Source organism: Carcharhinus amblyrhynchos, unplaced genomic scaffold (assembly GCF_965287045.1).
Source record: "Carcharhinus amblyrhynchos unplaced genomic scaffold, sCarAmb.v2.hapA chromosome_185, whole genome shotgun sequence".
Taxonomy (NCBI): Eukaryota; Metazoa; Chordata; class Chondrichthyes; order Carcharhiniformes; family Carcharhinidae; genus Carcharhinus; species Carcharhinus amblyrhynchos.
Genome location: NW_027649925.1, coordinates 228,435 through 338,502, shown reverse-complemented (window position 1 = coordinate 338,502; position 110,068 = coordinate 228,435). Strand labels below are relative to the sequence as shown.

The window sequence follows — 110,068 nt, the reverse complement described above, 5'->3', positions numbered from 1 at the left end:
GAAGTCTTCCACAATGTCACAGCAACAGGCAGCAACAGGCTGTGGAAAAAGATGAAATCATGATGTTGGCTGGTGCAGAATGATTTATCTTGTTCGAGCTAAAGTAAATTCATTGTACTTATAAACCTACAGGGGTCAGCAATATGACCCTGACTTAAAATGCATTGATTCAGATCCAAAGTTCTTCTGATTCACCTTGGATTCTCTGGGAACAAGGCAATGAGATTAGTTTTGAGTTGAACCGAGGTAAGAACCTGATACAGATACATGGATGGAATTGCCCTTTTTTTGAGGTAGAGAAGGAGTGTGTGTAACCGCCAGCTGCAATGTTGGCATTCTCCTCACCACCGTTTCTAACAAATTGTCACTAAAGAACCCAGGGGTGGCTCCTATAATGTCATGTGCATTTTAACGAGCTAGCAACCTCTGCCCCTGACAGAAAAAACTAAGAGCTCATCTCCCCCCCCACCTCATGGTCACATAATCAAACCCCTCCTCTCTCCTCCTCCCACCCCATTGACATGGGACAACTCCCACAAACACAGAAGACCCCTCCTCATGGACACGGGACCCCACCACCACTGGACACAGGAACCGGGGCAGTACTTGGACACATCCTGGATGTTGTGTGGACATGGACCCTCTCTCCCCACCCCTCACCACTCCTCACCCCTGAGGAGCTGTGACCCCAGCAGGTTCTATTCGCCAGGTGCTCCTTTGTCCAATGGTCTATATCCCGCTGAAACAGCATGTCGTTGGGCGGGCGGGGGGTGGGGGGTGATCTTTACAGGGGAGGATTGTGCAGTGGGGACTAGTGATATTCAAATGTACAGTAATGGCGTTCCCAACTTCAGGTGGGAACCCTCCCTCAGGCGTCATTAGCAGAGGACAGGGACTTGCTGAATGGGAAATCCTGTCAGTGTAGAAACCGTTTTGGGATTCCTGTGTATTCTGTGCCCCATCCAGATTTCCCGCCCGCCAAAAAACACAGAACATAGAACATTACAACGCAGTACAGGCCCTTCGGCCCTCGATGTTGCGCCGACCAGTGGGACCAATCTAATGACCCTCTAACCTAAGCTATTCAATGTTATCCATATGCCTATCCACTGACCATTTGAATGCCTTAAAGTTGGCGAGTCAACAACTGCTGCAGGCAGGACATTCCATGCCCTTACTACCCTCTGAGTAAAGAACCTACCTCTGACATCCGTCCTATAATTACCACCCCTTAATTTAAAGCTATGTCCCCCTCATGTTAGCCATCACCATCCAAGGAAAAAGGCTCTCACTGCCCAACCTATCTAACCCTCTGATCATCTTGTATGCCTCAATTAAGTCCTCTCTTATCCCTCTTCTCTCTAACGAAAACAACCTCAAGTCCCTCAGCCTTTCCTCATAAGACCTTCCCACCATCCTGGTAAATCTCCTCTGCACCCTTTCCAATGCTTCCACATCTTTCTTATAATGCGGCGACCAGAACTGTACACAATACTCTAAGTGCGGCCGCACCAGAGTTTTGTACAGCTGCAACATGATCTCACGGCTCCGAAACTCAATCCCTCTACCAATAGAAGCTAACACCGTATGCCCTCTTAACAACCCTATCAACTTGGGTGCCAACTTTCAGGGATCTATGCACATGTACACTGAGATCTCTCTGTTCGTCCACACTACCAAGAGTCTTTCTATTAGCCCAAAACTCTGTAATCCTGTTACTCCTTCCAAAGTGAATTACCTCACACTTTTCCACATTAAACTGCATTTGCCATCTCTCACCCAGCTCTGCAGCTTATCTATGTCCCTCTGCAAACTTTAACATCCATACTCACTGTCTACAACTCCTCGACTTTAGTGTCATCACCTCACTCTAGGAAGGATGTGATTGCACTAGAGAGGGTACAGAGAGGTTCACTGGGATGCTGCCTGGGATGGAACTTTTGTGCTGTAAGAAGAGACTGGATAGGCTTGGACTCTTTCCACTAGAACAGAGAAGGCTGAGGTGTGTAAGATTGAGGGGTAAGGACAGGGTAAGAAGGAAACAGCTGTTCCCCTTGTTGAGGGGTCAGTCACGAGGGGGCACAGTGTTAGGGTGAGGTGCAGGAAATTCAGAGGGGATTTGAGATTTTTTTTCACTCAGAGTTTGGTGGGAATTTGGAATGCTGTACCTGGGAAGATAATGGGAGCCAGAAACCTTACAACCTTTCAAATGTATTTGGACAAACACTTGAGATATCATAATGTTCAGGGATATAGGAAAAGTGCAGGAAAATGGGATTAGCACAACTTTAGTGGGAGTTATTGTGGGTGCAGACCCGATGGGCCGATGGGCCTTTTCTGTGCTGTATGACTCTATGAATTATTTCTCTCCCTCTCTCTAAAGCTTTCACATCTTCCGTAAAATATGGTTCCTAGAATTGTTCTCAAATTGTTTGAGATTCCTCCACAAGAGGGAACATCTTCTCAGCACCAACCCTCTCAAGTTTCCTCAGAGTCTTAAATGTTTTAATAAGAAAGAAGGTTCACCAGGATGTTGCTTGGTCTCAAGGGTGTTGGTTATGAGGAGAGGTTGAATAAATTAGGATTGTTTTCACTGGAAAGATGGAGGCTGAGGGGGGAACCTGATAGAAGTCTACAAAATGATGAGAGGCACAGACAGGATGGATAGTCAGAGGCTCTTTCCCAGTGCGGAAATGTCAAGGTTCAAGGTGCGAGGTGGAAAGTTTAAGAGAGATGTGCAGGGGAGGTTTTTCACACAGAGTGATGGGTGCCTGGAATGCACTGCCAGAGGCAGTGGAAGCAGGCACATCAGCAACATTTAAGAGGCATTTGGATGGATACAGGAATAGAGGGATGCGGACTAAGGGGAAGAAGGTTTTTTTAGTTTAATTAGGACATCATGATTGGCACAGATTGAAGGGCCTGTTCCTGTACTATAGAATAAATAAAACTACAGCACAGGAACAGGCCCTTCGGCCCTCCAAGTTGCCCATGCTGCCCATCTGAATTAAAACCCCCTACCCTTCTGGGAACCATATCCCTCTATTCCCATCCTATTCATGTATTTGTCAAGATGCCCTTAAAAGTCACTACTATAGCTGCTTCCACTAACTCCCCCAGCAGAGTTCCAGGCACCCACTACTCTCTGTGTAAACAAAAAATCTGCCTTGTACATCTCCTTTAAACTATCCCCTCACACCTTAAACCTGTGCCCCCTAGTAATTGACTCTTCCACCCTGGGAGAAAGCTTCTGACTATCCACTCAGTCCATGCTTCTCAATCTTGTAGACTTCTATCAGGTCGCCACTCAACCTCCGTCGCTCCAGTGAGAACAAATCAAATTTCTCCAACCTCTCCTCATAGCTAATGCCCTCCAAACCAGGCAACATCCTGGTAAATCTTCTCTGTACCCTCTCCAAAACCTCCACATCCTTCTGGTAGTGTGGTGACCAGAATTGAACACTATATTCCAAATGCAGCCTAACTAAGGTTCTATAAAGATGCAACATAACTTGACAATTTTTAAACTCAGTGCCCCGGCCGATGAAGGCAAGCATGCCGTCTGCCTTCTCCACTTACATTACCACTTTCAGTGACCTGTGTACCTATACACCCAGATCCCTCTGCCTATCAATACTCCTAAAGGTTCTGCCATTTACTGTATATTTCCCATCCATCTTAGACCTTCCAAAATGCATTACCTCCATCTGCCATCTCTCCGCCCAAGTCTGCAACTGATCTATATCCTGCTGCATCCTGTGATGGTCCTCATCGCTATCCGCAAATTTACTAATCAAACAGTTACATTTTGCTCCAAGTCATTTATATATATTACAAACAGCAAAGGTCCCAGTACTGATTCCTGAGGAACACCACTTGTCACAGCCCTCTATTCAGGAACGTATCCTTCCACTGCTACCCTCTGTCTTCTTTGACCGAGTAAGAAGTCTCACAACACCAGTTAAAGTCCAACAGGTTTATTTGGCAGCAAATGCCACTAGCTTTCGGAGCGTTGCCCCTTCATCAGGGGAGTGGGAGTTCTGTTCACAAACAGGGTATATAAAGACACAAACTCAATTTACAAAATATTTGTTGGAATGCGAGTCCTTACAGCTATTCAAGTCTTAAAGGTACAGACAATGTGAGTGGAGAGAGGGTTAAGAACAGGTTAAAGAGATGTCTATTGTCTCCAGACAGGGCAGTAAGTGAGATTGTGCAAGTCCAGGCAAGTCATGGGGGTTACAGATAGTGCGACATGAACCCAAGATCCCGGTTGAGGACGTTCTCATGTGTGTGCGGAACTTGGCTATCAGTCTCTGCTTAGTGACTCTAAGTTGTTGTGTGTCGTGAAGGCTGCCTTGGAGAACGTTTACCCGAAGGTCAGAGGCCGAATGCCCGTGACTGCTGAAGTGTTCGCCAACAGGAAGAGAACAGTCTTGCCTGGTGATTGTCGAGCGATGTTCATTTATCCGTTGTCGTAGCATCTGCATGGTCTCCCCATTGTACGATGCCTCGGGACATCCTTTCCGGCAGCGTATCGGATAGACAACGTTGACCGAGTTGCAAGAGTACGTACCGTGTACCTGGTGGATGCTATTCTCATGTGTGATGATGTCATCCATGTCGATGATCCAGCATGTCTTACAGAGGTTGCTGTGGCAGGGTTGTGTGGTGTTGTGGTCACTGTTCTCCTGAAGGCTGGGTAGTTTGCTGCAAACAATGGTCTGTTTGAGGTTATGCGGTTGTCTGAAAGCAAGAAGTGGGGGTGTGGGGATAGCCCTGGTGAGATGTTCGTCTTCATCAATGATATGTTGAAGACTCCGGAGAAGATGTCGTAGCTTCTCCACTCCGGGGAAGTACTGGACGACGAAGGATACTCTGTCCACTGTGTCCCGTGTTTGTCTTCTGAGGAGATCGGTGTGGTTTTTCACTGTGGCGCATCGGAACTGTCGATCGATGAGTCGAGCGCCATATCCTGTTCTTATGAGGGCATCTTTCAGCGTCTGGAGGCGTCTGTTGCAATCCTCCTCATCTGAGCAGATCCTCTGTATATGGAGGATTTGTCCGTAGGGAATGGCTTTTTTAATGTGTTTACGGTGGAAGCTGGAGAAGTGGAGCATCATGAGGTTATCCTTGGGCTTGCGGTACAGTGAGGTGCTGAGGTGACCATCCTTGATGGAGATGCGTGTGTCCAAGAATGCAACCGATTCCGGACAATAGTCCATGGTGAGTCTGATGGTGGGATGGAACTTGTTGATGTCATCATATAGTTGTTTCAGTGATTGTTCACCATGAGGCCAAAGGAAGAAAATATCATCGATGTATCTAGTGTATAGCATCGGTTGAAGGTCCTGTGCAGTGAAGGCCCTGAGCATGAAAGTGTTGGCGTATTGAGGTGCGAATTTGTTCCATATGTCTGGATGAAGAACTGGGTGTTGAAGGTGAAGACGCTGTGGTCCAGGATGAATCGGATGAGTTGTAAAATTGCATCTGGAGATTGGCAGTTGTCAGCATTGAGTCTGAGGCAGTTGCAGCAATGCCATCTTCGTGGGGGATGTTGGTGTAGAGCGCCGAGACATCTATTGTGACAAGGAGTGTCTCTGGTTCAACTGCTCCATGTGTGGTGAGTTTCTGTAGGAAGTCCGTAGTGTCGCGACAAAAACTGGGGGTTCTTTGTACAATGGGTTTCAGGATGCCCTCGACATAGCCGGAGAGCTCTTGCACAGGGTCCCATTGCCCTATACGATGGGACGGCTGGGTGTGTTTGCCTTGTGTATCTTTGGAGGCATTAGAGATCCCCAATGCGGGAAGTACATGGGATGAGCGCACGGAGGGTGCTCTGAAGGTCTGGATCAAAGGTTTTGATCACTCTGAGTTGATGGGTGTGTACTTTGGTCGGATGTCTGACTGATTCTTTGACCGAGCCAGTTCTGTATCCACCTCGCCAGCTCACCTCTGATCCCATGCAGCTTCACCTTCTGTACCAGTCTGCCGTGAGGGACCTTGTCAAAGGCCTTACTGAAGTCCATGTAGACAACATCAATTGCCCTACCCTCATCAATCACCTTCGTCAAATTTCTCAAAAAACTCGATCAAGTTCACAAGACACGACCTCCCCTTCAGAAAACCATGTTGCCTCTCACTAATACGTCCACTTATTTCCAAGTGGGAATAAATCCTGTCTCGAAGAATCTTCTCCAATAATTTCCCTACCACTGATGTAAGGCTCACCGGCCTGTAGTTACCTGGATTATTCTTGCTACCCTTCTTAAACAAAGGAACAACATTGGCAATTCTCCAATCCTCTGGGACCTCCCCTATTCACCTTCACTAACCAGTTCTTCATCCAGACACACGGAACAGCCATGGGGACCAAATTCGCACCTCAATATGCCAACATCTTCATGCACAGGCTCGAACAAGACTTCTTCACCCCACAGGACCTTCAACCGATGCTATACACTAGATACATCGATGATATTTTCTTCCTTGGGACTCATGGTGAACAATCACTGAAAGAACTATATGATGACATCAACAAGTTCCATCCCACCATCAGACTCACCATGGACTATTCTCCGGAATCGGTTGCATTCTTGGATACACGCATCTCCATCAAGGATGGTCACCTCAGCACCTCACTGTACCGCAAGCCCACAGACAACCTCACGATGCTCCACTTCTCCAGCTTCCAGCCTAAACACATTAAAGAAACCATCCCCTACGAACAAGCCCTCTGTATACACAGGATCTACTCAGATGAGGAGGATTGTGACAGACACCTCCAGATGCTGAACGACGCCCTCATAAGAAATGGATATGGTGCTCGACTCATTGATCGACAGTTTCCGATGTGCCACGGCGAAAAACCGCACCAACCTCCTCAGAAGACAAACACGGGACACGGTGGACAGAGTACCCTTCATCATCCAATACTTCCCCGGAGCAGAGAAGCTACGACATTTTCTTTGGAGTCTTCAACATGTCACTGATGAAGACAAACATCTTGCCAGGGCCATCCCCACACCCCCACTTCTTGTCATCAAACAACCGCACAACCTTGAACAGACCATTATCCGCGGTAAACTACCCAGCCTTCAGGAGAACAGTAAGCACGACACCACACAACCCTGCCACAGCAAGCTCTGTAAGACATGCTGGATCATCGACACGGATGCCATCACCTCACTTGAGAACACCATCCACCAGTTATATACTCTTGCAACTCGGCCTGCAGGAAAGGATGTCCCAAGGCATGGTACACTGGGGAGACAATGCAGGTGCTACGACAACGGATGAATAAACATCGCTAGACAATCACCAGGCAAGAGTGTTCTTTTCCTGTTGGTGAACACTTCCGCGGTCACGGGCATTCGGCCTCTGATCTTTGGGTAAACGTTCTCCAAGGTGGCCTTCACGATATATGACAGCGCAGAGTCGCTAGGCAGAGACTGATAACCAAGTTCTGCACACACGAGAACGGCCTCAACCGGGATTCTGTGTTCACGTCACACCATATGTAACCCCCATAACTTGCCTGAACTTGCAACATCTCACTAACTGTCCTGTCTGGAGACAAAACACATCTCTTTAACCTATGCTTAATGCTCTCTCCACTCACATTGTCTGCACCGTTAAGACTTGATTAGCTGTAAAGACTCGCATTCTAATCAGTATTCAGTAAAATGAGTGTGTGCCTTTATATGCCCTGTTTGTGATCAGAACTCTCCACTCACCTGATGAAGGAGCAGCGCTCCAAAAGCTAGTGGTGTTTGCTACCAAATAAACCTGTTGGACTTTAACTTGGTGTTGTGAGACTTCTTATAGTGCTGACATCCCCTCTATTCAGTGAGGACACAAAGATTTCTCTCAAGACCCCAGCAATTTCCTCCCTTGCCTCTCTCAGTATTCCAGGGTATATCCCATCAGGCCCTGGTGACTTGTTTACCTTAATGTTTCGCAAGAACCCCAATACCCCTCCTTTTTGATCTCAATATGACATTTTTCTTTGTTCTAAGATCACCTCTCATTCTCCTAAACTGCAAAGAGGATAGACCAACCTGCTTAACCTGTCCTCACATAGCAATTCATCACAGGAATCAGATTAGTGAACCTTCCCTGGACTGCTTTTAAAGCAAGTTTATCTCTCTTATACAGAGTATCAGGTGCATTCTCACCAACATCCTATATAATTGTAACAAGAGTTCAGTATTTTTAGAGTCCAGCGTTCTATTTTCTTTCCAAATTATTTGCTGTCCCTGCGAGCTAATATTTTGTAATTCAGGTGCAAGGAACTCCATGATCCTCTGTACTGCTGCATTCGACATTCTGAATCCATTTCATAAGAACATAATAAGAACATAAGAAATAGGAGCAGGAGTAGGCCATCTAGCCCTTCGAGCCTGCCCCGCCATTCAATAAGATCATGGCTGATCTGTCGTGGCTCAGTTCCACTTTCCCGCCCTCTCCCCATAACCCTTAATCCCCTCTCTTATCAAAAACCCATCAACCCGCGTCTTAAAAATATTTAGCGAGGCAGCCTCCACCACTTCAACGGGCAGAGAATTCCAGAGATTCACCACCCTTTGAGTGAAGAAGTTCCTCCTCAACTCCGTTTTAAACCGCCCCCCCTTTATCTTGAGGCTGTGCCCCCTAGTCCTACTGTCCTTTCTGAGCGGGAAGAGTCTCTCCACCTCTATCCTATCCATCCCATTCATCATCTTATATGTCTCAATGAGATCTCCCCTCATTCTTCTAAACTCTAACGAGTACAAGCCTAGTTTATTCAGCCTCTCCTCATAGCTCAACCCCCTCAACTCCGGCATCAGCCAAGTAAACCTCCTCTGCACTCCCTCCAAGGCCAAAATATCCTTGCGTAAGTGCGGCGACCAAAACTGCACACAGTACTCCAGCTGCGGCCTCACCAATGCCCTATACAGCTGCAGCAAGACCTCCCTACTTTTATATTCAATCCCCCTCGCTATGAAGGCCAGCATCCCATTCGCCTTCCTGACCACCTGCTGCACCTGCAAGCTGGGTTTTTGCAACTCATGCACAAGGACCCCGAGGTCCCTCTGCACCGTTGCCTGCTGCAGTTTTTCGCCACGTAAGTAATAGTCCTTCCTACCATTATTCCTACCAAAGTGGACCACCTCGCACTTGCCAACATTAAATTCCATTTGCCGGTTCCTGGCCCATTCACCCAGCCTATCTAGATCCTTCTGCAGACTCTCCACACCCTCCGCGCAATTTGCCGTTCCACCAATCTTGGTGTCATCAGCAAATTTCGACACCATACACTCGGTTCCCTCCTCCAGATCATCTATATAAATGGTAAATAGCTGAGGCCCCAGCACCGACCCCTGGGGCACTCCACTAGTCACCAACCGCCAATCCGAATAGCACCCATTAACCGCCACTCTCTGCCTCTTATTTGACAACCAATCCTCTATCCACGCTAACACCCTACCCCCAACTCCATGCCCCCAACCTTCTGCAGTAACTTCTTGTGAGGTACCTTGTCAAACGCCTTCTGAAAATCAAGAAAGACCACATCCACCGGCTCTCCTCTATCCACCGCCCTAGACACATCCTCATAGAACTCCAATAAATTTGTCAGACACGACTTCCCCTTAATGAAACCGTGCTGTGTCTGCTCTATCAAGCAATTCCCCTCAAGATGCCTCGCTATTTCCTCCTTGATGACGGATTCTAACATTTTACCTACAACAGATGTTAAACTAACCGGCCTATAATTCCCTGCCTTTTGCCTGCCTCCCTTCTTAATCAATAATATTCTGTTTTTTTCCTATTCTGGAATGCACTGCCTGGGAGAGTGGAGGGGGCGGGATGCCTCACATCCTTTAAAAAGTACCTGGATGAGCACTTGCCACATCATAACATTCAACGCTTTAGGCCAAGTGCTGGTAAATGGGAATAGCTGGGAGGTCAGGTGTTAATAAAGCCTGAGAGCTTAAATGCTTCGTTATCTGCTCTGTCAACATACCCTGCCATCTTCAATGACTTATGTACATCTATACCGAGGTCCCTTTGTTCCTGCACTTCCTTTAGAGTTTATGAGAGGTGTTTGCAATGAAACATAAAAAAACCTTAGGGCAGTTTCTGCAGCCTGGAGAATTTCAAACCAGTAAGCAAATTCTCAGGATAAGAAATTGCACAATTTAAACTGAAATATGGAGAAATGTCTTCACTCAGAAGATTCTGCATCAGTTGAACTCCTTACCCAGAAGCTTGTGGATCATAGAATCATAGAACCCTACAGTACAGAAAGAGGCCCTTTGGCCCATTGAGACTGCACCGACCACAATCCCACCCAGGCTCTACCCCCATATCCCTATATATTTTACCCATTAATCCCTCTAACCATTGCATCTCAGGACACTACGGGGAAATTTTAACGTAGCCAATCAACCTAACTAATGTTTAGTTGATGAGTCAAGATAGAGACTGATAGGTTTTTGGGTGCAAAATGTAAAGAAATACAGGGAAACAAACAAAGTGGAGCTGATGTGGAAGGTCAGCCATGATTGTATTGAATGACAGAGGAGGTTCAAGAGGCTGAGTGGCCGACCCCTACCCCTGAGACACAGCTGAGGGAGGGACAGGACTGGCAACTCATGTTCCAGGGTACAAATGCTATAAGAAACATAGAACAGGAGATAAGAGAGGAGGGAGAGTTGCACTTTTGATTAGGGAAACCATCACGGCCGCACTGAGAGGGGATATATCCGAGGGTTTGGCCACTGAGTCTATCTGGGTAGAACTGAGAAATAAGAAGGGGGAAATCACTTTGATAGGATTGTACTATAGGCCCCCAAATAGTCAGCAAGAAATTGAGGAGCAAATATAAAAGAACAAAGAACAGTACAGCACAGGAAACAGGCCCTTCGGCCCTCTAAGACTGTGCCGCTCATTGGTCCAACTAGACCATTCGTTTGTATCCCTCCATTCCCAGTCTGCTCATGTGACTATCCAGGTAAGTCTTAAACAATCCCAGCGTGTCTGCCTCCACCACCCTACCTGGCAGTGCATTCCAGGCCCCCACCACCCTCTGTGTAAAAAACGTTACTCTGATATCTGAGTTAAACCTCGCCCCCACCTCACCTTGAACCTGTGACCCCTTGTGATTGTCACCTTCGACCTGGGAAAAAGCTTCCCACTATTCACCCTATCCATACCCTTCATAATTTTGTACACCTCTATTAGGTCTCCCCTCATTCTCCGTCTTTCCAGGGAGAACAACCCCACTTTACCCAATCTCTCCTCATAGCTAAGACCCACCATACCAGGCAACATCCTGGTAAACCTTCTCTGTACTCTCTTCAAAGCCTCCACGTCCTTCTGGTAGTGCGGCGACCAGAACTGGATGCAGTATTCCAAATGTGGCCTAACCAGCATTCTATACAGCTGTAACATCAGACTCCAGTTTTTATACTCTATACCCCGTCCTATAAAGGCAAGCATACCATATGGCTTCTTCACCACCTTCTCCACCTGTGCTGCCACCTTTAAGGACCTGTGGACTTGCACACCCAGATCCCTCTGTGTTTCTATACCCTTGATGTTCTGCCATTTATTGTATAACTTCCCCCTACATTAGTAAGGAGATTATGGATAGCTCCAAAAAAAGGGTGGTAATAGTCAGAGATTTCAATTTTCCCAACATTGACTGGGATGGCTATAGTATTAGAGGGTTGGATGGAAAGAAATTTGTTGAGTGTATTCAGGAGGAATTTCTCATTCAATGTGTGGATGGCCCGACTAGAGAGGGGGCAAAACTTCACCTCCTCTTGGGGAATAAGGAAGAGCAGGTGACAGAAGTGTTAGTGAGGGATCACTTTGGGACCAGTGACCATAATTCTATTAGTTTTAAAATACGGAGAATGACAGGTTGGTCCCCAAAGTTAATAATCTAAATTGAGGCAAGGCCAATTTTGATGGTATCAGGCAGGAACTTTCAAAAGTTAATTGGGAGAATCTGGGGGAAGGCAAAAACATGTCTGGTAAGTGACATGCTTTCAAAGTGTGTTAACCAGTGTTCAGGGTAAACACATTCCTCTTATAGTGAAGGGCAAGGCTGGCAGAAGTCGGGAACCCTGGATAACTCAGGATATTGAGGCCCTGGTCAAGAAGAAAAAAGAGGCACATGATGTGCATAGGCAGCTGGGATCAAGTGGATCTCTTGAGGAGTATAGAGGGTGTAGGAGTAGAGTTAAGAGAGAAATCAGGAGGGCAAAAAGGGGACACGAAATTGTTTTGGCAGATAAGGCAAAGGAGAATCCAAAGAGCTTCTACAAATACATAAAGGGCAAAAGAGTAACAAGGGAGAGAGTAGGGCCTCTTAAGGATCAACAAGGTCATCTATGTGTGGATCCACAAGAGAGGGTGAGATCCTAAATGAATATTTCCCATCAGTATTCACTGTTGAGAAAAACATGGATGTTAGGGAACTTGGGGAAGTAAATATTGATGTCTTGAGGAGTGTACATATTACAGAGAAGGTGGTGCTGGAAGTCTTAAAGCGCATCGAGGTAGATAAATCTGCGGGACCTGATGAAGTGTATCCCAGGACATTGTGGGAGGCTAGGGAGGAAATTGCGGGTCCCTTAGCCGAGATATTTGAATCATCGATAGTCACGGGTGAGGTGCCTGAAGATTGGAGAGGGGCAAATGTTGTGTCTTTGTTTAAAAAGGGCTGCAGGGAAAAGCCTGGGAACTACAGGCCAGTGAGCCTCACATCTGTGGTGGGTAAATTTTGGAAGATATTTCGAGAGACAGAATCCACAGGCATTTCGAGACACAAGGACTGATTAGGGACAGTCAGCATGGCTTTGTGAGTGGAAAATCATGTCTCACAAATTTGAGTGAGTTTTTTGAACGGGTAATCAAGAAAGATAGATGAGGGCAGTGCAATTGATGTTGTCTATATAGACTTTAGCAAGGCCTTTGACAAGGTACCGCAAGGTAGGTTGTTGTACAAAGTTAAATCTCATGGAATCCAGGGTGAGGGATCTAAATGGATACAAAATTGGCTTCTTAACAGAAGCCAGAGGGTGGTTGTAGAGGGTTGTTTTTCAAACTGGAGGCCTGTGACCAGCGATGTGCCTCAGGAATCAGTGCTGGGCCCACTGTTATTTGTCATTTATATTAATGATTTGGATGAGAATATAGGGGGCATGGTTAGCAAGTTTGCAGATGACACCAAGATTGGAGGCATAGTGGACACTGAAGAAAGTTATCTCGGATTGCAATGGGATCTTGATCAATTGGGCCAGTGGGCTGATGAATGGTAGATGGAGTTTAATTTAGACAAATGTGAGGTGATGTATTTTGGTCGATTGAACCAGGGCAGGACTTACTCAGTTAATGGTAGGGCATTTGGGGAAAGTTACAGAACAAAGAGATCTAGGGGTACATGTTCATAGCTCCTTGAAAGTGGAGTCACAGGTGGACAGAGTGGTGAAGAAGGCATTCAGCATGCTTGGTTTCATTGGTCAGAACATTGAATACAGGAGTTGGGATGTCTTATTGAAGTTGTACAAGACATTGGTAAGGCCACACTTGGAATACTGTGTACAGTTCTGGTCATCCTGTTATAGAAAGGATATTATTAAACCAGAAAGAGTGCAGAAAAGATTTACTAGGATGCTACTGGGACTTGATGGATTGAGTTGTAAGGAGATGCTGAATAGACTGGGACTTTTTCCTCTGGTGTGTGTAGGAGGCTGAGGGGTGACCTTATAGAGGTCTATAAAATAATGAGGGGCATGGACAAGGTAGATAGTCAGTATCTTTTCCCAAAGGTAGGGGAATCTAAAACTGGAGGGCATAGGTTTAAGGTGAGAGGGGTTTGATGATTTGTTGATTCTCACTAATGCCCAGTTTAAGGTCAGTTACGGGTGGGAAATAAATGTTAACCTAGCTAGTGATGTCCAGATGCCGTGAATTAATTTGAAAAAGCTCTCCGTTTTAAAGCAGAATAACCTTGATGTCTTCAACACAAGCTCCTCAATTAGTTTAACCTGTGTAGAGACAGATGTGCCAGCGAGCGAAAAAGAGGGAGAGAGAAAGAAATGCAGTGATAAGGAAATGAAAGAGAGAAATGGGAAAAAAAAGAGCAGTGAGGAAGGGAATAGGAAAGGGAAAAAGAGAAGGGCAAGGGGAGAGAAGTGAGGAATATGGTGAGGGATCAGAATAGAATAAAGAACAAAGAACAAAACAGCACAGGAACAGGCCCGTCAACCCACCAAGCCTACGCTGATACAGTTTCTATCCCTCTGTTCACCTCCCATTCATATGTCTTACGAAGACACACCCTGAACATTGCTAATGTGCCTGCTTCCACCATCTCCACTGGCAGTGCATTCCAGGCACCCACCATCCTTTGTGTGAAAAGCTTTCCCTGCACCCCTCCCCTAAACTTTCCTCCTCTCACTTTAAACCTGCGTCCTCTTATAGTTGACTCTTCCACCTTGTGAAAAAGCCTCTGACTATCCACCCTGTCTGTGCCTCTCATCATTTTGTAGACTTTTATCAGGTCTCCCCTCAGCCTCCGTCTTTCCAGTGAAAACAATCTGAGTTTATCCAACCTCTCCTCACAGCCAACACTCTCGATGAGGAAACATCCTGGTGAACCTTCTTTGCACTCTTTCCAAAGCTTCCACTTTCTTCTGATAGTGTGGTGACCAGAGCTGCACGCAATACTCCGAATCCAAATAGAGACCTTAAGAGACAGAAATGGGGTAAAGTAATAGAAGGGGGTGGGGGGGGGGGGGGGGGCGCACAGAAATGGGAGAGGGGTGGTTATTATATCCAGAATGCGACAGACACCACATAATACATCCAGCCCACAGAAAACAAATTGTGTCGGTTAAACTTTACCTCAAACAGTGTAAATTGCATCAAGCTGTGGCAACTCTCATCTAGTCCAGAGTCGACTTGTTCTTTTCTGAAGATTCCATGTTTGCACTGTGAATAAAATGTACAAGGCATTTAAATAAATATGAGAAAAACCAGTTTTTGTACAATCCACCAATTAAAAGCTGGACAGGTCCTGACACACACACAATCTCATTGTCATTTAAACAACACACTGCATTTATATAGCACCCTAAAGAGGAAAACTACGCGGGTGCTCTGAATCAGAGTCAGAGAAAGAATTATTCAGAGGGGAGATTTGAAGTTTGAGCAGAGAGTATATTTTGAGGTCAATCTTAAAAGAGAGAGAGAGTAAAAGCTTCAGGAGGGAATTCTGGAGATGAAGATCTAAGAAGCTGAAGGCACAACTAAATGAGTGAAGCTGTTAAACTTGGAGAGATTTGATTGTGTGATTCCAAACGATGAGGGGACTGGACAGAGTAGATACAAAGAAGTTGTTCTCATTGGCTGATTTAAGGTGATTGACAGAAAAAGCAATGGTGAGATGAGGTGAAACTTTATCTTGCAGTGAGCGGTTAGGATCGAGAATTATTTTCAATTCTTTGATGAGATCTGAGCAGCACTAATCAGGCCATCATTTATTTCCCATCCCTAATCTCACTTGAGAAGGTGGTGGTGAGTTGTTCTGGTGGCAATATAATTCCAAGTCAGGATGGCACATGGTTTGAATAGGAACTTGTAGGCGCTGGTGTTCCATAAGAACATAAGAAATAGGAGCAGGAGTAGGCCATCTAGCCCTTCGAGCCTGCCCCGCCATTCAATAAGATCATGGCTGATCTGAAGTGGATCAGTTCCACTTTCCCGCTTTCGTTCCCATTCATTTTGTTGACCTTTTCCGTCTGGATGGTAGAGGTGGTGGATTTGGAAGGTGCTGTCTAAGGAGCCTTAGAGAGTTCCTGCAGTGCACATCTTGTAGAAAGTAGACACGGCTGCCACGTGCATCGGTGGTGAAGTGAGTGAATGTTGAAGTCGATAGGGTGACAATCAAGTGGGGCTACTTTGTTCTGGATGATGTTGAGCTTCTTGAGTGTTATTGGAGCTGCACCCATCCAGGCAACTAGAGAGTGAGTTACTCTCTGCAAGATTCCCAGCCTTTCCTCAGCTCTTATAGCTACAGAATTTATATGGCTAGTCCATTTCAGTTTCTCATCAACAGTAGTGAGCATTCAGTAATGGTAATGTCATTAAATGCCAACAGGCAGTGGAGGTTAGATTCTCTCTTAGAACCATAGAACATTACAGCACAGAAACAGGTCCTTCTTGGCTGTGCTGAACCATTTTTCTGCCTTGTCCCACTGACCTGCACCTGGGCCATATCCCTCCACACCCCTCTCGTCCATGTACCTGTCCAAGTTTTTCTTAAATGTTAAAAGTGAGCCCGCATTCACCACTTCATCTGGCAGCTCATTCCACACTCCCACCACTCTCTGTGTGAAGAAGCCCCCACTAATATTCCCTTTAAACTTTTCCCCCTTCACCCTTAATCCATGTCCTCCAGTTTTTTCCTCCCCCAGCCTCAGTGGAAAAAGCCTACTTATATTCACTCTATCTATACCCATCAAAATCTTATTCACCTCTATCACCATAAGAACACAAGAAATAGAAGCAGGAGTAGGCCATCTAGCCCTTCGAACCTGCCCCGCCATTCAATAAGATCATGGCTGATCTGAAGTGGATCAGTTCCACTTTCCCGCTTTCTCCCCATAACCCTTAATTCCCTTGTCTGTCAAAAACCTACCTACCCGTGACTTAAATATATTTAGCGAGGCAGCCTCCACCACTTCAACGGGCAGAGAATTCCAGAGATTCAGCACCCTTTGAGTGAAGAAGTTCCTCCTCAACTCCGTTCTAAACTGCCCCCCCGCTTATCTTGAGGCTGCGCCCTCTAGTCCTGCTGTCCTTTCTGAGCGGGAAGAATCTCTCTACCTCTACCCTATCCATCCCTTTCATTATCTTATACGTCTCTATCAGATCCCCCCTCATCCTTCTAAACTCCAACGAGTACAGACCCAGTCTATTCAGTCTCTCTTCATAGTCTAACCCCCTCATCTCCGGTATCAGCCTAGTGAACCTCCTCTGCACTCCCTCTAAGGCCAAAATATCCTTGCGCAAGTGCGGCAACCAAAACTGTACAAGTACTCCAGCTGCGGCCTCACCAGTGCCCTGTACAGTTGCAGCAAGACCTCCCTGCTTTTATATTCTATCCCCCTCGCTATAAACGCCAGCATCCCATTCGCCTTCCTGACCACCTGCTGCACCTGCAGACTGGGTTTTTGCGACTCATGCACAAGGACCCCCAGGTCCCTCTGCACCGTAGCATGCTGCAGCTTTTCTCCCTTTAAATAGTAATCCCTCCTACGATTATTCCTGCCAAAGTGGATAACCTCACACTTGCTAACATTGTACTCCATCTGCCAGGTCCTTGCCCACTCGCTCAGCCTATCCAGATCCCTCTGCAGACTCTCCACACCCTCCGCACAATTTGCTTTTCCATTCATCTTTGTATCATCAGCAAATTTCGTTACCCTACACTCAGCCCCCTCCTCCAGATCATCTGTATAAATGGTAAATAGCTGAGGCCCCAGCACCGATCCCTGCAGCACTTCACTAGTCACCAACCGCCAATCAGAATAGCACCCATTGATACCAACTCTCTGCCTCCTATTAGACAACTAATCCTCTATCCACGCTAACTCCTTACCCCCAACTCCATGTCCCCTAACCTTCTGAAGCAACCTTTTGTGAGGCATCTTATCAAACGCCTTTTGAAAATCGAGGAACACCACATCCACCGGTTCCCCTCTGTCTACCGCACTAGTCACATCCTCATAGAAATCCAATAAATTTGTCAAATACGACTTTCCCTTAACGAATCCGTGCTGCGTCTGCTGTATCAAACCATTCTTTTCTAGGTGCCTCGCTATTTCTATTTTGATGACGGATTCAAGCATTTTTCCATCTACAGACATTAAACTAACCAGCCTATAATTCCCTGCTTTTTGCCTGCTACCTTTTTTAAACAGCGGCGTAACATTAGCCGTTTTCCAATCTTCCGGCACTTCCCCGGAATCCAGCGAAGTTTGGTAAATAATCACTAAGGCATCACCTCTGCCATTTCCTTCAGAACCCTGGGATGCATTCCATCTGGTCCTGGGGACTTGTCCACCTTCAGTCTCATTAGTCTATCGAGCACTACCTCTCTAGTGACAGTAATCGCATTCAGGCCCTCAACTCCTACCATCCTTCTATCTTTAATATCCGTCAAACTATTCGCGTCCTCCTCCGTGAAGACCAAGGCAAAAAACTTACTTAAGGCCTCCGCCATTTCCTCATCTCCCACCACTAAATCCCCCCTCTCATCCTCTAAGGGTCCAACATTCACTCTAGCCAGCCTCCTCTTCTTTATACATTTGTAAAATTGTCAAATCTCCCCTCATTCTCTATGCTCCAGGGAATAAAGTCCTAACCTATTCAAGCTTTGTCTGTAACTCAGTTTCTCAACTCCTGGCAAATTTCTTGTAAACCTTCTCTGCAGTCTTTCAACCTTATTAATATCCTTCTTGTAATTAGGTGACCAAAACTGCACACAATACTCTAAATTCAACCTCATCAATGTCTTATACAACCTCACTATAACATTCCAACTCTTATACTCAATATTTTGATTTATAAAGGCCAATGTGTCAAAAGCACTCTTTATGACCCTACCTATCTGTGACACCACTTTTAGGGAATTATATATCTATATTCCCAGATCCCTCTGTTCTACTGCACTCTTCAGTGTCCTACCATTTACCTTGTATATTCTACCTTGGTTTGTCCTTCCAACGTGCAACACCTTGCACTTGTCTACATTAAACTCCATCTGCTATTTTTCAGCCCATTTTTCTAGCTGATCCAAATCCCTCTGCAAGCTTTGAAAACCTTCCTCACTGTCCACTACACCTCCAATCTTTGTATCATCAGCAAATGTGCTGATCCAATTTATCACATTATCATCCAGATCACTGACATAGATGACAAACAATAATAGACCCAGCACTGATCCCTGTGACACACCACTAGTTACAGACCTCCACTCAGAGAAGCATTCCTCCACTACCACCTCTGGCTTTTTCCATTGAGCCAATGTCGAATTCAATTTACTACCTCTCCATGTATACTTAGTGACAGAACCTCCCTAACTAACCTCCCACACGGGACTTGTCAAAGGCCTTACTGAAGTCCATGTACACAACATCCACCACCTTCCCTTCATCCACTTTCCTGGCAACCTCCTCGAAAAACTCTAATAGATGGGTTAAACATGACCTACCATGCACAAAGCCATGTTGACTGTCCTGAATAAGTCCCTGTCTATCCAGGTATTTGTAGATGCTATCTCTTTGTACTCCTTCCAATAATTTACCTTCTACTGACGTCAAACTTATCGGCCTATAATTTCCCCGATTACTTTTTGAGCCTTTTTTAAACAACGGAACAACATGAGCTATCCTCCAATCATCCGGCACCTCACCTGTGGATACCGACATTTTAAATATATCTGCCAGGGCCCCTGCAATTTCAACACTAGTCTCCTTCAAGGTCCGAGGGAATACCCTGTCCGGTCCTGGGGATTTATCTACTCTGATTTGCCTCAAGACAGCAAGCACCTCGTCCCCTTCAATCTGTGTAGGTTCCATGACTCCCTACTTGTTTGCCTTATTTCCATAAACTCCATGCCAGTTTCCTTAGTAAATACGGTTGCAAAAAACCCATTTAATATTTCCCCCATTTCTTTTGATTCCATATAAAGCCGACCACTCTGATCTTCAAGAGGACCAATTTTATCCCTTACTATCCTTTTGCTCTTAATATACCTGTAGAAGCTCTTAGGATTATCCTTCATCTTCACTGTCAAAGCAACCTCATGTCTTTTAGCCCTCCTGATTTCCTTCTTAAGTAGTTTCTTGCACTTCTTATACTCCTCAAGCATCTTATTTGTTCCCTGTTGCCTACACATTTCATACATCCCTCTTCTTCTTTATCATAGTTGCAATATCCCTCGAAAACCAAGCTTCCTTATTCTTATTCACTTCGCCTTTAATCCTGCCAGGAACATACAAACTCTGCACTCTCAAAATTTCTCCTTTGAAGAATTCCCACTTATAAATCACATCCTTGTCACAGAACGGCCTGTCCCAATCTACGCTTTTTAGATCCTTTCTCATTTCTTCAAATTTGGCCCTTTTCCAGTTTAGAACCTCAACCGAGGACCAGATCTATCTTTATCAATGATCAAGCTGAAACTAATGGCATTATGATCACGGGCACCAAAGAGTTTAGAAGGATGAGGGGGGATCTTATAGAGACATATAAGATAACGAAGGGGATGGATAGGGTAGAGGTAGAGAGATTCTTCCCGCTTAGAAAGGATAGCAGAACTAGAGGGCACAGCCTCAAAATAAGCGGGGGGGTGGGGGGCAGTTTAGATCAGAGTTGAGGAGAAACTTCTTCACTCAAAGGGTGGTGAGTCTCTGCCCATTGAAGTGGTGGAGGCTACCTCGTTAAATATATTTAAGTCACGGGTAGATAGATTTCTGATCGATAAGGGAATTAAGGGTTATGGGGAGAAAGCAGGAAAGTGGAACTGATCCACTTCAGATCAGCCATGATCTTGTTGAATGGCGGGGCAGGCTCGAGGGGCGAGATGGCCTACTCCTGCTTCTATTTCTTATGTTCTTATGTTTGTAAAGTGTTCCCCTACACACACTTCCATCACTTGTCCTAACTCATTTCCTAATAGGAGATCTAATATTGCAACCTCTCTAGTTGGTACCTCTATGTGTTGATATTAGAAAATTTTCCTGAACATATTTTACAAACTCCAACCTGTCTAGACTTTTGACAGGATGGGAGTCCCAATCCATATGTGGAAAATTAAAATCCTCTACTATCACGACTTTATGTTTCCTGCAGTTGTCTGCTATCTCTTTGCAGATTTGCTCCTCCAATTCTCGCTGACTATTGGGTGGTTTATAACACAACCCCATTAATGTGGTCATACCTTTCCTGTTTCTCAGCTCCGCCCATATGGCCTCAGTAGACAAGCCCTCTAATCTGTCCTGCCTGAGCACTGCTGCAACATTTTCCCTGACCAGCAATGCCACCCCCTCCATTCTTCATCTCTCTGCCTCTATCATGTCTAAAACATTGGAACCCTGGAACATTGAGCTGCCAGTCCTGCCCCTCCTGTAGCCAAGTTTCACTAATGGCTATAATGTCATAATTCCATGTGTCAATCCACACCCTCAGCTCATCTGCCTTCCCCACAATACTCCTGGCATTGAAACAGACACACTCAGAAGATTATTACCACCACACACAACCCTTCTATTTGTGATTTTGCATGAACTATTAACATCATTTATTTTCACCCCCGCTACACTATCTGCTCTGGCACTCTGGTTCCCATCCCCCTGCAAATCTAGTTTAAACCCTTCCCAATAACATTAGCCATAACTTTTTTGTTGGAGATGGTCATTGCCTGACATTTGCGTGGCAGAACTGTAACATGAACAAACTGCCTGAGAATGTTTTGGAGGCAAGGAAATTGAATCATTCAAGAGGGCTTGGATAAACACCCAAAGAGAAATATTTTCATGGCTAGGAGCAAAGTCAAGAAAAGTGTGAATAACTCTAATGCAGAGCCAACCCAGTCACAAATGTCACTTCTAAGAGATAGCCCTGTTCCAAAACTGGTATACAAAACCTCCATGTGTCTGTCACATGTTTGTGTGTTCTTGCTCAGAGGCTTCCAAACTCATAGCCTTGTTCCCTGTGTTACAGGACCCAGCAAATAGACCTTGGTAAAAGCCTGTCAAGCAATCTTGATGTGCTATCATTATCCACACAATCTTCTTCAGCTGATGGTCAGATTTTGGTTGAGGACTGTCGGGTCATACTTTGGCATCACTCATCAATGTTGCAAACATGGATGGCTAGGGTGGGAACAAGAAGCTCCTGACAAAGTCTCAAGGGAATAAGCGAATGCACACAAGCCAGTCCACCACATCAAAATGGCAATCCACTGAGAAGCCAGAGGTCACAGAGCAGCTATTGGGTTTCAAGAAGCAGGGATGAGAAATGTATCAGGAGGAATGGACAGGTTGGGTTGGGATTGGGGTGTGGGCTGGGTTGGGGTTGGGGCATGGGTTGGGTTGGGGTATGGGTTGGGGTTGGGGTGCAGGTTGCAGTTGGGGTTGGGTTGTGGTTGGGGTGCAGATTGTAGTTGGGATACGGGTTGGGGTTGAGGTATGGGTTGGGGTTGGGGTGTAAGTTGGGTTGGGGTTGGGGTGTGGGTTGTGGTTGGGGTTGGAGTATGGTTTGGGGTTGTGGTTGGGATTGGGGTGCTGGGTTAGGGTTGGGGTGTGGGTTGTGGTTGGGGATGGGGTACAGGTTGTGGCTGGGATACGGGTTGGGGTTGAGGTATGGGTTGGGGTTGGGGTGTGGGTTGTGGTTGGGGTTGGAGTTGGAGTATGGGTTGGGGTTGGGGTTGGAGTATGGGTTGGGGTTGGGGTAGGGATTGTGGTTGGGATTGAGGTGCAGGTTGGATTAGGGTTGGGGTGTGGGTTGGGGTTGGGGTGCGGGTTGCAGTTGGCGTTGGGTTGTGGTTGGGGTTGGGGTACAGGTTGTGGTTGGGATACGGGTTGGGGTTGAGGTGTGGGTTGGGGTTGGGGTGCAAGTTGGGTTGGGGTTTGGGTGTGGGTTGTGGTTGGGGTTGGAGTATAGGTTAGGGTTGGGGTTGGGGTTGGGATATGGGTTGGGGTAGGGGTTGTGGTTGGGATTGGGATATGGGTTGGGTTGGGGTTGGGGTGTGGGTTGGGGTTGGGGTACAGGTTGGGTTAGGGTTGGGATGTGGGCTGCTGTGCTGGTTGGGTGTGGATTGGGAAGCTGGTTGGGGTATATGTTGAGGTGCATGTTGCAGCGCGTATTGAGGTCCGTGTTGGTGTGTGGGTACAGGTTGGGGTTGGGGTATGGGTTGGGCTTAGGGTGTGGGTTGGGGTATGGGTTGGGGTTGGGGTGCAAGTTGGGTTGGGGTTTGGGTGTGGGTTGTGGTTGGGGTTGGAGTATAGGTTAGGGTTGGGGTTGGGATATGGGTTGGGGTAGGGGTTGTGGTTGGGATTGGGATATGGGTTGGGTTGGGGTTGGGGTGTGGGTTGGGGTTGGGGTACAGGTTGGGTTAGGGTTGGGATGTGGGCTGCTGTGCTGGTTGGGTGTGGATTGGGAAGCTGGTTGGGGTATATGTTGAGGTGCATGTTGCAGCGCGTGTTGAGGTCCGTGTTGGTGTGTGGGTACAGGTTGGGGTTGGGGTATGGGTTGGGGTTGGGGTGTGGGTTGGGGTTGATGTGCAGGTTGGGGTGTGGGTTGGATGCGAGTTGGAGTACAGGCTTGGGTTGGAGTTTGGGGTGCGGATTTGGATTGGGGTGTGGGTTGTGTGCGGTTTGGGGTGCAGGTTGGGGGTTTGGGGTTGGGGGGTTGGGGTATGGGTTAGGGTGCGAGTTGGGGTGCAGGTTTGGGTTGAGGTTTGGGGTGGGGTGGAGTGCAGTTTGAGGTATGGGTTGGGGTGCAGGTTGAGATGGGATTTGTGGTGGGGTGTGGGTTGGGCTATGGGTTGGGATGCGGGTTGGAGTGCGGGTTGAGATGGGATTTGTGGTGGGGTGTGGGTTGGGCTATGGGTTGGGATGTGGGTTGGAGTGCGGGTTGAGATGGGATTTGTGGTGGGGTGTGGGTTGGGCTATGGGTTGGGATGCGGGTTGGAGTGTGGGTTGAGATGGGATTTGTGGTGGGGTGTGGGTTGGGCTATGGGTTGGGATGTGGGTTGGAGTGCGGGTTGAGATGGGATTTGTGGTGGGGTGTGGGTTGGGCTATGGGTTGGGATGCGGGTTGGAGTGCGGGTTGAGATGAGATTTGTGGTGGGGTGTGGGTTGGGCTATGGGTTGGGATGCGGGTTGGAGTGCGGGTTGAGATGGGATTTGTGGTGGGGTGTGGGTTGGGCTATGGGTTGGGATGCGGGTTGGGGTGCGGGTTGAGATGGGATTTGTGGTGGGGTGTGGGTTGGGCTATGGGTTGGGATGCGGGTTGGGGTGCGGGTTGAGATGGGATTTGTGGTGGGGTGTGGGTTGGGCTATGGGTTGGGATGCGGGTTGGGGTGCGGGTTGAGATGGGATTTGTGGTGGGGTGTGGGTTGGGCTATGGGTTGGGATGCGGGTTGGGGTGAGGGCTGTGATGAGATTTGTGGTGGGGTGTGGGTTGGGGTGCGGGTTGGGGTGTGGGTTGGGGTGCAGGTTGGGGCATGCGTTGGGGTGCAGGTTGGGATGCAGGTTGGAGTGCGGGTTGGAGTGCGGGTTGGGGTGCAGAACATAAGAACATAAGAACATAAGAAATAGGAGCAGGAGTAGGCCATCTAGCCCTTCGAGCCTGCCCCGCCATTCAATAAGATCATGGCTGATCTGTCGTGGCTCAGTTCCACTTTCCCGCCTTCTCCCCATAACCCTTAATTCCCTCACTTATCAAAAACCCATCAACCCGCGTCTTAAAAATATTTAGCGAGGCAGCCTCCACCACTTCAACGGGTAGAGAATTCCAGAGATTCACCACCCTTTGAGTGAAGAAGTTCCTCCTCAACTCCGTTCTAAACCGCCTCCCCTTTATCTTGAGGCTGTGCCCCCTAGTCCTACTGTCTTTTTTGAGCGGGAAGAGTCTCTCCACCTCTATCCTATCCATCCCATTCATCATCTTATACGTCTCAATGAGATCTCCCCTCATTCTTCTAAACTCTAACGAGTACAAGCCTAGTTTATTCAGCCTCTCCTCATAGCTCAACCCCCTCAACTCCGGTATCAGCCTAGTAAACCTCCTCTGCACTCCCTCCAAGGCCAAAATATCTTTGCGCAGGTGCGGCGCCCAAAACTGCACACAGTACTCCAGCTGCGGCCTCACCAATGCCCTATACAGCTGCAGCAAGACCTCCCTACTTTTATATTCAATCCTCCTCGCTATGAAGGCCAGCATCCCATTCGCCTTCCTGACCACCTGCTGCACCTGCAAGCTGGGTTTTTGCGACTCATGCACGAGGACCTCGAGGTCCCTCTGCACCGTCGCCTGCTGCAGTTTTTCGCCACGTAAGTAATAGTCCTTCCTACCATTATTCCTACCAAAGTGGACCACCTCACACTTGCCAACATTAAATTCCATTTGCCATTTCCTGGCCCATTCGCCCAGCCTATCTAGATCCTTCTGCAGACTCTCCACACCCTCCACGCACACTTTGCCATTCCCCCAATCTTGGTGTCATCAGCAAATTTCGACACCCTACACTCGGTTCCCTCCTCCAGATCATCTATATAAATGGTAAAAAGCTGAGGCCCCAGCACCGACCCCTGGGGCACTCCACTAGTCACCATCCGCCAATCCAAATAGCACCCGTTGACCCCCACTCTCTGCCTCCTATTTGACAACCAATCCTCTATCCACGTTGCAGGTTGGGGTATGGGTTGGGACGAGGGTTGGGGTGTGGGTTGAGGTGTGGGTTGGGGTGTGGGTTGGGGTGCAGCTTGGGGTGCGGGTTGGGGTGCGGGTTGGGGTGCAGGTTGGGGTGTGGTTTGGGTTGTGGGTTGGGTGCAGGTTGGGGTGCGGGTTGGGGTGTGGGTTGGGATTGGGTTGCGGGTTTGGGTTGGGTGCAGGTATGGCTGTGAGTTGAGGTTGGGGTGTAGGATGCGGTTGGGGTCTGAGCTCAGGTGTAGGTTGGGGCATGGGTTGGGGTGTGAGTTGGGGTTGGAGTGCGAGTTGGGGTTGGGGTGCAGGGTGGAGTGAAAGTTGGGGTGCGGGTTAGGATCTGGAATGTACTGTCTGAGAGTGTGGTGGAGACAGATTCACACAGCAAGTGGTTAGGATCTGGAATGCACTGTCTGAGAGTGTGGTGGAGACAGATTCACACAGCGAGTGGTTAGGATCTGGAATGCACTGTCTGAGAGTGTGGTGGATACAGGTTCACACAGCGAGTGGTTAGGATCTGGAATGCACTGTCTGAGATGTGGTGGACAGAGGTTCATTGGACGCATTCATGAGACCATTAGATGATTATCTGATAGAATCAATATACAGGAGTACTGGCAAAAGGCAGGGCAATGACACAAAGTTATGATGCTCATTTGGAGAGCTGATGCAGAACATGATATTCTGAGGAGAAGAGGCATGAGGCATGAGAAGTCTTTGGCAGGTAGGATCAAGGAAAACCCTAAAGCTTTCTATAGGTATGTCAGGAATAAAAGAATGATTAGGGCAAGATTAGGGCCAGTCAAGGACAGTAATGGGAAGTTGTACATGGAGCCTGAAGAGATAAGAGAGGCACTAAATGAATATTTTTCGTCAGTATTCACGCAGGAAAAAGTCAATGTAGTCAAGGGGTATACTGAGATACAGGCTTTTCGACTAGACGGGATTGAGCTACATGAGGAGGAGGTGTTAGCAATTCTAGAAAGTGTGAAAATAGATAAGTCTCCTGGGCCGGATGGGATTTACCCTAGGATTCTCTGGGAGGCTAGGGAGGAGATTGCAGAGCCTTTGGCTTTGATCTTCATGTCATCATTGGCTACAGGTATAGTGCCAGAAGACCGGAGGATAGCAAATGTTGTCCCCTTGTTCAAGAAGGGGAGTAGGGACCATCCTGGGAATTGTAGACTGGTGAGCCTTACTTCTGTTGTGGGCAAAGTTTTGGAAAAGAATTATAAGAGATAGGATTTATAATCATCTAGAGAGAAATAAATTGATTAGGGATAGTCAACATGGTTTTGTGAAGAGTAGGTTGAGCCTCACAAACCTTATGGAGTTCTTTCAGAAGGTGACCAAAGAGGTGGATAAGGGTAAAGCAGTTGATGCGATGTGATTTCAGTAAAGCGTTTCATAAGGTTCCCCACGGTAAGCTACTGCAGAAAATGCAGATGCATGGGATTGAGGGTGATTTAGCAGTTTGGATCAGGAATTGGCTAGCTGATAGAAGACAGAGGGTGGTGGTTAATGGGAAATGTTCAGTTGCTATTGGTGTACCGCAGGGATCTGTTTTGGGGCCACTGCAGTTTGTCATTTTTATAAATGACCTAGATGAGGGTGTAGAAAGATGGGTTAGTAAATTTGCGATGTCAGAGGAGTTGTGGACAGTGAGGGTGGATGTTGCAGTTTGCAGAGGGACATAGATAAGCTGCAGAGCTGGGCTGAGAGGTGGCAAATGGAGTTTAATGCAGAAAAGCGTGAGGTGATTCACTTTGGAAGGAGTAACAGGATTACAGAGTATTGGGCTAATGAAAGGACTCTTCGTAGTGTTGACGAGCAGAGAGATCTCAGTGTACATGTGCATGGATCCCTGAAAGTTGGCACCCAGGTTGATAGGGTTGTTCAGAAGGCATATGGTGTGTTAGCTTTTATTGGTAGAGGGATCGAGTCTTGGAGCCATGAGATCATATTGCAGCTGTACAAAACTCTGTTGCGGCCGCACTTGGAGTATTGCGTACAGTTCTGGTCGCCGCATTATAGGAAAGATGTGGAAACTTTGGAAAGGGTGCAGAGGAGGTTTACCAGGATGTTGCCTGGTATGGTGGGAAGGTCTTATGAGGAAAGCCTGAGGGATTTGAGGTTGTTTTCATTAGAGAGAAGGTTAAGAGGTGACTTAATTGAGGCATACAAGATGATCAGAGGATTAGATAGGGTGGGCAGTGAGAGCCTTTTTCCTTGGATGGTGATGGCTAACACAAGGGGACATAGCTTTAAATGAAGGGGTGATAAATATAGGACAGATGTCAGAGGTAGGTTCTTTACTCAGAGGGTAGTAAGGGTGTGGAATGCCCTGCCTGCAGCAGTTGTGGACTCGCCAACTTTAGGGGCATTCAAATGGTCATTGGATAGGCATATGGATAACATTGGAATAGTTTAGGTTAGAGGGTCATTAGATTGGTTCCACTGGTCGGTGCAACATCGAGGGCCGAAGGGCCTGTACTGCGCTGTAATGTTCTATGTTCTATGAATGGTCTCTTTCTGCACCGTACTAATTCTGTCTTTGGGTCTCCAATCACCTTGACTTTTCCAGCTTTGTCAATTTGTTCATTCACACTGTCAGCCTCACCTCTAACCAAATCCCCATGACAACTGCACCCCAGCCCGTTTCCCAACCCACACCCCAAACCCAACCACAACCTGAACCCACAAACCAACCCGCACCCCAACCCAAACCCGCACCTAACTTGCAGCCCAATCCCAACTCGCACCCCAACCTGCACTCCAACCCCAACCTGCATCCCAACACTAACTCACACCCAAATCCCAACCCACAGCCAAATCCCAACCCACACCCTGCATGAATCTGTCTCCACCACACTCTCAGACAGTACATTCCAGATCCTAACCAGTCACTGTGTGAATCTGTCTCCACCACACTCTCAGACAGAGTACATTCCAGATCCTAACCAGTCGCTGTCTGAATCTGTCTCCACCACACTCTCAGACAGTACATTCCAGATCCTAACCAGTCACTGTGTGAATCTGTCTCCACCACACTCTCAGACAGAGTACATTCCAGATCCTAACCAGTCACTGTGTGAATCTGTCTCCACCACACTCTCAGACAGAGTACATTCCAGATCCTAACCAGTCACTGTGTGAATCTGTCTCCACCACACTCTCAGACAGAGTACATTCCAGATCCTAACCAGTCGCTGTCTGAATCTGTCTCCACCATACTCTCAGACAGTACACTCCAGATCCTAACCAGTCACTGTGTGAATCTGTCTCCACCACACTCTCAGACAGTACATTCCAGATCCTAACCAGTCACTGTGTGAATCTGTCTCCACCACACTCTCAGACAGTACATTCCAGATCCTAACCACTTGCTGTGTGAATCTGTCTCCACCACATTCTCGGACAGTACATTCCAGATCCTAATCACTCGCTGTGTGAATTTGTCTCCACCACACTCTCAGACAGTACATTCCAGATCCTAACCACTCACTGTGTGAATCTGTCTCCACCACACTCTCAGACAGTACATTCCCGATCCTAACCACTCACTGTGTGAATTTGTCTCCACCACACGCTCAGACAGTACATTCCAGATCCTAACCACTCGCTGTGTGAATCTGTCTCCACCACACTCTCAGACAGTACATTCCAGATCCTAACCACTTACTGTGTGAATTTGTCTCTACCACACGCTCAGACAGTACATTCCAGATCCTAACCACTCGCTGTGTGAATCTGTCTCCACCACACTCTCAGGCAGTGCATTCCAGATCCTAACCACTCACTGCGTGAATTTGTCTCCACCACACGCTCAGACAGTACATTCCAGATCCTAACCACTCACTGTGTGAATCTGTCTCCACCACATTCTCAGACAGTACATTCCAGATCCTAATCACTCGCTGTGTGAATTTGTCTCCACCACATTCTCAGACAGTACATTCCAGATCCTAACCACTCACTGTGTGAATCTGTCTCCACCACACTCTCAGACAGTGCATTCCAGATCCTAACCACTTGCTGTGTGAATCTGTCTCCACCACATTCTCAGACAGTACATTCCAATCCTAATCACTCGCTGTGTGAATTTGTCTCCACCACACTCTCAGAAAGTACATTCCAGATCCTAACCACTCACTGTGTGAATCTGTCTCCACCACACTCTCAGACAGTACATTCCAGATCCTAATCACTTGCTGTGTGAATCTCTCTCCACCACACACTCAGACAGTGCATTCCAGATCCTAACTACTCACTGCGTGAAAACGATCTTTCTCATATCATGTTTGCTTCTTTCGTGAATCAGTTTAAATCTGCGCCCTCTCATTCTTATCCTTTTACGATTGGGAACAGATCCTCTTCATTTCGCCTGTCCAGCTCCCTCATGGTTTTGAACATATTGATCACATCCCCTCTTAGCCTTCTTCCCTCCAAGAAGAACCGTCCCAACCTCCCCAAACATTCCTCGTAACTGAAGTTTCTCAACCCTGGAATCATTCAGGGACCGTGAAATCTCTTCTGCACTCTCTCCAATAAGTTCACATCCTCCCTATAGCAATGACATCCAATGAACTGTGATGGGGAAACTGGGACGGAGGAGGTTCGCTCCCAGGTAGGGGAGGACCGCAGGCAGTATGGGAGGGAGGTTAGACAGGTGGTGGAGATGGGAAATGCCCAGACTGAGGGGCTGAAGTGTATATATTTTAATGCAAGGAGTATAGTGAATAAGGTAGATGAGCTTAGGGCGTGGATATCTGTTTGGGATTGTGATGTGGTGGCCATTACGGAGACTTGGATGTCTCAGGGACAGGACTGGGTACTTCAGGTGCCAGGCTTCAGGTGCTTCAGGAAGGACAGGGAGGGTGGCAGAAGGGGTGGTGGCGTGGCACTGTTGATCAAGGATAGTGTCATGGCTACAGAGAAAGAGGATGTCGTGGAGGGATTGTCTACAGAATCTCTGTGGGTGGAAGTTAGGAACAGCAAAGGGTCAAAAACTTTGCTGGGTGTAATCTATAGGCCGCCCAATAGTGACAGGGAAGTTGAAGTGCAAATAGGGAAACAGATTCTGGAGAGATGTTTTAATAACAGAGTTGTCGTGATGGGAGACTTCAATTTCCCAAACATCGACTGGAATATCCCTAGGGTAAGGGGTATAGATGGGGAGGAGTTTGTTAGGTGTGTTCAGGAAGGTTTCCTGACGCAGTATGTGGACAAGCCTACGAGGGGAGAGGCTGTACTTGACCTGGTACTGGCAAATGAACCAGGGCAGGTGATGGATCTTTCGGTAGGAGAGCATCTTGGATATGGTGACCATAATTCTATCTCCTTCACAATTGCGTTGGAACGAGATAGGATCAGGCAGGCTAGGAAGGTGTTTGTCTGGGGTAAGGGGAGATACGAAGAAGTCAGGAAGTTACTTGGACAAATAAACTGGAAGGAGGCGTTCTTAGGGAAAAGTACCGAAGGAAGGTGGCAGATATTCAAGGAATGTGTGTCTGGAGCTCTGAATGACAATGTTCCGATGAGACGAGGGGGTTTTGGTGGGTCGAGGGAACCGTGGTGCACAAAGGATGTGTTGAACCTAGTCAGGAAGAAAAGGAAGGTGTACAAGAGGTTCAGGGAATTAGGAGATGTTAAAGATCTTGAGGAGTATAAGGACTGTAGGAGGGAACTTAAAAGGGAAATTAGGAGAGCCAGAAGGGGTCATGAGAAGACCTTGGCGGGTAAGATTAAGGAGAATCCCAAGGCCTTCTATAAATATGTGAAAGGTAAAAGGATAAGAAGAGAAGGGATAGGACCTATAAAAGGTGAGGGGGGAAAGGTTTGTGTGGAACCAGAAGAAATGGCGGAGGTGCTTAACGAGTACTTCGCCTCAGTATTCACGGTGGAAGCCGATCTGGGAGATTTTGTTATGGATTTGCAGCAGATGGAAAGGATTGAGTACGTGAATATTAAGGAGGAGGATGTGTTGGAACTTTTGAATTCTATCAAGGTAGATAAGTCGCCGGGACCAGATGGGATGTACCCCAGGATACTGTGGGAGGCGAGGGAAGAGATTGCAGAGCCCCTGGCGATGATCTTTGCGTCGTCAATGGAGACGGGAGAGGTTCCAGAGGATTGGAGGATTGCGGATGTAGTTCCTATTTTTAAGAAAGGGAACAGAGATAGCCCGGGAAATTACCGACCGGTGAGTCTGACCTCAGTGGTTGGTAAGCTGATGGAGAGGCTTCTGAGGGACAAGATTTACGAACATTTGGAGAGGTTTGACATGATCAGGAATAGTCAGCATGGATTTGTCAAGGGCAGGTCGTGCCTTACAAGCCTAGTTGAGTTCTTCGATAATGTGACTGAACACATTGACGAAGGAAGTGCCGTGGACGTAGTGTACATGGACTTCAGCAAGGCGTTTGATAAGGTCCCCCATGCAAGACTTCTTGAGAAGGTGAGAGGGCATGGGATCCAAGGGCCTTTGGCCTTGTGGATCCAGAACTGGCTTGCCTGCAGAAGGCAGAGAGTGGTTGTGGATGGGGCTTTTTCTGAATGGAGGTCAGTCACCAGCGGAGTGCCTCAAGGATCTGTTCTGGGACCCTTGTTGTTTGTCATTTTCATAAATGACCTGGATGAGGAAGTGGAGGGATGGGTAAGTAAGTTCGCTGATGACACGAAGGTCGGTGGTGTTGTGGATGATCTGGAAGGATGGCAAAAGTTGCAGCAGGACATAGATAGGATGCAGGACTGGGCGGAGAAGTGGCAGATGGACTTCAATGCGGATCAATGTGTAGTCGTCCATTTTGGCAGAACCAACGGGATGAACGAGTACACTATCAAGGGCAGAAGTCTGAGTAGTGTTGAGGAGCAGAAGGATCTTGGGGTCCGGGTCCACAGGACTCTTAAATCGGCCTCGCAGGTGGAGGAGGTGGTCAAGAAGGCGTATGGTGTACTGGCCTTCATTAATCGAGGGATTGAGTTTAGGAGTCGGGAGGTAATGCTGGAACTTTATAAGACCCTTGTCAGGCCTCATTTGGAGTATTGTGCGCAGTTCTGGTCGCCTCACTATAGGAAGGATGTAGAAGCTATTGAAAGGGTGCAGAGGAGATTTACAAGGATGTTGCCTGGACTGGGAGGCATGCCTTATGAAGTTAGGTTGAGGGAGCTGGGACTCTTTTCCCTGGAGAGACGAAGGTTGAGAGGCGACCTGATAGAAGTTTACAAAATGTTGAGAGGAATAGATAGGGTGGACTCTCAGAGGCTATTTCCCCGGTTTGAAATGGTCGCTACGAGAGGACACAGATTTAAGGTGCGGGGAGGGAGGTTCAGAAGTGATGTTAGGGGTAAGTTTTTCACTCAGAGGGTGGTGAGTGAATGGAATCGGCTGCCGTCAGTGGTGGTGGAGGCGAACTCGCTGGGGTCTTTTAAAAGACTTCTGGATGAGTATATGGGGTTTAATGAGATTGAGGGTTATAGATAGGTCTGTAGGTTGGTAGGTGATGATGTGATCGGCGCAACTTGTGGGCCGAAGGGCCTGTTTGTGCTGTAGTGTTCTATGTTCTATGTTCTATTAACTATACATGATATTCCAGCTGAGATCTTTCACAATCACAACTGATATCACTACTAGATACTCAGGTTCCAGAATGGAACCCTGGCTCGATAGACCCTAAGATTTATTGTTTTGGATGAACAGAATTACAGGGCTGCCAATTCCTGTTTAACGAAAGAATAAAATATTTATTGTGTAAATATTAACTATAAAACAATACTCCTTCATCCCACATATATCTTCACAGATGTACACAGCTTTTAAGGATAACACAAGATACAGAATATATCTTAAATTCTCGATAAATCCATCGACAATATAAACCAATAGGTCAACTGGGACAAAGGTTTGGAAAGTGGCCAGTGTGGTTCCTCTTGTTCAAAAAGGGAAGGAAGCAAAATACAGCAAACTGCAGACTAATTCGCCTAACTTCAGTTATTGGAAGAATATTAGAATTGATGATTAAGGAGATAATAGCAGCACATTTGGAAAGTCACAATCCGATCAAGCAAAGTCAGCATAGTTTCATATCGGCAAAATTAAGTCTGACAAATTTACTTGAGTTCTTTGAGCCAGAATAGATAGGTGTATAGTTGGTAGGACAAATTTGAATGCAGATTACAGGGTCAACGGCAGGGTTCTGAGGAATGTGTAGGAACAGAAAGATCTTGGGGTTCATATCCACAGGTCTCTTAAGGTTGCCACTCAAGTATATAGAGCTGTGAAGAATGCTTATAGTGTGTTAGCATTTATTAACAGGGGATTTGAGTTTAAGAGCCGTGGGGTTATGCTGCAACTGTACAGGACTTTGGTGAGACCACAGTTGGAATATTGTGTGCAGTTCTGGTCACCTCACTATAACAAGGGGTGGCAGCATTGGAGAGAGCGCAGAGGAGATTTACCAGGAATAATTTGCCGGGTGTTAGAGATGGAAAGGTGGTAGGACTGGAGGGTCTTAATGACATTACTGTTACTAGAGAGGCGGTGCTCGACAGACTGGAGGGGCTGATTGTGGACAAGTCCCCAGGACCGGATGGAATGCATCCGAGGGTTCTGAAAGAAATGGCGGAGGTGATAGTGGATGCCTTGGTGGTTATTTTCCAAACGTCGCTGGATTCCGGGGAAGTGCCGGAAGATTGGAAAACGGCTAATGTTACGCCGTTGTTTAAGAAGGGTGCCAGGCAAAAGGCAGGGAATTATAGGCTGGTTAGTTTAGCGTCTGTTGTAGGTAATATGTTAGAATCCGTCATCAAGGGGGAAATAGCGAGGCATCTTGAGGGGAATTGCTTGATAGAGCAGACGCAGCACAGTTTCATTAAGGGGAAGTCGTGTCTGACAAATTTACTGGAGTTCTATGAGGATGTGTCTACAGTGGTGGATAGATGAGAGCCGGTGGATGTGGTCTTTCTTGATTTTCAGAAGGCGTTTGACAAGGTACCTCACAAGAGGTTATTGCAGAAGGTCAGGGGACATGGAGTTGGGGGTAGGGTGTTAGCGTGGATAGAGGATTGGTTATCAAGTAGGAGGCAGAGAGTGGGGGTCAATGGGTGCTATTCGGATTGGCGGTTGGTGACTAGTGAAGTGCCCCAGGAGTCGGTGCTGGGGCCTCAGCTATTTACCATTTATATAGATGATCTGGAGGAGGGAACCGAGTGTATGGTGTCGAAATTTGCTGATGACACCAAGATTGGTGGAACGGCAAATTGTGTGGAGGGTGTGGAGAGTCTGCAGAAGGATCTAGATAGGCTGGGCGAATGGGCCAGGAACTGGCAAATGGAATTTAATGTTGGCAAGTGCGAGGTGGTCCACTTTGGTAGGAATAATGGTAGGAAGGATTATTACCTACGTGGCGAAAAACTGCAGCAGGCGACGGTGCAGAGGGACCTCGGGGTCCTTGTGCATGACTCGCAAAAACCCAGCTTGCAGGTGCAGCAGGTGGTCAGGAAGGCGAATGGGATGCTGGCCTTCATAGCGAGGGGGATTGAATATAAAAGTAGGGAGGTCTTGCTGCAGCTGTATAGGGCATTGGTGAGGCCGCAGCTGGAGTACTGTGTGCAGTTTTGGGCGCCGTACTTACACAAGGATATTTTGGCCTTGGAGGGAGTGCAGAGGAGGTTTACTAGGCTGATGCCGGAGTTGAGGGGGTTGAGCTATGAGGAGAGGCTGAATAAACTAGGCTTGTACTCGTTAGAGTTTAGAAGAATGAGGGGAGAACTCATTGAGACGTATAAGATGATGAATGGGATGGATAGGATAGAGGTGGAGAGACTTTTCCCGCTCAGAAAGGACAGTAGGACTAGGGGGCACAGCCTCAAGATAAAGGGGGGTGCAGTTTAGAACGGAGTTGAGGAGGAACTTCTTCACTCAAAGGGTGGTGAATCTCTGGAATTCTCTGCCCATTGAAGTGGTGGAGGCTACCTTGCTAAATATTTTTAAGACGCGGGTTGATGGGTTTTTGATGAGAGAGGGGATTAAGGGTTATGGGGAGAGGGCGGGAATGTGGAACTGAGCCACGACAGATCAGCCATGATCTTATTGAATGGCGGGACAGGCTCGAAGGGCTAGATGGCCTACTCCTGCTCCTATTTCTTATGTTCTTATGTAGGATGCTGCCTTGTTTGGAGGGTAGGTCTTATGAGGAAAGGTTAAGGGAGCTGGGGCTTTTCTCTTTAGAACAGAAGGGGATGAGAGGCGGCTTAATAGAGGTTTATAAGATGATGAAGGGGATAGATAGAGTAGACATGCAGAGACTATTTCCTCGGGTGGATGTAGCTGTTACTAGGGGGCATAACTATAAGGTTCATGGTGGGAGATATTGGAGGGATGTCCGAGGTAGATTCTTTACTCAGAAAGTAGTTGGGGTGTGGCATGCACTACATGCTGTGATAGTGGAGTCGGACACTTTAGGAACTTTCAAGCAGTTATTGGATAGGCACATGGAGCACACCAGAATTATATGGAGGGGATAGCTTGATCTTGGGTTTGGACATAGCTTGTCGTTTGCTGTATTTTGCCTCCTTCCCTTTTTGAACAAGAGGAACCACACTGGCCACTTTCCAAACCTTTGCCCCAGTTGACCTATTGGTTTATATTGTCTATGGATTTATCGAGAATTTAAGATATATTCTGTATCTTGTGTTATCCTTAAAAGCTGTGTACATCTGTGAAGATAAATGAGGGCCAAAGGGCCTGTACTGTGCTGTACTGTTCTATGTTCTATGAATATTGAATTTGATAAAAGCAAAATACTGCAAATGCTGGAGTCTAAAACAAAAACAGAAAATGCTGGAAAATCTCAGCAGGTCTGACAGCATCTGTGGAGAGAGAATAGAGCCAACGTTTTGAGTCTGGATGATTTATTAAGTATGAAAAGATTGACAATACTCCTTCATGAGAATGAGACAGAGAATCTGGTGAACTGGTGCAGCAACAATAATCTCTCCCTCAATGTCAACAAAATGAAGAAGTTTGTCATTGATTTCAGGAAGCATAGAGGAGAACATGCCCGTGTCCACATCAACGGGAACGAAGTAGAAAGGGTCAAGAGCTTCAAGTTTTTAGGTGTCCAGGTCACCAACAACCTGTCCTGGTCCCCCCAGTGCCGACACTATAGTTAAGAAAGCCCCACCAATGCCTCTACTTTCTCAGAAGACTAAGGAAATTTGGCGTTTCATCTATGACTCTCACCAACTTTTACAGATGCCCCATAGAAAGCATTCTTTCTGGTTGTATCACAGCTCGGTCTGGGCTCCTGCTCTGCCCAAGACTGCAAGAAACTACAAAAGGTGGTGAATGTAACCCAATCCATCATGCAAACCAGCCTCCCATCCATTGACTCTGTCTACACTCCCTGCTGCCTCAAAAGAGCAGCCAGCATTATTAAAGACCCCACACACTCTGGACATTCTCTTTTCCATCTTCTTCTTTTGGGAAAAAGATACAAAAGCCTGAGGTCTTTTCTTGAGTTCTTGAGCTGACTCAAGAACAACTCCTTCCCTGCTGCTGTCAGACTTTAGAATGGACTTACTTTGCATTAAGTTGATCTTTCTCTACGCCCTGGCTATGATTGTAATACTACATTCTGCATCTCTCCTTCCCTTCTCTATGAATGGTATGCTTTGTCTATATAGCATGCAAGAAACAATACTTTTCCCTGTATGTTAATACATGTGACAATAATAAATCAAATCTCATAAATCATCCCACCTATATCCACACAGATATACACAGATTTTAAGGCTAATAGAAATTACAGAATATATTTTATATTCTCAACAAGTCCATAGACCATGAGCTCTGACAAAGGGTCATCCAGACTCGGAACATTGGTTCTATTCTCTCTCCACGGATGGTGTCAGATCTGCTCAGATTTTCCAGCATTTTGTGTTTTGTATTGAATTTGATGATCAAAATGAATAGCGGAGCAGGTTTGAAGGGCCGAGTGGCCTCCTCCTCCTTCTGGTTTCTATTGTTCTATGATCAGTGTTGAGACTGGAACTCTTCACAATATCTATTGATTTGGAGGAAGAAACAACGTGTACTGTGGCCAGATTTGTGGATGATACAAATGTGGGAGGGAAGGCAGGAAGATAGAAATAGCTTGCAGGCAGATATTGATGGGTTTAATGGACAGAAAGCTTGCAAATGGAATGCAATGTGGGAAAATGTGAGATTATGCATTTCGGAATAAAGAGAGAAAGGTATTATTTAAATGGAGAGAGTGCAGAAAGCTGTCGGATAAAGGGTTTTGGGATTCTTGTTCATGAGACCCAGAAAGATAGCATACAGGTGCAGAAGGTAATAGAGAAGGCAAATGGAATGTGAGCTTTTATTTTAAGTATAAAACTAAAAAGGTATTGCTGCAACTCTAGAAGGTACTAGTTAATACTGCAGACAGTTCTGGTCCCCTTATTTAAAGAAAGATATATTATCACTGGGGGCCGTATAGAGAAGGTTTATCGGGATGATATCGGGTATGAAGGGCGGCAGGGACAAGTTGGGCCAAAGGGCCTGTTTCCATGCTGTAAACCTCAATGACTCTAAATCATCACACATTGTCCATAAAATGGACCACTACAATATGTCCAAAGAAAACAAAGAATAAAGAAATTACAGCACAGGAACAGGCCCTTCGGCCCTCCAAATCTGGGCCGATCATGCCAACTGATTGAACTAAAACTCCGACCCTTTCAGGGACCATATCCCTCTTTTACCATACTATTCATATATTTGTCCAGACGCCCCTTGAAAGTCACTATCATATCTGCTTCCACTACCTCCCCCGGCAGCGAGTTCCAGGCACCCACCACCCTCGGTGTAAAAAACTTGCCTCCTACATCTCCTTTAAACCTTGCCCCTCACACCTTAAACCTGTACCCCCTTGTAATTGACTCTTCCAGCCTGAGAAAAAGCTTCTGACTAGTCAATTATCAATGCCCCTCACAATCTTGTAGACTTCTATCAGGTCGCCCCTCAACCTCTGCTGTTCCAATGAGAACAAACCAAGTTTCTCCAACCTCTCATCATAACTAATGCCGTCCATACCAGGGCAACATCCTGGTAAATCTTTTCTGTATCCTCTTCAAAGCCTCCACATCCTTCTGGTAGTGTGGCGACCAGAATTGAACACTATATTCCAAGTGCGGCCTCACTAATGTTCTATAAAGCTGCAACATGACTTGCCAATTTTTAAACTCAATACACCGGCCGATGGAGGCAAGCATGCCGTATGCCTTCTTGACTACCTTCTCCACCTGCGTTGCTACTTTCATAGAACATAGAACATAGAACATTACAGCGCAGAACAGGCCCTTCGGCCCACGATGTTGCGCCGACCAATTAAAAAAGCAATGACCCTCTAACCGAAACCAATCCCTTTTCATCCATAAACCTATCCACAGATCTCTTAAACGCCCCCAAACTAGGCGCATCTACAACTGAAGCAGGCAGGGCATTCCAATCCCTCACCACCCTCTGGGTAAAGAACCTACCTCTGACATCCGTCCTATATTTACCACCCCTTAATTTAAAGCTATGCCCCCTCGTGCTAGCTTTCTCCATCCGAGGAAAAAGGCTATCACTGTCCACCCTATCTAAACCTCTAATCATCTTATATGTTTCAATAAGGTCCCCTCTTAGCCGCCTTCTTTCTAGCGAAAACAACCCCAAATCCCTCAGTCTCTCCTCATAGGACCTCCCCTCCATACCAGGCAACATCCTGGTAAACCTCCTCTGCACCCTCTCCAAAGCCTCCACATCCTTCCTATAATGTAGGGACCAGAACTGCACACAGTACTCCAAGTGCGGCCGCACCAGAGTTGTGTACAGTTGCAACATGAAGTTGTGGCTCCTAAATTCAATCCCCCTACCAATAAACACCAAGACACCGTATGCCTTCTTAACTACCTTATCTACTTGATTCCCAACTTTCAGGGATCTATGTACACATACACCTAGATCCCTCTGTTCATCCACACTATTCGGAGTCCTACCATTAGCCCTATACTCTACACATCTGTTACTCCTGCCAAAGTGAATTACCTCACACTTTTCCGCATTAAACTCCATCTGCCACCTCTTGGCCCAGCTCTGCAACTTGTCCAAGTCTCTCTGTAAACTATGACACCCCTCTTCACTATCTACCACTCCTCTGACTTTGGTGTCATCAGCAAATTTACTGATCCACCCAACTATACCCTCATCCAGATCATTAATAAAAATTACAAACAGCAGTGGCCCCAAAACAGATCCCTGAGGCACACCACTCGTAACCGAACTCCATGACGAATATTTACCATCAACCACCACCCTCTGTCTCCTATCTGCTAGCCAATTCCTGATCCAATTAACTAAATCACCCCAATCCCATACATCTGCATTTTCTGCAGAAGCCTTCCATGGAGAACCTTATCAAACGCCTTACTAAAGTCCATATATACCACGTCAACTGCCTTACCCCCATCCACCTCTTTGGTCACTTTCTCAAAAAACTCAATAAGGTTAGTAAGGCACGACCTACCCTTCACAAAACCGTGCTATCTCCAATCAATACATTACTCTCTAAATAACTATAAATCCTATCCCTAATAATTTTTTCTAAAACTTTACCCACAACAGAAGTAAGACTCACCGGTCTATAATTCCCGGGGAAGTCTCTGTTCCCCTTCTTAAACAATGGGACAACATTCGCTATCCTCCAATCCTCTGGCACGATACCTGTGACCAATGACGACCTGAAGATCAGAGCCAGAGGCTCTGCAATCGCCTCTCTTGCCTCCCAGAGAATCCTAGGGTAAATCCCGTCCGGCCCAGGGGACTTATCTATTTTCAAACCCTCTAGAATATCTAGCACATCCTCCTTATCAACTGCAATACTGTCTAGTTTACAACCCTGTAACCCAGTGTTCTCCACAGCTACATTTATGTCTCCCTGCGTGAATACTGAAGAGAAATATTGGTTCAATGCCTCTCCAATCTCTTCCGGTTCCACACATAACTTCCCACTGCTGTCCCTAACTGGCCCTAATCTTGCCCTAACCAATCTTCTGTTCTTAACATATCTATAGAACGCCTTAGGATTCTCCTTAATCCTATCAGCCAAGGTCTTCTCGTGTCCTCTTTTAGCTCTTCTTAACTCTTTAACTCCCTCCTAGCCAATCTAAAGCTTTCCAGTGCACTACCTGAGCCCTCAAGTCTCATCCTGACATAAGCTTCCTTTTTCCTTTTAACCAGCGAAACAACTTTTTTAGTGCACCAGTTGTGAATAAAGTGGAACTTGGCTGCTGCACCAACTGCCCAATGGTAGTCACAAGTACAGTGGAATGGTAACTGTCACAATACTGAACCAAGTGTTGTCTTTGGTTCAATGGAACTATGACTGACATGCTAACTGGTCAGAAATACAGTGGGAACTGTGACTGTCAGAGAAACTGTCCAAGGGTTATCAGTATAGTGGGTCTGTGACTGTCACACTAACTTTGCAAGGTTGTCATGAGTACAGTAGAACTCCCTTTGTGTTAGGGAGATTAGCAGGTTAAATACAGGGTGTCACGGGGATAGGGCCTGAGTGGAATTGTTGTCAGTGCAGGCTCGATGGGCTGAATGGCCTCCTTCTGCACTGTCAGGATTCTATGATATATACCCAGCTCCTTCTACTCCTACTTTCCCTTGAGAATTTTACCCCGTTATGACCAATCAAATAATTGTCCAAGCCTCTGGTGGTGTGCCCCTGATTACCAAATTAGCCTCTCCTGTCCCCTGGCTCCTCTATTATCTCTTCCTTTGAGTATTTTACCCACTTGCCTCATCTTTAAATTCCTTGCTTTGAACCAGCCAGCCAAGTACCATATACTATTTCTCACTGAGGGATCTTCACTGCTTTCCTCCCAGTTTGCCTGCACCAAGAGGTCTCATATTCATTGATTTCAACCTCCACGTCAGCTCTCTCCTTTGAGTTCACTGACCTCTTACCCTCCTTGACTCCCACCCTCATATAATCTCCCCAACCCATGGTCTTGATATCTCACTTGTTCTTGCTAGTCCCTTTGTATCAAGCACAGATTAGACCATCTCTGTATCATTCTCCTCCTACATCTCCCTCCTAATCCTACACTTGCATCTGCCCTGGAATAAATTCCTTAAATTACCTACAACTGCACTTTTAGATATGCTTGGGATGATTGTAAACTGTGAGGAGGACAGTTGAGAACTTCAGAAGGATCTAGACAAGTTGGTAGTGTGGCAGATAGAACAAAGAGAACAAAGAACAAAACAGCCCGGGAAACAGGCCCTTCAGCCCAACGAGCCCACGCCGCCATTTTAACACTGAGTCCCCCCTCCACCCATGACCCTTGTCTATGCTTATGGCATTCCACACTGAGGGAAGACTAATTAAGGGACAATTTGTTACACCAATCAGCCTAATAGCACATCTTTGGGGTGTGGGAGGAAACCGGAGCACCCGGAGAAAACCCATGCAAGCACGGGGAGAATGCGCAAACTCCCACAGACACTGGCCCAAATCCATGTGTCTGCACAGCAAACAGTGATAGTCACTGAGCTGTCGTGTTGCTCAGTATCTGGTCCAGTTTAAGCACACACTAACAACGTGAAGCACTAGGCTACTCTCGAAACAAACAAGAGCAGCCCTTGTACGACCCATCGCGTGTATGCCCCTTGTTGGACAACAAGGCGGACCGAATCACCTGTGGATTAAAAGAAAAACATCAGTATCATCCACATCCTTATACACACATTCAAGGGAAAATGTGTTCAATGAAGTTCAATGCGGAGTGTGAGGTGATGCATTTTGGTACGAAGAACATGGAGAGAGAATATAAAATAAGGGGTAAAATTCTCAAGGGGGTGTAGGAGTAGAAGGAGCTGGGTATATATCATAGAATCTTGACAGTGCAGAAGGAGGCCATTCAGCCCATCGAGCCTGCACTGACAACAATTCCACTCAGGCACTATTCCTGTGACACCCTGTATTTAACCTGCTAATTTCCCTAACACAAAGGGGCAATTTAGCATGGCCCAGCAATCTAACCCACATATCTTGGGATGTGTATGGGGTCATAAAGTCATAGAGGTTTACAGCATGGAAACAGGCGCTTCGGCCCAATTTGTCCACGCTGCCCTTTTTTTAAATCCCTAAGCAAGTCCCATTGCCCTTGTTTGGCTCATATCCCTCTATACCCACCTTACCCACGTAAATGTCTAAATGCTTTTTAAAAGACAAAATTGTACCCACCTCTACTACTGCCTCTGGCAGTTTGTTCCAGACAATCACCACCCTCTGTGTGAACAAATTGCCCCCCTGGGCACTTTTGTAGCTCTCCCCTCTCACCTTAAACCAATGCCCTCTTGTTTTAGACTCCCCTACCTTTGGGGAAAAGATATTGACTATCTAGCTGATCTGTGCCCCTCATTATTTTATAGACCTCTGTAAGATCACCCCTCAGCCTCCAACGCTCCAGGGTAAAGAAGTCCCAGTCTATCCAACCTCTCCTTATAACCCAAATTCCTATGAGGAGAGGCTGAGGGATTTGGGGTTGTTTTCGCTGGAAAGAAGGCGGCTAAGAGGGGATCTTATTGAAACATATAAGATGATTAGAGGTTTAGATAGGGTGGATAGTAATAGCCTTTTTCCTCTGATGGAGAAATCTAGCACGAGGGGGCATAGCTTTAAATTAAGGGGTGGTAGTTATAGGACGGATGTCAGGGGTAGGTTCTTTACCCAGAGGGTGGTGAGGGATTGGAATGCCCTGCCTGCTGCAGTTGTAAATGCGCCTAGTTTGGGGGCGTTTAAGAGATCCGTGGATAGGTTTTTGGACGAAAAGGGATTGGTTTAGGTTAGTGGGTCATTGTTTTGTAACTGGTCGGCGCAACATCGTGGGCCGAAGGGCCTGTTCTGCGCTGTAATGTTCTATGTTCTAACTCAAACCATCAAGTCCCAATAGCATTCTAGTAAATCATTTCTGCACTTTTTCTAGTTTAATAATGTCCTTTCTATAATAGGGTGACCAGAACTGTACACAGTACTCTAAGTGTGGCCTTACCAGTGTCTTGTACAACTTCAACAAAATGTCCCAACTCCTGTATTCAATGCGTTGACCGATGAAACCAAGCATGCTGAATGCCTTCTTCCCCACTCTGTCCACCTGTGACTCCACTTTCAAGGAGCTATGAATCTGTACCCCTAGATCTCTTTGTTCTATAACTCTCCGCCATGCTCTGCTATTAACTGAGTAAATCCTGCCCTTGTCCAATCTACCAAAATGCATCACCTTGCATTCAATGAAATTAAACTTCATCTACCGCTCGTCAGCACACTGGTCCAATTGATCAAGATCTCGTTGCAATCCTAGATAACTTTCTTCACTGTTCACTATGCCACCAATCTTGGCGTCATCTGCAAATTTATTCACTGTGCCTCCTAAATTCTCATCCAAATCATTAATATAAATGATAAATAACAGTGGACCCAGCACTGATCCCTGAGGCACATCGCTGATCACAGATCTTCAGTTTGAAACACAACCCTCTACAACCACCCTCTGGCTTCTGTTGTCAAGCCAATTTTGTATCCATTGGCTACCTTACCCTGGATCCCGTGAGATGTGATTTTATGTGATTTAATGAGTAGCAAGCAATCAATGGAGAATTAATGTACATGTTAATGCACAGATCAGCTAGATAGTCAATATCTTTTCCCAAAGGTAGGGGACTCTAAACCAGAGGGCATAGGTTTAAGGTGAGAGGGAGAGATAGAAAAGCATTCAGAGGGGCAGTTTTTTCACACAGAATGGTGCATGTTTGGAACAAGCTGCCAGAGGTAGTAGTAGAGGCAGGTACAATTTTGTCTTTTAAAAAGCATTTATACAGTTACATGGATAAGATGGGTATAGAGGATATGGGCCAAATGTGGGCAATTGGGACTAGCTTAGGGCTTTTTTTAAAAATAGGGCAGCATGGACAAATTGGGCAGAAGGGCCTGTTTCCATGCTGTAAACCTCTAAGTCTCTGTCATCTTAGAGAATGAAATGTAGGGGCAGCAATTTTGTTGCAGACAAAAGTTATATATTTTGTTCAATTCAGTTATGTGGAAATTAAAGCAAATTGCCTCGTTTCAATGATTCACTGAATATACCTCCTGATCATAGAATTTTCATTACTTACTGTACTTTATTAAAAAGATAAAACACAGTCCCACAATCGATATGTAGGCCATCACTGCAGTTGTGACTGATGCTGCAATGTCACCATATGGAAGGGTACATCTTTTAACTGTAGATAGAAATGTGAAAAGTTACATTGTCAAGGTACATGATATGATGAACACTGCCATTTGCAAGCAAGCTTGTATTTTTTGGAAAATCACCTCATTCAAAGTAAAATCAAATCTAGCTTCTGGAAAGGATAATAATTGGAAATCCTGATTATGAGATCAGTTCTGGGAAATGTAAATGTGTAATTGAAAGCTGGGTAACCAGAACAAAGGCAAAATTGAAGCAAACTGGGAAGATCAACTTTCAACCTCTGGCATAGAACACACACACTCATGGAACTTTTGGTGTTCAGTCCTTCAGAGAAGGCAACAGAGAAGGTACGTGTACATGGATTATGTGTAAAAGGACTGCAAGCTGAAGACAAGGGTAGAGCACACAATGCAAACTGGAAATTATATTGCTTCAAGTTTTACCGGACCAAACTCAGCAATGGGGTTTATGAAAAGATTGGGGTAAATAAATCTCTGAGGTTCTGCAGGAATGTATCGCTTTGATGACAATTACTTTTGGGAATCTCAGGTAGAGGGGAAAGTAACTCAATGGCCAAATCAGTGTGTGGGAAAAGTGAGATATATCCTACATTAGGAATACATTTGAGGGACTTTGGAAAGGAGTGTGGCTCAATACCTGCTGAAGGGACTACTTGTAAATTTGTCAGTCCTACCTTTGTTGTATCAGCTATTTAACATGTAGTTTATAGTTTCTACTGAATATCATTTGCCTGCTAATTTATGATAAAAATATGTTGAATATAGTTTAACTGTTACTTGTACAGTTTCTAAAGAGTGAAAGATCATGTCCTACAACTTTAGAGAACTTTTTAAGGAAGTATCAAGGAGGATTGATGAAGGTAGTGCAGTTGATATTGTCCACATGGATTTCAGTAAGGCAACGGACAAGGTGTGCATGGCAAACGGGTCAGAAAAGTGAGATTTACAAACGCAGGTCAAAATTGGTTCAGGGACAGGAAACAAAGGGTAATCTTTGATCAATGGTTTTGTGAATGGAAGACACTTTCCAATGGTGTTCCACAGGGCTCAGTATTGGGACTCTTGCTGTTTGTTGAAAACTTTTTCCCAGGGCAGAAATGACAATTACAAGGGGGCACAAGTTCAAGGTAAGGGAGGAAGGTTCATAGAACATAGAACATTACAGCGCAGAACAGGCCCTTCGGCCCACGATGTTGCGCCGACCAGTTAAAAAACAATGACCCTCTAACCTAAACCAATCCCTTTTCATCCATAAACCTATCCACGGATCTCTTAAACGCCCCCAAACTAGGCGCATTTACAACTGCAGCAGGCAGGGCATTCCAATCCCTCACCACCCTCTGGGTAAAGAACCTACCCCTGACATCTGTCCTATAACTACCCCCCCTTAATTTAAAGCCATGCCCCCTCGTGCTAGATTTCTCCATCCGAGGAAAAAGGCTGTCACTATCCACCCTATCTAAACCTCTAATCATCTTATATGTTTCAATAAGATCCCCTCTTAGCTGCCTTCTTTCTAGCGAAAACAACCCCAAATCCCTCAGTCTCTCCTCATAGGACCTCCCCTCCATACCAGGCAACATCCTGGTAAACCTCCTCTGCACCCTCTCCAAAGCCTCCACATCCTTCCTGTAATGTGGGGACCAGAACTGCACACAATACTCCAAGTGCGGCCGCACCAGAGTTGTGTACAGTTGCAACATGACGCTGCGACTCCTAAATTCAATCCCCCTACCAATAAACGCCAAGACACCGTATGCCTTCTTAACAACCTTATCTACTTGATTCCCAACTTTCAGGGATCTATGTACACATACACCTAGATCCCTCTGCTCATCTACACTATTCAGAGTCCTCCCGTTAGCCCTATACTCGACACATCTGTTATTCCTACCAAAGTGAATTACCTCACACTTCTCCGCATTAAACTCCATCCGCCACCTCTCGGCCCAGCTCTGCAACCTGTCTAAGTCTCCCTGCAAACTATGACACCCTTCCTCACAATCTACCACACCTCCGACTTTGGTGTCATCAGCAAATTTACTAATCCACCCAACTATACCCTCATCCAGATCATTAATAAAAATTACAAACAGCAGTGGCCCCAAAACAGATCCCTGAGGCACACCACTCATAACTGGACTCCATGACGAATATTTACCATCAACCACCACCCTCTGTCTCCTATCTGCTAGCCAATTCCTGATCCAATTTCCTAGATTACCCTCAATCCCATACATCTGCATTTTCTGCAGAAGCCTACCATGGTGAACCTTATCAAACGCCTTACTAAAATCCATATATACCACGTCAACTGCCTTACCCCCATCCACCTCTTTGGTCACTTTCTCAAAAAACTCAATAAGGTTAGTAAGGCACGACCTACCCGCTACAAAACCATGCTGACTATCTCCAATCAATTCATTAGGTTCAGTGGAGATGTGTGGGGGAAGTTTTTTACACAGAGGGTGGTGGGGGGCCTGGAATGTACTGCAAAGAGAGGTGGTTGAGGCAGATATGTTAGCCACATTTAAAACTTATCTGGACAGACACATGAACAGACAGGGAATAGAGAGATATTCTCTATTCCCTCTATAGAGAATATCCTAAATGTGGGTGGCATGATTGGGAAATTTGCAGATGCCACAATATTTGACTGTGTAGCTGATGGTGAAGAGGATAGCTGACACCTCCAGAACGAAACCAAGGGCTTGTCTGAGTGGGCAGAGAAGTGGCTAATAAAGTAAGCAAACACTTAGTAGGTAGGAAGATACTGAGATGGGGTGGAGACATTGGCATGCATATTCGCGAGTCTGTGAAGGAAAATGTTTTCCTTTATTAGGCGAAATATTAAATACAAAAGCAGAGGTGTAATGATGGAAATGTATAAAATGCTGGTTGGGCTGCAGCTGGAGTTTTGTCTGCGTTTCTGGTCACCACATTCCATGAAGGACAGAGTGCAGAGAAGGTTTACAAGAGTGTTGCCAAAGTTTGAAAATTTCAGCAGTGAAGGGAGATTGGAGAGACTAAGATTGTTTTCCTGAAATCAGAGGAGGTTAAGGGGTAACCCCAAATTGAGGTGCACAAAATTATCAAGGGTCTAAAGAACAAAGAACAGTCCAGCACAGGAACAGGCCTTTCGGCCCACCAAGCCTGCACCAATCATGTTGCCCTATCTTGACCAACTGCCTGCATTCCTCTATGCCCTGTCTGTTCATGTGTCTATCCAACTAAGTCTTAAATGTGACTAACGTAACTGCCTCAACCAGCTCACTCGGCAATGCATTCCAGGCCTCCACCATCCTCTTTGTAAAAATCTTCCCCTGTACATCAGCCATGACCTTATTGAATGGCGGGGCAGGCTCGAAGGGCTGGATGGCCCACTCCTGCTCCTATTTCTTATGTTCTTATGTTCTTATCTCCATTGAACCTTTCTCCCTTATCTTGAACTTGTGCCCCCTTGTAATTGTCAATTCTGCCCTGGAAAAGCTTCCAACTGTTCACCCTATCTATACCCATCATAAACTTCTGTCAGGTTGGACCTCAGTCTCCATCTTTCCAGGAAGAACAATCCCAGTTTATTCAACCTTTCCTCATAGCTAATACCCTTCATACCTGGCAACATCCTGGTAAACCTTTCCTGCACTCTCTCCACAGCCTCCACATGCTTCTGTAGTGTGGCGACCAGAATTGGACACAGTATTCCAAATGTGGCCGAACCAACGTTTTATACAACTGGAACATAATTTGTCAACTTTTACACTCGACGCCCATCCAATGAAGGCAAGCATGCCATATGGTTTCTTCACCACCTTTTCTACCTGTGTTACTACTTTTAGGATCTGTGGACTTGTTCTCCACGTCTGTCTGTGTGTCTATGCTCCTGATGGTTCTGCTATTTATTTTATAGCTCCCACCTGAATTGGTAGAAGGATTAGAGGGAACATGAGGAAAAAACTGGATGTCTGCAATTTGCTGCCTAAGTTGATACCTGAGGCTGGGACACTTTGTAATTCTGGTCACCATATTATAGAAAGGATATTATTAAACTAGAAGGAGTGTAGGAAAGATTTACTAGGATGCTACTGGGACTTGATGGATTGAGTTATAAGGAGAGGCTGGATAGACTGGGACTATTTTTCTCTGGAGTGTAGGAAGCTGAGAGATGATCTTATAGAGGTCTATACAATAATGAGGGGCACAGATCAGCTAGGTAGTCAATATCTTGTTCCAACGGTAGGGGAGTCTAAAATTAGAGGACATAGGTTTAAGGTGAGAGGGGAGAGATTCAGAAGTGTCCACAGAGCAATTTTTTCACACAGAGGCTGGTGAATATCTGGAACAAGCTGCCAGAGGTAGTAGTAGAGGGGGTACAATTTTATCTTTTAAAAAACATTTAGATAATTACATGGATACAATGAGTATAGAGGGATATGGGCTAAATGTGGGCAATTGTAATTAATATAGAATGTAGAACATTACAGCGCAGTACAGGCCCTTCGGCTCTCAATGTTGTGCTGACCTGTGAAACCAATCTAAAGCCCATCTATTTCAATATCATAGAACATAGAACACTACAGCACAAACAGGCCCTTCGGCCCACAAGTTGGGCCAATCATATCCATACCCACCAGGACTACCCATAACCCTCAATCCCATTAAATCCCATCTACTCATCCAGAAGTCTCTTAAAAGACCCCAGTGAGTTCGCCTCCACCACCACCAACGGCAGCCAATTCCACTCACTCACCACCCTCTGAGTGAAAAACTTAGCCCTGACATCTCTTCTGTACCTACTCCCGAGTACCTTAAACCTGTGCCCTCTTGTAGCGGCCATTTCAGCCCTGGGAAATAGCCTCCGAGAATCCACCCTATCTATACCTCTCAACATTTTATAAACCTCTATCAGGTCGCCTCTCAATCTTTCATCTCTCCAGGGAGAAGAGACCCAGCTCCCTGAACCTATCTTCATAAGGCATGCCTCCCAATCCAGGCAACATCCTTGTAAATCTCCTCTGCACCCTCTCAATAGCTTCCACATCCTTCCTGTAGTGAGGCGACCAGAACTGCGCACAGTACTCCAAGTGGGGTCTGACAAGGGTCTTATAAAGTTGCGGCATTATCTCCTGACTCCTAAACTCAATCCCTCGATTAATGAAGGCTAGTACACCATTGGATAAACATATCATCCATATGTTTATTCAATGACCATTTAAATGCCCTTAATGTTGGCAAATCCACTACTGTTGCAGGCAGGACACTCCACGCCCTTACTACTCTCTGAGTAAAGAATATACCCCTGGCATCTGTCCTATATTTATCACCCCCCAATTTAAAGCTATGTCCCATCATGTCAGCCATCACCATCTGAGGAAAAAGGCTCTCACTGTCCACCCCTATCTAATCCTCTATCATCTTGTATGCCTCCATTAAGTCACCTCTTAACCTTCTCTCTAACGAAAACAGTCTCAAGTCCCTCAGCCTTTCCTCACAAGACCTTCCCACCATACCAGGCAACATCCTGGTAAATCTCCTCTGCACCCTTTCCAATGCTTCCACATCCTTCCTATAACGCTTCTTTGAAAATGTGACTGAACACACTGACGAAGGAAGAGCGGTGGATGTGGTTTACATGGACTTCAGCAAAGTGTTTGACAAGGTCTCCCATGCAAGATTTCTTGAGAAGGTGAGAGGGCATGGGATCCAAGGGGCTTTGGCCTTGTGGATCCAGAACTGGCTTGCCTGCAGAAGGCAGAGAGTGGTTGTGGATGGGTCTTTTTCTGCATGGAGGTCGGTCACCAGTGGAGTGCCCCAGGGATCTGTTCTAGGACCCTTGCTGTTTGTCACTTTCATAAATGATCTGGATGAGGAAGTGGAGGGATGGGTAAGTAAGTTTGCTGATGACACGAAGGTTGGTGGTGTTGTGGATAGTCTGGAGGGATATCAGAAGTTGCAGCGTGACATAGATAGGATGCAAGACTGGGCGGAGAAGTGGCAGATGGACTTCAACCCGGATAAATGTGTAGTGGTCCATTTTGGCAGGACCAATGGGACGAAGGAGTACAATATCAAGGGTAGGACTCTTCGCAGTGTAGAGGAGCAGAAGGACCTTGGGGTCTGGGTCCATAGGACTCTTAAATCGGCCTCGCAGATGGAGGATGTGGTCAAGAAGGCACATGGTGTACTGGCCTTCATTAATCGAGGGACTGAGTTTAAGAGTCGGGAGATAATGCTGCAACTTTATAAGACCCTTGTCAGAGGGTGGTGAGTGAGTGGAATCGGCTGCTGTCGGTGGTGGTAGAGGCGAACTCACTGGGGTCTTTTAAGAGACTTCTGGATGAGTACATGGGATTTAATGGGATTGAGAGTTATAGATAGGCCTGGTGGGTATGGATATGATCGGCGCAACTTGTGGGCCGAAGGGCCTGTTTGTGCTGTAGTGTTCTATGTTCTATTAATGCGGTGACCAGAACTGTAAGCAATGTTCCAAATGCGGCCGGCACCAGAGTTTTGTTCAGCTGCAACATGACCTCATGGCTCCGAGACTCAATCCCTCTAGCAATAAAAGCTAACAAAGCTAATAAAAGCTATCATAAATCTGGTGTTATGTAATGAGGCAGGTAGAATTAGGGACCTTGTTGTGAGGGATCCTCTTGGGAAGAGTGATCATTGTATGGTGGAGTTTCTGATGCAGATGGAGGAGGAGAAAGTAGGATCCCTGACCTGTGTCCTTTGTTTGAACAGAGGGGAGTACGGTAGGATGAGAGAGGAATTGGCAAATGTAGACTGGGGGCGCAGATTGGTCGGTAGGTCTGCTGAGGAACAGTGGAGGATCTTTAAGGAGATCTTTCTTGGTGCTCAGCAGGAATTTATTCCGATGGTAAAGAAGGATCATAGGAGAAGACATAGCTTTTATTAGCTTTGTTAGCTTTTATTGCTAGAGGGATTGAGTCTCGGAGCCATGAGGTCATGTTGCAGCTGAACAAAACTCTGGTGCCGGCCGCATTTGGAACATTGCTTACAGTTCTGGTCACCGCATTAATAGAACATAGAACACTACAGCACAAACAGGCCCTTCGGCCCACAAGTTGCGCCGATCATATCCATACCCACCAGGCCTATCTATAACTCTCAATCCCATTAAATCCCATGTACTCATCCAGAAGTCTCTTAAAAGACCCCAGTGAGTTCGCCTCTACCACCACCGACAGCAGCCGATTCCACTCACTCACCACCCTCTGACAAGGGTCTTATAAAGTTGCAGCATTATCTCCCGACTCTTAAACTCAGTCCCTCGATTAATGAAGGCCAGTACACCATGTGCCTTCTTGACCACATCCTCCATCTGCGAGGCCGATTTAAGAGTCCTATGGACCCGGACCCCAAGGTCCTTCTGCTCCTCTACACTGCGAAGAGTCCTACCCTTGATATTGTTTTGGGCGCCGCACCTGCGCAAGGATATTTTGGCCCTGGAGGGAGTGCAGAGGAGGTTTACTAGGCTGATACCGGAGTTGAGGGGATTGAGCTATGAGGAGAGGCTGAATAAACTAGGCTTGTACTCGTTAGAGTTTAGAAGAATGAGGGGAGATCTCATTGAGACGTATAAGATGATGAATGGGATGGATAGGATAGAGGTGGAGAGACTCTTCCCGCTCAAAAAAGACAGTAGGACTAGGGGGTACAGCCTCAAGATAAAGGGGAGGCGGTTTAGAACGGAGTTGAGGAGGAACTTCTTCACTCAAAGGGTGGTGAATCTCTGGAATTCTCTGCCCGTTGAAGTGGTGGAGGCTGCCTCGCTAAATATTTTTAAGAAGCAGGTTGATGGGTTCTTGATAAGAGAGGGGATTAAGGGTTATGGGGAGAGGGTGGGAAAGTGGAACTGAGCCACGACAGATCAGCCATGATCTTATTGAATGGCGGGGCAGGCTCGAAGGGCTAGATGGCCTACTCCTGCTCCTATTTCTTATAACGAAGGAGATAAAGGAGAGTATTAAATTAAAAGCTGATGCATTTAGAGTGGCTAAAAGTAGTGGGTGAGAAGAGGATTGGGAGAGGTTTAAATATCAACAAAGAATGATGAAGAAGTTGATAAAGAAAGGAAGGATAGACTATGAATCGAGGCTAGCGCTAAATATAAAAAAGGATAGTAAGAGTTTTTATAAATATATAAAAAGGAGGAGGCTGGCTAGGGTGAACGTTGGACCCTTAGAGGATGAGAGGGGGGACTTAGTGGTAGGGGATGGGGAAATGGCTGAGGCCTTGAATAACTTTTTTGCTTTGGTCTTCACGGAGGAAGACGTGAATAGTTTGGCGGGTGTTAGCGATGGAAAGATGGTAGGAGTGGAGGGCCTGAATGAGATCATTGTTACTAGAGAGGCAGTACTTGACAGACTAGAGGGACTGATGGTGGACAAGTCCCCAGGACCGGATGGAATGCATCCCAGGGTTCTGAAGGAAATGGCGGAGGTGATAGTGGATGCCTTGGTGATTATTTTCCAAACATCGCTGGATTCCGGGGAAGTGCCGGAAGATTGGAAAATGGCTAATGTTACGCCGCTGTTTAAAAAGGGCAGCAAGCAAAAGGCAGGGAATTATAGGCTGGTTAGTTTAATGTCTGTTGTAGGAAAAATGCTTGAATCCGTCATCAAAGAGGAAATAGCGAGGCATCTTGAGGAGAATTGTTTGATAGAGCAGACCCAGCACGGATTCGTTAAGGGGAAGTCGTGTCTGACGAATTTATTGGAATTCTATGAGGATGTGTCTAGTGTGGTGGATAGAGGGGAACCGGTGGATGTGGTGTTTCTTGATTTTCAGAAGGCGTTTGATAAGGTGCCGCTCAGAAGGTTATTGCAGAAGGTTAGGGGGCATGGAGTTGGGGGTAAGGTGTCAGCGTGGATAGGGGATTGGTTGTCAAATAGGAGGCAGAGAGTGGGGATCAATGGGTGCTATTCGGATTGGCGGTTGGTGACTAGTGGAGTGCCCCAGGGGTTGGTGCTAAGGCGTCAGCTATTTACCATTTATATAGATGATCTGGAGGAGGGAACCGAGTGTAAGGTATCGAAATTTGCTGATGACACAAAGATAAGTGGAACAGCAAATTGTGCGGAGGGTGTAGAAAGTCTGCAGAGGGATCTGGATAGGCTGAGCGAGTGGGCGAGGACCTGGCAGATGGAATACAATGTTGGCAAGTGTGAGGTTATCCACTTTGGTAGGAATAATAGTAGGAAGAACTACTACTTACAGGGTGAAAAGCTGCAGCATAAGAACATAAGAAATAGGAGCAGGAGTAGGCCATCTAGCCCTTCGAGCCTGCCCCGCCATTCAATAAGATCATGGCTGATCTGTCATGCCTCAGGTCCACATTCCCGCCCTCTCCCCATAACCCTTAATCCCCTCTCTCATCAAAAACCCATCAACCCGCGTCTTAAAAATATTTAGCGAGGCAGCCTCCACCACTTCAACGGGCAGAGAATTCCAGAGATTCACCACCCTTTGAGTGAAGAAGTTCCTCCTCAACTCTGTTCTAAACCGCCCCCCCTTTATCTCGAGGCTATGCCCCCTAGTCCTACTATCCTTTCTGAGCGGGAAGAGTCTCTCCACCTCTATCCTATCCATCCCATTCATCATCTTATACGTTTCAATGAGATCTCCCCTCATTCTTCTAAACTCTAACGAGTACAAGCCTAATCTATTCAGCCTCTCCTCATAGCTCAACCCCCTCAACTCCGGCATCAGCCTAGTAAACCTCCTCTGCACTCCCTCCAAGGCTAAAATATCCTTGCGTAAGTACGGCGCCCAAAACTGCACACAGTACTCCAGCTGCGGCCTCACCAATGCCCTATACAGCCGCAGCAAGACCTCTCTACTTTTATGTTCAATCCCCCTCGCGATGAAGGCCAGCATCCCATTCGCCTTCCTGACCACCTGCTGCACCTGCAGGCTGGGTTTTTGCGACTCATGCACAAGGACCCCGAGGTCCCTCTGCACCGCCGCCTGCTGCAGTTTTTCGCCCCGTAAGTAATAGTCCTTCCTACCATTATTCCTACCAAAGTGGACCACCTCGCACTTGCCAACATTAAATTCCATTTGCCATTTCCTGGCCCATTCGCCCAGCCTATCTAGATTCTTCTGTAGACTCTCCCCACCCTCCGCACAATTTGCCTTTCCACCAATTTTGGTGTCATCAGCATGCTACGGTGCAGAGAGACCTGGGGGTCCTTGTGCGTGAGTTGCAAAAACCCAGCCTACAGGTGCAGCAGGTGGTCAGGAAGGCGAATGGGATGCTGGCCTTCATAGCGAGGGGGATAGAATATAAAAGTAGGGAGGTCTTGCTGCAACTGTACAGGGCACTGGTGAAGCCGCAGCTGGAGTACTGCGTGCAGTTTTGGTTGCCGCATTTGCGCAAGGATGTTTTGGCCTTGGAGGTAGTGCAGAGGAGGTTTACTAGGCTGATACCGGAGTTGAGGGGGTTGAGCTATGAGGAGAGGCTGAATAGACTGGGCTTGTACTTGTTAGGGTTTAGAAGGATGAGGGGGGATCTTATTGAGACATATAAGATGGTGAAAGGGATGGATAGGGTAGAGGTGGAGAGGTTCTTCCCGCTCAGAAAGGACAGCAGGACTAGAGGGCACAGCCTCAAGATAAGGGGGGGGTTCAGTTTAGAACAGAGTTGAGGAGGAACTTCTTCACTCAAAGGGTGGTGAATCTCTGGAATTCTCTGCCCATTGAAGTGGTGGAGGCTACCTCGCTAAATATATTTAAGACGCAGGTAGATAGGTTTTTGGTAGGCAAGGGGATTAAGGGTTATGGGGAGAGGGCGGGAAAGTGGAACTGAGACACTTCAGATCAGCCATGATCTTATTGAATGGTGGGGCAGGCTCGAAGGGCTAGATGGCCTACTCCTGCTCCTGTTTCTTATGTTCTTATGTACACCGTACGCCTTCTTAACAACCCTATGAACCTAGGTGCCAACTTTCAGGGATCTATGCACATGGATTAGCTTGAGGGTTAAAAAAATAAAGGGCTGCATGGACAAGTTGGGCCAAAGGGCCTTTTTCCATGCTGTAAACCTCTATGACACTGTGACTCACTCAACCTGGATCTGCATCTGAACTTGTAGAACCTACAAGACAGGTGTTAGAAAGTGGGATTTAAATGAGTGGCTAATTTATTATTTTCTCTTTTTTGGCAGGCACAGACACAGTGGGCTGAATGGCCTCTTTCTGAAGTCTAACTTTGCAATAGTTCTATGGCCGAAACCATTGGAAATCAAAGAGTCAATGAAGCATGTGATCCCAAACTGTCCATTAGTTCAAATTCTGTTCCAGAAGACCAACAGCAGAATGAGAGGACTCCAGGGTGTGGTAGACTATTGAACACGTGTAGGCCATTCAGCCTATCGAGCATAATTTACCTATCCATCTGATCATGGTCAATTAGCTCCCTCACTTCCACGTTCTCACAGTAATTTCCTAACCTGTTTGTACTTTTCATAAATGACCTGGATGAGGAAATGGAGGGATGGGTTGGTAAGTTTGCCGAGGACACCAAGGTTGGCCGTGTTGTGGATAGTCTGGAGGGATGTCAGAAGTTGCAGCGTGACATAGATAGGATACAAGACTGGGCGGAGAAGTGGCAGATGGACTTCAACCCAGATAAATGTGTAGTGGTCCATTTTGGCAGGACCAATGGGATGAAGGAGTACAATATCAAGGATAAGACTCTTAGCAGTGTTGAAGAGCAGAAGGATCTTGGGGTCCGGGTCCACAGGACTCTTAAATTGGCCTCGCAGGTGGAGGATGTGGTCAAGAAGGCGTATGGTGTACTGGCCTTCATTAATCGAGGGATCGAGCTGATAATTCTGCAGCTTTATAAGACCCAAGTCAGACTCCACTTGGAGTACTGTGCGCAGTTCTGGTCGCCTCACTACAAGACAGATGTAGAAGCTATTGAAAGGGCGCAGAGGAGATTTACAATGATGTTGCTTGGATTGGGTGCAATGCCTTATGAGGATAGGTTGAGGGAGTTCGGTCTTTTCTCCCTGGAGAGACAAAGGATGAGAGGTGACCTGATAGAAGTGTATAAAATGTTGAGAGGTATAGATTGGGTGGATTCTCAGAGGCTATTTCCCAGGGCTGAAATGGTCGCTATGAGAGGACACAGGTTTAAGGTGCTGGGAAGTAGGTACAGAGGAGATGTCAGGGGTAAGTTTTTCACTCAGAGGGTAGTGAGTGAGTGGAATCAGCTGCCATCGGTGGTGGTGGAGGCGAACTCGTTGGGCTCTTTTAAGAGACTTCTGGATGAGTATATGGGATTTAATGGGATTGAGGGTTATAGATAGGTCTTGTAGGTAGGGATATGATCAGTGCAACTTGTAGGCCGAAGGGCCTGTTTGTGATGTAGTGTTCTATGTTCTAACCTTTGATATCACTGATATCCAGAACCCTCACAATCCGTCTTTTGAACATGGTCAGTGATAGAGCTTCCATAACTTCTAGGGCTGAGAATTTCAAAGACTCATTACCCTCCGAGTGAAGAAATTCCTCCTTATCTCAATCTTAAATGGCCTGCTGTTTACGCTGAGGTAATGTCTGCTAATTTTAGACTATTTTAGGCTAATTTCAGTCAATGGAAATGTCTTATTTACATTCACCCTGTCAGGCCCTGTAGGAATTGACTAAGTTTCAGTGAGGTCACTCCTTCTTCTTTGAAACTCTATGGAATACATACACATTGGCCAAAATTTTACTGGTATGCCCGCCCTGATTCCGGAGGCAGGCTCGGAGAACGGCATTCTCTGTTGGCCTTGGCCAGGGTTGTACGAAACTTGGGTAGATGTGCCAGTAAAATTCAGCTTATTCTCCTCAATCTCTCCTCATACAACAATCCCACCATCACAGGATTAACCGCATGAATTTCTGTTGCACTCTCTCTGTGCCAAGTATAATCCTCCTTAAATAGGGGGAGCAAAACTGTACACAATACTCCAGATGAGGTCTATATTCCTACTGCAAGATGTTTACTTCTATACTCAAATCCCCATGCCATAAAGACCAACATACCATTTGCCTTCCTAATTGCTTGCGTCACCTGCATGTTAGCTATTAGTGAGTACTGATCAAGTCCCTTTGGATATCTGCTCTTCCCAACCTCTCAGCATTTAAGAAATACTGTCTTTCCTTTCTCTTCTAAAGTGAAATACTTCACACTCATTCATATTATATTCCTTCTGCCAAGTGCTTACCCCTTTGCTTAGCTGATCCAAGTCATCTTGAAGCCTCCTCGCATCTTCCTCACAAATTATGTTCTCATCTGGTTTAGTGTCATCAGCAACTTTGGAAATATTACAATTGGTCCCTCCATCCAAATCATTTATAATGTTTGTGAATAGCTACGGCGCTAACATGGATCTTTGTGGTATCCTGCCAGTAATTGCCTGCCATAAACCCACAGAACCATAGAATCCTACAGTGCAGGAGGAGGCCATTTGGCCTATCCAGTCTGGACTGACCACAATTCCACCCAGGCCCTATCCCCATAACCCCATGTATTTACCCTAGCTAGTCCCCCGATACTAAGGAGCAATTTAGCACAGCCAATCCACCTAACTCACACATCCTTGGACTGTGGGAGGAAACCGGAGCACCCGGAGGAAACCCACGCAGACATGGGGAGAACGTGCAGACTCCACACAGGCAGTCACCCAATGGGGTGGTCGAAGCGATAAAGTTCTGGTCCAAAGTCATTCTGGAAAGGGATAAGGATAGTCCAGAGTGTTTGAATCATGGAGAGACCGATTTCAATATCATTAGGCAGGATTTGGCAAACATAGACTGGGAGCAACCATTTACAGATAAATCTACTTCTGGAAAATGGGAGTCTTTTAAAAGTGAAGTAGTGAGAGTTCAAGGCCAAAGTGTTCCTGTAAGAGTGAAGGGCAAGGGAGGAAAGTCCAGTAATGCCTGGATGAGAAGGGATAAAGAGAAGAAAGGTAGCCTGTGATGGCGTAAAGCATTAACATGGCGATTTCCTTCAGGAGCATCAAGAGCATAGGAAGATGCTGTTGAAAATTTTCGTGAACATACTCCAGGAACTTTGTCCCTCTGTGTCCACTACACTATCAATATCCCAGTCTATACCCATGTAATTAAAGCCCCCATGATAACTCCTCTTATCCTAAACACTTGTAATGCTGTGGGGCTTACGGAAACAGTGGTATTTAAGATAAATGACAAACATCTTAAAAACAACCAAAAAGCCTCTAAATATGTCATTGAGAAAAGCAGTAAGTTTGTATGTTGTTTTACTTTCAATATGTAACACTCACCATTTTCACTTGCTTCATAAATTGGCAAAGGTGAAATAATTATTGTGAATACTCCAAACCCAAGAATAATGTAACAATCGCCTGTCAAAAATAATAATATTTGGTTAAAGTATGTGTGCTAATGTAACATTAGTTCACCATTGTTTGTCAGCTTTGACTTTAGGTAGCACACTTGCCTCTGACTCCAAAGATTGTAGATTCAAGGCCCCCTCCGGGGATTTGAGCCCATAATTCAGGCTGACACTGTCGTAGGAGTAGATAGTTTGCTAAGACAATAAACTGAGGTTTGTCTACTTGCTCAGCTGGCTGTAAGAGCCCATGAGTCCTCCCTGGCATTCTGGTAAATATTTACTCCTCATCCAATATCAGCAAAACACATTAACTGGTCATTTATCTCTCTGCTATCTGTGGGATCACGCTGTGTAAAAATTGGTTGTCATGATTTTACAATTCAAAAGTGCTTCATTGGCTTGTAAAGCAATTCGGGATGTCTTGAGGTCATTAAAAATGAAGTAGGAATTCTCTTAACTCTTTTCATTAATTTTCTTTTATTCATCCATGGGACATGGGCATCGCTGGCTGGCCAGTATTTATTCCCCATCCCTAGTTGCCCTTGATTGGTACAACTGAGTGGCTTGCTAATGTGACAGTATTGTGCTTTTAATAAATGTATTTTTAAAATCATGTTCTCTGCAGTTATAAGCAGCTCTCTGTTTCATTATGGCAATGATGTGTCTGCTTAGATATCTTTTTATTGCTGCTTAAATGGTTTAAATTAGGTTTTGTTTAATTTTACTCTGGGCCTAATGCGATGTCTGGAGTTTTATTCGTTTACGACCCTTTTGAATTGTTAGGGGGAAGAATGATTGACAGGTCAGGTGACAAGAGTTCTTTTACTTTCAGTTTTTGGCTGCTGGTTGGTTTTTAGTTAGAGGATGTGTGGAATCCAGACTGATATCAGTGCTTCTGGGTCTCTCCCTGGCATTAGAAATTTAACCCTTGGTGACTTGCTATCTAGTAACTAGAGACAAGGAGTGCCAATGCTTCTTGAAGTGGTTTGCTGGGGAAAGCTAGGGGCCAGTAGTGTCTCTATCTCTACTTTGCAAGTCGCTGGAAGCTACAGGATGGGGAAGTCAGACTTTCAATTCTCCATTGAAAGGACAGATTCACAGCCAGTGTTGCAGAGTTCGAAAAATCCAGCATCATGTGAGCATTTCTATTTTCTGTGCTAAACTTGGGGCAGGTGTATGTTTATAAGGAGGTTTGTTGTGTTTGGAACAGTACATTGAACTGTTAAGATTTATACTCTATCATGCTTGGTTTTCCTTTCTTGTTTGTAATTATCAAGTGGTCACACGGTGAAGCCTTCCATTGTTTGCTGGAGCAGACGAGTGAAGGAGCAGAGAGAGAGATAAGATTTTACCTGTTAAAAACCTGTTTAAATAAGTTTAAAGCACTTTGTTCTTTGTAGAACTGTTTAAAGCATTTATTGTATTTACTGCTTTAAGAATTCTGAGGGAGTGGTTAGAAGGAGTTGTGGGCCAGCCAGCTTTAAATCAGCACCAGGTTTAAAAGGAGGCCTGGTGTAGACAGCGGGCAGCGTCTGAGCGGGCAGTGGAGTGAGAGGGAAGTAGAGTGAGCAATTAGGGCTTAATATCAAAAGGGCTGGGAAGAAAAAGGACCAGGTGAGTTTGTGTGGAAATTTTCAACATTACTACAGTGAATAATGGAGGGGCATGTGATGTGTGGTTTCTGTATGATGTGGGAACTGGTGGATCCCAGGGTCCTCCCCAGTGACCATGTCTGCAGTAAGTGCAGGTTGCTGGAGGAGCTCCAGCTCAAGGTAGATGAGCTGGCCTCTGAGCTACAGACACTGAGGCTCATCAGGGGGAGGGAGGGTGCCATTGTCAATGGGGTACAAGAGACATCCACCCCCCCTAGACTGGCTAACTCTAAGGGTCAGGAACAAGAGGGGGCTGCTGAGAGGAGGAAGGAGGGTGGGGAGAGGAGGCCTCAGACTCTCAAGCTGCATAACAGGCTTGAGGTTCTTGCTTCCAGTCTGGACGAGGACGAGGGAGGTGAGGTCGGTGAGCAGACTGCACACGGTACAGTGATGCAGACACAGGACATAGGCAAAGAGAAGGGGAAAAGGAACGTAGTTGTAATTGGGGATAGTGGGGTTAAGGGTATTGACACTGTCCTTTGTCACAATGACAAAGTGCACAGAAGGGTGTGTTGTCTGCCTGGTGCTCGGGTCCGGGATGTCACATCTGGGCTGCAGAGGAACCTAGAGTGGGAGGGTGAGAATCCGGTCGTTGTGGTTCATGTGGGTGCCGACGACGTAGGCAAAAGGGGAACTGAGGATCTGGGGAGGGAGTATGAAAAGCTGGGAATGGAATTAAAAAGTAGAACCGACAAGGTGGTCATCTCTGGGCTACTGCCTGAACCGAGTGCAGACGGGCGTAGGGTTGATAAGATTAAGGAAGTGAATGGGTGGCTCAGGGATTGGTGTGGGAGGAATGGGTTTGAATTTATGGGGCATTGGCACCAGTATTGGGGTAGGTGGGACCTGTTCGGGCGGGATGGGGTTGGTTTGAACCGTGCTGGGACCAGAGTGCTGGCGAATTGTGTAAAGAGGACTGTAGACAGGGCTTTAAACTAATTAGGGGGGGGAGGGTGTGAGGGTAGGTGACATTACGGTGTCTAAAGTTAAGGAGACGGTACAGGTAAGGATAGAGGCCGAGGATGTCCCAATAATAGAGGGAGTAAGGGGTGTGAGTATGGTTGGTGGCGTTCCAGCAAATAGGGTCCAGGTGAAGGCTGGGATGAAGGCACTTTATCTGAATGCGTGAAGCATTAGGAATAAAGTGGATGAGTTGGCGGCGCAGATCGACACAAATGGATATGATCTGGTGGCCATTACAGAGACGTGGCTGCAAGGTGACAGGGACTGGGAGCTGAATGTCCAGGGGTATCAAGTGTTTAGGAAGGATAGGCAGGAGGGAAAAGGGGGGTGCGTAGCTCTGCTGATTAAGGATAGCATCAGGGTGGTAGTAAGGGATGATATAGGAACCAAAGAGCAGAAAGTGGAATCGTTGTGGGTGGAGATTAGGAACAGCAAAGGGAGGAAGACGCTGGTGGGTGTCGTCTATAGGCCCCCGAATAATGATCTGGAGGTGGGGCGGGCTGTTAACGCGCAAATAAGTGCGGCGGGCAGGAATGGGACGGCCGTAGTTATGGGGGATTTCAATCTGCATATTGATTGGTCGACCCATGTTGGACGCGGTGGGCTCGAGGAGGAGTTCTTGGAATGCTGCCAGGATAGTTTCCTTGAACAGTGTGTGTTGGAGCCGACGAGGGGGCGAGCTATCTTGGACCTGGTGCTATGTAATGAGGCGGGTAGAATTAGGGAACTTGCGGTGAAGGATCCTCTTGGGGAGAGTGATCATTGTATGGTGGAGTTTCTGGTGCAGATGGAGGAGGAGAAAATGGGTTCCCGGACACGCGTCCTTTGTTTGAACAGAGGGGAGTACGGTAGGATGAGAGAAGAATTGGCGAATGTTGACTGGGGGAGCGCGTTGGAAGGTAGGCCTGCTGAGGAGCCGTGGAGGATCTTTAAGGAGATCTTTCTTGGTGCTCAGCAGAAATTTATTCCGATGGTCAAAAAGGACCGTAGGAGGAGAGGTAATAAGCCGTGGATAACGAAGGAGGTGAAGGAAAGTGTTAAATTAAAAGCGGAGGCGTTTAGAGTAGCTAAGAGTAGTGGGCGAGAAGAGGATTGGGAGAGGTTTAAATGTCAACAAAGATTGACAACGAAGTTGATAAAGAAGGGTAGGAGAAACTATGAAGCTGGGCTAGCGCTTAATGTAAAAAAGGATAGCAAGAGTTTTTATAAATATGTGAAAAGGAAGAGGCTGGCTAGGGTGAATGTTGGTCCCTTAGAGGATGAGAAGGGGGACTTAGTGGTAGGGGATGGGGATATGGCTGAGGTCTTGAATAACTTTTTTGTTTCGGTCTTCACGGAGGAGGACGTGAATAATTTGCCGGATGTCAGAGATGGAAAGGTGGTAGGACTGGAGGGTCTTAATGACATTACTGTTACTAGAGAGGTGGTGCTCGACAGACTGGAGGGGCTGATTGTGGACAAGTCCCCAGGACCGGATGGAATGCATCCGAGGGTCCTGAAAGAAATGGTGGAGGTGATAGTGGATGCCTTGGTGGTTATTTTCCAGACATCGCTGGATTCCGGGGAAGTGCCGGAAGATTGGAAAATGGCTAATGTTACGCGGTTGTTTAAGAAGGGTGCCAGGCAAAAGGCGGGGAATTATAGGCCGGTTAGTTTAACGTCTGTTGTAGGTAAAATGTTAGAATCCGTCATCAAGGAGGAAATAGCGAGGCATCTTGAGGGGAACTGCGTGATAGAGCAGATGCAGCATGGTTTCGTTAAAGGGAAGTCGTGTCTGACAAATTTACTGGAGTTCTATGAGGATGTGTCTAGGGCGGTGGATAGAGGAGAGCCGGTGGCTGTGGTCTTTCTTGATTTTCAGAAGGCGTTTGACAAGGTACCTCACAAGAGGTTATTGCAGAAGGTCAGGGGACATGGAGTTGGGGGTAGGGTATTAGCGTGGATAGAGGACTGGTTGTCAAATAGGAGGCAGAGAGTGGGGGTCAATGGGTGCTATTCGGATTGGCGGATGGTGACTAGTGGAGTGCCCCAGGGGTCGGTGCTGGGGCCTCAGCTATTTACCATTTGTATAGATGATCTGGAGGAGGGAACCGAGTGTAGGGTGTCGAAATTTGCTGATGACACCAAAATTGGTGGAAAGGCAAATTGTGCGGAGGGTGGGGAGAGTCTACAGAAGGATCTAGATAGGCTGGGCGAATGGGCCAGGAACTGGCAAATGGAATTTAATGTTGGCAAGTGCGAGGTGGTCCACTTTGGTAGGAATAATGGTAGGAAGGATTATTACTTACGTGGAGAAAAACTGCAGCAGGCGACGGTGCAGAGGGACCTCGGGGTCCTTGTGCATGAGTCGCAAAAACCCAGCCTGCAGGTGCAGCAGGTGGTCAGGAAGGCGAATGGGATGCTGGCCTTCATCGCGAGGGGGATTGAATATAAAAGTAGGGAGGTCTTGCTGCGGCTGTATAGGGCATTGGTGAGGCCGCAGCTGGAGTACTGTGTGCAGTTTTGGGCGCCGTACTTACGCAAGGATATTTTGGCCTTGGAGGGAGTGCAGAGGAGGTTTACTAGGCTGATGCCCGGAGTTGAGGGGGTTGAGCTATGAGGAGAGGCTAAATAAATTAGGCTTGTACTCGTTAGAGTTTAGAAGAATGAGGGGAGATCTCATTGAGACGTATAAGATGATGAATGGGATGGATAGGATAGAGGTGGAGAGACTCTTCCTGCTCAGAAAGGATAGCAGGACTAGGGGGTACAGCCTCAAGATAAAGGGGGGGTGGTTTAGAACAGAGTTGAGGAGGAACTTCTTCATTCAAAGGGTGGTGAATCTCTGGAATTCTCTGCCCGTTGAAGTGGTGGAGGCTACCTCGCTAATATTTTTAAGATGCGGGTTGATAGGTTTTTGATAAGAGAGGGGATTAAGGGTTATGGGGAGAGGGCGGGAATGTGGAACTGAGGCACGACAGATCAGCCATGATCTTATTGAATGGTGGGGCAGGCTCGAAGGGCTAGATGGCCTACTCCTGCTCCTATTTCTTATGTTCTTATGTTCTTATAATTGCTAAAAGGCGTAGAAAGAGGAGATATTAGGGCAGGTACCCATAGGATTGATTGAAGAATGAGGAGCACATTAAAAGGAGGAAAGAGGGAAAGGAGGTGGAGTGGCTTAAGAATGGAAATCTAGAGTTTAGAGCTAGGGGGGGTCATAGTTTGAGGATAAGGGGTAAACCTCACTGAGGTGAGAAGAAATTTCTTCACCCAGAGGGTGGTGAATGTGTGGAATTCACTCCCACAGAAAGTAGTTGATGCCAAAACATTGTGTGATCGCAAGAAGAAATGAGATATAGCTCTTGGAGCTAAAGGGATCGAGGGATATAGGGGGAAGGGGGGATCAGGATATTGAGTTAGATGATCATTATGGATAGGGGAACAGGCTGGAAGGGCCAAATGGCCTCCTGCTTCTAGTTTCTATCTTTCCAAATGTGTAACTATAAATATACAGAGTAAAATGGGGAATGTTCAAGTGACTAGAATTGGAGGACAGTTGAAATCTCATGGTTAAGTGAGGTTACCTTGGATACAGAGGGATAAATTAGGAACAAGGGGGCAGATGTCAGTGGTGTGACAGTTAATGGAAACCATTATCAGAGACAAAATAAATTTTAATTAAAATTTGAATTTTAATTTGGAAAAGCGCGGATCCAAAAGAGGCAAAACAGATGTAACGAATTGAAACACTGGAAACATGCTGGGTTCTGAAGGGGCTTGTCATGGTAAACACTGAGAGGTTGTTCCTCTGACTGGGAAATCAAAAACATGAGCACTGTCTCAGAAAAAGGGGTTCATAGTTTAGGACTGAGAGGAAACATTTCTTCACTCAAAGGGTTGGGAATCTTTGAATTCTCTACCCCAAAGGGATGAATAGTTAAATTTCAGATAGAATCAAAGGTAGAAAAGTAGAGTTGAGGTAGAAAATAATCATGATTAGAAAGCGGAGAAGTCTCAATCGGTTGTATATTTCTGCTCTGATCTCTTTCACTATACCTTTAAATTATATCTGACCAATTTGATGGAATTCTTTGGTAAGGCAACAGTGAATGTCAGTCAAAATAATCCACTAGATGTTGTACATATAAACTTTTGGACAAAGTGCATCAAAGGAAGTTTATTCAAGGGGAAATGCTGGTATGAATATGAAATTAGCTCAGTGCCAGGAAGCAGAGGGTAGCAGATGTTGCTTTGCAATTGTTTCCCAAGGCTCAGTTTTGTACTTTATAATTTTTATAAACTTGGCTGAAAGGAGTTGTTCTACGAAGATCAAACTTACGTTTATTTTGCAGAAATGAACTTGCGATCTCTCTGCTAGAGCGGAGGTAAAGGAAGATAATATATGCACACATCCCTAACAACAGGCAGAATACAAACCCCGAAATAATTCTGTATGCAAGAAAAAGATCTGGCAAAAGAACAAGGAAAGAATGCATGTCAAACTGCATATACGTATATATGTATTTTCAATATATATTTTCAGTATACTTCTACCTCAATGTAAATTCAATACTCTCCTGCAGAGCAATGAGCTCTAAAGTAATGCAGTTCAAAAATGTAGCACAAAGCCCTTATCCAGCTGAGTTGAATTCGTTACTGGTACCACTGAATTTAGCCCCTGTTGAAAACTTAATTCCACCTGTATCATGTATTTGGGATAGTGTTATGATTTATCACATATACACAGATAGATATATAAAAATGAATATTCCATCTGGTTAAAGCTATACATTGGATGGAGTTTAAAAGCAGCGAGGTTATGTTGCAACTGTATAAGGTGCTGGTGAGGCCACACCTGGAGTACTGTGTAAAGTTTTGGTCTCCTTACTTGAGAAAGGATATACTGGCACTGGAGGGGGTGCAGAGGAGATTCACTTGGTTGATTCCAGAGTTGAGAGGGTTGGTTTATGAAGAGACACTGAGTAGACTGAAATTCAGAAGAATGAGGGGAGATCTCGTAGGAACATATAAGACTATAAGGGGAATAGATAAGACAGAAGCAGGGAAGTTGTTTTCACTGGAGGGTGAAACTAGAACTAGGGGCATAGCCTCAAAATAAGGAGAAGCAGATTTAGGACTGAGTTGAGGAGGAACTTCTTCACACAAAGGGTTGTGAATCTGTGGAATTCTCTGCCCAGTGAAGCAGTTGAGGCTACCTCATTGAATGTTTTTAAGGCAAGGATAGATAAACTTTTGAACAGTAAAAGTATTAAGGGTTATGGTGAACAGGCTGGTAAGTGGAGCTGAGTCCACAAAAAGATCAGCCATGATCTTATTGAATGATACAGCAGGGTCAAGGGGCTAGATGGCCTACTCAAGGATCTGTTTTGGGGCACTGCTGTTTGTCATTTTTATAAATGACCTGGATGAGGGCATAGAAGGATGGGTTAGTAAAATTGCAGATGACACTAAAGTCGATGGAGTTGTGGACAGTGCGGAAGGATGTTGCAGGTTACAGAGGGACATAGATAAGCTGCAGAGCTGGGCTGCGAGGTGGCAGATGGAGTTTAGGAAGAATGTGGAAACATTGGAAAGGGTGCAGAGAAGATTTACCAGGATGTCACCTGTTATGATGGACAGGTTTTATGAGGAAAGGCTGAGGGACTTGAGACTGTTTTCATTAGAGAGAAGAAGGTTAAGGAGTGACTTAATAGAGGCATACAAGATGATAGGAGGATTAGACAGGGTGGACAGTGAGAGCCTTTTTCTTCAGACAGTGATGGCGAGCATGAGGGGACATAGATTTAAATTGAGGGGTGATAGATATAGGACAGATGTCAGAGGGAGGTTCTTTACTCAGAGAGTAGTAAGGGTGTAGAATGACCTGCCTGCAACAGTAGTGGACTCACCAACATTAAGGGTGTTCAAATGGTTATTGGATAAATATATCGATGATATTGGAAGAGTGTAGGTTAGATGGGCTTTAGATTGGTTTTCACAGGTCGGCGCAACATTGAGGGCCGAGGTGCCTGTACTGTGCTGTGATGTTCTATGTTCTATGAAGTATTGGGATTCTTGAGAAACATTAAGGTAGACAAGTCCCCATGAGCCTGATGGGATATACCCCAGAATACTGAGAGAGGCAAGGGAGGAAATTGCTGGGGTCTTGAGAGAAATCTTTGTGTCCTCACTGACTACAGGGGAGGGTCCCAGAGGATTGGAGAATAGCCAATGTTGTTCCTTTAAGGAGAATAGCAAGAATAATCAGATAATTACAGGCTGGTGAGCCTTACATCAGCGGTAGGGAAATAATGGGCGAGGATTCTTCGAGACAGTATTCCCACTTGGAAATAATGGAAGTACTAGTGAGAGGCAACATGGTTTTGTGAAGGGAAGGTCGTGCCTCACGAATTTGATCAAGAAAGTGATGAAGATGATTGATAAGGGTAGGCAATGGATGTTGTCTACATGGACTTCAGTAAGGCCTTTGACAAGGTCCCTCATGGCAGATTGGTGCAGAAGGTGAAGTTGCATGGGATCAGAGGTAAGTTGGCAACGTGGATACAAAACTAACTTGGTCAAAGAAGACAGAGGGTAGCAGTGGAAGGGTATGTTTCTGAATGGAGGGCTGTGACAAGTGGTGACCCTCAGAGGTCATGCTGGGACCTTTGCTGTTAGTAATATATATAAATGATTTGGAGGAAAATGTAACTGGTTTGATTTGTAAGTTTGCGGATGACTCATTTGTGGATTTGTGGATAGCGATGAGGACCATCAGGGGATATAGCAGGATATAGATCAGATGAAGTTTAATTCGGACAAATGTGAGGTAATGCATTTTGGAAGGTCTAATACAGATAGGAAATACACAGTAAATGGCAGAGCCCTTAAGAGTATTGCTAGGCAAAGGGATCTGGGTGTATAGGAACACAGGTCGCTGAATATGGCAATGCAGATGGAAAAGATAGTCAAGAAGGCATTCGGCATGCTTGCCTTCATCAGCCGGGGCACTGAATTTAAAAATTGGCAAGTCAAGCTGCAGCTTGATAGAATCTTAGTTAGATCGCACTTGGAATATAGTGTTCAATTCTGGTTGCCACACTGCCACGAGGCTTTGGAGAGGGTACAAAAAAGATTTACCAGGATGTTGCCTCGTGTGGAGGGCATTAGCTATGAGGAGAAGTTGGAGAAACTTGATTTATTCTCACTGGAACTGCCTGATAGAAGTCTACAGTGTTGTTTACCAGGCACAGGTTTAAGGTGCGAGGGGCAAGGTTTAAAGGAGATGTACCAGGCAGACTTTTTTTATACAGAGTAGTGGGTGCCTGGAACTTATTGCCGGGGGAGGGAGTGGAAGCAAATACAGTAGTGATTTTTAAAGGGTGTTTTAGTTCAGTCGGGCAGCATGGTTGGTGCAGGCTTGGAGGGCTGAAGGGCCAGTTCCTGTGCTGGAATTTTCTTTGTTCTTTATTCTAATGAGGGCATTAAAAATCATTTGAAGTTATTTGTTAAATCTGCCAGTAACTGATTATTAGCCCAAGGTTTTCCTGTATTAGAGAATTAACTGAAATGCTTGAAAAACTTATTTACAGCGTAATTAGACATGATACATTGTGAAATTATCCTTTGTTCGAAAAGGCAAATTATACCCATTTTTATACAAAACAGGGAGTTTTGTCTGAGGCTTCTGCCAAGGGAGGAAGGCAAGTGGGTAACAGGAAGGGGAAAGCTCAGGTGATAGAGAGCACCCCGGTGGATGTGCCCCTTCATAATAAGCACTCCTGTCTGAGTACTGCTGGGGGGGGACAGCTCACCTGGGGAAGGCAGCAGTGGCTGTGTCTCTGAAGCTGAGCCTGGCTCAGTAGCTCAAAAAGGTAAGGAAAAGAGGAGGAAGGCAGTGTTAACAGGGGACTCTACAGTGAGAGGGTCGGACAGGTGATTTTGCGGACGCAGATGGGAGTCTCGGATGATGGTTTGCCTCCCTGGTGCCAGGATCCGGGATGTCTCTCGTCGAGTCCCAGACATCCTGAAGTGGGAGGTAGAGGAGCCGGAGGTCTTTGGTACATATAGGTACCGCTGACATAGGTAGGAAGAGGGAAGGGCTCATGAAAAGAGAATATAGGGAGTTTGGTAGACAGCTGAGAAGGGGGAATGCAAAGGTAGTAATCTCGGGATTGCTGCCTGTGCCGTGGGAGAGTGAGAGCAGGAATGGAATGAGGTGCAAGATGAATGCGTGGCTGAGGGACTGAAGCAAGCGGCAGGGATTCAGGTTCCTGGATCATTGGGATCTCTTTAGGAGCAGGTGTGACCTGTACAAAAAAGACGGGAGGCACTTGGATCCCAGGGGATCCAATATCTTGGCATGAAGGTTGGCGAAGGCACCTCTGCCATTTCTACCGGTTCTGCACAAACTTTTCCCCCTTCACCTTTTATAGGTCCTATTCCTTCACATCTCATCCTTTTACCTTTCACATATTTGTAGAACGCCTTAGGGTTCTCCTTAATCTTACCCGCCAAGGCCTTCTCATGTCCCCTTCTGGCTCTCCTAATTTCCTTCTTAAGTTCCTTCCTACAAGCTGTATACTCCTCTAGATCCCTACCATCGCCTAGCTCCCTGAACCTACTGTACGCTTTTCTTTTCTTTTTGACTAGATTCGTTACAATTTTCATGCACCACGGTTCCTGTAATCTACCATAACCTCCTTGTCTCATTGGAACATTGTCGTGCAGAGCTCCAGACAAACATTCCTTCAAAATCTGTCACTTTACTTTGGTACATTTCCCCGAGAAAACCTCCTTCCAATTTACGTCTCTAATTTCCTGCCTGATGGCTTCATATTTCCCCTTACTCCAGATAAACACTTTCCTAGCCTGCCTGATCCTATCTCTTTCCAATGCTATCGTGAAGGAGATAGAATTACGATCGTTATCACCAAGATGCTCTCCCACTGAGAGATCCGACAGGTGACCAAGTTCATTTCCCAATATCAAATCAAGTAGGCTTATCCACATACTGTGTCAAGAAACTCTCCTGAACACACCTAACAAACTCCTCCCCATCTAAACCTCTTACCGTAGGGAGATTCCAATCAATATTTGGGAAATTAAAATCTCCCATCACGACAACTCTGTTATTATTACACCTTTCCAGGATCTGCTTCCCTATCTGCTCCTCAACATCCCTGTTACTATTGGGCAGCCTATAGAAAACACTCAGTAAAGTTATTGACCCCTTCCTGTTCCGAACTAGAAAGGTTGGGGGGAGGGAATTGAAATGAGGTGACTGAGACCGAGGAAGTTAGCTCGCAAATAGAGAAGGACTGTAGACAGTATGAGAGGGGGGATAGACCGGTGATGGAGAAGGGAAGCACTCAGACCAATGAACTCCTGTTTTAACGCCAGGAGTGTAGTGAATAAAGTGGATGAACCTAGGGCATGGATTGCTACTTGGGAATGTGATGTGGTGGCCATTACAGAGACTTGGATGTCTCAGGGACAGGACTGGGTACTTCAGGTGCCGGGTCAGCCAGACTGAGATGAAAGGTTGGTAGGAGAAACTGTAGCTGAACAATGGGCAAGTTTCAAAACAGAGGTTGTCCGACACAATCAGGGTGTATTCCTTTAAAAGGAAAAGGTCAAGCAATCAAATCCAGAGCTCCCTGAATGAAAAAGAAGATAGAAATTAAGATAAGGAAGAAAAACTGTGCTTATGCCAAGTTTCAGGTAGAAAACAGAATTAAGAGCAGAGTGGAATACAGGTGGTTCAGAGGGGAAGTTATTCTAGGTCAGATTAAAAGGAAAATACTGCAGATGGTGGAATCTGAAACAAAAACAGAAAATGCTGGAAAATTGCAGGAGGTCTGACAGCGTCTGTAGGGACAGAATAGAGCCAACATTTCGCGTCTAGATGACTCTTCGTCAGAGATTGTGGAGACCAGATTAGTTTGTCCAGACCCCAACTATTTGTGATTTTGGCATTAGTGCGAGCATAAAGTGTTCCGTCCCAGGATGATTCTATTGGCACACTTAGAATCCAGTTTTTATTAAAACAAACTTTATTTAAAGACACAGTTAAAATATTACAAAAAGAATTAGCATAACTTATCAATTGAAATATTTAAGCATGACAAAATGCAATTCTTAACAGCCAGCTATCTCTATTAGTTCCAATTTAAGCAATATCCTCATAGATATACATTACTCTTCAGAATCAGTTAGCAAGACACATAGGCTTACATGATTTGCCAATCCTCCAGTCTTTTAAACTCTCTGGACAGAGGTACAGAGATATAAATGTCTTCTGACTCTCAGATAGCAGCGAGAGAGAGAGAGAGAGAGACCAATCTTTACACAGAATTCCACAAAGTGAGAGAGAGAAAGAGAGAGGGAGAGAGATGGAGAAAAAGAGCTATTGCTCTGAGACTCAAACAGTAACTGCCTGTTTTTTTTCTCTCTGCCAGCTTAGCTCCACCCATTTGCATGATTTTCTTCTTGTCAATCAACATAATTAAACCCCAGGGAACAACCTTAAGAATAACAAAAATGCATTAGCTCAGATCAAAGCAAACTCTCCAATAATTAGGAACAATTATCCTTCTGCAATCTCAGCAAGTAGACTACCAGTTGTAGACAATTCGGTATCGTCTAAACAGAGTTGAATTATAAACACACCCTTCACCAAAACATGATACAAATACATTTCTTAAATGCACAGTATCGCCATAGCACAAAAGAGTAAAACTCTAGATGGATTATGTGTTATGCAATGGTGTTTGCATGCGTGGGGATTTTGTTTATAATTCAAACCGTGTTTCTATTGTGCTGAGAGATTTTAGGACGGGAAAAGTAAATATGACTTGGCAAAATAATGTGATGTTGCCTAGCAACCTGGGCCACTTGTTGAGAAAAGACAATTTTAATTCAGTTTTAACTGGGAGTCACAGTAGAAAGAGCTTTTCAGCTCGAGAGGAAACATCTCTCACCATTTTACTAGAAGCAATACATTGGAGTAAGGGGCAAGGAAGCTAGTACAAGAAACAGAAAGAACAGTGAGCTAAGGAAACTACAACATAGAAAATGAATGCAGGTGTCAGCCATTTGGCCCTTCGAGCCTGCACCACCATTCAATATGATCATGGCTGATCTTGCACTTTCAGTATCCCACTCCCACTTTCTCTCCAGACCCATTAATCCCTTTAGCCGCAAGGGCCACTTGCAGCTCCCTCTTGAATATATCTAACAAATTGGCCCCAACAGCTTTCTATGGTGGAGAATTCCACAGGTTCACAACTCTCGGAGTGAAGAAGTTCTTCCACATCTCAGTCCTGAATGCTTTACCCCTTATTCTTAAACTGTGACCCCTTGTTCTTGGACATCAGGAACATTCTTCCTGCAGCTAGCCTGTTCAGTCCCATCAGGATTTTATATGTCTCTATGAGATCCCCTCTCACTCTAAATTCCAGTGAGTACAAGCCCAGTCGATCCAGTCTCTCTTCATATGTCAGTCCTGCCATTCCAGGAATCAGTCTGGTGAAGCTTCACTGGACTCCCTCAACAGCAAGAATGTCCTTCCTCAGACTAGGAGACCAAACTACACATGATACTCAAAGTGTGGCCTCACCACGGCCCTGTGTAACTGCAGCAAGACATCTTTACTTCTATACTCAAATCCTCTTGCTATCACCGTATGGCCAAATTCCCTCCAACTTGATTTTCAAGTTTGCTGATGACACCACCATAGTGGATTGGATCCCAAACAATGACGAGACAGAGTACAGGAATGAGATAGAGAATCTGGCAAACTGGTGCGGTGACAATAATCTCTCGCATAATATCAACAAAACAAAGGAGACTGATATTGACTTCAGGAAGTGTAGATGAGAACATGCCCCTATCTACATCAACAGGGACAAAGTAGAAAGGGTCAAGAGCTTCAAGTTTCTAGGCGTCCAGATCAACAACAACCTGTCCTGGTCCCCCCATGCCAACACTATAGTTAAGAAAGCCCATCAATGCCTCTACTTTCTCAGAAGTCTTAAGGAAATTTGGCACATCAGCTATGACTCTCATGAGCTTTTACAGATGCATCATAGAAAGCATTCTTTCTGGATGTATCAGAGCTTGGTATGGGTTCCTGCCCTGCCCAAAACCACAAGGAACTACAAAAGGTTGTGAATGTAGTCCAATCCATCACACAACCCAGCCTCCCATCCATTGACTCTGTCTACACTTCCCGCTACCTCAGCAAAGCAGCCAGCATAATTAAGGACCCCAAGCACCCCGGACATTCCCTCTTTCACCTTCTTCCTTCGGGAAAAAGATACAAAAGTCTGAGTCACGTACAAACCAATGCAAGAATAGCTTCTTCTCTGCTGAATGGACTTTTGAATGGACCTACCCTGCATTAAGTTGATCTTTCTCTACACCCTAGCTATAACTGTAGCACTATATTCTGCAGTCTCTTGTTTCCTTCTCTATGAACGGTATATTTTGAATGTATAGTGCAAGAAACAATAGTTTTCACTGTATGTTAGTACATGTGACAATAATAAATCAAATCAAATCAAAATAAAGCATGCCATTCGCTTTCCTCACTGCCTGCTGTATCTGCATGCCAACATTCAGCTCCCACTATTCCACCATGCAGGTGTCATGGTGAAACAGGACTTCCCCTTTTCCTAAATTGCCACCATTTAGATAATAATCTTCCTTCCTGTTTTTGCCACCAAAGTGGATAACCTCACATTTATCCACATCATATTGCATTTGCCAAGTATTTCCCCACTCAATCAGTCTGTCCAAGTCATTCCGTGGCCGCTTAGCATCCTCCTCACAGCATACACTGCCACCTAGCTTAGTGTTTGGAGATACTGCATTCAATTCCTTCGTCCAAATCATTAATGTTTATTGTGAACAAGAGAAATGAAGAGAAGCTTCAAGTTTGTCTGATGTTAAAGGTGTGGAGATGCTGGTGTTGGACTGGAGTAAGCACAGTAAGAAGTCTCATAACACCATTGCAGAAGGTCAGGGGACATGGAGTTGGGGGTAGGGTGTTAGCGTGGATAGAGGACTGGTTGTCAAATAGGAGGCAGAGAGTGGGGGTCAATGGGTGCTATTCGGATTGGCGGTTGGTGACTAGTGGAGTGCCCCAGGGGTCGGTGCTGGGGCCTCAGCTATTTACCATTTATATAGATGATCTGGAGGAGGGAACCGAGTGTAGGGTGTCGAAATTTGCTGATGACACCAAGATTGGTGGAAAGGCAAATTGTGCGGAGGGTGTGGAGAGTCTGCAGAAGGATCTAGATACGCTGGGCAAATGGGCCAGGAACTGGCAAATGGAATTTAATGTTGGCAAGTGCGAGGTGGTCCACTTTGGTAGGAATAATGGTAGGAAGGACTATTACTTACGTGGAGAAAAACTGCAGCAGGCGACGGTGCAGAGGGACCTCGGGGTCCTTGTGCATGAGTCGCAAAAACCCAGCTTGCAGGTGCAGCAGGTGGTCAGGAAGGCGAATGGGATGCTGGCCTTCATAGCGAGGGGGATTGAATATAAAAGTAGGGAGGTCTTGCTGCGGCTGTATAGGGCATTGGTGAGGCCGCAGCTGGAGTACTGTGTGCAGTTTTGGGCGCCGTACTTATGCAAGGATATTTTGGCCTTGGAGGGAGTGCAGAGGAGGTTTACTAGGCTGATGCCGGAGTTGAGGGGGTTGAGCTATGAGGAGAGGCTGAATAAACTAGGCTTGTAGTCGTTAGAGTTTAGGAGAATGAGGGGAGATCTCATTGAGACGTATAAGATGATGAATGGGATGGATAGGATAGAGGTGGAGAGACTCTTCCCGCTCAGAAAGGACAGTAGGACTAGGGGGCACAGCCTCAAGATAAAGAGGGGGCGGTTCAGAACGGAGTTGAGGAAGAACTTCTTCACTCAAAGGGTGGTGAATCTCTGGAATTCTCTGCCTGTTGAAGTGGTGGAGGCTACCTCGCTAAATATTTTTAAGACGCGGGTTGATGGGTTTTCGATAAGAGAGGGGATTAAGGGTTATGGGGAGAGGGCGGGAATGTGGAACTGAGCCACGACAGATCAGCTATGATCTTATTGAATGGTGGGGCAGGCTCGAAGGGCTAGATGGCCTACTCCTGCTCCTATTTCTTATGTTATTATGTAAGTCCAACAGATTTACTTGGTAACACAAGCCACAAACCACCAAATAAAACTGCAGAACTTTAGCCTGGTGTTGTGAGACTTCTTACTGAAGTTAAAGTAACAGCAAACTCTGTCATCAGAACGTGTTACTGGTCACTCAAGCTAAAGACAGTGTTGAAAGTGCAGACCTGGGTGAAATTGGCTAGAGAAAAATCCAGAAGACACAGCCTTTGGGAACAATAGTATTTTGCTGGCAACTCAGTACTGATCTTTTGTGTAGAAGTTTGGGAGAGTTTTAAAACCTGGAGGTGATCTTTGCTAAAACAATGGAGAGGAGGACTTGTTTGAAAGGATACTTAAAAAACCTGGATGTGGATCTTTGATGAAATAAGATATAAATTTAAGTGGGTTTCATTTAGTGTTTGTGTGATGAAAACAGCTGAGGATAGGCATTGTTTGGAAGAAGATTTGAAAGCTCTTGTTTTTCAGAGTAAAGTTTGGAAACACTTGTGGCAATCATCTTGGGGAATTTCGGGAGAAATCTGCAAAAGATCGATTGAGTGTTATGTGCTATTTGGTTTCAGAGTCAGGTACTAGCCTTGAATTCTGTGTACATTTATGAAGATAAGTAAGAGTGAAAGAGTATTTCAGATTTTTTGTGTTGAATGTTTTTAATATTGTTAAAAGCTCAGTAGTAGTACTATGACGCTTCCTCCATGTTTTCTAAAACAAAATTACAATCTTTTGAGCCAGGGTTCCATTCTGGGATTTTCCCATCCAGTTATAACATTTACTGGAATCATAACAATAAGGGGGATCCAATTCTGTGTCAATATTAAGGTTGCAAGTTTCCAGCCAATAATGCGTGATCTCGCCTTGGTCTTGCCCTTAGCCTGCACTCTATTCACAATGCCTGACTAGGACTGCTCTTCTGACCACTGTCCCAAGCCTGGACTCCATTCCTGACCCAGACTCTACTTGCAGCTCCTGACTCTCTGCTCCTACCCATTTCCCAGAACTCTCCTCCGAAGAGCTGACCCTGGACCTGGACTGTATTTCTGACCCAGATCTGAATTTGCAAGCCATCATGTGCTCCTCCCCATCGGGATCCATTTCCAACATCTGACGTGGACTCCTGAACCTAGGCTGTACTGTCATTGCTAATACCCCAGCAGGGTCAAAGCAGCAAGCCTGACAGATATTAGGAGTGGGCTAGAATAGACAAGAACTGCACCTACCTGCATCCACGGTACACAATACAGAAGCAATCAGCAAACATAAGTAGCACTTCATTTCAATGAATAGACAAGCAATAGTGAGCCGTGTTTGGTATTTCTGAGCTATGGGTGCAAACAGATGAAATGTGAATTAACCAAGCTGTGTCACTTGAAGATTCCAACTGAAGTATATGGAAAAATACATAAATGTGTAAGAAACATCAGAAATAGAAACTGGATTTAGTACCTTTGTACTTTTCCATGCTAAAGAAGATGATGAAGGAAGTTGCAGCAAAAGACATTATTGTACTGACCACAGAAACGGCAGAGGCAACAAGAATGCGCTTATGGAGATACTGGACTCCTGAAACAAAGATCTTCAGTAAATTTACTTTGTTACAGTTTGTTAGGAACCAATAACTTCAGTTGTGACTTGGATTAAATTTGAAATCCAAGGTATTTTCTAAAAGAATAAAGACACAAGATTCCACAATTTTAAACAAACAGAAAAAAATTACTTTCCAAGAGTCAACAGAGCAAACAGTCAACACTTCATCTCATGGCTTAACATCCCAAATTAAATAGGAGGTAAACATGAATTAACAGGGAAACTTTCTGAGGCAGAATCTAATGTACAAAAGCAAAATACTGAAAAAGTGCTAAGGTTTTATAATCCAAAATAAGAACAGGAAATGCTGGAAAAACTCAGCAAATCTGGCAGTGTCTGTGGAGAGAGAAACACAGTTAATGTCTTGAGTTCACATAACCCTTCTTCAGAACTGGTCAGAAGCTGTCAGATCTGCCAGATTCATCCAGCATTTTAGAACATAGAACATAGAACACTACAGCACAAACAGGCCCTTCGGCCCACGAGTTGCGCCGATCACATCAACACCTACCAACCTACAGACCTATCTATAACCCTCAATCTCATTAAACCCCATATACTCATCCAGAAGTCTTTTAAAAGACCCCAGCGAGTTCGCCTCCACCACCACTGACGGCAGCCGATTCCATTTACTCACCACCCTCTGAGTGAAAAACTTACCCCTAACATCACTTCTGAACTTCCCTCCTTGCACCTTAAATCTGTGTCCTCTTGTAGCAACCATTTCAACCCGGGGAAATAGCCTCTGAGAGTCCACCCTATCTATTCCTCTCAACATTTTGTAAACTTCTATCAGGTCGCCTCTCAACCTTCGTCTCTCCAGGGAAAAGAGTCCCAGCTCCCTCAACCTAACTTCATAAGGCATGCCTCCCAGTCCAGGCAACATCCTTGTAAATCTCCTCTGTACCCTCTCAATAGCTTCTACATCTTTCCTATAGTGAGGCGACCAGAACTGCGCACAATACTCTAAATGAGGCCTGACAAGGGTCTTATAAAGTTGCAGCATTACCTCCCGACTCCTAAACTCAATCCCTCGATTAATGAAGGCCAGTACACCATACGCCTTCTTGACCACCTCCTCCACCTGCGAGGCCGATTTAAGAGTCCTGTGGACCCGGACCCCTAGATCCTTCTGCTCTTCAACACTACTCAGACTTCTGCCCTTGATAGTGTACTCGTTCATCCCATTGGTTCTGCCAAAATGGACGACTACACATTTATCTGCGTTGAAGTCCATCTGCCACTTCTCCGCCCAGTCCTGCATCCTATCTATGTCCTGCTGCAACTTTTGCCATCCTTCCAGACCATCCACAACACCACCGACCTTATTTTCTACTACCTTGGTCTATTCTGTATGTTAAATATTACAATATCCAGTCAACCCAACAACCACTCCCACTGGTGCTAATTTACAGCAGCTAAACACATTTACAATTGCAATTCCAATAATAGGTAGAAAACAAAGCTATTATATACACACAGATCACAAACTAATGCTAATCCCTGCCATTGGAAAAACTCAGCAGATTGCATGCAAGTCCTCGAAGACCAGAAATGTAGAAAGATACTGGCATGATCTCTACTGGGGAAATGAGATTAGGAAGAGAGTTTTAAAATTTTATGTTTTGATAAAATGAATAGGAGCCATTCATTTAAAATTGTGAAATGGCACAAGGTGGAGGCAAGGGAAGGGGGTGAGGAAAAATATCCTTGTTGGAACAGGGAATTCATTGTTACAGGAAGTGGTGAAAACAATTGCACCGCAAAGGAAATGTTAAATAAAAACATGAAACACATGGAGCTATCAAGCTATTGGAGACATCTTTGGAGACACGCTTTGTAACTTCTTTAGCAAAGAACCAATAAAGACATTTCTTTTATTCATTCCTGGGACACGGGTGTCACTGGGGCTGGCAGCATTTATTGCCCATTCCGAGTTGCCCAAGGGCAGTTGAGAGTCAACCACACTGCTGCGGCTCTGGAGTCAGATGTAGGCCAGACCAGGTAAGGATGGCAGATTACCCTCCCTAAAGGACATTAGTGAACCAGATGGGTTTTTTCAACAATTGACAATGGTTTCATGGTCATCAGTTGATTCATATTCCAGATTTATCCTTATCAAATTCAAATTCCACAACCTGTCGTGGCAGGATTCAAATCCAGGTCCCCAGAACGTTTGCTGAGTTTCTGGATTAATAGTCTAGCGATAATACCACTAGGCCATCGCTTCCCTATGATGAACCAAATGGTACTATAAACATCGACAGTTCTGTGGACCTATCAGCCTGTTGGGCTAGTCTGCATTGACTCTGTACAGGAATGCAGGAGGGAGATTTTAAATTCCTGGGAGAATTACACCCAGTTATGAGAAAGATTTGACCTTTACAGTCCAGACACATTACACCTGATCAAAACCAGGGCTAATATCCTCTCAAGGCCCTTTGGGAAAAGTTTATAATTATTGTGTGGCTGTGTTAGAGTAGTTTCAATAAATTATTGAAGATTTCTGGCTGTAAAACATTCTGGGTGAGATTCTCTGGTTTCCCTATGGAATGTTTCTCGCCAGTGGGAGGTGGTGCGCTGTTGGCCAGCACTGGATCTTCTGGTCCTGTCACTGTCAATGGGATTTCCAACTGACTCCACCCTACACTGCCAGGATCCCTCTGGTGTGAATGGCCAGAGAGTTCCAGCCTCCAACTTTATTGTGGCATATTTATAATTCTGAGAACAGCCTCTTACACTGGTTTCTTGACGTTGCTTACTCTCCAAGAGTTTCAGATCAGGTTAGTCCATGTCATTTCCTCACACAACATCACATACTGTTATACAGAAGCTTTGTTGAGGATCTGTCACACTCCGTTATATGACAATGTAAACAAACTTGACAATGGGATGGGAACCAGGATTCAGCATTATAGCAGAAAAAAGATGCACAAGGATTGGGGAACATACAAAACATTAGAAATGGTAAGGTATTCAGTGAGACATTACAACTCCTATTTATCAACTACAGCTCAACACCGTTATTCCTACAAAATTCATCTCCAAACTCCATGGCCTGGACCTCGACAACTCCCTCCGTAACTGCATCCTGAACTTCCTAACTCACAGACCACAATCAGTAAGGATAGGCAACAACACCTCCTCCATGATCATCCTCAACACCCGTGCCCCACAAGGCTGTGTTCTCAGCCCCTTATTATACTCCTTATACATCTATGACTGTGCGGCCAAACTCCCCTCCAACTTGATCTTCACGTTTGCTAATTACACCATCATTGTGGGTCAGATCTCAAAAAATGACAAGACAGAGTACAGGAAAGAGGTAGAGAATGAAGGAATGAATGACAGCAACAAAGTGTAAATCGTGGAGAGCTTTAAGTTCTTAGGTGTCCAGATCACCTACAACCAGTCCTGCCCCATGCTGACACTATAGTTAAGAAAGCCCACCAACATCTCTACTTTCTCAGAAGACTAAGGAAATTCAGCATGTCAACTATGAATCTCACCAACTTTTACAGATGCACCATATGAAGTATTCTTTCCGGTTATATCACAGCGTGGTATGGGCTCCTGCTCTGCCCAAGACTGCAAGAAACTACAAAGGGTCATGAATGAAGCCCAATCCATCACGCAAACCAGCCCCCTATCCATTGACTTTGTCTACACTTCCCACTGCCTCAGGAAAAGTAGCCAGTGTAATTGAGGACCACACGCACCCAGGACTTTCTCTCTTCCATCTTTTTCCGTCGGGAAAAAGATGCAAAAGTCTAAGGTCACATACCAACTAAATCAAGAACAGCTTCTTCCCTGCTGCTGTCAGACTTTTGAATGGACCAACCTCATATTAAGTTGACCTTTCTCTACACCCTAGCTATGACTGTAACACTACATTCTGCCCTCTCTCCTTTTTGTCTCCATGAATGGTATGTTTTATCTGTATTGTGTAAGAAACAGTACTTCTCACTGTATGTTAATACATGTGTACGAGGTTTATAAGATTTTGAGAGGTATAGATCGGGTGGGTTAGAACATAGGACATTACAACGCAGTACAGGCTCTTTGGCCCTCGATGTTGCACTGACCAATGGAACGAATCTAATGACCCTCTAACCTAAACTATTCCAATATTATCCATATGTCTGTCCAATGACCATTTGAATGCCCTGAAAGTTGGCGAGTCCACTACTGTTGCCGGCAGGGCATTCTACGCCCTTACTACCTTCTGAGTAAAGAACCTACCTCTGACACCCATCCTATATTTATCACCCCTCCATTTAAAGCTATGTCCCCTCATGTTAGCCATCACCATCCGAGGAAAAAGGCTCTCACTGTCCACCCTATCTAACCCTCTGATCATCTTGTATGCCTCAATTAAGTCTCCTCTTAACCTTCTTCTAACAAAAATAACCTCAAGTCCCTCAGCCTTTCCTCATTAGACCTTCCCACCATACCAGGCAACATCCTGGTAAATCTCCTCTGCACCCTTTCCAATGCTTCCACATCTTTCCTATAATGCGGCGAATTGGCCTGATCAGGCATCTTCGGACACACCGCAACCAGCCTCAAAATGACTAATGTTGTCGAGGTCCTCATTGATGACGATGGACGAACAACAACATATAATGCGGCGACCAGAACTGTACGCAATACTCCAAGTGCGGCCGCACCAGAGTTTTGTACAGCTGCAACATGATCTCATGGTTCCGAAACTCAATCCCTCTACCAATAAAAGCTAACACACTGTACGCCTTCTTTACAACCATAGGTAGACAGCTGAGAAGGAGGAACGCAAAGGTAGTAATCTCAGGATTGCTGCCTGTGCCGCGGGAAAGTGAGAGCAGGAATGGAATGAAATGGAAGATGAATGTGTGGCTGAGGGACTGGAGCAAGGGGCAGGGATTCAGGTTCTGGATCATTGGGACCTCTTTAGGGGCAGGTGTGACCTGTACAAAAAAGAAGGGTGGCACTTGAATCCCAGGGGGACCAATATCTCGGCGGGAAGGTTGGCTAAGGCTACTGGGGAGACTTTAAACTAGAAAGGTTGGGGGGAGGGAATCGAGATGAGGTGACTGGGAGCAAGGAGGTTAGCTCACAAATAGAGAAGGATTGTAGACAGTGTAAGAGGGAGGATAGACTGGTGATGGAGAAGGGAAGCACTCAGACCAAAGGTCTGAGATGTGTCTATTTTAATGCCAGGAGTGTGGTGAATAAAGTGGATAAACTTAGAGCGCGATTGCTGCTTGGAAATGTGATGTGGTGGCCATTACAGAGACTTGGATGACTCAGGGACAGGACTGGGTACTTCAGGTGCTGGGTTTCAGATATTTCAGGAAGGACGGGGGGGAGGCAAAAGCAGGGGGAGGCGGGGAGTGGCACTGTTGATCACGGATAGTGTCATGGCTGTAGAGAAGATGGATGCCATGGAAGGATTGTCTATGGAGTCTCAGTGGGTGTAAGTTCAGAACAGCAAAGGGTCGATAACTTTGCTGGGTGTTTTCTATAGGCTGCCCAACAGTAACAGGGATGTTGAGGTGCAGATAGGGAAACAGATCCTGGAGAGATGTAGTAATAACAGAGTTGTTGTGATGGGAGACTTTAATTTCCCAAACATCGATTGGCATATCCCTAGGGTAAGGGGTTTGGATGGGGAAGAGTTTGTTAGGTGTGTTCAGGATAGTTTCCTGACACAGTATGTGGATAAGCCTACCGAGAGGAGAGGCTACACTTGACCTGGTGCTGGCTAATGAACCAGGACAGGTGTCGGATCTCTCAATGGGAGAGCATCTTGGGGATAGCAATCATAATTCTATCTCCTTCACGATAACATTGGAAAGAGATAGGATCAGGCAGGCTAGGAAAGTGTTTATCTGGAGTAAGGGGAAATATGAAGCCATCAGGCAGGAAATTAGATAAGTAAATTGGAAGGAGGTATTCTTGGGGAAAAGTACAAAAGAAAGGTGGTGGATTTTCAAGGAATGTTTGTCTGGAGCTCTGCACGACAACTTTCCGATGAGACAAGGAGGTTTTGGTAGGTTATGGGAACCGTGGTGTAATGAACCTAGTCAGAATGAAAAGAAAGGCATACAGAAGGTTCAGAGAGCTAGGCAATGGTAGGGATCTAGAGGAGTATACGGGTTGTAGGACGGAGCTTAAAAAGGAAATTAGGAGAGCCAGAAGGGGTCATGAGAAGGCCTTGGCGGGTAAGATTAAGGAGAATCCCAAGGCATTCTACAAACATGTGAAAAGTAAAAGGATGAGATGTGAAAGGATAGGACCTATAAAAGGTGAAAGGGGAAAAGTCTGTGCGGAACCGGAAGAAATGGCAGAGGTGCTTAATGAAAACTTTACCTCGGTATTCACAGTGGAAAATGATCTAGGTGGTTGCACTGCAGGTTAGCAGCGGACTGAAAAGATTGAGTATGTGGACGTTAAGAAAGAGGATGTGTTGGAAATTTTGAATAGCATCAAGATAGATAAGTCGCCGGGACTGAATGGGATGTACCCCAGGTTACTGTGGGAGGTGAGGGAAGAGATTGCACCGCCTCTGGCGATGATCTTTGCATCGTCGATGGAGACAGGAGAGGTTCCGGATGATTGGAGGATTGCGGATGTGGTTCCTATATTCAAGAAAGGAAATAGAGATAGCCCAGGAAATTACTGACCGGTGAGTCTGACCTCAGTGGTTGGTAAGTTGATGGAGAGGATCCTGAGGGACAGGATTTATTAACATTTAGAGAAGTTTAGTATGCTCAGAAGTAGTCAGCACGGCTTTGTCAAGGGCAGGTCTTGAGTTCTTTGAAAATGTGACTGAACACATTGACAAAGGAAGAGCGGTGGATGTGGTTTACATGGACTTCAGCAAAGTGTTCAACAAGGTCCCCCATGCAAGACTTCTCGAGAAAGTGAGAGGGCATGGGATCCAAGGGGCTTTGGCTTTGTGGATCCAGAACTGGCTTGCCTGCAGAAGGCAGAGAGTGGTTGTGGATGGGTCTTTTTCTGCATGGAGGTCGGTCACCAATGGAGTGCCCCAGGGATCTGTTCTAGGACCCTTGTTGTTTGTCATTTTCATAAATGACTGGGATGAGAAAGTGGAGGGATGGGTAAGTAAGTTCGCTGATGACACGAAGGTCGGTGGTGTTGTGGATGGTCTGGAAGGATGTCAAAAGTTGCAGCAGGACATAAATAGGATGCAGGACTGGGCGGAGAAGTGGCAGATGGACTTCAATGCGGATCAATGTGTAGTCGTCCATTTTGGCAGAACCAACGGGATGAACGAGTACACTATCAAGGGCAGGAGTCTTAGTAGTGTTGAAGAGCAGAAGGATCTTGGGGTCAGGGTCCACAGGACTCTTAAATCGGCCTTGCAGGTGGAGGATGTGGTCAAGAAGGCGTATGGTGTACTGGCCTTCATTAATCGAGGGATTGAGTTTAGGAGTCGGGAGGTAATGCTGCAACTTTATAAGACCCTTGTCAGGCCTCATTTGGAGTACTGTGCGCAGTTCTGGTCGCCTCACTATAGGAAAGACGTAGAAGCTATTGAAAGGGTGCAGAGGAGATTTACAAGGATGTTGCCTGGACTGGGAGGCATGCCTTATGAAGTTAGGTTGAGGGAGCTGGGACTCTTTTCCCTGGAGAGACGAAGGTTGAGAGGCGACCTGATAGAAGTTTATAAAATGTTGAGAGGAATAGATAGGGTGGATTCTCAGAGGCTATTTCCCCGGGTTGAAATGGTCGCTACGAGAGGACACAGATTTAAGGTGCGGGGAGGAATGTACAGAAGTGATGTTAGGGGTAAGTTTTTCACTCAGAGGGTGGTGAGTGAATGGAATCGGCTGCCGTCAGTGGTGGTGGAGGCAAACTCACTGGGGTCTTTTAAAAGACTTCTGGATGAGTATATGGGGTTTAATGGGATTGGGGGTTATAGATAGGTCTATAGATTGGTAGGTGTTGATGTGATCGGCGCAACTCGTGGGCCGAAGGGCCTGTTTGTGCTGTAGTGTTCTATGTTCTATAAGATGTTGAGAGGTATAGATCGGGTGGATTCTCAGAGGCTATTTCCCATGGCTGAAATGGTCGCTACGAGAGGACACAGGTTTAAGGTGCTGGGGCGTAGGTACAGAAGAGGTGTCAGGGATAAGTTTTTCACTCAGAGGGTGGTGGATGAGTGGAATCGGCTGCCGGTGGTGGTGGTGGAGGCGAACTCGTTGGGGTCTTTTAAGAGACTTCTGGATGAGTGCATGGGATTTAATGGGATTGAGTGTTATAGATTGGCCTAGTAGGTAGGGATATGATCAGTGCAACTTGTGGGCTGAAGGGCCTGTTTGTGCTGTAGTTTTTCTATGTTCTATGTTCTAACCTGGATGCCAACTTTCAGGGATCTATGCACATGGACACTGAGATCTCCCTGCTCATCCACACTACCAAGAATCTTTCCATTAGCCCAATACTCTGTAATCCTGTTACTCCTTCCAAAAAGAGGTCAGAGGCTTCCAAAAAGCTTCTCAGAGGCTTTTTCCCAGGGTTGAAATGGTTGCTACGAGAGGACACAGGTTTAAGGTGCTGGGGAGTAGGTACAGAGGAGATGTCAGGGAAAAGTTTTTCACTCAGAGGGTGGTGGGTGAGTGGAATCGGCTGCCATTAGTGGTGGTGGAGGCAAACTCAATAGGGTCTTTTAAGAGACTTCTGGATGAGTACATGGGACTTAATAGGATTGAGGGTTATAGGTAGGCCTAGTAGGTAGGGATGTGATCGGCACAACTTGTGGGCTGAAGGGCCTGTTTGTGCTGTAGTTTTTCTATGTTCTATGTGACAATAGTAAATCAAATCAACAAAGGCCTGAATAAATTTTAAATATAAGTATATAAATGCAAAACAACTGCTTCTTAGGGTGGGATTTTCTAGACCCACCTTGACTGGGATTTTCTGGTTCCGCCAGACTTCACTGCATCAGTATCCCCCGTGGGTGGAACTGGAAAATCCAGATTTAGTTTGCTATTTGTAGGATTTGGGTATCACTGGCTCAGGTGGTGATGAATCACCTTCATCAACTGCTGCTGTCCAGTTCTGCAATACAGTCACTATTAGAATCCCTACAGTGCAGAAGATGGCCATTCGACCTGTCAAGTCTGTACTGACTCCCCAACAGAGCATTTTACCCAAGTCCATCCCCTTCCCTATCCCCTAACCCCACACAACATCTTGAGACATTAGGGGAAATTTAGCATGGCTAATCCATGCCATGGATTAGCCATGGAGAGAGGTGACCTGAGAGGAACGTTGAGAGGAATAGATAGGGTGGATTCTCGGAGGCTATTTCCCAGGGCTGAAATGGTCGCTACGAGAGGACACAGGTTTAAGGTGCTGGGGAGCAAGTACAGAGGCGATGTTAGGGGAAAGTTTTTCATTCAGAGGGTGGTGAGTGAGTGGAATTGGCTGCCATCGGTGGTGGTAGAGGCGAACTCACTGGGGTCTTTTAAAAGACTTCTGGATGAGTATTTGGGATCTAATGGGATTGGAAGTTACAGATAGTTCTATGGCTTGGTAGGTATAGATGTGATCGGTGCAACTTGTGGGCCGAAGGGCCTGTTTGTGCTGTAGTGTTCTATGTAATCCACCTAACCTACATGTCTTTCAGATTGTGGGAGGGAACTGGAACACCCAGAGGAAACCCATGCAGACACAGGGAGAACGTTCAAACTCCACACAGACAGTGACTCAAGCCAGGAATCAAACTAGGATCCCTTGTGCTGTGAGGCAGCAGAGCTAATCACTGTATCACAATACACTCACAGTGCCATTATGGAAAGAGTTCCTTCCTGGACTTTGATACAGTGACAATATGGAGTTACTTGCTAACCCCCAGAAGATCTATGGGGAAAGACTGATTGATCTCCCTCTGGGACTTATTGAGTTATGTGTTCCGCTGGTAACAGGCAGTGGTGTGCTCAACTGGAATGCATTAACTGAGCCTTTTATAAGGCAGGCCCAGGACTGGGCCTGCTGAACAATCCAAGGTAGGGACTAGTGTGTACTATGATTGTAGCTTTATGTTCTGTAATCAATCATGTTTCTCCCCAGTCAGTCTTCCTGAGTTACTACAAGGTATAAAAAGGCTAGTGAGCTGCAGGTGCTGAGAACCTCCTGGTAATATTTGTCATGGTGATAGCAAAACCTGGCTGAACAAAGGACAAGACAGAGTACTAAATACTCTTGGTTAGAGTCATAGAGGTTTACAGCATGGAAACAGACCCTTTGGCCCAACTTGTCCATGCCACCCTTTTTTTAAAAACCCCTAAGCTAGTCCCAATTGGCTGCTTTTGGCCCATATCCCTCTATACCCATCTTGCCCATGTAAATATCTAAATGCTTTCTGAAAGACAAAATTGTACCTGCCTTTACTACTACCTTTGGCAGCTTGTTCCAGGCACTCGCCACCCGCTGTGTGAAAAAAAATTACACAGGTGCCTTCACGAAAAATACAAGGTGCCTTCATGAAAAATGGAAGAATAGTGGTATTGGCTAAGGTTATTGACACAGCATTGCAGAAGAGAGAGAGGGAACATTCAACAAGTCTCAAGGACTAAGAGTTCAGAAACAATCGAGGTATTGTTATTTTCTTTTGTATATTTTCTGAGCTAACTAATGGGGAAGGTTAGCACTGACTCTCCAAACGAGCATTTTAACTGAATGGTATTCTTCTGCCTTTCATACAAGGGAGGCAGTGGTTTGTGGTAATGTCACTGCATCAGTTACCCAGAGGCACAGATTGATGCTCCGAAGACACAAGTTCACAGCCCATAAATGCAGTTAATTAAAACTAAATCTGGAACTGAGGACATGACATTCAGGTTGTGAATGAGAAGGGAAAAAAGGCATTTAACAGGTACAAGGGGGGCAAATTAGTAGAGGAATTAGTGAGATACAGGAAATATAGGGTGAAACTTAAGAAAGCAATTAGGAAAATAAAGAGCACAGTGTGCACACGGTAGCACAGTGTTTAGCAATGCTGCTTCACAGGTCCAGGGTCCTGGGTTTGAATCCCGGCTCAGGTCACTGTCTGTGTGGAGTTTGCACATTCTCTTCATGTCTGCGTGGGTTTCCTCCGGGTGCTCCGGTTTCCTCCCACAGTTCAAAGATGTGCAGGTTAGGTTGATTGGCCATGATAAGAAATTGCCCCTTAGTGTGCAGGGATGCGTAGGTTAGAGGGATTAGTGGGCATAATATGTAGGGATAGGGGGGTAGGGCCTGGGTGGGATTGTGGTTGGTGCAGACTCGATGGGCCAAAGGGCTTCTTTCTGCACTGTAGGGTTCTATGATTTAAGTATTATGTAATTAAACTGTAAAGTTTAAACTGTATTCCTAGTGATTTGTAAACCTTGGCCAATGACGATCTAAATGCTCAGAATGAGGGGAAATAAATAGTCATAGTCAGACCCAGTGATTTTAAGACAATGGAGTATAAAGAGACAGCAGTTCTCCTTATCAGCTTGAATCAGGCAGCTGCAAGTTAGCCAGGGCTTTGGAATATATGACAACGTGTTAGTTCATGGTTAATGAGGTCGGTAGTTTCTCATGCTGATAATGGGAGTGGACATTGACAAGGGAATTGAGTCCTCTTTTCATTTAAAACTTACAGCTGATAACAATATCCTTGAATCTACCAGATTTACGTAGTTAGGTTTCTTAGTGACGAGGGAAGAACTTTCAAGTGCAATGGACTAGTGAGCTCCTAAACCTGCTGATAGGTAGAGCATTATTAGCTAAGGCAATAAGGCATAATATTGTAATTAGACCCCCGTGTTTGGGTGACAAGCTGGGCGGGTAATTGAAGTGTTCAGAAGTGTGTATCGATCTCACACTTGTCCTGTTATGTCAGAAAGGGTGGCCGATGTTGGCAGATTATTTTTTCTCCTGATGCATGCATTAGCAATAAACTTCTTTTCACTCTTTAACGACACGCTGTTTTTCGTGCTCTCTGTATTGGTTGAGTTCAGCTGGGTACAAGACTCCCCAGAGGGATACTCCGGAAAATTCCTCTTACGGCGGAGGGCTGTTGAGTTGGATGATCAGTCATGATCATAATGAAGGGCAGAGTAGGCTTGAAGGGCTGAATGGCCTCCTCCTACTCCTATTTTCTATGTTTCTATGAGTAAAAGAATAAAGATGTTTTGCTAAAATAGGGTCTTTGTTGAGATCACATCTGGAATACTGTGAGCATGTAGGTTTCCAAATTTAAGATATACATGGAAGGGGTATAGTGTATGTTCATTGGATGGTCCTGAGAGGTTGTCCTATGATGAGAGGTAAAATTGAGCCGATATTTCCCATACTTTAGACAAATGACAGCCAATCTCAAAGAACAAAGAACAGTGCAACACAGGAACAGGCCCTTTTGCCACACCAATCCTGCACCAATGCATGGCACCTTTTGAAAGTAAAAACCTGTTGCCTCCATACAGTCCCTATCCCTCTATTCATAGCCCATTCATACATAATTTTTTTGAACTGTAAAATCACAGAGTCATAGAGGTTTACAGCATGGAAACAGGACCTTCAGCCCAACTTGTCCATGCCGCCATTTTTTTAAACTCCTAAGAACATAAGAAATAAGAACATAAGAAATAGGAGCACGAGTTGGCCATCTAGCCCTTCGAGCCTGCCCCGCCATTCAATAAGATCACGGCTGATCTGAAGTGGATCAGTTCCACTTTCCCGCTTTCTCCCCATAGCCCTTAATTCCCTTGTCTGTCAAAAACCTATCTACCCGTGACTTAAATATATTTAGCAAGGTAGCCTCCACCACTTCAACAGGCAGAGAATTCCAGAGATTCACCACCCTTTGAGTGAAGAAGTTCCTCCTCAACTCCGTTCTAAACTGCACCCCCGCTTATCTTGAGGCTGTGCCCCCTAGTCCTGCTGTCCTTTCTGAGCAGGAAGAATCTCTCTACCTCTACCCTATCCATCCCTTTCATTATCTTATACGTCTCTATAAGATCCCCCCTCATCCTTCTAAACTCCGACGAGTACAGACCCAGTCTATTTAGTCTCTCTTCACAGTCCAACCCCCTCATCTCCGGTATCAGCCTAGTGAACCTCCTCTGCACTCCCAAGGCCAAAATATCCTTGTGCAAGTGCGGCGACCAAAACTGCACACAGTACTCCAGCTGCGGCCTCACCAGTGCCCTGTACAGTTGCAGCAAGACCTCCCTGCTTTTATATTCTATCCCCCTCGCTATGAAGGCCAGCATCCCATTCGCCTTCTTGATCACCTGCTGTACCTGCAGACTGGGTTTTTGTGACTCATGCACAAGGACGCCCAGGTCCCTCTGCACCGTAGCATGCTGCAGCTTTTCTCCCTTTAAATAGTAATCCCTCCTACTATTATTTCTGCCAAAGTGGATAACCTCACTCTTGCTAACATTGTACTCCATCTGCCAGGTCCTCGCCCACTCGCTCAGCCTATCCAGATCCCTCTGCAGACCTTCCATACCCTCCGCACAATTTGCTTTTCCACTCATCTTTGTGTCATCAGCAAATGTCGTTACCCTACACACAGCCCCCTCCTCCAGATCATCTATATAAATGGTAAATAGCTGAGGCCCCAGCACCGACCCCTGAGGCACTCCACTAGTTACCAACCGCCAATCCGAATAGCACCCATTGATACCAACTCTCTGCCTCCTATTAGACAACCAATCCTCTATCCACGCTAACACCTTACCCCCAACTCCATGCCCCCTAACCTTCTGAAGCAACCTTTTGTGCGGCACCTTATCAAACGCCTTTTGAAAATCAAGAAACACCACATCCACCGGTTCCCCTCTGTCTACCGCACTAGTCACATCCTCATAGAAATCCAATAAATTTGTCAAACACAACTTTCCCTTAACGAATCCATGCTGCGTCTGCTCTATCAAACCATTCTTTTCTAGGTGCCTCGCTATTTCTTCTTTGATGACGGATTCAAGCATTTTTCCAACTACAGACGTTAAACTAACTGGCCTATGATTCTAGTCCCAATTGCCCGCATTTGACCCATATCCCTCTATACCCATTGTACTCATGTAACTATCTAAATGCTTTTTAAAGGACAACATTGTATCCGCCTCTACTTCTACCTCTGGCAGCTTGTTCCACTTATCACCCTCTGTGTGAAAAAATTGCCCCTCCAGACTCTGTTTTATCTCTTCCCCCCTCCCCTTAAACCTATGCCCTCTAGTTTTGGACTCCTCTACCTTTGGGAAAGATGTTGAGTATGTAACTGATCTATGCCCCTCATTACTTTATAGACCTCCATTAGATGACCCCTTAACCTTCTATGCTCCAGGTAAAAAAAGTCCCAGTCTGTCCAGCCTCTCCTATAACTCCTGCACTCTTTCTAGTTTACAGTGACCAGGATTGTACATACTATTCCAAGTGTGGCCTTACCAATGTCTTGTACAACTTCAACAAGACGTCCCAACTCCTGTATTCAATGTTCTAACCAATGAAACCAAGCATGCCGAATGCCTTCTTCACCACTCTGTCCACCTGGGACTCCACTTTCAAGAAGCTATGAATCAGCCACGTAGACCTCTTTGTTCTCTAACTCTCCCCAATGCCCTATCATTAACTGATACCATTAACTGCCCTGGTTCAATTTATAAAGTGCATCACATCACATTTGTCTAAATTAAACTCCATCTGCCATTCGTCAGCCCACTGGCCCAATTGATCAAGACCCCATTGCAATCCTAGATAACCTTCTTCACTGTTCACGACATTACCAGTCTTGGTGTTATTTGCAAACCTACTAACCATGCCTCCTAAATTCTCATAAGAAGAACTAGGAGCAGGAGTAGGCCATTTGGCCCCTCGAGCCTGCTCCGCCATTCAATAAGATCATGGCTGATCTCTTCATGGACTCAGTTCCACTTATCACCCACTCACCATAGTGTTAATTCCTTTACTGTTCAAAACTCTATCTTTTCTTGCCTTAAAAACATTCGATGAGGTAGCCTTAACTGCTTCACTGGGCAAGGAATTCCAGATTCACAATTCTTTGTGTGAAGAAGTTCCTCCTCAACTCAGTCCTAAATCTGCACCCCCTTATTTTGAGGCTATGCCCCATCGTTCTAGTTCCACCTGCCAGTGGAAACAACTTTGCTGCTTCTTTCTTATCTATCCCCTTCATAATCTTGTATGTTTCTATAAGATCCCCCCTCATTCTTCTAAATTACAATGAATACAGTCCCAGTCTACTCAATCTCTCCACATATGCCAATCCTCTCAACTTCAGAATCAACCCAGTGAATCTCGTCTGCATCCCTTTCAGTGCCAGTATATCCTTTCTCAAGTAAAGAGACCAAAACTGTACACAGTACTCCAGGTGTGGCCTCACCAGCACCTCATACAGCTGCAACATAACCTCGTTGTTTTTAAACTCCATCCCTCTAACAATGAAGGACAAAATTCCATTTGCTTCTTAATTACCTGCTGCACTTGCAAACCAACTCCTTGTGATTCTTGCACAAGGACACCCAGGTCCCTCTGCACAGCAGCATGCTGCAATTTTTTATCATTTAAATAATAGTCCATTTTGCTGTTATTCCTGCCAAAATGGATGACATCACATCTACCAACATTGTACTCCATCTGCCAGACACTCGCCCACTCACTTAGACTATCTATATCCCTTTGCAGATCCTCTGCACTTTGCTCTGCTACGCATCTGGGGGTCATCTGCAAATTTTGACACACTACTCTTGGTCCCCAACTCCAAATCATCCATGTAAATCATAGACAATTGAGGTCCCAACACTGATCCCTGAGGCACACCACTAGTCACTGATTGCCAACACGAAAAGACCTACTAACCCGCACTCATTGCTTTCTGCTAGTTAACCAATCCTTTGATTTGATTTGATTTATTATTGTCACATGTATTAGTATCCAGTGAAAAGTATTGTTTCTTGCATGCTGTGCAGACAAAACATACCGTTCATAAAGAAGGAAACAAGAAAGTGCAGAATATAATGTTACATTCATAGCTAGGGTGTAGCGAAAGATCAACTGAACGTAAGGTACGTCCATTCAAATGTCTGATGGCAGCAGGGAAGAAGCTGTTCTTGAGTCAGTTGATACGTGAACTCAAACTTTTGTATCTTTTTCCTGACGGTAGAAGATAGAAGAGACAATGTCTGGGGTGTGTGGTGTCCTTGATTATGCTGTCTGCTCTGCTGAAGCAGCGGGAAGTGGGGACAGAGTCAATGGTTGAGAGGCTGATTTGCATGATGGATTGGGCCACATTCATGACCTTTTGTAGTTTCTTACAGTCTAGGGCAGAGTAGGAGCCATACCAAGCTGATACAACCAGGAAGAATGTTTTTTATGGTGTATCTGTAAAAGTTGGTGAGAGTCATAGCAGACATGCCAAATTTCCTTAGTCTTCTGAGAAAGTACAGGCATTAGTGGGCTTCCTTAACTATAGTGTCAGCATGCGGTACCAGAACAGCTTGTTGGTGATCTGGACACCTAGAAACATGAAACTCTCGACCCTTTCTACTTTGTCCTTGTTGATGTCGACAGGGACACTTTCTCCTCTACACTTCCTGAAGTTGATGACAATCTCCTTCATTTTGTTGACCACTAGGCTGTGCTCCTGCTCCTGCTTACAAGCTAAAACTGAAGCAGAAGAATCTGTCAAAGACAGTCTTGCAATGTTCGTCTGAGGAATTGGTTAATCTCCAAAGGGGCTGCTTGGAGTCAGTGGATTAATCAGTATTTAAAAACTCTGTGACCAGCCTGAACGAGTACACCACTATACTAACTGACTTCATTAGTAAGCGTGTAGAAGACTGTGTGCCAAAGAAGCAAATCCATGTGTTCCCCAACCAGAAACCATGGATGAACAGGGATATCCACACCTTGCTGAAGCTCAGGTCTGAGGCGTTCAAGTCAGGTGACACTGACCTATACAAGAAAGCCAGATACAATCTAAGGAGATCCATCAAAGATCCAAAAGACAATACCAGGCCAAGCTAGAGTCCCAGGCTAGCCACACCGGCCCCCGCCAACTATGACAAGGTCTGCAAGACATAGTAGGTTACAAGATGAAGGCATGTAAAATCACCAGCTCCAATGCAGCCCTCGCTGATGAGCTCAGTGCATTCTACGCCCATTTTGAGCAAGAGGTCAGCAAGAGCATACCCTCCACCGTGGAAGCCCTGGATGAATCTGTGCCTGGGGTCACCATTGCAGATGACAGAGCAGCTTCCTTTAAGGTCAACCCATGGAACGCGACAGGCCCAGATGGGGTAAACACAGTAAGAAGTCTGACAACACCAGGTTTAAGTCCAACCAATTTATTTGATAGTAAACTCACACGCTTTTGGGGTTTGCCCCTTCGTCAGGTGAATGGAGAGTTCTGGCCTACTGATTCTAATCAGTAATCTGTAAACTGTCTGTGCTGTTATAGGCTCTGTCTGAGGCCAGAACTCTCACCTGACAAAGGGGCAAACCCTGAGAGCTTGTGAGTTTACTATCAAATAAATTGGTTGGACTTAAGAACATAAGAACATAAGAAATAGGAGCAGGAGTAGGCCATCTAGCCCTTCGAGCCTGCCCCGCCATTCAATAAGATCATGGCTGATCTGTTGCTGCTCAGTTCCACTTTCCCGCCCTCTCCCCATAACCCTTAATCCCCTCTCTTATCAAAAACCCATCAATCCGCGTCTTAAAAATATTTAGCGAGGCAGCCTCCACCACTTCAACGGGCAGAGAATTCCAGAGATTCACCACCCTTTGAGTGAAGAAGTTCCTCCTCAACTCCGTTCTAAACCACCCCCCTTTATCTTGAGGCTGTGCCCCCTAGTCCTACTGTCTTTTTTGAGCGGGAAGAGTCTCTCCACCTCTATCCTATCCATCCCATTCATCATCTTATACGTCTCAATGAGATCTCCCCTCATTCTTCTAAACTCTAACGAGTACAAGCCCAGTTTATTCAGCCTCTCCTCATAGCTCAACCCCCTCAACTCCGGTATCAGCCTAGTAAACCTCCTCTGCACTCCCTCCAAGGCCAAAATATCTTTGCGCAGGTGCGGCACCCAAAACTGCACACAGTACTCCAGCTGCGGCCTCACCAATGCCCTATACAGCTGCAGCAAGACCTCCCTACTTTTATATTCAATCCCCCTCGCTATGAAGGCCAGCATCCCATTTGCCTTCCTGACCACCTGTTGCACCTGCAAGCTGGGTTTTTGCGACTCATGCACAAGGACCCCGAGGTCCCTCTGCACCGTCACCTGCTGCAGTTTTTCGCCCCGTAAGTAATAGTCCTTCCTACCATTCTTCCTACCAAAGTGGACCACCTCACACTTGCCAACATTAAATTCCATTTGCCATTTCCTGGCCCATTCGCGCAACCTATCTAGATCCTTCTGCAGACTCTCCACACCCTCCGCACAATTTGCCGTTCCCCCAATCTTGGTGTCATCAGCAAATTTCGACACCCTACACTCGGTTCCCTCCTCCAGATCATCTATATAAATGGTAAAAAGCTGAGGCCCCAGCACCGACCCTTAAACCTGGTGTTGTCAGACTTCTTACCGTGTTTACCCCAGTCCAATGCCGGCTTCTCCACACCAGATGGGGTACCCAGACAAGCACTTAGATCCTGCGTGAATCAGCAGGTGGGAGTATTTACAGACATCTTCAACGTCTCCTTACAACAATCTGAGGTCCCTATCTGCTTCAAGAAGACGACCATTACCCTGGTACCTAAGAGAAACCAAGCAGTGTGCCTTAACGACTATCGGCCAGTGGCTCTGACATCTATCATCATGAAGTTAATCATAGCATGAATTAATTCCAGCCTCCCGGATTGCCTGGATCCACTACAGTTTGCCTACTGCCACAACAGGTCCACAGCAGACACCATCTCCCTGGCTCTGCACTCAACCCTGGTACAGCTAGATAACAAAACAAAGAATGGGGGTAAATGGTTGGCGATCAGTGACTAGTGATGTGCCTTAGGGATCAGTGTTGGGACTGTAATTGTTTACGATTTGCATAGGTGATTTGGAGTTGGGGACCAAGTGTAGTGTGTCAAAATTCACAGATGACACTAAGATGAATGGCAGAGCAAAGTGCACAGAAGATGATGAAAGTCTGCAAAGGGATATAGATAGTCTAAGTGGGTGGACGTGTGTCTGGCAGATGTAGTGCAATGTTGGTAAATGTGAGGTCATTCATTTTGGTAGGAATAACAGCAAAATGGAATATTATTTAAATGATAAAAAATTGCAGCATGCTGCTGTGCAGAGGGACCTGAGTGTCCTTGTGCAAGAATTACAAGGAATTGGTTTGCAAGTGCAGCAGGTAATTAAGAAGGCAAATGGAATTTTATCCTTCATTGTCGGAGGGATGGAGTTTAAAAACAGTGAGGTTATGTTGCAGCTGTATAAGGTGCTGGTGAAGCAACACCTGGAGTACTGTGTACAGTTTTGGTCTCCTTACTTGAGAAAGGATATACTGGAACTGGAGGGGATGCAGAGGAGTTTAACTAGGTTGATTCCAGAGTTGAGAGGTTGGCTTATGAGTGGACTAGGGCCAAACTCATTGGAATTCAGAAGAATGAGAGGAGATGTCATAGAAACATATAAAATTATAAAGGAAATAGATAAGATTGAAGCAGGGAAGTTGTTTCCACTGGAAGGTGAAACTAGAACTAGAAGGCATGGCCTCAAAATAAGGAGAAGCAGATTTAGGACTGAGTTGAGGAGGAACTTCTTTGCACAAAGGCTTGTGAATTTGTGGAATTCTCTGCCTAGTGAAGCAGTTGAGGCTACCTCATTAAATGTTTTTAAAATTTTTAAGATAAATTTTTGAACATTAAAGGAATTAAGGGTTATGGTGAGCGGGCGGGTAAGTGGAGCTGAGTCCACGAAAAGATCAGCTATGATCCTATTGAAAGACGGAGCAGGCTCGAGGGGCCAGATGGCCTACTCCTGCTCCTAGTTCTTATGTCCTTATGTTTAAAGACACCTGTGTCAGACTCCTATTTATTGACTACAGCTCGGCCTTCGACACCATTATTCCTACAAAACTCATCTCCAAACTTCATGGCCTGGGCCTCAGTCCTCCCTCTGCGACTGAATCCTGAACTTCCTAACCCACAGGCCACAATCAGTAAGGATAGGCAACAGCGCCTCCTCCACAATCATCCTCAACACAGGTGCCCCACAAGGCTGTGTTCTCAGCCCCCTACTATACTCCTTATACACTTATGACTGTGTGGCCAAATTCCCCTCCAGCTCAATTTTCAAGTTTGCTGATGACACCATCGCAGTGGGTCAGATCTCAAACAATGATGAGACAGAGTACAAGAATTGGATAGTGAATCTGATGAACTGGTGCAATGAAAATAATCTCTCCCTCAATGTCAACAATCCTCTATTCTCTATGTTATGCAGCAGCCTTTGGTGACCTTGTCAAATGCCTTCTGGAAATACAGATATACCAGATCTACTGGTTCCCCATTGTCCACCCTGCACGTAATGTTCTCAAAGAATTCCACCAAATTAGAATCATAGAGGTTTACAGCATGGGAACAGGCCCTTCGGCTCAACTTGTCCTTGCTGCCCCTTTTTTAAACCCCTAAGCTAGACCCAGTTGCTCACATTTGGCCCACATCCCTCTATGCCCATCATACCCATGTAACTGCCTAAATGTTTTTTAAAAGACAAATTGTACTTGCCTCTACTACTGTGTCTGGCAGCTTGTTCCAGACAATCATCACCCTCCGTGTGAAAAAATTGCCCCTCTGGACACTTTTGTATTTCTCCCCTCTCACCTTAAACTCACGCCTTCTAGTTTTAGACTCCCCTACCTTTGAGAAAAGATATTGACTATCTAGCTGATCTGTGCCCATTATTTTACAGACCTCTATAAGATCACCCCTCAATCTCCTACGCTCGAGAGATAAAAGATCAGTCTATCCAGCCTCTCCTTATAACTCAATCCATCAAGTCCCGGTAGCATCCTGGTAAATATTTTCTGCACACTTTCTAGTTAATGATATCAAATGTGACCTGCCCTTCATGAACCCCTGCTGTGTCTTTGCAATGGGACAATATATATCAGATCATTATTCAAATCATTTGTATAAATAACAAGTAACAGTGGACCCACAACAATCCCTGAGGCACACTGCTGGTCACAGGCCTCCAGTTTGAAAAAGCAACCCTCTACAACCACGCTCTGGCTTCTGTCAAGGAGCTAATTTTGTATCCAATTGGCTATTTCACCAAGGATCCTGTGAGATTTAACTTACGCAACAATGTACCATGCAGTACCTTGTCAAAGGCCTTGCTAAAGTCCATGTAGACAATACCAACTGCACTGCCCTCAGCTAGCTTTTTGGTTACCCCTTCAAAAAACTCAATCAAATTTATGAGACATGATTTTCCACTCACAAAGTCATGCTGACTGTCCCTAATCAGTCCTTGCCTCTCTAAATACCTATTGAGCCTTCTGTCAGAATATCTTCTAACAGGTTTAATTCTGGCCTTGGGTGACTGTGTGGAGTTTGCAAGTTCTCCTTGAATCTGTGTGGGTTCTGGGTGCTCCAGTTTCCTCCGACACTCCAAAGATGTGCGGGTTAGGTTGATTGGGCATGCTAAATTGCTCCTTAGTGTCAGGGGCTTAGCAGAGTCAATAAGTGAAGATTGTGGTCAGTGCAGATTCAATGGACCAAATGGCCTCCTTCTGTTGAACCGTTGATGTCGTCTATATGGATTTCAGTAAGGCGTTTGACAAAGTCCCTCATGGTAGGTTGGTAGAAAAGATTAAGGCTCATGGGATACAAGGCCAGGTATCTAGAGGGGTTGAGAACTGGCTTGCTAAGAGGAGACAGAGAGTAGTAGTTTGGTAGGCAAGTTGATGGAGAGGATTCTTAGGGATAGGATGTATGAGCACTTAGAGCGCTGTGATCTGATTAAGGATACGCAGCATGGTTTTGTAAAGGGGAAGTCTTGCCTTTCAAATCTGGTAGAATTTCTTGAGGAGGTGACAAAAACGGTCGACGAAGGACGAGCCGTTGATGTCGTCTATATGGATTTCAGTAAGGCGTTTGACAAAGTCCCTCATGGTAGGTTGGTAGAAAAGATTAAGGCTCATGGGATACGTGGCCAGGTATCTAGATGGGTTGAGAACTGGCTTGCTAAGAGGAGACAGAGAGTAGTAGTGGAGGGGTCCTTTTCTAGCTGGAGGTCTGTTACTAGTGGTGTGCCGCAGGGCTCAGTACTGGGACCTCCTCTTTGTAATGTATATAAATGACTTGGAAGAGGGAGTAAGTGGTGTGATCAGCAAATTTGCAGATGACACTAAGATGGCTGGATTGGCAGGCAGTAAGGAGCAGTGTCTGGCAATACAACGGGATATTGATAGGCTGGTATATTGGGCAGATATATGGCAAATGGAGTTTAATCCGGATAAATGTGAGGTGATGCATTTTGGCCGGAATAATGTAGGGGGGAGTTATATGATAAAGGGTAAGCCTATAAAGAGTATAGAAACGCAGCGAGACCTGGGGGTGCAAGTGCACAAGTCTTTGAAGGTGGCAGTACAAGTGAGGAAGGTTGTGAAGAAAGCCTATGGTATGTTAGCCTTTATAGGAAGGGGTATAGAATATAAGAGCTGGAGTCTAATGTTGCAGTTGTATAGAACGTTGGTTAGGCCGCATTTGGAGTACTGCATCCAGTTCTGGTTGCCTTACTACCGGAAGGATGTGGAGACTCTGGAGAGAGTGCAGAGGAGGTTTACCAGGATGTTGCCTGGTATGAAAGGACTGGGTTATGAGGAAAGATTGAGCAAACTGGGGCTGTTTTCCCTTGAAAGACGGCGACTGAGGGGGGATCTAATAGAGGTATATAAGATTATGAAGGGTATAGATAAACAGAGGTAAGCTATTTCCTATGTTAGAGACACACAGTACGAGGGGCCATGGGCTTAAGGTGAGGGGGGAGAGGTGTAACACAGATATTACAGGGAGGTTTTTCACACAGAGGGTAGTGGGGGTATGGAATGTTCTGCCAAGTAAGGTGGTGGAGACAGGCACGCTGGAGTTGTTTAAGAGTTACTTAGACAGGCACATGAGTGGGTTGGAGATGGGAGGATATAGGAGATTGTTTTAAATAACGTTCCTTAGCATTGGGACGTCCCTGGTAATGTAAAAGGATGTGGTATGATAATAATGTTTTTCTCTTTTAATTCACAGGTTTTAAGTCAGTCTGCCTTGTTGTCCAATGAGGGGCATACACGCGATGGGTCGTACTTGGGCTGCTCTTGAATGTTCAAGAGTAGCCTAGTGCTTCATGTCGTTAGTGTGTGCTTAAACTGGACCAGATGCTGGGCAACACGACAGCTCAGTGACTATCACTGTTTGCTGTGCAGACACATGGATTTGGGCCAGTGTCTGTGGGAGTTTGCACATTCTCCCCATGCTTGCATGGGTTTCCTCCCACACCCCAAAGATGTGCTATTTAGGCTGACTGGAGGTAATAAATTGTCCCTCAATTAGTTTCCCTCAATGTGGAATGCCATAAACAATAGATAAGGGTCATGGGTGGAGGAGGGGACTGGTAATGTTAAAATGGCGGCACGGGCTCGTTGGGCCGAAGGGCCTATTTCCTGGGCTGTTTTTGTTCTTTGTTCTGCAGTGTAAGGATTCTATGATTCTAACTTACCCACTATAGATGTGAGGCTCACTGGCCTGTAGTTCCCCGGCTTTTCCCTGCAGCCCATCTTAAACAAAGGCACATTTGCTACCCTCCAAACTTCAGGCACCTCGCCTGTGACTATCGACGATTCAAATATCTCTGCTCAGGGACCTGCAATTTCCTCCCTAGGGGACCTGTAATTTCCTCCCTAGCCTCCCATAAAGTCCTGGGATACACTTCATCAGGTCCCGAGGATTTATCTACCTTGATGTGCTTTAAGACTTCCAGCAACTCCTTCTCTATTATATGTACACTCCTCTAGACATCACTATTTATTTCCCCAAATTCCCTAACATCCATGCGTTTCTCAACAATAAACACTGATGAGAAATATTCATTTAGGATCTCACCCATTCCTTGTGGATCCGCACATAGATGACCTTGTTGATCCTTAAGAGGCCCTACTCTCTCCCTTGTTACTCTTTTGCCCTTTATGTATTTGTAGAAGTTTTTTGGAGTCTCTTTTGCCTTATCTGCCAAAACAATTTTGTGTCCCCTTTTTGTCCTCCTGATTTCTACTCCTACACTCTCTATATTCTTCAAGGAATCCACTTGATTCCAACGGCCTATGCCTGTCAAAGGCCTCCTCCTTCTTCTTTACCAGGACCTCAATATCCAGAGTTATCCAGGGTTCCCTCTGTCTACCAACCTGCAGAGGATTCTGAAGGGGCTTCACTGGGTAGATGCTGAGAGTTTGTTTCTGCTGGTCGGGGAATCTAAAGTACGGGGCATGGTCTTATGATCATATTTCAGGATTGAGGTGATTGAATGGTTAGCTTTGCTGCCTCACAGCGCCAGAGTTCAATTCCAGTCTTGGATAACTATCTGTGTGTAGTTGGTACGTTCTCCCTTGTTTGCATGGATTTCCTCCAGGTGCTCCAGTTTCCTTCTGTTGCGGATTAGGTGGACTGGCCATGCTAAATTGCCCCATTAGTGTCCAAAAATGTGCAGGTTAGAGGGATTGGCCGTGCTAAATTGTCCCTTAGTGTCCAAAGATGTGTAGGTTAGATAGATTGGCCATGGTAAATTGCCCCATTAGCGTCCAAAGATGTGCAGGTTAGGGGAATTGGCCATGGTAAAATGCGGAGTTATGGGCAGGAAAGATGGGAAAAAGTCTGACAACACCAGGTTTTAGTCCAACCGATTTATTTGATAGTAAACGCACAAGCTTTCGAGGTTTCCCTTTTCGTCACCTGACGAAGAGGGAAATTTCGAAAGCTTGTGCGTTTACTATCAAATAAATCGGTTGGACTAAAACCTGGTGTTGTCAGACTTTTTACTGTGTTTACCCCTGTCCAACGCCGGCACATCCACATCAGGAAAGATGGGCGCAGGAAAGATACTCTGTCAGAGATTCAGTGCAGACTCAATAGGCTGAATGACCTCTTTCTGCATTGTAGGGTTCTATGAGGAGAAAGTTATTCCCTTAACGGGTTGTGAATTGTTGGAATTCTCTCTTCCTCACAGGGTTGTGGGTGCTCTATGTTTACAGATAATCAGACAGCTTTGTGGTCCCTTAGGGAATGAAAGGATTTAGGGAGTGGTGGAAGTGTGAATTTCTGTTTGTACCAAATGGGTGGATGGGTAGCATGGTCCACTCCTACTCCTATTCGTAATGACAGCTGGGAAAGATTGAATTGAGGATGAGAAGAAAATTGGTGCAGAGACTGAGGAAGGAAAGATAGGAAGATATCCTCATGAGATCCTCAGGGTTCAGGTCATGGAAAACTGCAATTAGAAAACAGAAAGAGGAACGGAACAAAATCAGAGGGGCCATAAACAACACACTTGAACAAAGAGGGAGACACCAAGGGTATCTAGCACCAAGTCTAGCAATGGCAGGTAATACCCAGGAACCATCTGTCACGCTGAGATGGAGAGCCAGTGTGAAATAAAAATTGGACTCAAACATAGGGATGGGACAACTCTTTCCAATGGGTTAGTTGAATGGAGCTGAGGTACTGACTAGACTTATTGCTCAACAGCCTATAATGTAACCTATATTATAACCTCCTAGTGTAAACACTAGGAGGTTATAATATAGAAAGGATGAAGGATGCTGTGCCTCACTCTGTTTTGATAGCTCTGCTCTTAATTTCAGGACGAATAGCAATTTAAAAGTTGGAATAAGCATGTGATCACTTTTGACTAAAGACCACATAGCTAAACCTCAGCAAGTGACAGTATATCTGCTCAGGAAGATGGATATAGTTGGACTAATTGAACTCAGGGAATGAAGCAGGAAATGAGTTCTGGCCCAGCAGTGCATGGAGAATAAAAACAGAAAATGCTGGAAAAACTCACCACCACCTTCTCCAGGGCAATTAGGGATATTAGGGATATAGGCAGCTCAGTAACAGTGGTTAGCACTGTTATTTCACAGCACCAGGGACCCGGGTTCCATTCCCGACTTGGGTCAATGTCTGTGTGGAGTCTGCACGTTCTCCCCATGTGTGTGTGGGTTTCCTCCAGGTGCTTTAGTTTCCTCCCACATTCTGAAAGACGTGCTGGTTTGGATGCATTGACCTGAACAGGCGCCGGACTGTGGAGACTAGGCAAATTTCACAGTAACTTCATTGCAGTATTAATGTAAGCCTACTTGTGATTAATAAATGAACTTTACTTTCCTGATAGAAGTCTACAAGATTAGGAGAGGCATGGACAGAGTGGATAGTTGGAAGCTTTTTCCAGGGTGGAAAAGGTTTAAAGGAGCTGTATGATGCAGATTTTCTACACAGAGGACGGTGGGTACCTTGGAACTCGTTGCCCAGGGTGGGGGGGAGGGGGGCCGTAATGGAAGTGGATACAGTAGTGACTTTTAAGGGGCATCTTAACAAGTACATGAATAGGATGGGAATAGAGGGATATGGTCCCTGGAAGGGTAGGGGGTTTCAGTTAAGTCGGGAAGCACGGTTGGTGCAGGTTTGAAGGGCCGAAGGGCCTGTTCCTGTGCTGTAATTTTCTTTGTTCTTTGAAACATTTGCTTAAACAACTCAAGCAAGTCACAGGTAAATGAAAGTTCAGTCATGCAGTTAGCAAACCCCTTCTTTCCATAATGTATTAGCGCTGTTAGGTTGCTTTAAAACCTACCATGGACAATGAGAAAGTGTGAGATATTCCGCTGGCTGATGTCGTTCATGACTGTACATGTATAAAAACCACAATGTGCCTTTGCTACATTGCGAATAGATAAGGTGCTGTTGTCAGATGCCAGGACGTGGACTGAACTGTTAGTAATTAGTCTGTTGTTTTTTCTCCACAAGAGTTGGTTCGGCCTTCCACTTCTCACAATACAGCTGAGTTGAACATAGCTGGCTATGTAGGCTGGATCTTGAATAATCAATGGTGTGGACAACATTTCTGTTAGAAAAAAGGTCACAAGAGTAAAAATTGGACATGTTGGTGTCAAAGCCTTTAAAACTGCATTCTGTTGCCAGGTTCTTACCAAAACCACTTGGCATCTCAGTTACTTGAAAAATTAGCATCTTAACTCATCCAAAGTGTGAAAGAGAAACCATACCACAACACTGGATGCCACATTTCCCAGTCAAACTCAAATATCTATCCATACTAACGGGAAAATGTCTGTGATGTGATTACCTGAGATCACATTCAGGTTTGCGAATCAAGTTCCTTCCACAAGATCTTCTACTTGAATAGAATCATAGGTCCCTACAACACCGAAGGAGGACCTTTGTCTATGCTTACATGAACAAACATTCTGCCCACCAGCATTTCACAAATGGAGTGGCACGGTGACACAGTGGTTAGCACTGCTGCCTCACAGCGCCAGGGACCCGGGTTCGATTCCTGGCTTGGGTCACTGTCTGCGTGGAGTTTGCACGTTCTCCCCCTGTCTGCATGGGTTTCCTCCGGGTACTCTGGTTTCTTCCACAGTCCAAAGATGTGCAGGTTAGGTGAACTGGCCATACTAAATTGCCCCTTAGTGTCAGGGGGACTAGCAGGGTAAACACATGGGGTTATGGGGATAGGACCTGGGTGGAATTGTGGTCGGTGCAGACTCAATGGGCCAAATGGCCACTTAAAGTGGGAATGCAAGTGGAGAAGGTAGTCAAGAAGGCATACAGCATGCTTGCCTTCATCGGATGGGCATTGAGTTTAAAAATTGGCAAGTCATGTTGCAGCTTAATAGAACCTTAGTGAGGCCTCACTTGGAATATAGTGTTCAATTCTGGTGGCCACACTACCAGAAGGATGTGAAGGCTTTGGTGAGGGTACAGAAAAGATTTACCATGTTGTTGGCTGGTATGTGGGGCATTAGCTATGAGGAGAGGTTGGAGAAACTTAGTTTATTCTCACTGGAACGATGGAGGTTGAGGGGCAACTTGATAAAAGTCTACAAGATTATGAGAGGCATGGACAGAATGGATAGTCAGAAGCTTTTTTCCAGGGTGGAAGAGTCAATTACTGGGGGGCTTAGGCTTAAGGTGTGAAGAGCAAGGTTTAAAAGAAGTGTGTGAGGCAAGTTTTTCACACAGAGCCTGAAACCCGCTGCGGGGGGAGGTAGTGGAAGCGGATATGATAGTGACTTTTAAGGGACATCTTGACAAATACATGAATATAGAATCACAGAATCTCTACGGTACAGAACAAGGCCATTTGGCCCATCGAGCCTGCACCGACAACAATCCCATCTATTCCCGTAACCCCACATATATACTCTGCTAACACTCCCGAAACTAGGGTCAATTTAGCATGGCCAATCCACCCATGCCCCACAGCTTTGGACTGTGAGAGGAAACCAGAGCACCTGGAGGAAACCCACGCAGACTCCACACAGACAGGATCCAAGCTGGGAATCGAACCTGGCCCCTGGCGATGTGAAGCAGCAGTGCTAACCACTGTGCCACCGTGCCACCCCATAGATGGAATAGATGGATCTGGTCCTGGCAAGGGGAGGGGGTTTTAGTTCAACCGGTCGGTGCAGGCTTTGAGGGCCAAAGGGCCTGTTCCTGCGCTGTAATTTTCTTTGCTCTTTGTTCTGCCTTGTAGCAATTCTATGAAATCACTCAAAATGCTTAGAGTCATAAAATTCCTACTGTGCAGAAGAAGGCCATTCAGCCCATCAAGCCTGCACCAACTCTCCAGCAACAATCCCACACAAGGCCTACCCCATAACACCACATATCTACTCTGCTAATCCCTCAAAACCCAGCTTCGGATACTAAGGGGCAAATTAGAATGGGTGTGGGAGGAAACCCATGCAGATCAGGGAAAAACCTACAAACTCTACAATCACCTGAGGCTGGAATGGAACCCGGGTCTCTGGCACTGTGAGGCAGCTGTGCTAACCACTGTGCCAGTTTGCTTGCTGCATTTTTGTTGTCATTCATATTTTGCACTCAGTGACAAGAGCTAATGTCAAATGGACGTTAAATTGAGTTAAAAATAACATATTCACACAAATACCAGGGGCAGAGGGTGGGCCGTATACACAGGCAGACTGTGAAGGCATTCTTAATGACTCCCTGGGGGGTACTGCTTGCCCCCTCTTCATTCCGGCGGGGACTCCCGCTTGTTCCCTGAATGTGGGGAGCTAGTGTAAACCCCGCTAGAATGACGTACTCCTGGCAAGGTGGGGGATTCAATCATAGAACATAGAACATTACAGCGCAGTACAGGCCCTTCGGCCCTCGATGTTGCGCCGACCAGTGGAACCAATCTAATGACCCTCTAACCTAAACTATTATCCATATGCCTATCCACCGACCATTTGAACGCCCTTAAAGTTGGCGAGTCCACAACTGCTGCAGGCAGGGCATTCCACGACCTTACTACCCTCTGAGTAAAGAACCTATCCCTGACATATGTCCTATAATTACCACCCCTTAATTTAAAGCTATGTCCCCTTGTGTTAGCCATCACCATCCGAGGTAAAAGGCTCTCACTGTCCACCCTATCCAATCCTTTGATCATCTTGTATGCCTCAATCAGGTCACCTCGTAACCCTCTTCTCCAATGAAAATAACCTCAAGTCCCTCAACCTTTCCCGCCATACCAGGCAACATCCTGGTAAACCTCCTCTGCACCCTTTCCAATGCCTCCACATCTTTCTTATAATGCGGCGACCAGAACTGTACACAATACTCCAAGTGCGGCCGCACCAGAGTTTTGTGCAGTTGTAACATGATATACAGTTGTACCATGAATCAGGATCTGAAAGTTCCCAATAATGAACTTAAAATATTTAAAATACATTTTAAAAAGATTTAAATTACTTACCTGCCTTCCCCAGCATGGTCCTAATACACAGGTCACTGAAAGCGGCAATGCAGGTGGAGAAGGTAATCAAGAAGGCGTACGGCATGCTTGCCTTCATCTGCCGGGGCACTGAGTTTAAAAATTGGCAAGTCATGTTGACGCTTTATAGAACCTTAGTGAGGCCGCACTTGGAATATAGTGTTCAATTCTGGTCGCCACACTACCAGAAGGATGTGGAGGCTTTGGAGAGAGTACAGAAAAGATTTACCAGGATGTTGTCTGGTATGGAGGGCATTAGCTGTGAGCAGAGGTTGGAGAAACTTAGTTTGTTCTCACTGGAGCGATGGAGGTTGAGGGGAGACCTGACAGAAACCTACAAGATTATAAAAGGCATGGACAGAGTGGATAGTCAGAACGTTTTTCCCAGAGTGGAGGTGTCAATTATGAGGGGGCACAGGTTTAAGGTGCGGGGGAGCAAGTTTTAAAAGAGATGTACAAGGCAGATTTTTTACACAGAGGGTAGTGAGTGCCTGGAACTCATTGCCGGGGGAGATAATGGAAGTGGATATGGTACTGACTTTAAAGGGGCATCTTGAGAAATAAATGGATGAGATTGGAATAGAGGGATATGGTCCCCGGAAAGGTAGAGGGTTTTAGTTAAGTCGGGCAGCATGGTTGGTGTAGGCTTGGAGGGCCAAAGGGCCTGTTCCTGTGCTATAATTTTCTTTGTTCTTTTTTATTCTAACACACTCCAGTGCAGTGAACCCCACTCCCCAAACAGGATCAGGGGGAACAGAAGTGGTATTGAGAAGGAGTGAGATAATGATGGAGAAAGAGATCGTAATGTATGAGACACTGAGAATATGAGAGTATCAGTTAATTGGACAGATTTGAGGAAGCAATAGAGCCCTTTAAGGAATTCAACGAGTTGCAAGGCAGGAAAATAAAGTGAAATCTAGACAAAATCCAAATACTGCAGATGCTGGAATCTGAAACAAATCAGAAAATCTCAGCTGGTCTGACAGTATCTGTGGGGAGAGGATAGAGCCAATGTTTTGTGTCTGGATGATCCTTCGTCAGGGATCAAGACCTTTCTAATTGTGTGCAAGTGTAAGTGCCTGATACCTCACTGGCAGAAAGAGTAGAATTGAGCAGAGTGGGAAAGTTATTTCCACCGTGAATTCAGGCAGGAAAATCTGATGTCACGAATAGGCACCCCATGTGTTCTGTCTGCTTAATGTAACAAAATAACATGATTGAGTGAACTAAGGACACATACCTTCAACATCTAGAAATATTAAATAATTGTAAACTTTATGTGGCGTATCACGGAAATATCCTTCTATTTGTAGCTCATAAACACCACTGTCAGAAACTTCCAATCGCTGCAGCGCCAGGGTTCCATTTGCTGGGAAATACGTACTTCGGTGTTGATAATATGAAGATAAAGATGGATCATCACCACCAACTTCATGGAACACTATTAATGTCTTGTGTGTACGGTCAATAAAGGACCACTGAAGTTTCATACCAGTCCTCAATTGATCCAAATCAGAAAACAATAAAACAGAGTCAAATACAGCTCCATGCATGAACTTCCTTTTTTCTACCGGTGCATCTGTTACCGCACAAACTGCAAAAAAGGAATGAGTTTTAATGAATAGTTCACCAATAAATATAAATGCATTATTCTACAGTGTAGGTTAAAGAAATGGGAGAAACAAGGATTTGATTCAAGTATTTTAGGAGCAGACAGACTCCATGAGAGGGAGGATGGGAAATGGAGAGCAGAAATCTCTTAGAAAAACTCTTAAGTGTCAAATTCACATGAAAACTGGAGAAAATCACACTAGTTTTTTCAGTGGGGTTTCAGACTCGAATCTCCCACACTCTATGCACTGCAAAGGCCACCAGTGCAAATGCCATAAAGAACTAGGGAGACTAAAATCAGCGTGCTGAGCGGGCCAGTGTGCACACAACGATTTGTCAGCGCCGAGATCCGTCAGCGCCGAGATCTGTCAGTGCCGAGAACATAAGAAATAGGAGCAGGAGTAGGCCATCTAGCCCCTCGAGCCTGCCCCGCCATTCAATAAGATCATGGCTGATCTGTCGTGTCTCAGTTCCACTTTCCCGCCCTCTCCCCATAACCCTTAATCCCCTCTCTTATCAAAAACCCATCAACCCGCGTCTTAAATATATTTAGCGAGGTAGCCTCCACCACTTCAACGGGCAGAGAATTCCAGAGATTCACCACCCTTTGAGTGAAGAAGTTCCTCCTCAACTCCGTTCTAAACCGCCCCCCCTTTATCCTGAGGCTCTGCCCTCTAGACCTACTGTCCTTTCTGAGTGGGAAGAGCCTCTCCAACTCTATCCTATCCATCCCATTCATCATCTTATACGTCTCAATGAGATCTCCCCTCATTCTTCTAAACTCTAACGAGTACAAGCCTAGTTTATTCAGCCTCTCCTCATAGTTCAACCCCCTCAACTCCAGTATCAGCCTAGTAAACCTCCTCT

At 45.7% G+C, this 110,068-nt stretch overlaps 1 protein-coding gene across 1 annotated transcript; it reads right to left on the bottom strand.

Moving 5' to 3' along the window:
* Positions 1–14,902: 14,902 nt before the first annotated feature.
* On the bottom strand, positions 14,903–109,080 carry LOC145338807 (uncharacterized). The gene is made up of 8 exons (XM_080183209.1): positions 108,831–109,080; positions 104,420–104,689; positions 77,430–77,546; positions 77,204–77,305; positions 66,162–66,290; positions 59,155–59,235; positions 44,729–44,836; positions 14,903–14,988 (listed from the first exon to the last, which is right to left on the bottom strand). Exons 1-8 carry the CDS (start codon positions 109,078–109,080, stop codon positions 14,939–14,941), a joined length of 1,107 nt encoding a protein of 368 aa, XP_080039335.1. The 3' UTR covers positions 14,903–14,938.
* Between the last annotated feature and the right edge of the window lie 988 nt (positions 109,081–110,068).

What these genes read in the sequence shown, in the direction of transcription:
- LOC145338807 (XM_080183209.1), bottom strand. Translation starts at nt 109,080, where the DNA reads ATGAAACTTCAGTGGTCCTTTATTGACCGTACACACAAGACATTAATA. An exon ending in AATATTTCTAGATGTTGAAG is followed by an intron (nt 104,690 to 108,830) that starts GTATGTGTCCTT and finishes TTTTTCTAACAG; the next exon opens with AAATGTTGTCCACACCATTG. An exon ending in ATTGTGTACCGTGGATGCAG is followed by an intron (nt 66,291 to 77,203) that starts GTAGGTGCAGTT and finishes TTCTTTTGCCAG; the next exon opens with ATCTTTTTCTTGCATACAGA.